This window comes from Crocodylus siamensis, chromosome 1 (assembly GCF_052110815.1).
Source record: "Crocodylus siamensis isolate JL-2025a chromosome 1, ASM5211081v1, whole genome shotgun sequence".
NCBI classification, from domain to species: Eukaryota; Metazoa; Chordata; order Crocodylia; family Crocodylidae; genus Crocodylus; species Crocodylus siamensis.
The window spans coordinates 28,543,326-28,665,221 of record NC_143395.1 but is presented as its reverse complement, the minus strand read 5'-3'; the positions used below and the strand labels follow the sequence as shown (position 1 = coordinate 28,665,221).

At 44.5% G+C, this 121,896-nt stretch overlaps 1 long non-coding RNA gene and 1 pseudogene across 1 annotated transcript; both read left to right on the top strand.

Annotated features, from left to right (window-relative positions):
* The first annotated feature begins 473 nt into the window (after positions 1–473).
* On the top strand, positions 474–938 carry LOC149872680 (histone H2A.J-like; annotated as a pseudogene).
* A 10,551-nt stretch (positions 939–11,489) lies between these two features.
* LOC149872679 (uncharacterized) lies at positions 11,490–92,105 on the top strand. Its single transcript, XR_016439788.1, has 4 exons — positions 11,490–12,522; positions 50,924–51,027; positions 89,260–89,405; positions 91,667–92,105. It is a non-coding gene; the product is annotated as an uncharacterized LOC149872679 (long non-coding RNA).
* Positions 92,106–121,896: the final 29,791 nt, after the last annotated feature.

Below are 121,896 nucleotides of genomic sequence, written 5' to 3'. Positions count from 1 at the left end.
TGGTTCCACTGCAAACAGCCCCACCACGCCACCCATTGCTGGCACGGTGCAGTTTTAGGTCATGCCCAAGACCAAGAGTCTTCTAAGCATCCCTATGCGGTCTTGCCCTTACCTGCTAGACACCAGAGGTGCTCTGCCACAAGGTGCTAAAGTGCAGGGGCTGCCTGCCACTTAGCCCTCCACTGTAGCACTCTTGTGCCCCAGCCAACCCCTCTGCTGCCTTACACTGCCACCCAGAGCCTGGGGCTGACCGCCCAAGCCTGCTGCCAGCCTGGGGCTGCTTCACTCTTGCTCAAAGTGCTGCTGCCCTGGTCATGCATATAGACATTGTGCACAGGAGCATTCAACTCCCATGCAAACTGTGCTGGACTTTATTCCATCACCTTAATAGCATGTGCAGAAGTTCCCACTGGGTCAGGCCAAAACTGAGCTTTTCTTTCTGCAGAGGGGTGGCATCACTTAAGAGCAAAATCATGTCTGGCTATGGCAAGCAGGGAGGCAAGGTCCAGGCTAAGACCAAGTCTAGGTCTTCCTGGGCAGGCTACAGTTTCTTGTAGGCCGTATGCACGGTCTGCTTCACAAAGGCAATTATGCTGAGTGAGTGGGAGCTGGGGCACCAGTCTATTTGGCTGCAGTGATGAAATACCTGATGGCTGAAATCCTGGAATTGGCTGGGAATACTTCTTGGGAGAACAAGAAAACTCTCATTGTTTCCCTGCCACCTCCAGCTGACAGTCCGCAACAATGAGAAGCTGAGCAAGCTGCTGGGGGGAGTCACCATTGCTCAGGGTGGGGTCCTGCCTAACATCCAGGTGGTGCTGCTGTCTAAGAAAATTAGTGCCACAAACCCAAGGGCAATTGAGATCTGTGCAGATTCTGACCTAGATTTGGAAAGGTTCAATAACACAAAAACCTGGTGTCAAAGTGGCAGAGAGTAGAAGCTGCAAAGGAGAGTGAATTGGGTATAACCAGAGCTTTATGGCACTTTCTCAAAGGTGACATTTCCAGAGCACTCAGATGTCAGCTTAGAAGCTGGTTATACAAACTGGAGCCAAACTGCTGTCCTACTATACATAGTTTCCAGATTAGCTCCATTGTCGTGTGGGCATTTCTAATGACTGTTACATAATATCAATATATGTACACCACGTGCACAGAATTGTTAATGAAACAAATCAAACTCATTTGAAATCTGGCACAAATACCTGCTAACAATGAAAAGAAGACTTTTCAGTTGTTCATTTTCTAATATATGTATAGGATAGAGATCCATTTTTATGTAGCGTGACCACAAGAGGAACAGTATGAAACCACTTTTGCTATTCAGCCCCCTGAGTACCCTGCCAGCCAGGGCTGCTCTGACTCATCTCAACATGTTGCAGTCACAGGTGCATATTCAAAAGGTGCATTTGGGAACAATAAACTCCAATGCAAATTAATTGCACCTGTGTATATTCCCAGAGACTCCAGAATTTTAGAAATGCTAGGGACCAGTCAAATTGATAGGTCCTTCCAAGGATTCTGGCAACCTTTGAATTGGGATTGAGGTTGGCAAAGATGATCTGTATGCTTCTTTAAATATGTCTACATTACTTCTCTGGTGCTTCTGGGACACACCTCTTGAGTTTTCCCCATCTATTCAGTTCTGCTGTTCTGTGCACACCAACCTGGAAAACAAGTGGCGAAGTCATGCTAGTGGTAACCCCCACTGCTCTTGAGATCCTTATCTCCAACATGCTTGACAACAAGGGCAGAAGGATGTTTCTACCTTGGATTCTCCACATCACTTCCAGGTGTGGATCATGTTCCAGAGTGACATAGCTACTCAGGATACCCATTGCAGTCTCTCAGAAACAGAGAGCTGTGTTCATCTGACAGGGTTTTCTTTGAGAGCAATTTGCCTCGGCTCTTGGAACTGGCTTTGTGTGACAGAATATAACAGACTGATTTCAACAAGTGTATACAAGTGAAAAACCTAATAAAGGAGAAGGCATCATCCGTCCTATCCAGGAGACTATGCATGCCTTCATTTCTCAAACCAGTCTATATTAAACTCTGTGGGCACAAGTTCTCCTGCGATCTACCCTGCTGGGTTTTATTCTTGAAACCAATTACAAACAGAACAATTTATTTTTTTCTTCACTCCCTTGGGATGATGATTTGGGTTTTTGTGGGTGGCAGAAATGCTCATGCTGCCTAAAAAGCGCAAGATCTTATTATACTTTTAAAATGACCCTGTCATTTTGTGGGATTGCCCGCAAAAGAAACACAAAAGGCTTTGCAGAATTCCAGCTTAAAATTGTCAGGGCAGAAGGCCATAATTCAGCAGTATTTTTTATATGCTTCAGTAATTGTTAGTGCTGGTGTTTTCATTTTTAAAGTGCAGCACAGCTCCTATGCTTAGCTATTGCTCAAGTAAATGATGCTTGAGTTAGAAAATCCATCCATAATTTTTCTTATACACATTTTTAAAAGCTCAAAACTTTTAAGTCTTCATTTCAGTTGATGCTGTTATAAGCCAGCAGGGTGCAGTCTGTGAACACATATTAAACTATATTGAATTGTCTGCTTTGTCAATATTTTATATAAAAAATGTGTGAACAAATCAGATTTATATCTTGCACTCTTAAAGCTGAAGTTGTGAGGCACACAGTTAATTGTAATGTACAAGCTCTAACAATGTTTTGATGGGGTTGGGGAGTGGGTTGGTAATATCTTTTGTTGGACTGATCAACTGCATATTTGAGAGAGATGTTAGACATATTAAAAAAAAACACTTTTTGCATATGTCATAGCTACAACACTCCAGCGGTACTAATGTCATGTTGGACATTGCAAACTTACACCAAGACCTCTTCTAATTTCAGAGTGACATGTTCCATTGTGGTTCTGACTATGGAGAACGTGCTGACCTTTTCAGAAAGGCAAAAATACTATACATTTCACCTTCCAGAGAGCCTGATGCATGCAGAGAGAAGCTGATGTTATTAAAAGCAGAAAAACATGCAGATAAGTAGTCCTTTTTAACTTTAAGACAGCCTTCTCAAAAAGCTCTGAGGTAGCCAGAACTGGAGATACTAAACAGGTCATTCATTGGTTACTGCCATTCAGTCCTTTAGATATTACTGGACTGAGAGATGCCATAACCAGTAGCATCACAATGAGTAGGTGAGTAGGGCACAAGTCCAGGTTGCTGCCTAAGATAAGAGGGGCAGTTGTGCCAAAATGTACCTAAGCAAATGTCTCACACTCCCATTTCCCCATCCTCCCACCCGCATCCTACAGCTGCCCTGCAGTGCCTCTGACTGGTACCAGGGAGGGCAGAGAACCAGGAGCAGTGCCAAGAATTGGTGTTTAAATAGCTGCCTGACACACATCAGTGGCAAAAAAAGGAAGTGACATCTCCCCTTTCAGCAGCAAAGCTCCAGCTGTGCCCCACACAATGCGCTGTCACCACTGAGAGTGCTGATCTTGCCAGTTATCTCTTTGGATATGACTGAGTCAGAAAAGTGGACCTCAAAGGGACAGGCAAAGGAATACGCAAAATAAATTAGTTCCTTGCATATTTTTTGAGGCCTGAGGATTGTGTATCACAACCTTACCAATGCCAAAATCAAGTTTGAACTTTTTCTTAAAGGTGAATTAGCCATTCCTACAATGTTCCTGTCCATGTCACCTGAGATCAGGCAACTTTCCATGGTCTCCTAAGTAGTGGGGTAGCTTATAGGTTTAATTAGACAGAACCCATTTGGGACGCTTGTGAGATGCAAATCAAGCTTCCCTTGGCCAAGAAATCCTTCTTCCTCATCTTCCACATCCCTTTGTCCCATCCTCTCAAGTGTACATGGGAAGTTGTGTTGTTATGGATTTGGGGTAATTTAGGCTTGTTTACCTTCCTACCACCACCCTGCTTGTATATCCATCAGATCAAGTGACTGCTGTTCTTCCATTTTCTTCAGAACTGACTAAGCTTAGGTGGTGCAGGATAGCACATGTGCCTACTTTAGCTTCACTCACTTGCAGCATAGTGAGTAATGCTTCCTCTTCCCATTGCCTGAGAGATGGTCTTTAGGACATTGGGACAGCTGCTGTTTTAGGAAGAGTAGCTTTCAGAAGATGCTGAAGATTTCCACTATTTGACCTGATCAGAAACAGCTAAGAGGAGAGTGGGCAGCTTAGGCAAGGGCAATGAAGGGACACAACAAGATCCATCATTCAAGATTCAATGTTTAGCATCATCACTTCATTCTGGAAATCTTTGTCCACCCTGCTGTGGCAGTGAAGTAAACCACTCCCTGCCACCAGTCTCCCCATGGCTTATGAGTCTTCAAGGAAGGGAGAAGTCTGTCAGAACAGAAGTCTGGAGGTTAAAATGCAGGGCCAATGCAGAGCCAAACAAGCAGAGCTGCTGGCACTTCTGATCAAAGTAACTAGATTTTTGGGCCAGCTTGCAGTGGCACTTAAGGCGAGAGATGTAGTAGTCATGGGTGATTTTAATTACCCAGACATCTGCTGGGAGGAACAGTCAGCCAGGATGGACCATTCCAGGAGGTTCCTAGCTGAGATACAGGACCTCCACTTAATCCAGGAGGTGCACAGTCCTACCAGACAGAGGAAACGTCCTGTTGGACCTGGTCCTGGCCACAGGCGATGACCTGGTAAGGGGCCTCCAGGTTCTTGACCACCTGGGCGATAGCGATCATCACTTGCTGGAATTCATCATCCAGCACAGAGTGTCAAGGGCCTGCAGAAAGATGGTAGCCCTAGACTTCAGGAGGGCCAACTTCAACACGTTGAGGAGACTAGTGGGTGAGGCACTGGGGTCCTTCTAGGCAGGGGAACTCATTGTCCAGGACGAGTGGTCGTTCTTTAAGGAAATGATACTCAGGGCCCAAGGGAAGTCCATCCCAACAAGAAGCAAGAGGGGCAAGAGTGCCCAAAAGCCCCCTGGCTTACCAAGGGTGTCTGGGAATACTTGCTTACCAAAAAGGCGGTGTACACCCAGTGGAAAAGGGGTGCTATCTCCAAAGAGGAGTATAACTCCCCTGCTCGGGCCTGTAGGGGGGCTGTCAGGAAAGCTAAGGTGGACATAGAGCTAGGACTAACATCCAAGATCAAGGATAATAAAAAGTCCTTTTTCAAATATATAGGGAGGATGAAGAAGGCACCAGGTAATGTGGGGCCCCTGCAAGATCCTCTGGGCAATCTGGTGGTTGCGCCAGAGGAGAAAGCGGAACTCTTTAACCAATTCTTCACCTCCATTTTCTTGTGCAGGGACTGGGACTTCCCCGCTGTGATGCAAGACAGACTCAAGGGGAATGCCTCCAGACCTCAGGTTGGGGAGGACCGGGTTAGAGAGCTTCTGGAGGGGCTGGACGTGTTCAAGTTAGCGGGTCCAGATGCTCTCCACCCCAAAGTGTTGAGGGAGGTAGCTGGGGTTATTGCAGGGCCCTTGGCATGTCTTTACGAGCACTCATGGTGCTTGGGCCAGGTGCCAGATGACTGGAAGATAGCTAACGTGGTCCCCATCTTCAAAAAAAGGGAAGAGAGAGGACCCGGGCAACTATAGGCCCGTCAGTCTTACCTCTATCCTTGGGAAACTCTTTGAGAAGATCCTCCAGGAGCACATCTGTGATGGGCTGGCTTCGGGGATGATGCTTAAGGGCAACCAGCATGGTTTCATTAGGGGCAGGTCATGTCAGACCAACCTGATTGCCTTTTATGATCAGGTCACAAAGGCAATGGATGCCAGGTGTCGCAGTAGACGTAGTCTTTCTAGACTTCAGCAAGACATTTGATACCGTCTCCCACCCCATCCTCATTAAAAAAACTAGGCGACTGTGGCATTGATGCCTACAGTCAGATGGATTGCAGATTGGCTCAAGGGTCGTACTCAGAGGGTGGTGGTGGACGGGTCATATTTAACCTGGGGAGGAAGTGGGCAGTGGAGTCCCCCAGGGCTCGGCCCTTGGGCCTGTGCTGTTCAATTTCTTCATCAGCGATTTGGACGACAGGGTGAAATGCAACCTATTTAAATACGCTGATGATACCAAAATTTGGGGTGAGGTGAGCACACTAGTAGGGAGGGAAAGATTGCAGCAAGATCTGGATAGGTTACAGGGTGGACTAACATAAACAGGATGCGTTTCAATACTGACAAGCGCAGGGTGCTGCACTTAGGCAGTAGTAACCAGCAGCACACTTATAGAATGGGAAACTCCCTTCTTGAGAGCACAGAAGCAGAAAGGGATCTTGGAGTCATTATTGACTCCAAGATGAACATGGGCCGACAATGCGAGGTCACGGTTGGCAGGGCTAACTGGACCTTGTCGTGCATCCACAGGTGCATTTCAAGTAGAGGATCCTCCCCCTCTATGCAACACTGGTCAGGCCACAGCTGGAGTACTGCGTCCAGTTCTGTGCGCCCCATTTCAGGAGGGATGTGGACAACATTGAAAGGGTCCAGAGGAGGGCCACCTGCATGATCCAGGGACTACAGGGCAGACCAGTTAGGGTGGCTAGGAGCTGGAACCAACTTCCTAGGGAAGTGGTGCTGGCTCTTACCCTGGGGATCTTTAAGAAGAGGCTTAATGACTACCTGGCTGGACTCATTTGAGTCCAGTCTTTTCTCCCGCGCAGGCAGGCAACTGTCTTTTGCAATATACTCCAGTAAAGACATCCCACCCTTTTCCAAGAGTGAGGTTCCTTGGCCACTGCCTCTATGAAACAGACAAGTTTGCACCACACTGAATCTGTGTTTTCTTTCCCCGATTCCTGCATTTCACACCTGAGAGAGTTAGTTCAAGGCCTTCTACCCATCATGTGGTCTGTCCATTAATCTCTCTTTCCCTTCGTTTTATGTAAGCTCTTCTGCAACACAAAGGAAGCTCAGAAAGGTGTAATGGTACAAACAAAAACTCCTGGAAAATGCACAGAATGCAAATTTTAGGAGCCTTGGTCCAAAACAGACCCAGAAAACCCCCATTTCAGGGGCTACAAAACTTCCTGTGCACCTACATTCAGACCTAAAGCTAGGCTTCTGCACAAGCACAGGACCTTCCTGGGATGAGCAGCTAGGTACCTAATTCCTGGCTAAGCTCCACTGTGATCCAGGTTTGAAGCAAAGTGGTGCTTAAACTCTTCCTAACTCCCTGGAGGGGCCTGATTCAGTAGGATTCCTCAGGGCACATCTAATGTGAGCTGACAGCATTAAATTCAGTAGCAATCATGGTCACTTTCACTCAAAAAAGGGATATGGTGGGATGGCCCACGCTCTGTATAACAGCGTACTGGCTAGCACACTTCCCTGTAAATGAAGAACCATCAATTCTAGGTCCTCACTAGCCTAGGGCACTGGGCAGGCCATACCTGATGAACTGCCCTATTCTGTTTCCTTGATTTGCCCTGCTCAGCGCTGGTGCTTTATTTTACCTATGCTGGAAATGCCTAAGGGACCTTTCTGGATTTTGCCCTTCCCACATAACAACTTAAAAACAATTTATGGGGTACTTCATCCTGGAGGCTTTATACATGCTGTGCCAGCCATTAGCCCTTGGCATCATGACAAGGGTACACAGCCTCAGATCATTTTAAACCTTGGAAAAACAAATAGCAGCAGTCACTAAGCCTATGTCTATCCTACAGTTTTCTGCCAGTATAGGTGGGGTCAGCTTTACAGAGAGGTATGATCCTGAACTGATGGAACTATTTCAGCAGAAGTGCAGATGCCATCAAGCCTGCACTCTTACTTCTGCAGCTTGTCTCACTTGTGGGGGCTGGTGTTCTCATACCAATATACCAGCCAGTGCAAAGATGGCTAAAGAACAGCTTCTTTCACTTGTGGCTTTTGCATGAGGACCTGGACCTTATATTCCACGCATTTGTCCTTTTGTCTGGACCTTTTAATCTCCTCCTAAGTATGGAAGTCACATAGGAGCTGCAAGTGATCCACAGTGCAATATCCTGGTTTATAGGTGAAATGATCTGAGCACTGGCTTTCTCTTTCCCAGAGTAGCTTTCACTGCAATTATAACCCAGACAAAGCACCTATATACTGCACTGATAGCTTCTTGATAAACGCAGAGTATGTCCCTTTGCAAATGGAACTGATGTCATTGTTGTCTCAATATAAACAACAATCATTATCACTCTCAGTCATTAGTAGGGATCCGGGTTTTCCCCATGGGAAAAAGGTATGGATTTTTCCACTTTGCCAGAGGAAACCATGGATTTCTCATTTTGCCGGAGAAACCCATGGATTTTGCTGTTTTGCAAAGAGTTCTCTGCAAGCTGGCAGAGTTCCAGTCTACAAGGGGCTGGGAGAGTGGGAGGAGGGTAATCAGGCAGGGGGTGCCATGTGCATGTGCGTGCTCACACATGCACATGGCTGCCAGGCAGCCTGGAGAGTAGCTCCCACAGGTAAGCCGGGGGAAGGAGAGGGAGACGGAGGGAGGGAGTTGGGCAGGGCTGGGGCTGCTGGCACACAGTTGGGTGATACATGGGGCTTGGGATCTGGGGCCAGAATTCAGGGCCTCAGCAGGCAGCAGGATGGGGCTGCTCCCCCCTGCAGGGGGTGGGGCCAGCTCCTTGCTGCTGTGCACACTCCCAGAGGGGCAGGAGGGACCGGTGCCACCGATTTGTTCATGGGGTGGACCGGGCATAGGCTGCCCACTACAGGTTTGGGCTTCCATCCTGCTGCCCTCCTTTGGGGCCTCTGTAGGCCAGTGGATGCGACTTGGTGCTGCAGGGCAAAGTGTGGTTGCACAGGAAAGCTGCCTGCTACTGCAAGCTCCATACGGCCCTAAAGACACGTCCCTTGCATGCACGGCAGCAGTGAGGGGCAAAACCCCAGGCTGCCACGCACACATCGCCAGGGCAGCATGGAGCTCGCAGTGGCAGGCAGCTTTCCAGTGTAACCACTTTGCCCTGCAGTACCATGTTGTACCAACCAGGCTGCAGAGGGCCCAGGGGAGGCCAGCAGGTCAGAAGCCTGAGCCCACAGTGGGCAGCCCATGCCTGCCCACACCCCACGCACAGATCTGAGGGGCACAGGCCCCGCCCCCCGTACCCCAGGAGTGTGCATAGTAAGCAGGTAGCAGGTGAAGATGGGCTCTGCTCTACTGCAGCGGCTGCCGCCTCCTGCTGGGGGTAGTGGGCTTTGAACCCGGGTCCTTGGCCCTATAGCCTTAGTAGCTATGGGGCTCCTCTGGCAGTGCTGGGGGGGGGCAGGGGGCTCTGGGGGGGGAGTAAGGGGAGCAAGCAGGGCCAGGGGGCTTTGAGGGGGATTGAGGGGCACTGGTAGGACCAGGGGTTGTTGTGGGGAGGAGGAGTGAGGGTCACCAGCAGGCCCAGCTGGGGGCTTGGGTGGGGGTGGGGCTGGTGAGAGGCCTTTTATTTAATCATGGATTTGGGGGGTTCTAATCAGAAAATTTATGACTTTTTATTAGGGAAAACTAGGCTCCCTAGTCATTAGGTGAGAGTTGCCAGTAAAGTGCCCAAGGGTGCCCCAGTATACTTTGACTTCGGGCTTTTCTTTCCAAAACATTTTACAAGCTACAGGCCCAGAATGTGATGGAACTGCAAAAGCTTCTGGGTCAGAATATGGAGCCAGTTGATGAACAGCCCATTGTAAGGCAAGGGAGAGACTGACATGGGGGCAGACCTCTTTTCTTTATGTAAAGGATCTTAGTTTCTTTAAACTTCATAAAGAGAAACTAAAAATTGAAGACCTGATGTTAGATTGTACCTCTGGCTCCTTTCACTTTGCTGATGAAGAGGCTGGGTAAAATGGCCTGCTCTCTTTACTGAGCAATCCCCCCATCCCACTGCTCTCCCAGTGATGTAGAGTACTTGTCATCCCAGCCTAGGTGCTCTGTCAAGGGCCTGCCTGGAGCACACTCTGCTCTTTTTAGTGTCACTGCTGAAACAGTTTATGGCTCAGACTGCAGCAGCATATAAGGCACAGTAGTGTACAAAGGTAGGAACTATGACTCACTTCATTTTACACATGGAAAAACAGATGCAGAGGGGAATATTTTGACCAACAAGATCTCTGTGCTTATGCACACACACTGGCTTGCTGTTAACTGATAATCTCCTGGGGAAATGTAAAAAGTGTTATTCTTTTCTTTTGTTTGAATAAAATGGAGTTTTCTTGCCATTTTAAACACAACAAAACAAAACCCCACCAAGCTCTTGAATGACACACAATCCCTTCCTGACTTCTTTTCAGGCGTGGTGTCATGGCAACAGGAAGAATTTAAAATTAATCATAATCCAGACAAGATGGCCTCTACTTATATTAGATGTTGGTTTTATCCCAGCCTTGTGATTTTATTTTTGCCAAAGCGAGATCAATGGAATTCTTTGCTGCTAAGGATTTTTTTTCCACAGAGGATAAGTCTTGTGGTCACTGATTTGAGCATGCAGCAAACTGTCAATGGAAATTATGACATAGAATAAGTAAAATGACTCAAGACAAACCAAGATTAAAAAGGAAAAGCATGAAAAAGCAGAAAATGATTAAGACAAGCTAATCTTGTTAAACTTTAGTAAACCCAGTGGATGAAACAAAATATGTGATTTTGCTAGGAACAGCACATTGAATGTTTCTATGAACAGTTTACTTATGAGATTTTATTCATGTGCATGTTAATCAGATAATATATATATCATCTTAGAAATAATTTTTGTATTGCATCTAGGTCAGATGATGGTCTTAAAAACACATTGAGGTTGCATTGCCATCAGCAGTAGTGGTGATCCCTCATAGTCAAGGATGATCACTCCCATGGGTCAAGTAAAGGGTTGTAGATGAGTCCATTGAAGGCTAAGGCTGATCCTAGAGCAGAAGTTGGCAAGTTATTTTGGCTGGAGAGCCACTTAATGAGTTTCGATGAGCAGTCAAGGGGCACATGGGTAGCCCTGCCCCTTGACAGTTGCCATCTTGGAACCAGGAAAAAAACAAATCATACACTAAAAAGTCAAACACCTATTATAACATACCTTAATTTTATTACCAAAAAAAATTGTCACGATTTGTGTTTGCATACTGTATATAGAGGGGATTGCATCATAACTCAGAAATAAAGTCTTAGTCTTGAATATCGTGTGGGAGGTGTGGGGTGTGGTTAGGGGTGGAAGTGTGTGTATGGTGGGGTGTGTGGGAGGGGTGGGGTGTATGGTGTGGTGTGGCAGGTGGGGGGGCTGTGAGGGGGTGTAGCTGTGTGTGTGGGAGGACATAGAGTATGTTGGGGGGTTATATGTAGGGGGTGTGGGGGTAGGGTGTGTGTGTGTGAGGTTTGTGGGGTGTGAGGGAAGGTGGGGAGGAGTGGGAACTCCCCACACACTCCCCCACATGGCAAGAAACCCCCACTGCCAGCAGCAGCAGGCAGGGGCACTTGGGAAACTTGTTCCCCATGGAAGCACTGGTGCCCAGCAGTGCATTGCTCCGGACAGAGCTGTGCATGGGGGTGAAGAGCTCAGTCAGCTCAGCCTGCCTTTATCGAGGGGGCTCCATGCTGCACGCCTGCAGCTACCACACTTCCCCCTGTTGCTCAGGTCCCAGGACATTGCCAGAAGTGGAGGGGAGCCCCTCTCTTGGCCCATGCTTCCCTGCAGAGTCCCAGGACCTGTGCAGCAGGAGGTAGGGAAGGCAGTCAGTTCCAACATGGGGCTTCCCCAGGTGCTGTGCAAGTGTTGGAGCTGCAGGTGCATGGCACGGAGCCCCACTCTCTCCCCCCGCACACACACACTCTCCCTCACACCCACACCCTGTCGAGCTGAACTCCATGCTCCTGCTGCCCCCTGGGCACAAGGTCTGCACTACCAGTAGCCCCAGCCCCACTGTCTCTGCATCTCTGCCCCTGCCCCTGCTGCTTCCCTACTTGCTGCCCAGAGATAAGTAGGATGCCAGGAAAAGAAAGCAGACCCCCTCAGGGAAGCTGCAGCAGCCTTGCCCAGAAGCTGCTGCTGGCTGGGTTGGGCCCTTCTGCCCAGGAGGGTGTGAACAAGGTGAACAAGGGGATATGTTGGGGGGGTTGGTATTTGAGCATATTGCTCCCACCCTTATGGGCAGAAGGGCTGGGTGGGGTACAATTTGTTGGTGGGTACACACAGACCAGATGGAAGTGCCTGGCAGGTCAGATCTGGTCCATGGGCAGTATTTTGCCTGCCCCTGTCCTAGAGCCACAGACTGTCTGGCAGACACCACAGGGAGTGGCTAAAGGGAAGGTTAAACTGTGTATTTCTCATTCATGTTTCCTTTCTTCCATTTATTTTATTTTTCTCCCTCTAGGGCAAGATGGTTTTCCTCAAAGTAAAATGCATCTTCTCTCACAAGGTGTTGCCATGTAGCCCTGTCATAGAATCATATAAAATTAGGATTGGAAGGGGCCTCAGGAAGTCATCTAGTCCAACCTCCTGCTCAAAGCAGGACCATCCCCAACTAGATCATCACAGCCACAGCTTTGTTTAGCCAGGTTTTGAAAACCTCTATGGATGGAGCTTCTAGCCCCTCTCCAGGTAACCTGTTCCAGTGTTTTATTACCCTCCTAGTAGGGAAATTCTTCCTAATATTGACCTAAATATCGCTTGCTGCAACTTGAGACCATTGCTCTTTGTTCTCTCCTTGTCTAATTTTTCCCAATTTGTAGTGTCAGTGACACACTTCTTAATGTTTGCCTTGAGGTTGTTCTTGAAGCATTTCCTTGTTCTTGGCTGAGTTGGAAGTATAGCATTTGTTTTGGTAAACGTACATCAGACATGTGCACACAGTGCCTTGCCCACCACAGCTACTTGACAAAATCCCAGTTTGATTTCAGAATGTATTCATTTTTTCTTCAGCAGTGGATTGCTCAAGATTCAAGGTGTGCATGTGTTGCAATATATAGGTTCTGTGCTAAATCTAAGGGGGGCGTGTGTTTGTTTATATTTCATTAAAAATAAATTTAAAGCTCTTGTTAGAGCATAGGGAGTACTCTGGTATATTTTGAACTGGCAAAATCCAGTATTGCTAATCCTAACCATTTGAAGCAAATGAGCTAGGCTCCCCAGAACATCATAAGAATGGAACAAGGTTCACAAGATTTTTAAAATAATGTTTTTGCAGATCTGTATTTTTGCCTTCTTGATTTTTAAGCCAATAGGGTTCATGGTTTTAGGCTTTTCTTCAACACAGTATTTATTTTAAAACAAAACCAAATTAAAACCAGAAACCCTCCCATCATGTCATGCCATAAAGATGTCACATCCCCACAAGCAGGGGCATGTGGTTGCCACGGGGAAAAATCAGTGGCACAAATTCATGCCGCTGTTCTTTCCCTAGCGCACGCCCCTGCACGTGGGATTAGCGCAGGAAAATGGCGCTCTAAGTGGGGATGTGGTAAATTAGATGCATTATTCCAGGCAGAGCTCCAGGCAGCATTCATATCAGATACCCTTTCTGTCTCATTACCTTCCATAATTCTAACTCCATCTTGGGTGTGTCTACACGTGCAAGTGCTCCTGGGTGAGTTTACTGTAGAGTAATTTTCTGTAGTAAGCAGATACTTGTCCGGGAAGTGGGAGAAGATTTGCTGAGCATGGCAGCAGTCTGCTCCTGCCCCCACCAGCTGTGCACTGGTGCCTTGCAGTAGCCAGGCGGAGCTCTAGGCACCCCCCAGGTGCTATCCCAGGGGCTGGCAAGAAGCACAAGGCCAGGAGACAGCTGTATCCTTGTGGGAGCTGGGAGATTGCTGCTGGGGTGAGCTTTACCACCATATGTAGTGGTAAATAGAATATAGACAATATCCCCCTGCCTCAGCAGCAGGGAGCTCCTGGCTCCAACTCCCTAGTTGGGGGCAGGGGACTTGGAAAGAGCTGCAGGGGAGGATTAGGTCCCAGCCCCCTACCCTGCTTCACCGGTGGGGCAGCTAGCAGTGAGCTAACTGCTAGCTGCCCCACCACAGATCCAAGCAGGAGGCTAGAACCTGCCTCACCCCTGCAGATCTTTCCAAGCCCTGTGCCTCAATTGCCCAGTTGGAGCATAGGGCTGTGTCCTGCCTCTGACTGAGACAGTTCAACCAACACTGGTGCACCCTCACCACCTACCTCGAGTTTGCTGAGGGCAACCTTCCCCAGGTCATCATTGCAGCCTATGTGCTGCTTAAGATCTGCGAGGCCCAGGGGTAGCTCTTCCATGAGGCCTGAGCAAAGGAGCTGCAGCGGGCAGAGAAGGTACAGTGGGAGGAACACCTGCAGCAGCAGCAACAACAGGCCTCCTGCCAACACCCTGGGTAACCCACACAGCCACCACCAGGGGCCAGGCCACCGGGAGCACGAGTCTCTGGCTGACCACCTCCTCCTGCTGAGCACAGCCCTTCCCCCCAAACCCCAGCACCACTCTCACTGCAGACCTGTCTCAGAAGAATAACAGTTTTTATTCCCTTCACATCAAATAGACACCCCCCACTCCCTCCCCAGTAAACAGACCCCTGCCCCCTCCCTCCCCAACAAACCAGCCAGTCTACCACCCACCAACAATAAAACATCCTCTTCCCTGTGCAAAATATTACAAAGTACTTTGTGTGCTGCCCTGGGGTAGGGTGGGGCATCAGGTGGGGGCACCTGGGAGCAGAGCCCAGGGACAGGTGCCCAGAACCCCGGCCTCTGACTGCTTCCCTGTGGGTGTGGATGCTGTGGCATGTCCAACAGGTTGGGGGTCGCCCAGGGACAACAGCAGCAGTAGTCCCCCAGCACAGGTGGCTCTGTCTCTGGCAGCTGGTGTCCAGGGCCAGCATGTGGTCCTGGTCCCACTGCAGGTAGCTCTGGCTCTGCACCAGTTGGGGGGACTGTGTGGCAGAGCACCCGGGGAAAGAGCAGGCTCCTGGCAGCTAGTGGCAGTTCAGGACTTCCTTCCAGCCCCATGGGGGTGGGGGCTACTGCTGGAAGGCAGGAGGCTGCCAGGTGGGGCTAGAGTCAGGGGCCAGGCAGAAAGTGGCCATGGCATAAAAGCGACTACCGTGGCCAAAACAGTGTCCAGCATCTGGCGGTTGTCATGCATGGCCTGCACTGCCCAGACCAGGATGGTGTTCTGCTCCCACAGCTCCTCCAGCTGTTCATGCTCCAGGGCCAGAAGCTGCGCTTGGAACTCCCGGTCCAACCTGTCCCATGCCTCCTTGCAGATGATGTGCTCTGCCCTCCAGGTCCATGAGTTCTGCAGCTGGCCCTCCAATGCTGCCAGTAGCTGGTCCAGGAAGATGGCACATTGCTGTGTTTGCCTCTGGCAGAGCTGATGCATTATCAAGGCCCCGGCTGTGAGCAGCGGTGACCTTGAGGCTGCATTATGGCTGCCAAGGGTGGTCTCTCCCCCGTATGCAGCTGCAGGACCTGCAAAACTATGAGACAGAAGCTGTTTGTGAGAGTTTACAACATTTTTTCAATAAGTTGCTCTGTACCAGGCGTCATGTACTGTCCAGCCTCAGATTGGGGGTCAGGCATGCATGGGTGCCCAGGGACCATAGTAAGTCAGCTAGACATCCCTGGGCTTAAGGGGGTGCCAGCTGAGCCACCCCCCATCCCCGCACACTCCCCAAGGTCCAGCAGGCTACTGGGTGTTGGTCACAGGCAGCCTGCCTCCCCCGCCCCATTCCCAGGGCAGGACAGGACAGGCCCCTGGCGGCACCTGCTACCACGGTTCCAGACCCGACTTTCCCCTCTCCTCCTGCAGGCCAGCCACTTTCCTGTGCTGCTGCCCAGCCCACAGCACACAGGCTTGGTGGGCATAGGGCTCCTGGATGACTGAGATGAGAAGCTGTCCATGCTCTCACCCTCCATGCAAGGGGCCTCTCCAGGAAGGCACCCCAGGGTCCCCTGCCCCATGCCAGCACTGCACCCCAAGTGTGCCCCTTCTTCATGTGTCTTGGGCACTGTACAAGGAGCTGTTTGCATGGACTGATAGATGCCTGGCCCACTACACCCTACTGCTGATCACCACGGTGCCCCAGACACACCTGCAAACCTGGCACAGGATCCTGAGTTTTGATGGTGCAGGGGGCAAGTCTGGGCTGCCCTGCAACCTCTGCTACCACCTGGAAAGCTACCTGTGGCTGCACTACAGGTCCCTGTTCCCCACAGCTGAAAAGCACATTGCTTCTGACATTGGCACGTTCCTTGTGTTGTGAAAGGTCTGTGCTCATGTAGCTGCAGGGGCATGGCTTGCTCAATAAAGTTCTGCACTGTCTTCTGCTTCTTTGCATGCTGTGGTGGGGGAACCTGGGGCCAAGGGAGTGCAGCCCAGCTGGATGGGGAGGGGCAGAGAGGGCCTTCCCTACTATTGAAGGGCTTACCTTATGGCCGGGGCTGGCATGGCCGGAGACTCTGCTCCCTGCTTAGGTCCGTGCCTTGGCTGGTGGCAGTGGCGTGCAGCTCTGGGTGGTGTCCTCAGATGGCAGGTCATAGTGTGCAGGTGCCTGGCTGGGGGTCCCCCTTGGGGAGGACTGGCACTGCTGGTGGCCGGCGGTGTCATGGCAAGCCATGCCTCATGTCTGGCCCTGGGGCTGCAGACCTATCAAGGCAGGCACTAGCCCAGGCTCCCCAAGCTGCTGGTGGAGACTGCAGATGGGGAGGTTGGCAGAATGGGCTGCTGGATGCCTAAGGAGCCCTCCCTCAGTAAAGGGTCACCAGACCAGGGCAGGGGCTCAGGCAGGCCACCTGTACTACTATAAACAGTATGGCTGCAGCCTGGCTACGGGGGCACAAGGATCGCTATCAGTTGCCACAGAAAGGGCACAGACTTGCTGGCATTCCCGGACCAACAGTCATGGTTGGTCACGGTGACCCACTGTGCCTACAAGTATAAAAGCACGGTGACCCACTGTGCTTTTATGTAGCATTGCCATGCCAACCAGTTGTGCCTGCACTCCTGCATCCAGCCTGACAGCCTCTTATAGACATGGGCATTGGAACCCCCCCCCACATGAACTGGCGCTCCGCCTCTGCCTTGCCCCACAGTGCTAGAAGGTCACCAGTCTCCTCTTCCAACCAGTTGGGACCTTGGATGGCAGGCACAGGTGTGAGTACAGGCATGGGCGAGGAGGATGCCTTCAGGGATCCTGCACCAGCTTTCTGGGCCTCCATGCAGCTGTCCCTATGCTGCCAGGCCTGGGCATCTTCCTGCAGTGCCCAGTGCTGGGGCACGGCATGGGATTGGCTGCTGAGCAGCACAGGTAATGCCCTGCAGTACCTGAAAGCTCCAGGCAGGATGTTGGGGGTGGGCTGTGGGCAGGTGGAGCAGGTGGGCCTGAGGGCTCCCAGACCTGATAGGAGGCTGCAGCAGCCTGCAGGCCTGGATGGCAAAGGCCTGGCAGGCACGTGGTACCAGGCAACAGTGCTGGGGTACAGACAGGCTGGTGAGGCTAGCCTGTAGCCTGCCTAGGGGGACTCAGGGATTGGAGTGGCCTCAGACTGCCTGCTGGTGTGCCCCAGGGCTCAAAATACCTGCAGGCTTCTAAGGGCCTAAGCAGAGGCTGCCACAGAGGAACCCTGGGGCTAGACTGACACTGGCCCCCTAGTGGCAGGGCTGACCTGAGAGCAAATTTGCTCCTGGGTTGTGTCTACATGTACGTAACTGTCCAGTCACTAATTTGCAGGTAGCAAATTTACTCGCAATTAGATATTTTTACTGCGTAGTAAGCATGTGCACACGTAGATATGCACTTTTACTAAACAGTAAACTACTGTGCAGTTAAGTATCTTGTGCAGCTGTGCCCGGTTTGTGTCTAGTCACCTGTAGATAGTTGTACAGACTTCCAACCCAGTTGCAGATCTAACCATAACAAAGTACAAATAAAAATTGTTTAGAATAATTTTAATTTTTCCTCTTGGAGATACCTTCAGCTTTATTACTATGAGAGGTTCCTGTTTCCATTTTCTCCCACATGGTTGCCCTTGAAACCTGTACAGGTGACAAATTCCCTCCCTACAAAAATTAGAGAAAGAAGCTTCTGGGCCAGGGAATGAAGGCCAGGAAATGAAGGACAAAACTGAAATTCTAAACCTCTGCATTGTGGTGCTAATTTTAGTAGCCCAAGAATTTACCATAATGAGAGAGAAGGCTTTTTTATTGTCCTTACATCACACTTCATGTTTTTGGGATGTGGGCTTATAATTGTAGTTGGCCAGGGATGCTCCTGGGTGTTGAAAATGTACCAAAATACTTTGAAACCTGTTCCTACATGTACAATAGTTTAAAATAAGTAACACAACATTCTCAGAATGTCTCTTTAGATTATTTTAACATTATGCTTTAGTTTGCAGCAATGTTTTAACTTTTCCCCTTGCTTATCCAGTTGAACCTGGAGGAAGAACATGCTAAGTCTGCTTTATGGGTGTTTATGTCCATTGCTGATAATTTTAGAATGGCCTGTTGTGAGGATCAAGTTTGCCAGTATTGTAGCAATCTGCCATCCATGGCCATGATTTGGGTACAGACAAATAATATAGATTTATTGGGTTTGCTAAGCATACTTCTAGTAACCTCCTACAGAAATCTTATAGAGAGACATCTTACCCACCTTGATAAACTACTGTTTGATCTCTGATGAGAAAACTAGAAGCAAGTGCCAAATATTATGATTCTAAATTATCAGATTCCAAGGTATCAGAATTTCACCCAGGAAGCCAAAAACAAATCAGAAGGGTTTTCTATCTGTCTGAATACCCTATACCCTGAGAAAAAGAATAGAAAAAAAATCAACCAACTGCTGTGGTGGCTGGGGCCATCCAAGTTGACATTTGCTAGTGGCCAACTTACTTTGGAGTCTGTCCTTGGGGGCTGGGCCATCTAAAGCCCTTTAAATTTCAGGAGTATTCAGATCTAAATCCTGAGGACTGGAACAGCCATTCTGCTTTTATTTCTGAGCTGAATACAAAGAAAGAAGGGAATCACTTCCTTCCTATTTCATGGGAGCTTATTCCATGGGAGTTTCACTCTTCAAGGCAGATAACACCTTACATGATCAAGAAAACCATGTGGCATTCATATCATTTGGTGGCATAATACTCTAAGTTCATGAGACTTCATTGCTGCTTACACCCAAGCTTAGGTCTGACAACACTTCAAATCTACACCCTGACGTGGAGTATAAACTTAATCTACATCCTGTAGTGATCATTAAGATTAGTAAACACAGGCATCCATGAATAAAAAAACCTAAACAACAAGCTTTATTTGTGGAACAGTAGGCAATCATCTGATACCTGCATCATACCTGCAAAAATGGACTTGTAGACACACACCCTTTGTCTCTTGCTAACTCAGAGCTATCCAAACGGCAGGTCATGTGTGGCCCCCAAGGTGTCCCAGGCTCCCAGTCCAGGTATTGTTTCATACTTTGCTCTCCTACTGCTACCCAGGTCCCTGGGCTCCACCTCTCCCTGCCAGTTTCCATTACTTGCCACCACCTCTAGGGGTAGGCTGGAGCAGTGCAGCCTGTGGGGCTGAAGGAGGTGTCCCAGTTCCAATGGGGACTCTGCATGGCATGGAGTTGCCAGTGTGGCACAGTAGGAGTTGCCCAAGGCTTGATGGGAGGGAAGGGAAAACAGTACATGTTGTATCACATCCACTCAGTGGGGCTGGGGTGGGGACTGTTGGGTGGGGCTTCACAGCACAGTAAAGGCCCGTGCAGTGCAGTGCAGTGCAGTGGGGGGGGGTTGTCTCACGTGGTGTGGCGGAAGCCCTGCATGTATACAGCCCATTGGGGTGTGCAGCCTATGCAGTGTGTAATGGGGGACCTACAGTCCCTGACCACTTAATTGTTAGTCAGTCCTACTCCAACTAGCTACTTAACTGAGGGACCATTTCCCAATTACCAACTTCCTCAGAGCCCTTAGTTAGGGCACATCTCTAAATTATAACTTGTATCACTACAGATCTGATTACCACTCCCTCAGCTCTACAGTTATTTAGCCCTGAACTTACTCAATGACTACAGAGCCATCCTCCATTTAAGAAACCATGATGTGGCACGTCTGAAAATATAGAGGGATGTGATGGTCCAGGAATTAAACAAGAGACATGGATTTCTTCGGGGTCCAATTGCACAGCTGGGACCCACTGCACAATTGGGACAGAGTTAAACAAGCTTTTGAATGTAAGGCATTCTTCCTCAGGTCCTTATTCAGGATGTATATGCTGCAGACCTGATAGAACTCAGTAAAAGATCTTTGGAGAGATACAGCTGGCCATGGTACATTGTGGTGATTTACCTACTAAGTCATAAGGTAGCTAAGACTTAACAGCTGATCCCTACTTCAGTAAGAACAAGAAACATTGAAAATAATGCATGTAGCAATTATGGTTCCAATTCTGAAGCCAGAAAAAGAAAGCTTTAGAAAAGATTAGTCAAGACAACAGACCTGCAAGAAAATTCCAGACCTTGGCACTGGCAATGAGCCAGATAAATACCAAGCACATTCTGTATCCGGCCATGAATGCTGGAATATATACAAAAAGGAGCAAAGTACATAAGGATCAACACAATGGCTTGGAACAGCTTAGAAGTTAATACACTGCAGTAAGGTAATTTAGTAGCAGGAAGGAAACACAGTTCTCCCCACAGTCATAAATAATGCTGCATGCTTGCAGCTGACTCGACCCTCTCTCTGACTTCTGCTACATTCAGCAGTTGTTTTTGGTAAAACAAACACTCCTGTAAAAATGTGTGAGAAATATAAATGTGTGTATTTGCTGCTAGTTTCTTTGCTGCAGTGTATTTTGAGGTGAAGGCACCTCCAGAACCAAAACCCAAGCTCCTATGCCACCAGGTATCATGAAGAGAGCATCAACCTATACATATTACCTTACAGATCTCCCACAGTTCTTGTCTAGTTAGTTGGGGGGTTATTGTCTTGCTTGTCACTGAACATGTAGTGCAGAATACAAGACTCCAAGTCCCCTTAACTACCAAGTATCAATAACTACCAAGTATCAAGTTTTATCTCATTCTATTGTTGCTTCTGAAATGTTTCATGCTGCTTTTTTCTGTAATAAAAAATCTATATACTGTTGGAGTAGTGTCATTAGAACTATAATCCTAACTATTGTTGTTATCCTCATTAGTTATTCATGCCACTAAATTGCCACTTAGCAGAAATTTCGGATTTCCTATCTCAATTCCAGGCGTTAAAAGAAACAAGATCAGGAGTATCCGTACGGTCATATGAAGACAGGCTACTTGTCAACAAATCATTATATTAAACAAATAAAAAATGTGTTTGATGCGCATTGGGAGGGGAAGTAGTTACAGTAGGATGGGTTTGAACCTTCTTGAGAGAGGTATAGATGGTGCAATACCAACATACAGTTCATATAAAACAGTTCATATAAAAATTGAAGAGGGAGATGTCCAGTGTGGTGCAACAGAGCCCGTTTTTATTTTTTAATGGAATGGAGAGAAAAATAAACAGCATATTACTTACATTGGTAGAGGATATAGCTAATGAGGGAAAGGTGCATTTATGTTTCATAGATTTCATAGACATTAGAGCTGGAAGGGACACTGCGAGATCATCTGGTCCAGCCCCCTTCCCAAAGGGCAGAAAATCAGCTGGGGTCAGATGACCCCAGCAAGGTAATCATCCAAATGCACCTTGAACTTGTCCAGAGCATGTGCTTGCATCACTTCTGGATGGGGAGTCTATTCCAGACTCTGGAGGCTCAGATGGTAAAGAAGTTCAGTCTAAAACAGTCTTCCAGCAGTTTGTGACTGTTGAACCTTGTTTTCCTTAGGAGAGGCCTGGTGAACAAATGTTCTCCCAGATCCTATTGTACACCTCTGATATACTTATAAGCTGCCACCAAGTCCCCCTTGAGCTAAGCTGAAGAGTCCCATGCCTCTCAGCCTCTCCTCATAAAGTCTGCTCTCTTGACCTCTGGTCATGCGTGTGGCTCTCCTCTGGACTCTCTTGAGCTTCTACATGTCCATTTTAAAGTGTGGAGCCCAGAATTGGATGCAGTATTCTATCTGCGGCCTCACCAAGGCTGAATAAAGCAGGAGAATGACAGCTTGGGTCTTGTTTGAGATAGATGCAAGCCACTGTTTTATTTATTTTGCCAGCTGAACCATTGGTGGCTTATATTTATCTTGTGGTCAGTTGTAAACCCCAAGTCTCTTTCGGACCTCGTTCTAGTGTTTGAAGCGCTGCTGAGCCTATAGGTATGAGGTGGGTTCTTTCTCCCGAGGTGGAGTACCTGACAAGCCTATCCAGGTCAAGCTGAACCCCCAGCCTATTCTCCAGTGTAACTGTGCTTCCCCATAGTTTGGTGTCATCTGCAAACTTAGCCAGTCCACTTCTGACACCTGAATATAGCTCGTTAATTAATATATTAAAGAGTACTGGTCCCAGTATTGAACCCTGAGAACCTGATGCCACTGGTCACCATACATCATGCTGACTTGGTTCCATTGACTATCACTCTCTGGGTCCAGCCACAAAGCCAATTCCCCAGCCATTGGACCATAAGGTTGTTGAGGCTGCAGTTTCCCAATTTTGCCATGAGGACATCATGGGAGACCAAGTCAAAGGCTTTTTTAAAATCCAAGTAAATGACATCAACCTCTCCCCCCCTGTCCAGGTGATGTGTCACCTGGTCATAGAAGAAGATGAGGATAGTCAGGCATGACCTACCCATAATGAAGCCGTGTTGGCTGTCTCTCAGAATGGTACCTTCTGTCAGCCTGTTGTTGATGAATTATTTGATAATTTTTTCCAAGATCATCTCAGGGATTGAGGTCAAGCTGATTGGCCTGTAGTTCCCTGGATATTCCTTCTTTCCTTTCTTGAATATAGGCACCAGTATATTGGCTGTTTTCCAGTCTTCAGGAACTTCTCCCAAGTGCCATGAGTTCTCAAATATCTGTGCCAATGGTCAAGCTATGATGGTGGCCAACTCTTTTAGCACTCTTGGGTGCATTCCATCAGGGCCTGCTTTCTTATGGATGCCCAGCCTCTCAAGGTGTTCCCTCACAAGGTCTTGACCAAATGTAGACATATGGTCACCTGTACCCTCTTAGTCCTGTATCTATCAGGCAGGATGAGCCCCTTGGGCTTGTGAAAAACTGATGCAAAGTAATCATTGAGAAGATTAGCTTTTTCCTGAGTATCAGTTGTCAGCTGCCCCATTTGATTCAGCAGGGGTCCAATGGTGCTCTTATTTTCCTTTCAACTTCCTACATATTTGAAGAAGGACTTTTTATTGTCCTTGATTCCTGTAGCCAACTTGAGCTCGGTTTAGGCCCTGGCTTTTCTGGTCCACTCCCTACAGGTACGAGCCAGTAATGCATAATCCTCTTTAGAGTTATTTCCCATCTTCCAAACCTTATAGGCTTCTCTTTTAAGATTAAGGAAGGTCCATGAGTTGCTTATTTAGCCAAGGGGGTTTCTCAGCCCTTTTGCTACCTTTCCTGCCGGCCAGAACGTACTCCCCTTGTGCTTTTATGATCATGTCCTTAAGGAGCAACCATTCATCTCAGACTCCCTTCCCTGTCAGTTCATGATCATTCAGGTCCTTGACAACCAATCTCCTGAGCTTGTGAAAGTCAGCTTTCCTAAAGTCGAGGATTGTTCATTACTGACTGATTTGCCAGCATTGTGATGGATAAGGAAAGTGATCAAGTTGTGATCACTTTCACTGAGCTTCCCTTCAATCCTTAAGTCACTCACTAGATCATTTCCTTTGGTCAAAAACAGATCTAGCAGTGCCTCGCCTCACATTGGCCCATGGGCTTCCTGAGTCAGATCAAGCTTGTCAATGAAGGTGAGGAAGGTCCATGACTGATCAGATTTGGCTGAATGCTCCTCTCATGAGATGTCAGGGTGGTTGAAATGACCCATGACAACCATGCACTGAGAGCATGCAGCCTCTGTTAGTTCCCTAGAGAATTCATGGTCAAGCTCTTCCTCCTGGCTAGAAGGTCTGTAATAGACACTTACAGTAATATCCCCTTTACCACATTCTCCCCGTATTTTAACCCAGAGGGTTTTAAGTCACCCTCCTTGGGTGCCAAAGTCAGCTAGTAGGAAAGTGTACTGCTTTTTGATGTAGAGAGCTACATCCCCATCCTTCCTTCCAGCATGATCTCTCCTGTATAAGGTATTGCCACCTATAGCTGTGGTCCAGTCATAGGTGGAGTCCCACCAGGTCTTCATTATCCCTACAAGATCATAGTAGTTATTGCTTAGCAGGACTGTTTATTTTTCATGCTCCTGGCAATAGTGTACAGGCAGCTGAGCCTGCCATTAGAAGCCCTAGGCTTCTTTGTACCGCCTATGGGCTGGGATAGGAGTAAGTTTGACTGCATTTCCTGACCTGCTGATTATGTGCTTGTCTCTTCCTGGGCTTGTTTCAATGGTTGTCTGCCCATCCTGCAGTGATCTTAGTTTAAAACTGTGTCCAGCAATCTAGTTGAAAAAAGCTTCTTTCCCATTGAGGTGAAGTGGAGGCCAACTCTTCCCAGCAGACCACTGCCTCTCTCCCTGAGGTGCAGACTCTTATTGAGGAACCTGAAGCCTTCATCATGGCACCAACATCTTACATCTTCAATACATCTCTTTCTCCCTTGCCCATGACCTGTAACCAGGAGGACTGAGAAGAAAACCACTTGAGCACCCAACCCTCTAAGCCCAGCCTCCAGAGCTCTGTAGTCACTCATGACCCAGCCAGGAGTGCTCTAAGACATGCCATTTGTATCATTTTTGGATGAGGAGCATGAAGTAGTGGTCAGAGGGCCAGATAAGTTTCAGGACCCTCTCAGATACATCCTGGATATGGGTCCCTGGGAGGCAGCAAACCTCACAGGCTTAGGGATTGGGTAGTAGATTGTACCCTCTCTCCCTCTCAAGAGGGAGTTTCCCATAATGATCACTCTGCGTCTCTTCTTAGGTGTGGTTGCTGGTTGCCTTCCTTCCTCAAGTGCTGGAGCTAGTGACTCTGCTAGCTCTGCTGATGTTGTGAGGGGTTTGTATCTGTTGCGAAGTTGCGGGGGGGGAAGAGGGAGAAGTGACCCTGGTGCAGGGTGCCTTGGGGCTGGAGATGACCTTTGTCCAAACAACTCCCAGCTGGACTTCACGGGGGCTCCTCTTGTATGCCCTCATCTTGCTATCCTTCCTTGCTCATAAATTGCATAACCAGTCCTGAGAGTGTAAACAGACCATGCCAGACCTGCATACTTGGCTATCACAATCAAAGTGATAATGTAGTAGCTTTTAGTGTTGCTCGGTTGGTTCCCCACTTTGAGTTCATGAGCTTCCTCAGTATTCTTTTCAAGGCTGTTTTATCTTTTTCTCCTCCGCATGAATCCTGAAGGAGAGTGGGCTGTCTTGTGCCAGTCCAAGGTAGACAGCAATAGGGAAGTGGCACCTGTTCCAAATAATGCTAAGTAATCTCTTGGACTCACAGTTGCAGAGGTGGAAGAGACTCATTTTCATTATAGCCAGGTTGTCATAGTATAAAGTGAAAGTTAGCTGATGGATATAGGGGGAGTATAAGGAAACAACAAGCCATTATTAGTCAGCAAAAGAGGTGTCATCTTATCACATCAGTGACCTAACCACTGTCAAGTTTTTTATAGGTATCACAGCAACTTAGGAGGGACCCCTTTAGGAGGGATTTGATGCACAATGTGATAATTTTGAGGATGTCTGTGGGGATAACATCCCCAGGCATGAGGGGATAAAATTAAGTAAAAAACTTGAGGAGCAAGGAAAAATTATAATTGGCAAATTATGGACTAAATTACCTCAAATAACACATTGAAATTATAGAGAAATCATAGAGAAGTAGGGCTGGAAGGGACTAGGTCATCTAGTCCAACCCCCTGCCTGAGTATCCGTGTCCAAACTATCCTGTACAAATCCATAATCTAATGTCTTAGTAAAACTACCATCCACCCTGACACAACACAAGACATAACACCCTAACCTGCCACAGGTAAAAGCAGCAAGTCAACATCCTTTTCCTCCTGACATGACATGAAGTCTTGACATGAAAGCACAGGGCACTGCGGATTCTCCAGGTCCCATGACTCCATGCTAGGACCTGTGTGGGCTTTCCCCATTTATGGAGACATGCCCCTGGAGATCCCAGGGCAGGTCTCCATAAACAGGAAGCCCCAACTTTCCTGACTTACAAAGATGCACCCCAGGGAATCTTGCGATTCCTCTCTGTAAGTTGGAAAGCTGGGAAGGTGCTCACGGGGTTTGAAGGACTCAATCCTGTGCAGGAATTCCTGGGGTGCACAGGACAGGCCCCTCAAGCACCCAGAGCACCTGCCCAATGTGTCTGGAGACTTTGGGTAGGTTTGGGCTGCCCACACTCTCCCACCACAAAGCATATAGACATCCATAGCATCCAGTCACTGGTGTAGCATGACAAAGGGTAGGAGCATCAGTTTGCTTGCCATTTGTGACTCCATATTTTTTATGGCAGCAGAAATGGAACATCAGGTGACATCTGTTTCCACTCTTACATGCCTGGTGCACAGAATAGGATCTGGCCTCAAGTGTATCCTTCAGGGGTATAAATTCTTTGGTCACAAGTCTTGCCTGGATTTTACTGATGATTATTTTCTAAGCTGTTCTCAATTTCTGTAAAAACTGTCTTGAGTCACACTATAACATAAGCTACTGCCTCAGTATATTCTATATCAGGGGTTGGCACAGGGCAGCATGAGACCTGGAGAATCCCCAGACCCAAACATAAGGCCCCTAAAATCATGACATTGACTGAAATAGCATTAAATAGAATATTTCTTTTAAAAATGTAATAAAGGGTGAGGTATTTGCCTTCTGGTTTCTGAGCAATTAGTCTTCTTCCTTTTTTTATGCTTTTTCTGTGCACACATGAAAAGTCTTCTTTTTAAATGAAAACTGATATTTTCATGCAAATTCTTGACTTTAGCAGCTAAGGGTCTAAGAAAAATACTATATATTGTGAGAGCTGAGACAGTGAAGTTGACACACATGTAGCAATGAAACACAAGATGTGTTTGCTCTCTTAATATAAATCAAGGGAGAGTAGTGGTTTAATGGTTCAAACAATGAATGGCTATTCTTAACTTTAATTAGAACTGGTGAGCTGCGTTTTCTGTACGGCAAATATGACTAATCTCCCTCCAAATTTACAGAGCTGTCTCAACTACTCATCTATTTATTATTGTTTACATTCATCAGGTATTCTTTTACCATTTTTCTGTTTGAAGGCTCAGATTTTAATATTTCCAGATCAAACCCATATATCTGAACACATGCATTTTTAGCAGTTTAAATCAGTACCATTTTATGTAAATATTCCCCCATTCCCTTTCCTTTTCCAAGATGCCACATCTCTGAGTTAGGGTCTGATTTCCAACATAAGCACAAAGCATTGAGGTAAAAAGCCATATGTCTTCACTTAGAATATTTGTAAGTAGTCTATACTACCCTTTGTTCTATTGTTTCTGGATGATCTTTAGTTTTAGAGCAATTAATCATTTTAAATGTAAAATGATGTGCTAAGTTCAAACATCATGATGACTGATGAGTGCTTTGATGGCTTTTTATTCTAAAATGTGTAACAAATCTTTTTTTTATAAGATGTCTTTCCACAAGAATTGCATATTATTAGTATTTATCTATTTCTGAACAGTTTGATAGGCCAGGATGGTATTTTATTACTGGACAGGGAGAAAAAAATCATTCAAACTAAACATTTATAATGTCAGCATTAACACATTTTTGGCAATTTCGAACTCTTTAAGGTATTTTTTGTTAACTTTAAGATTCATGCTTGCCCCTCAGTGGGCAAGTCTACATAAGGCACTTAACTGCTTATTAGCATAGTTTACTGCGAAGTAACCAAATGCAAGTAGCAAGTTTACTCAGAATTAGTAATGGCACAGTATCACTTGTGTAGATGCCTGACTGGGAGCAAAATCTGCTCCTGGTCAGCTGTGCACCAGGGGGCAGAAGTATCTCCTTGCCCCTGGGAGCTTCCTGCTGCTGAGGTGGGCTCCACCACAGAAGCCTGGGTGAGGACTATGCCTCCCTGCCTGGGCAGCAGGGATCTCCAAGTCCCCAGCTCTGAGATTACAACTGGGGAGTAGAGGTTGGGAGATCCTTATCTCCCAGGGAAGTAAGGGTCTCCTAGCACTGGCCTTGTGGTCACAGAGCTGCTGCTGAGAGATAAGGGTCTCCCAGCACCAGCCCCGCCTCCCTGCTGATGGGGGCAGGGGAGCCTGTTCCAGCCCCCAGCTCTGTGCTCACAGAGCTGGGCGGGGAACAAGCCTCTTTGCAAAAGTGGGAAATCTGTGGGTATCTGCCAAAAAGGAAAATCTGTTTTTTCTCCGATAAAGTTGGGAAATCCATGGTTTTCTCTGTTTTTTGCATGGGAAATTGAAAACACGGATCCCTGCTGATCAGGGCTGAGCTGATATAGCCCACCCTCACCCACGGTGCTCTCTGAAGGAAGGGAAAAGGAAGGGAAGGGAGCTCTGGGCTTGGGTTTGCCCAGCCTGCACTGGTTGGGGCAGGGCATGGGTGAATTGGGGCCTCCTGTAGCCCCATTCTGCCTAGGCTGACCAGGAGTGTAACAGGGAACCCTAGCCCTGTTACTAGAAGGCAGGGCTGCCCCTTTAAGACTAGAGCCTATAGGCACGCTGAGGGAAGGGTGTCAGGAAGGTAGGGGTTAAAAGCCCAACCACCCAGGCTGGTCAGCTGGCAGGAAGGAGGTAGGGCTCTGGGCCCATATAAACCCCAGGGCCAAGGCTGGTGATGGGGGAAGGTCTCTGGCAAGCTGCCAGGGGAAGGGAGCTGCACGGCAGAACTACCCAGGAATGCTGTGCCCGGACTATTGCTATGGCTAATGAGGCTCCAAGAGTTTACAAAGTACCCAGAGCTGGGAGGCACTCAATACTTGAGGAGCAGTTTGGGGTTTTAAAGAGCTAGAGTGTGGCTTGTAGGACTCGTATCATCTTATAGCCCAGGGACTCATATTTATGTTGTTGTTTTATCTGGTGGATTGGGCTAAGGATATTAGAGAGGAGGAAGCCTCATTGGGGCATACTAATGTACAGAGCCCCAGCACCAAAGGGACACAGCGCCAGGAGGCGAGCAGACTCCAGTGCCAGGGGTGTGTAGGTCAACATCTATATACCATCTGCAAGGTGTGGGCCACTGTGTAGGGAAGGTTTGGAGTGGCGGATAGTGACACTTAGTGTCGAGGTAGTAAATGGGCAGCCTCCTGCCTGAGTAGCATCATAATTATTGTTTCATCAAGGTGTGGCAGGAAAGAAAGGTGGGTGGGTAGACCACAGGCAGAGGGTCAGGCCTACATTAGACAGGCCGGGGATGGACACCTATCACAAGGAGCAATTTGCTCCCAGTCAGTGTCTACACATGTGCTTTGGTACATTAGTTTAATGCTTCTATTTCTCATACCTGTATCTACAAGTACTAGAAAATGGTGCATTAGACTAATATACTACACAGTCATAGTTGCACACATGGAGACAGTGCATGATTCAACAATATGGTAGGGGAGAGCAAAACCTATGACAGAATATGAGTTAAATAGTACAAAAAGGCAGGATTTGATACTACCATGTAATGGAATTATGCTCTTGTTATACTCCACTACGATGTGCTTTGCAGGACTGGAATTTAAGGAAAGAATGAAATACTTTTCTGGTCAGGTACAAGATCTCCTATCTCTGAGGAGATATCTCCTATCTATCTCAATATTAGATGCTGTATTTAAGATGGTGTTTTATGCTGGAAAGGACATTAGCAGAGAAATGCAGTATGGTATGTCAGGTTTATTAGCAAAACAGCAGAGAAAATTTTAATTTTGTCTGTCTTCTCATTGTAATGTAATGAAATCATCTGTAATAGGTCTGCCATGCTGTGGTGTTTCCAGGTGCCAGGGACCTTTACTGAACCTACACATTTTCTTCTGAACAAAAATAAATAGCTCCTGTTCCTAGTATGTAGATCAAAGTGAAGATAGCATCCATATGGATATATTGGCAAGCCAGTGTTTTCCAGGTGTGCACTGTATTTTTCTCATTCCTTTGGGCTGACTGCAAGCTAGATAATTATATTAGAGAACAATGCAATTACAGAGGACCAGTAGTCAGGGTCAGCAATGCTCATTCAAATCCCACATAGATTGATCTCACAATGCTTTGCTTGCTCTATGTACCAGCTGGACCTAAACTTTTCCTCACCAAGCAATGGAACAAACTCCCATTAATTTATTTCTCCTTTGAGGTTAAAAGAAGAGTGCCAGCTGCACTTTCATTTTTTACAGCACATTTCTTATCATCATCAAAATGTAAGACAGCAGCAGAATTAACATATGGGGGTGTGGCAGGAAAAAAGATTCATCACAAATGGGAAAGGATCATAAAAAAATCATTCCATACAAATGCTGTCATATATACGGAACCAGTTCTTGCTTTCTGATTTAAAAAAAAAAATCCTTTTGTTGTGTGCTGTACAAATAGCAATTATAATGGAACAAACAAAATTATGAAGTGAAGTGCATTATAAAGGCCTTTTGTTCATATCTTAAAATAATATTTTACAACTCATTGTATAGTTTACTGCTCTTGTAGTGAAAAAAGAGACAAATAGAAATAGGAAACAGAGAGAAGAGAAGCCATAGGAAACAGGGAAGAGATGACATGCAAAGAATGGCATGACAAACTGACAAAATACTGCCTGAAGCCAGGAAGTCATCCATCACACAGGAACTTCCACTTATCCACAATTGTCCTTAGCACTATGTCTATCAACACAGGACTCACAGATAACACTATTATGAATTTATGACTTAACTAAAAGTGTGCAGATGTCATTGGAAACGCTGACTGCCAAGGCCATGTAGACACTGCAACACTTAAAAATGCAAGACATTCTTTGTTGCGTCTCTAATCATAGGAATTTAGGAGTTGGGTAAAATCTAATGTGCCATAAACCTGACACCAATGTTTAGTCCTTGGTTCTTAGAAGGCAGGACAGAGGGGTGCCTTAATGAGTAACTGGTTCAGAAAGGCATAATGACAGATGCAATGAATGGACTTAGAAAGAGCAGGGGTACTAAATAGAAAGGAATATAGTAATTTAAATACAAAGGATAAGGAAAGGGGGAGAAAATGATAGGGGGAGGGAGCAATCCTGATTTTTTTCCACACGCAATAGGTGAGACTAACCCTCTTCCCTTTTGATAGGTCTTGATTTCTCAGTAACCAGCTTTTCTGCTAATTATGTCTGCTACCCCTAAGAAGTTCTCTCAGCAGCTTCCTCTGCTGTGTTTCGCTACACCATGCCTGACTTCCTGTGATCAGTGACCTGGGCTAAGTACAGACATTCATAGATTCATAGATTCATAGATGTTAGGGTCGGAAGGGACCTCAATAGATCATCGAGTCCAACCCCTGCATAGGCAGGAAAGAGTGCTGGGTTCAGATGACCCCAGCTAGATGCCTATCTAACCTTCTTTTGAAGACCCCCAGGGTAGGGGAGAGCACCACCTCCCTTGGGAGCCCATTCCAGACGTTGGCCACTCTGTGAAGAAGTTCATCCTAATGTCCAGTCTAAATCTGCTGTCTGCTAGCTTATGGCCATTATTTATTGTGACCCCCAGGGGCGCCTTGGTGAGTAGAGCCTCACCAATTCCCTTCTGCGCTCCCATGATGAATTTATAGGCAGCCACAAGGTCGCCTCTTGACCTTCTCTTGCAGAGACTGAAGAGGTCCAGGTGCCCTAGTCTCTCCTGTAGGGCTTGGCCTGCAAGCCCTTAACTACATGAGTGGCCCTTCTCTGGACCCTCTCCAGGTTATCCACATCCCTTCTGAAGTGCGGTGCCCAAAACCGGACTCAGTATTCCAACTGCAGTCAGACCAGTGCCGCATAGAGGGGAAGTATCACCTCCTTGGTTCTGTTTGTCATGAATCTGATGATGCACGATAAAGTGCAGTTAGCTTTTCTGATGACTTTGTCACACGGACAACTCATGTTCATCTAGGAGTCCACTTGCACTCCAAGATCACTTTCTGCTTCCGTGCTACTGAGCAGGTCATTTCCTAGGCAGTAGGTGTGCTGGACATTTTCCCTCCCTAGATGCAGCACTTTGCATTTCTCCTTGTTAAATTGCATTCTATTGTTTTCTACCCATTTGTCCAACCTGTCCAGTTCTGCCTGTAGTTGTTCCCTGCCCTCCGGTGTGTCCACTTCCCCCCATAGTTTTGTATCATCCGCAAACTTGGACAGAGTACACTTCACTCCCTCATCCAAGTCACTGATGAAGACATTGAAGAGTATCGGTCCAAGGACCAAGCCCTGCGGGACCCCACTGCCCACGCCCTTCCAGGTTGATACCGACCCATCCACCACCACTCTCTGCGTATGACCCTCTAGCCAATTTGCCACCCACCAGACTGTGTAATCATCCAAGTCACAGTCTCTTAACTTGTTCACCAGTATGGGGTGGGATACCATATTGAAGACCTTCCTGAAGTCTAAGAAAACGATATCAACCCTCACTCCTGCGTCCAGGTGTTTTGTAACCTGGTCATACAAAGAGAGTAGATTAGTCAGGCATGATCTACCTGCTATGAACCTGTGCTGGTTTCCCCTCAGCATAATTTTTCCTGCTGGGCTCTCACATATATGAGCCTTAATAATCTTTTCAAAGACTGCCAAGGATGGAGGTGAGACTGACTGGCCTATAGTTGCTTGTATCCTCCTTCCTCCCCTTCCTGAAAATAGGGACCACACTGGCCCTTTTCCAGTCCTCCAGGACCTGGCCCGTGCGCCATGAGAGCTCAAATATTCTTGCTAGTGGCTGTGCAATGACATCAGCCAGTGCCTTCAGTACCCTCGGATGGAGCTTATCCTGGCCTGCCGACTTAAACACATCCAGTCCTTCCAAGTGACTCTGCAACATCTCAGGGTCAATGCTTGGTAGCCTGGTGCCCAGCTGCTACGTCTCTACAATCCCAGACTTGTCAGCATTGTCAGACTTGTCTTGCCCCTCGTTTAGGAACACTGAGGCAAAGAACTTGTTGAGGAGTTCAGCTTTGTCCCCCCTGTCTGTCACCAATTGCTTTTGCCCATTCAGTAGTGGTCCTATTCCACCCTGGGATTTCCTTTTACTCCCTATATATCTGAAAAATAATTTTTTGTTATCTTTAACGTGGGATGCCATCCTCAGCTCCATGGTAGCTTTGGCTTTTCTAACTGCGTCCCTACAACTGCGAGCTGACGAGATATACTCCTCTTTAGTAACCTCAATAAGCTCAAGGCAGATTTGGTCAAACTTATCTGGGTTTCTGGAAGTGGTGGTGTAGGTTAGTTCGGTAGCGAACAGAACAAACGTTTGCCCTTTGTTGTGTCGGGGGAGACGAGGGAAGGTATGTAGGCTGCCTCCACTCGCCAAATCCAGCAGGTTGGGGTTGTTTCTGCATACCACCCAGTGGGCTCCCCAGGCTGCTGGAGACTACTAAGCACAGCTGAGCAGCTGAGCCACCCCTGACTGGCTGCTGGGCACTGGGGAGCATTCTTTCCCTCCCTCTCCCCTGTCACTATCAGTCACAGGCATGTCAGCTGCAGTCAGGCAGTGGAGGCACCTGTGCTCACCAGTCACCTGCAGCCTGGTCATGCTGCCTGGGGCTGTGCCTCTTCACAGGGATCATGGGGATCCCTGAGTGACCTTCTCCCCCCATGCCTCCCGCAAGTAGGCACAGCTGCAGGGAGCCCAACCAGGCTTCAGGGCATGGCTGAGCACCTCTTCTTCCTTTTCTCCCACTACTGTGCTGACTTGGCTCTGTGAGAGTCTGGGGGCAGAGCTGGCTGGGTGCTAGGCCAGAGTAGCCAAGTGTGGTGTAAGTAGTAGCACATGTCCCTACGAGAGGGGGCTGGTGGGGCCACAAGAATGCCTGGGATGCCAGCAGACAGCAACCTAACATGAATCAATAGGGGATCTGGTACACAAGTTCAGTTCCTCAGTCTAACCTAAGTCAATTAAGTTTGAGTGCACATCAATCCAGGTCTACCTTAGACCAGCTTCTACTATTTTTAAACCAGTCTATGCACAAGAAAATTCTGTACTATTACTGGTTTAGACTGGTTTGTGAGCACTTTTACTAGTAAAAGTTTAATGTCTGTACCTGGCCCTAATGAAAAATCTTGCATTTGAAAGCTTATCTAACTTTATCCCAAATACACAATTGCTCCAATAAAATATATCTTCCTAAGAAATCCTTCCCTCTTTCTGACTCTCATGAAGAACTTGTAGTTTCTCTGTTAACTGCAGGAAGGTTGAATGGAAAGTCTGCAATATGAACTGAATTCACAGTCCATTTACTGAATGCTCAGGTTAGAAAAGCTTGCGGTTACAGTGGTTAAGTCAGTCTTTAGAACAGTGAGGGCTCTCAGGGAGCTGGGATACTTTTTCTATAAATTACAACAGAGCATCTGAACTCCCTTCTCATCTGCCACCACAGATGGCCTTGTAGGGTTGTTTAGCTGCGTGTTGCTGTATTTGAATATGGAGAGTTCTTTCTAGCAGTTTGTATCCAGTCAGCAATGTTGGAGTCCCTGACAGTGCAAATGGATATCCATTTGGAGCTGCTGCTTTACTGATAGGTGCATTATACTTGTGGTGATTTCAGATGTTATGGTTCTTAGAAACATGAACATTATATAAATAGGTTATAATTAAAGTTGCAACTGTTTCATTGTAACACGTAGAAAAGTTTGCATTATAAATTGATTTTTATCCTGCTTAGCCCTGGATTTACCCTAACATCCAGACTCCTCTAGCAGCTTCAAGCAAGAAATACATTTTTTATTTAAAAATCATAATAAAGCATAATCATTTTTCCAGAAAACTATCTCTTCCTTCTATTTCTTCCAAAATGTAGAACCTTTCTCACTTCTACCTTCTCTGCAATGTTTCAGTGTGGTGGCATGTCGGCAGTAAACATGTGTATATATATATACATCCTTTTTGCCTTTAAGGTCTGTTTGCTGTCCCCACTGGGTGAGAGATGGGAGCTTGAACTTCTCTGTAGCCTACCCCTGTATTTCAGAGTGATTAAAGCTCAGGATTGACAGTATAGAGTTATGATTTCTCTTTTCTGCTTTGCTATGGCCACCAGCATATCTTGGTCAAGTTAAGCTTTCTGTGCTTCATTTTACTCAGAAACCCAGGTATTCCTTTTGTAAGTACTTTATGGCCTAGCAGCTAGTTTCTGCTCACTTCATTTGAAGTATATGAAATTTGGAATGTTAAATAATGGAAAGCAAGGTAAAGAGCATCATTTTGGAAGTTAGTTACAGATTCAATGCAAAGTTTGTGAATACTTGCAAACTAGACCTTCTTTGAAATAAAACTGGGTCTGATTTTAACCAAATCTGGGCCAGCATATGGACTCACATGGAAACAATATGAAAACTGTGGTTTTCATTGATTTTGTTGTTTGAATTTTTGAGTTAATTCAAACCCGAAGCTTAAGACATGGGAAATCTATGCAATTACTAACGTAAGAAAAAATACAGATGAATCATTAGTTAATTTGAAGGTTACCTCTGTTAGCAGGGAATAACTGAAACATTGTTTTCCCTTTAACCATTATTTTTTATGAGTGTTTTATATTTAATAAAAGAGGAGCACCAAAAGTGGAGCAGTTTATTTCTTAGAAAAGGATATCATGAGGTTTTTTGATGATTTGATGAGAAAATTATTATTTCTTTCTTATAAAATATTTACAAGGCTTAAAATTTTCTGAATGTAATGATATGATTTACATGGGACTCTGTGGTCACAGTATGACATCTGGATCCAATAGCTTGGATTCTGGCACCTTCATTGATACTGTGGGAGGTCATTGCTGCAGATTCTTAGCCATCATTGAGGTTTACATCAGCAAGTATTTTAAACTAGAATTAGTAAATAGATAGCACACAGCTTGAATCTTAATATTAGTCAAATCAGTAATGCAATTTCTTTTACTTTCATATGGAGTCATTCTTTTGCATGGACAGTAACGTTTTTGTCCATTCCCACTGAATAAACAGTATTTTTAGTCTATTATCTCCTACCATTATTTTAATGTTACCCGATAAAACTAAATGCTTTATTTGTTCAGCAGAGTGACAGTGTATTTCCTTAACAACACAACATCATTGTGTGCTTTAGGAAACAGCTGCACAAACCAGTAAAGTGATGACACATACTTGGAATTTTCTCCATCTCTCAACCACATTTTGATGAATATCCCATGAAATGAATAAAAGCTATCTGCTGTAAATGTCAGGCAGGTGCTATCCAGCTGCACACCAAACATGGAAAGCCTATTTCATGAGAATCCATCTACTGTATCCATCTCTCCATCTACGCGCTGTATCTACCCATCTAAATCTTTTCTATCCAGTCTCATCTATCTAATCTATTTCAGTCTAATTAACCTATTTCCTCAGTGAAAGGGAAGATTTTGTTTTCTGCTTCCTGTCTTTAATATGCAAACCTTTCTACCAAGGGGGTAAAAGTAGGTTATTATGTAGAGAGACTTTCAAATACCTAGGCATCAAATGAAGCAGGGAGGGGTTTGACCTCTGCCTCCTTTGAAGATCTGATCATATAGATTCCTGATGAAGAATGCCAAGTTTGTCTAACTTTATCCCTATTGTGTGGTTGGACTAGCAAAAGATATCACCCACAAAAATCCTTGCCTCTCATATATAGGCTCCAGTAATTTTTATGCATGGTTAAGAGACTACAAACTCTGATATGATTACCTGGATTAGAGTTTATAACCCCTATGTCCCTCTGTGGGTTAACTGACTTGTTTTGATCTCTTCTGCCCACCTCTGCCCCTCTCAGTAGTGCCTCCTCCTTTTTCCTTCCTTCCCCTTCCCTAGCCTTTGTATTCAGATCACTGATTTCTATTTAGAAGCTCTACTTCTTGAATTCCCTTGATAGCATCTGATGACATAAGCTTTCTTATGAAACCTTATACATCTCTGATTTAGTTGGTCTGTAAGGTGCAACTCAACCTTGCCTTCTGCCTGGCTTCACTAACATGACCAACTACCTCTCACTGCATCAAAGCTCAGTACTGCCTGCAACAGACTCGGTGTAGGACAGGTGAAAATAGACTCATGGTGGTGTGTTGTCCTCTCGGTATCTGCATTGCCTACTGCTTGGTGGCCAGTGTTTGATACAGATTGAAACAGTTTAGCTCAGCATTCGGGAGAATCACTAACAAACTAAGGGGAAGAAAAGGGAGCTTCCTATTGCTTTCGGCTGAAGTAGGATTAATTTTCACTCCTTGAGCAGTGTAAAACTAATACACAGAGATGTGTTCAGCATCAGCCTAGAGGAGATGGAAAAGACTGTGCTATATTTGTCATGTATTGTAAGCCTTTCTGGAAAGGGTGGAATATAAATCTAAATAATCATCATCTTCATCGAAGGAAAGTCAAGTATCATCTACCTACTTCCCTTGTGGACCTACAAAATGCATACCTATACCTGCAGCCTGAAGTAGCCTACAAAAAATATGATGTAAGGAATAGGCATTTTCTCATCCTGAGAACTGAGAGGAAGAAAATACAATCCATTTCAATGTACTTGGCAATTACAGAAGGAACAAGATCTTGACTTTCTGTAGTCCAGAACTCCCAACTGCCTCCCAGGCAGTCATGCACTGTGCCTGCAAAAGGTTGGGTAGTCAGTCAGCCACAAAGGATCTGACTATCTTCTTGACAACACCAACTCAGCAGAATTCTGCATAATATATAATCATGTGTGTAACTGCAAACAGAATCAGGCTCTGGATATTTACTCTTCACCCCACGTGTGACCTGATTTGAACCTATTATATAAGAATACCCAGATGTGAACTGTTTGGCAGAACTGTTCATGTAGTAAGGCTGTGAGGATTCATCTTTCTAGTAATCCCAGCTCTTTTACAATTTGTCTTTCAGTCCTTATCACAATAGTCTGATGGCTTCTTAGAATTCTGTGGGGTTAGAAAGGCTTGCATCTGCCTGTAGATTTAACAAAGGCTTTTTGGCACTTTTTGGACTAAGCAAGCTTTGCACACAGATCATAGTTTAGGATGGTGGTGTGGAGGAGGGGGAAAGTTCAGCCCTACATAGTAAAAAAATTTACAGATTTTAATATTGACATCATTTGAATCCCATTATAACTCTGTGAATCATGGCTTTTCCTAGGTAGTTCATTTGGCAAGGCCTTCCTAGCTTAGATAATACAATGAAAAGGCAACAGGCTGCTTTACTTCTGTGAATCAATTTAATCAAATATCAGAAAGAAGTGACTTCTTGCCCTTTTTGTAAATAGTGATTATTTCAATGGATGGGGCTAAAGATAGTAGACCCATCTTCTGAAGCTGTAAGAGAATATCTGAAAGTTTAGTTCTGGTCTCACTGTTGACTAGCCCCCCCACAATACTCTTTTCATATGTAGTGTCATGCCAGATAAAATCAGATAAACCATTTGAAGTAACATTTTTGGGCCTCATTACACATTAGTTAGGGTGGGGTGGGGTGTGCAGGCAGGAGAGCTGCTCTTATTAAAGCATGTGCAGTGTCTTGGGTATTCAGCATCCTGTGCTTCAAAATGGTGGTGGGGGTGCTTTAACTAAAGCTTATTTGACGAGCTTTGGTTAAAGCATCCATACCTCCATTTTGAATCACAGGGATGTTGAATACACAAGCAGTGGTGGCCTTAGGGTTGTTGGGGCCCTGGACCAGGCAGTCTTTTGGGGCCCCTTACAGGCTTAACTTTGATGACCTATAAGCAAGTAGGACATTTTCAATTTCACTTTGCCCTATCCATGAAACTTCAATAAAAGTATCTTAATACAATATTGATAATACAAAGAAAGAGGTTTTTTTAACATTGAGTTATATTCTAGGTTCATTCTAGGTTCAACATTTTGGGGCCCCCTAAAGTGTGGGGCCCTGGAAGGTCACCTGGTTTGCCCTCCCCTAAGGCTGCTACTGACACAGGATGCTGAGGCTCCTGGGGTGTGCTAATTAGCATGCTCCAGCAAACTCGATTAATCAAGTCTATTCCAACACATGCTAATTAGCATGTGTCAAAGCAGGTGCTGGGCACAGATATAGGTGTCTCTTCTGTTTAAATATTTTGTATAGGCTTGAGGAGGCTGCCAGCAGAGAATGCCATCTAAGGTTCCTATCTTTTTTTCAAGCTGCTTCCAGATTTTGTAGAAAACCTTTAGGTAAATGAGCTGAATCAAAAAATTATGGTAGTTATGATTTAAGGACAAGATAGATTTGGCCCAATGGCATTCCATTGGCTTCAGCGGCCTTTGGGACAGGTCTGTTGTTTGCAAATACTATTAGAATCGGATATTTCTGCAATTCCCAGCTGTAACTTTTTTTTATTTATAGATCGGGATAATGATACTAAAATCATCAGTAAAGTGCTGTGAGAGCTGCTAAAGGGAAACACTAAGTAGTAGGCAGTAGATGGTGTTATAATTTAGCTTTGCAACCTCACAAACTATTTTTATGGATCCTCCAAAACCTCAAATTCCACAGGGTTCACACATCTCTCTTTCTCATCTTTTAAAAGGTAAAGGTGTGGTAGTGGAGGAGGGCTTGATGCTTCTAAATTAAGCCAACATTTCATCTGTAGTATGGAAGATTTCCCTGAGACCAGGTGGAGAAATCACATACTTAATTTTTTTCCATATTGATTTTATTCTTCTTCATGACACGTACTAATACATTTTTATCTATATTTTCTAGATTTGATGGGAAGTTTTCGTAAGTCTGTTGGTTACTGTGATGCCATCAATGATTTCAGCATCGATTTGGGCATAGAACTAAATAGAAGTAGCTACATGTTAGTCAGAGGCCATGGGCAAAGTACAGTACATTATTTTTTGTACAAAAATAGTAACTGCTGTTGTTTCAGTTTATTTTTAACTTAAAAATATTGCTGCCTCCTCATTCAATCTCTCCAAAATATCCATCCATTCTCCAATGCCCACAAAAGTGAGATTGTAGTATAGATAATAAAAATCGCACAAAAACCTCACTAACCCCTGTCTTGTATTTTATCCCCATCCAGCAGGCAGTTTTGTCTTTTCTGGCTTTATTGTGACAGACAGAAGGTCTTAGAATCAGTATGCTCAAGGGTTAGAAGATCAGTCCCTTGAGCTTCCTGGATTCTTGTGCCTTTAAGCCCAGGTCTAGTCTTTTGACTGCTCCTATTCCTGCCATGGGCTTTGTCCCAGTGACCTATCTCGTCAAATGCACTACCCCTCTCCCAGCTTCATCTCAGTTCCCTCCAGTCTTCAGTCCATCCATCTAACTCCACAAAAGAAAGTTCTAACCAGGTTTTTAATTACCCTTTTCTTGCCAAATCTAGGAATCTTTACCCCATCCTTACTCTCCTTATTTTCTCTTCTGCATTTGACATTGCCAGTCATGCTTTCCTTCTTAATATCCTTGACATTTTGCAGTTTCAGTCCATCCCGGTTTCCCTTCTATCTCTCTAGCCATTGCTTTGGTGCCTCATGCTGTAGGTTTAGTCCTCCTCTGCTGCACTTTCTACAGCATTTCATTAGATTTTATTCTTGCCCTATCTTTTCTTGCTTTTCACCTGTTCTTTGAGCATTTTGCATCTGTTCATGGGCTGTTCTCTAACACTCTGAAGCTGATGATTTATGAATCACTCAGCTACTTATGATCTATGTTCATCCATCCAGCCTAGTATTTCAGCCGATTACCATGAATCCCCTCCCAATATTTTAAAGTCAACATGACTTTAGGCAAAACACAACTGCAGGTCTTCCTCCTGACACAAATTATAGTCCTTTTTCTCCTAGTCACTATTAACAAATCTATCCTCCTCCCATTCTCAGAGACCCTTATCTGAAAGAAATCTTTGACAAGTCACAGTTTGCAGACAGACATATCCAGGCTATTCTAATCTCAACCATTTCATCCTCTGCAGTGTTTCTATGTGCTTTTCGTTATGCCCTTGCATCTAAACTCTCACAATATCTCATCACCTTTTCTTGGTTTAAGAAAACTTAATTTTCTTGGACCCCTCACACCAATCCCTAGTGGATGAAAAATGACAATGTTAAATCTCTACTCCTTAACTCACATTCTGATTATGACAACATTTGCTTTGACTCTTTTGACTGCTTCCCCTTTTTCCACTGCATCATACCTTCTTGAACTTGCCTTCTTGATCCTGTGTAATTTCTCACCTCCAAAATTATTTGCCCTTGTTGTTACAGCTTTCTGTTCTCTCTACCAGTGATACAAGCCTCACCATACCATTTGTCTGTTTCTCTCTTAGTCATTGAAACTGCCCACCTGGCTCTTCAGTTTGAGGATTGACAACACATCCATCATTGAAAACAGGCCATTTTCCACGAGGGTTGGTCTGTCATTCAGATACAAAACTGAAGCTGGTGCACTGACCAAAACAAACTGCACAATCCCTAAAACCTTAGGGATTTTTAGCGTGCCTTTCTGCCTGCCTTCTTCTGATCCAGGGCCTTCTAAAGGAATTAGTTTCTTTCCTATCACCCCAACTCTTTATTGGAAAAAAATGACTCCTTTCTGAGTAAGGCTGATGATGGCAGGACTCTAATCCTAAAGGGGCAAACTGCCTCTTAGACCATTTCTGTTTATTTCTACACTGCTCAGCATACATGGAGCATCACTGCTGAATTATTTTGCAAACCTAGTAACTCCTCAATATTCAAGTCCTGCATTAAGTTACACTTTTGTCATAACAGAAAATTCAATGGATAATAATACCAAGGCAGGTGGACAATGGGATATAAGTTATGGGTTTAATAATTTTATTTATTTATTGTAAGGGTCTCTCAAGGTGTGTCCAGTTAGCACCCTGGCTAATACTTACATTGTAGGCCAGTTCTGTACTTCCTGTTGGTCTCGTTTAAGGTCATAAGTTCTTCAAACCAGGGCGCTACCTTCTTTTCTCTTTTAAAAGAGCAGCAAATTCTGAGCTCTAGATACAGATAGTAATAATAACAATAACAAAAATAATAATAGCAATAATGGTGATGATAATGCCTTTTAGGTATACAGTTCTGAGTGTGACTGTATAAGAATGTATTCATTTTATATCAACGTGTCATGTGGAAGAAGAAACACACAGCAATAATGACTGTCTGCTTTGGGGCTAGAGGGTTGCAGGGCAGAGGAGGAGGCACCAGGGTCTATTACAGACTTAGAATCAGGGAGGATTTCTGACCTATTTTTAAGGTAGTGACTTTAAAACTACTCAGAAGGTGGAGGAACAAGAAATACTTCAAGCACAATCACTTAAAAAATAAAATGTTAATATTGTCAGGCATGAATAAATTCAAGGCATAATGCATCCTGATAGCACTATGGGCTTTCTCTTGAATTTACTCGGAGTTTTGTGGCTAAATGCCATCCTACTCTATATCCAGTGGGATAGTTCTACCTTCTGCATCTTATGCATCATTATTATGTGAATTTTAGAATAATTCACGACCTTCATGAAGGGTATTAGAGAGATTTATGGAATACTATTTCAGTTGTCATGACGTAATGGTAACAGTTGAAGTAACATCTGTCCAGGTGTTTTTGATATGTAAAACGTGCAGTGTTCAAAAAAAACCACTTTTCCCTGGAATTTTACAAAAGTCATATAAAATACAGTCTACAGCTGATACAATTATGTGTATTGCAAATTACCCACAGATAAATTGCATCTTCAACTTCGAAATGCTTTGATCCTGAGGCCATGGATGAAACCCTGGGTCCATTGATTTTTGTCATTGATTTCAGTTAACCCAGATTTTCAGCCCATATGTTTTTAAGATTCTAATTAAATAGTAGTCTACATCACAGGGAAGAGTAAACTGAATTTATCTAAAGAATAAGTACAGATGAACTGGAATATTTTGTTCTGGAATAGTGAATAACAATTGTATTAATAGTTATTGTAGCCTATGCCTCTAAGGATAGCAAATCAGCACAGCATATATATGGCTGTGATTAATTCAGTGTTAATTAAAGACATTTTTGTTAAAGCAGGCTCAAATTCACTATTAGAATGATTACCATTCAAATGAATTTTTCATATAAAAAATGTCTAGAAAGAACAGTAGTTTGTTTTAAATGACTGAGCTTCCAAGTATAATCTCTTGAACTTCTGTGCTTCTGTTGCCTGTAGGTAAAGGCTTTAATACTAGTAGCAGCAGCTGTAGTAGTAGTTTATGGCTTCTGCAAAAACAATACAATAAAATTAATAATAAAAATAATATATAATTTATAATGAAATAATGCTATTTATATTATTTATCATTTTTTTAAAAACATACAATAAGATTACACAAAAGTAAAACAGAACATAGTGTTTGTGCAAGTAACACAAATGCACCTAAGGACTATATAACAGGCTCTGAAGTATCAGACTAGAAGCCAGACTGTTTTTTCTTAAACACTAACCCAGTGTTTAAAATTTCCCATTAATGGAGAGATCAATTTTTCTCTTATTTTTTCAAAAAACAAACAAGACCACAAATAAGGATTTGAATAATCTATATCATTCTTCCCACAAGAGCATATTCTGTTCAAATATGGGGTCTGACATCTCCTGTCCATAACAACTACACATCTCATGAGAATGAGTCTTAGTCTAATAATTGCCTTATGTTGTTTGTGTTTTGTATAACAGACAAGTAGGTTTAGGCCAAAGGAATGTTTTATTAATATTAAACAAGAAGAAGTTTGAGAAGTCTCTCTACCAGAATATCCTTCTGCATGCTGGCATCTTACATTCTTAAGTCAGGGGAAATATTGGATCAGATACTCTCAATAGATTTCTTAGGCCATTTGTCTGCAGAATGAAGATGTTGTTTGACTCTCCAAACCAGGGTTCATTTGGCAAAGGAGAGGCTCCTAGAATGCACGTCTTGGGGTATCTGTTAGGTATAAAAGATCCAATTTTCATCCAGTAGTTTAGAGTTCTCAATTAAGTTAAGGTGCTCACATTTATCAGTCTGGTTCAGAGCTCTTCAGTCTCCCCATCATAGAATTAGGTAGAAATAAAAGCTGCCTTAAAAAGTCAGGAGATATCGTCTTGGTTTTAGCTGGACCATAAGGTCAGCAACCTTAAGTTGTGTTCCATACAATAAAATGAACTCTACTTTGGATCTATAGACCTTTAGTGCTTCCAGAACTGTTATTCTGCCTGTCTTATTATAAAAAGATGAAACTCTGCCCAAGGCTTGTTATGCTTTAGTGTTCACATTTTCATTGTGCCTATTCCAGCACAAATTTTTCCTAAGGAAGATTGCAAGGTATTTAAAAGAAGATAGCAACTATGGATTTTTTCCTGTAAAAACCAAACTTGTTTCCTCTTTTCATTCCCCAAAATCAATATGCTAGTTTTAGCGGTATTGATTTCTAAGCTATTTGAGGTGCAATACTGCTGAAAAGCATCTAGTAATCTTTGGAGGCCTAGCTGGATTGTGACGTTATGGGCCATCCCTTGTGCAAGGATGATTGTCTTATCTGTGGGCCCGAAGATGGATAAGAAGGCTAATTCAGGATTGACAGACTGTGTTACAACTTGGGTATGTGATTCCAGGCTGGATGGCTGGCTCTGGATTCTTGACTTGGGCCACAGCATGCTGTTTCTGCCCCTCCCTCTTTTCCATTCTCTGTTGTCAGCATAAAGTTTCAAAGTGTTGAGATCCTTGCAGCACACTTCCTCCATTTGGGACATTCCTGGACACGTCTCCCATGAGTTGATGTCAATGATACATTTTTTTTCAGATTGCCCTTGAGGACATCTACCCTCCTCTTAAGCATATGACTTGAATGAGCTGAGAGAATAAAACTTGCTTTGTGATGCAGAGGCAACGCTAATTTAAATAGTACAGCAAATTGTCAGGCTACTGAGTCAAAACTTTTTAAAGTTCTATGAAGTTTCACTTAATGTAAATTACCTGTTTTTAGTTACCATTTTTGTGCATTAACACAAGAAAGCCTTGGCTTTGATTTCAACAGATTTTTTAAATATATTGCAGGCATGTTCATACGTGCACTTTTCTGCACATTATTCTAATCTAATGTGCAGTAAAGTATAATTGTCTACACATGCACAACAATTACTGCACTGTAGATTAATTCAAAGCACCATTTTCTAGTACTGACAGATACTAGAAAATGATGCTTTAAACTAATGTGCCAAAGTGCATGTGTAGATGATGACGAGGAGCAAATTACCACTAAAAGTGATAGTGGTCATAGAATCCTAGCATGTGCCCTGAGACCTTGTGCCTTGGCGACCATGGCTGTAACTCAGGGCCAGCTTGGTTTGCAGCTGCTCCCTGGCTACCCATTGCAGCTCTGCTCTGCAGCCCTACCACATGTGTCTTCAGTGCATCCCTCAGCACCAGGTACAGGAAGCTCTGGCAGAGGCATAGCAGTGAGCTGGGAGCTCTGACTATCCTGCTCCTGGCCACCACCTCTTGAAACAGCACCCACTCCCCCTGGAACCAGGAAGGGCAGCAAAGCCCCATCCCACTCCCCCACCCCCAAATAAACTGTGACTCCCCTGCCACACATGGACAGACAGAAGGACAGATGGACCAGCAGCACAAGCTCTCCCTTACCCTCCCCGAGCCCAGGCCTGCCCCCCCACCCCACCCCATCTCATGTTCCCTGCCAGCCCAGACTGGCATCTGAGGGATCCTGGAACACTCCCCTGGCTGCTGAAAGGGGGCAGATCAGGGCAGGAGGATCCCTGGACTAGGCTGCTACTGGCAGGCTCAATTTGATCCTGGCTCAGGTACAGTTTAATGCCCCTGAATTTACTGTGTAGTAAATTCAAGCACATTAATTGGACATGTAGACATACACTGTGCCAGCTAAATGTTGGTTGCTTATCTGGAGATTGTCCACCTTCTCTTAAAATGAGGCTAATATAAAAGAGAACAAACTCAGTAAAAAATCTTTCCTTTCGTTGTTCAAACACAAAATATTTGGACTGGAAATACAGTTGAATAACTGAATCTGAATCACATTGGATCTGATTCTATAGTTTACTTGAGTTCATTTTCTTATTTAGAGTTCTGGATGAATCAAAAACTGTTCCAGGAACTTCTAACCAATTGGGATGGGGAGAAAATAGGGGGTATTTTTTGCTGGAGACATAGGTTTACTGGTCGCATCTACACATGCATTTGATCTGGGTGCAATTTACTTGGGAGTAAACTTCTACTGATTAAGTGCTCCCAGGCAGGTGTTTACACATGCAGAGATTAGACAGCAAGGTTTGCTGCACTTGGCACTGAACTTCCTGCAGCTCTGCAGTGGGCCCTTGCCACCACCAGGGGGAGCTCAAGGTTCCGGCTGCGACTGCCAGTAGCCCTTTTCAAAAGGCAGCCTCAGCCCCTGCTCCCTGGCCAGCCACTTCCCTGCCCAGCAGCTTGCACAAAGCAGAGCCAGCATGCGGCTGCTCTCTCGTTGCCCACTCTACCTCCCCATGATATGGCTGCTCTTATCCCTGGCAACAATGACCAGTGCCCTGGGCTCCTGCTGGCTGCTGCACTAGCCCTGTTGGCCTGCCGTGCCGAACACCACCTGGCTCACAGCTGTCTCACCCTGCCTGGGTCCTCTCCATGCAGTGACTCCCTGCTTGGCCACAGTGTGCCATCCCAGGACCACTGCTGCTGCACTGATGCTGCTGGCAGGGATGCCAGTGAGGGGCACCCTCCTGGGTTTCCAGGCCCACTGCCTCTGGGCTCGTTGGGCCAGCCAGGATTGGTGGCTGCATGTTGTCCAGCACACCTGGGATGACAAGCAGTGGCTGGAGGCTTTTCACATGACCCAGGTCACCTTCCAGGACCTCGTGGAGCAGCTCCAGCCCCACCTGGAGCAGCAGGGCACCAGTATGCAGTCACCCCTTCTCACAAGCACCCAGTTGACCCTCATCCTGCTCAAGCTGGCCACACCTGCCAGCCTCCTCTATGTGGGCCATCTCTTTGCAGTGGGTAAAGTCACCACTGGGGAGGTAATCTTGGAGGTATGCAGTCCCTTCCAGGACATGCTGGCAGACACTGTGCTTTGTGTGCATGACTCTCTGGAAGGGGTGGGGGGATTTTGTGCCCTGGGATTCCCCCAGTACATTGAGGCCCTGGACAGGACCCACATACCTATTACATACCTATCACCTGTCCACTCCACAGAGACTGGCTCTGACAGGCTTTAGCTCCATGGTGCTCCAGGCTGTCATGGACCATGGGGTCTTCACGCATGTGAGTTTACTGTGAAGTAAAAACCCTTAATCACAATTAAATTTGCTACCTGCAAATGCAGATAGAAAAATTAAGCACAATTAGTTACTGTACAATTACACATGTGTAGATGTGACTTGGGAGCAAGTTTTCTCCTGGATCAGCCCTACTATTAGGGGGCAAGCCTAAGGATAGCTCCAGGGCTCTGGGTTGGGCGCTTCTTCTACCCCAGGGCTGGGCTGCCTCTATGGCAGCTTTTGCCGTAGGCTCTAAAAGCCTACAGGCATCCCTGGGGAACACTAGCAGGAAACCTGAGGGTACTGTAGTCCCTGTGTTCCCCTGGGCAGGCAAGCCAGCTAGCTGTGCCAGCCTGCCTGCACCCCAGTGATGCTGTCTGGCACTTCACTGCCATGCAGCTGCCAGGAAAGCATTGTCCAGGCCCACAAGGCGCTGCAGGGTTCTGCAGGATGAGGCAGCCTCTAACCAGGCCTGTCAGCCCTCAGGTCCAGCTGCAGGCAGAATCTGGCCAGCAGGGCCAGCTCCACTTGCCTGTAACTCACCCCAGCAGCCTGACCGGAAACTGCAGGTGTATGGGGCATTGCCTCTGCTGTGCGGCTGCTCAGTCTTGTGCCATGCCTCTGTGCTGGGCACTGCAGGCAGCTGTCCAGGCCCAGCAGCACACAGACAGCACACAGGGGCCCAGAAAGCCAGCCCAGAACCCATGATGATGTCCTCCTTGTCCAGACCTATGCCCACACCTGTGCCCACCACCACCTGTGCCCAAACTGGTTCAAGGAGGAGACTGGTGACCTTGTGGTACTGTTGGGTGAGGCAGAGGTGCAGCGTCAGCTCAAACTGGGCAGTTGCACCAATGCCCCCACATCTATGAGGCAGTCAGGCCAGATGTGGGAGCACAGGTACAACCAGCTGGCTCAGCAATGCCACATAAAAGTCAACGCCTTCAGGCACAGTGGGTCACTGTGACCAACCGCAATCATCAGTCTGGAAGTGACTGACCACAATCATGACTCTGGCAGTGCCTACAAATTCATGCTCTTTATACGGCAACTGACGAACATCCAGTGCCCGGGGACCCAGGCCACAGAGATGCTGCTTACAGCAGCATGGGAAGCCTGCCTGAGCCCCTGCCCTGCCCTGGAACCTCTGGTGACACATCACCAGAGGAGGACCCCTTGGGCATCCAGTAGCCCAACCCACTGATTTCCACCAGCCCCTGCCCCCAGCCCATGGCCCTGCTTCTCCACTCTGCTCCTCGCCCGGCCTGGCTGCACTCCCCTGGCCCTGGGTTCCCTCCCTAACCCCCCCCCTCCACACACACACACACCACACAGGGTGGTAGGAGACAGTGTAGAACTTTATTGAGCATCCCTTGCTCCTGCATCCAGGGGGCCATGGACCTCTCACATGCTGAGGAAAATGTAGATGCTGATGGTGATGGCCTCCTCACTATAATGGGCACCATGACCAGCAGCAGCAGCAGCAGCAGCAGAGTGCAGTGTGTCAGACACCCTGTTGGTCTGTACAAACAGCTCCTTGCACACAGCCCACAACATGTACAGCAGGAGCTTGGAAGAGGCACAATGGTGGTGCACTGGGAGGCTAGCCCCAGGATGCCTCCCCTTGTGCAGGGGGGAAGGGGCATGGGAAGCTCCTCATCCCAGTTGTCCACCCCCACCCCACAGCCCCCACCCCAGGACACCACACAAAGGACGCCATGCTAAGTTTTCATGGAGAAAAGGATGTTTTATTGTTGGTGAGTGGGGTGGGCGGTGGAGGGGCTCTGTTTGTTGGGAAAGAAGTGGGATTCTGTGTGATATGAGGGGAATAAAAATCTTGTTTTCCTAAGATGTGTCTGCAGTGAACATGGTACTAGGGGTGGGAAGGGGTGGGGGATCCATGGGTGGCAGTCAAGGTGGGCTACAGCAGGTAGTGTAGGAGGAAGTGGTTGGCCAGGGCCTCTTGCACCTGGTGCACTGGCCCATGATGGCAGGTGTGTGGCTTGCCCAAGGCCTCAGCAGGTGGTATTTCCATTGCCAGGCAGCCTCTACCTGCCACAGCTCCTCTGCCTAGGCCTCATGGGAGATGGTACTCCCACTGCCTGCCCCACAGGCCTCATAAATGTCATGCAGCACACAGGATGTGACAATGACCCAGGGGAGGTTGTCCTGGGAGAACTTGAGGTGGATGGTGAAGGTGTGCCAGTGTCCCCTGAGGTGGCCGAAAGCACACTCCACCAGAGCACAGGTCCGGCTCAGGCACCAGTTAAAGTGGGCTGGCAGGGGTCCAGCCGGCTGGTGTAGGGCTGAATGAGCCAGGGCAGACATGCATGTGTAGACACACATTTACTGCACAGTAAACTAGGCTACTATGCAGTTAGGCTGTCATGTAGACCTGCCCACTGAGAATGAAAGATAAGTAAGGAATATTTACCAGGAAGCGATGGCTTCAGTAGGAGCAGGAGGGCTGGCTTTGGTGCGGTCCTATATTTTACCAAATACTTTCTTTTTTAGCCATGTTAAACTTGATAACCTTTGAAAACTCTATTTGACTTCAGCATTAGTTCAGTTTTTTTTGCATGATTTCACCATGGACAATGAACACAAAGTAATCAGCTTTGTTTTCTGTTGTCACTGAGTTTCTAATAAATTTCACTGTCAAATGTTCCTATTTTCCATTTTACTATTAATATAATGTTGCAAGTTAAGAGTTAAGCACTTTATGGCAATGGTAATTTACTGTTTGAAAAGTCAGTTATAAAATGGCAGGATCATTTTTATTGGACTTAGATTTTTCAAAAGATTTTTTTCTTTTTTAAGTAGAAAACACATTTTGAATTTGGTCTGCTAACACTGTGACTATACTTCAGTTTCCTTTACTTTTAAGGATGTACTTGTGCATAATTTCCAGTAGATGGTGGTGTAACACTTTAACTGAATATGTTAGATTTAGTAAAGTGTCTCCATTCTGCTTTTCTGTTTGTTTCTTGGTTTGTTTTAGTTTTTGGTTCTTCAGAATTTCTGAGTTCTCTTAATTACAGTTGATTATTTGTTTGAAAGTAACATAAAATTAGGCAGCGTGATAACATACATATGAATGATAAACTATAGATAGGTTCATGTCACTTGAGATTTAAATCTGAGTTGTTGGTTCTTCCCATTCTACAGTTTATAGGTCAGGATTATCATCTGATTGTTTAACAGTTTGAGGCTATTTGCATTATAGAGTTTGATTCTGTTCTGTGTTCTTAGCACCCACATAGAGATGTTAAATGGAATTCTCAAATGTGGTGGCAAGTTATTCTTTAATCCAAATATCTTTCAAGAGTTCAGGTAAAATAATCTATTATTTTTATTTTCTATTTTGATATAAAATTACATCATTTGGGTCCCTGGTATCATTGTCATTCATCTGTACATTCATCTTTGTTTAAACAAACCCAAATAGAATCAAGAGAAAACTGGCAGAAAGAGAAGTATAAATGTTCTTCAAATATAATAGTGAAAGGCTCATTAGCATCATAACTTTTTTTTCTCTGAACTAGTCTTGTTTCTTTTTCCATCCTTCAGTGACCTTAACAGATTGCAGCATATCAAAGGCGTAAATCAAGTGTAAAGAAGGCAGAGCTGACCTCCTATATTAGCAGTCATGGAGGAAGGACCTCATGTGATAGGTAAGTTTTTAATCATTCTAGGAGGGTGCAGCTACGTGAGATGCTTTACTGCACATTAGACTAATCTAATGCACAGTAAAGCATCACCGTCTACACATGCGCAGCAATTACTGATCAGTACAATAGTTTAATGCACCATTTTCTAGTATCATTAGATATGGGTACTAGGAATCAGCACATTAAACTAATGCGCCAAAGTTTCATATGTTGATGCTGCTTAGGAGCAAATTGTTCCTGGTCAGCCTAGGCAGCGGGGGGCCACAGGGAACAGGGAGAGCTGGCCGGGCTCAGCAGGATGCTGCCTGTCAGCCACATGGAGATCAGGACTTGGCTGCTGGGCAGCTGCCTCCCAGCCCTGTATAGATTGGGACCCATACCAATCACCACAGGGCTGGCAGGCAGCTGCCCAGCAGCTGGGACAGCTCTCCCTCACCTCACAGAGATTGACACCAGCTCTCATACCACCTGCCAGCCGGCGCAGAAAATTCAGGCACATTAATTATACATGTAGACATTCCCAGAGTCATCTACCTTCTTGCCTCTCCCTCTCCCAGGGGATATCACAATAGTCTTGATTTATGGGTTTGTAAATCCACTTAGACCAGCCTTAGGTCCAGATAATTTGTGTCTGACAGTTAATCTTATAGTTATGGTATTTCAAACATGGAAACTCTGCTATTATTGGAAGACTCAGTATCTTTATGCAGCATCCTGCCCTAATTTTTGTCATGGAAGTGTCACAGGAAGCTGGGAGGCCTGGACAGAAACCAATACCTGCATTGTTGTTTGCTCTGTGTTGATAATTCAGGTCTGTGTTTTGGGTTTTTTCTGCACCCCACAGAATTTTTCTGAAACACTGTGATGTAAAATTAACCAGTTAGGAACCAGGGTCTGGAATTCAGCACTCCCAGATTGTATTACTGGCAATGAGTATAGCAGACAGAAAGGTAATGTATAAAATAATAAAAAAATCAGATATCTTTAGTAAAATTCATGGATATTTAATTTTTACTGTAAAATAAAAACATTTTTAACTGCAAAATTTCATAGTTTCATAGTTTCTAGGCTCAGAAGGGACCTGAGTAGATCATCTAGTCCGACCCCCTGCCAAGGCAGGAAAGAGTACTGGGGTCAAACGACCCCAGCAAGGTGTACATCTAGTTTGAAACAGTTTAAAGTTTTTTTTTGTGAAATTTTGCATTTAAAATGTTTAGAGCAATTACATTAACATTGTCCCACTGTTTGACCTTAACCTTTTGACTTCTCTGTCTCTTGGGTACTCTTCCTATAAATTGAGTCAAAATCTATTCCCTATTCATACTGGGTATTGAGGGAAACTTGCTTTTTTCATAGATGCATTTAGCAGAACAAGGATAGAAAAAGGATTCTTCTGCCTTTTCCTACTGCCTATGGGCACGTCCACACAAGCAGGAATGTGTGCTTGCTGCAGCTCAAATAGCAGCAGCACCAATCTGTGCCGGAGATTTTTGCTTCAGCACAAGTGCCTGAACATGCATTTTCGTGTGGGGCAAATTGTGCCACTTGGGGCAAACTGACCCTGCCCAGCTCCTCCCAGATCTTCAGCCAGTGGGGTCTAGTGGCTGGGGCCAGAACCTGTGCTGGCCCCAGCAATATAAAAGTGCACTGGTGAGCAGCTCAGGGCTTGAGGCCTGGTCAGTTGGTATGTGGGGACACTACCTCTTGCACCAGCCTGACTGCTAAAGCAGGCCTAGCCTAGATGGGCCCTAGCACCCTCTACTCACTGCAACAGTCTGGCAGTGGGGGCTGCCATCTGGCTGTTACCTACTGCCATCTGAAACAGCATCTGCTTCTTGGACCTGTGGCCCCATGCCTGCCAGACCCAGATGGGGACCAAACAGCCACCTGAGCTGTGGTGTGAGCACTGCAGCAGAGTCACCTGCACCTCTGGGCCAGCTGCCAGTGGGCTGTGGCTGTACAGTTGGCCTGGGTACAGTTGGCCTGAAATGGAGCACTGCTTTCATTGCAAAAGTAATGCCCTTGCTCTGCCACTGGTGCTTCCTCTCTGCCACCTGGGCAGCTATCATCCAGATGTGCTCATTGCAGTGGCCCACTTTGAACTCTTGAAGCATGTCCATCTAACCCCAAATGGCCAGGAGGTCAGCCACCTTGTTTGCCTTTCAGCTGGGTCCCCTGTTCTGGTCCTGGGTAGGCTCCTCTGCCTGGGTCCTGCCACTTGCCTCACCAGCAGGGATCTTTGTGTTCCCTATTTAAAAACTGCAAAGTCTCTGATAACCCCCCCAAATTCTTTCATTAAAATATTCAAAATCCTTGTTCTTCTGCAATTAAAGTGAAATGCCACTATATAGAGAGAGACAATATCAGTCGGGCAATTTTTATTGATATATTTACAATTTAAAAGCAATTTGGAAGCAATTTATCATCATAATAAAATAAATTCTACATAGCTATACACTTTGGCATTTGCTTTTGGTTTTTTTATCATAGAAAAATCAGAGCTGCCCCTGCCTCATTCGCTTACCAGGATGTGAGGTGCTGAGCAGCACTGGGATGCCACTGCACTGCCCTTGCTTATGCCCTTGCCCATCACTCACAGCCCTGCCAGTGCCCTTCACTTCTGGCCCACAGCTCCTTCCTGCTTCCCACTAGCTTCCTCTTGGCAGCAGCTTCCTCCCAGCACCAGAACATGAGTCCTACTGCAGCTGTCCCATCTGCTGCTTTGTGACTCTGAGCAGTGCCAGCCCTTGCTGTTCTGCTCCCTGTACCTGTGCCCAGGCCCCAGCAATCCCCATGTCATTTCTAAGAAGCCCTCTACTAGGGCTCAGGGAATGGGCTGGGCAAGCACCTTCCCTTCCAGCCCAGCTTTCCCCTGCACAGGCTGCTCTAGGGGGTCAGGGATCTCTAAGCCCAGCTCTGGTGGACTTTCCTACATAGAGAGCTCCCCGAGTCTCCGATCTCATGGCTCGCTCCTGGAAGAGACCCCCCAGTAGTGCATGGTGCCACCCGAGACCTGGGAGCTCCACGTGGCACACAATGCTAGCTCAGCCCACTGGTGCACACCTTCAGGCAGGACCAGGCCTACCCTTGCTACCACCCAGGGCTCCTGGCACCGTACATAGGAGCCATGCATCATTGTGCCAGGCTGGCTCCCTGGAGACAGGAGCCAGCCTGACCTGATGTCACATGGCTTCTGCCTGTGGTGCTGGGAGCCCCAGGTGACAGCAAGAGCTAGCTTGGTCCCGTTTGAAGGCACACACCAGCAGTCCAGGCTAGCATTGTGCACCACATGGAGCTCCTGGATCTCAGGCAGTGCTGCATGCTGCTGGGCGTCTCTCCCAGGAGTGGGCCATGAGTGCCTCAGTGGCCTGCTGCTGGCTGGTGGTGGGGGCTGTGCGTTGTAAGGAGGAGCGGGTGGAGGACCCACACCTCTCAAACAATCCTCCCACCTCCACATAGTCCCCTCCGACCCCAAGTCCCTGCTTACCTGGGACAGAACCTGGGTCCATGCCACTGCTGTCAGCCTTGCCCCAGCACACTTCCTCCAGCACACTGAGGCAGCATGCAGGAGCAGCAGGGGCACACGGCAGGCATAGAGAAGCTCTGGCTGGGTGCTAGAGCATCTCTTTGGAGGATCCAGGCTTCAGGGTGTGCTCCAGGATTGCACCTGGTGCCACTTTTTTCAGCATTCTTTTTTTATATATCAGGATTTCCCAGTATCAAACTTAGAGTCTGCACTGCAAATATGCCGTGTGGGGAACATTTTTTCATTCCTCCTGTGTCATCTCAAACTGCTCTGAGATGCTGCAACAGGCATGTACTTGCTGGTCTGGACGTGGCCTATGTGTCTATACTGGAGCAGAGCAAATACTACATTTTAGGGACTTGTGGTTTTAGGGACCACCTTTTGTCCAAATTAGCATCGGTAGCATGTGTTAGAGCAAAATGGAGTTCTTCTACAGAGCGGAATAAACTGCTCTTCAAGCCATGTTTTTCATGTTTCCCACAGGCCATCCAGAGGCATACTGGCATCCTGTGAAACGTGACTAGACCCTCATTTTGCCGTGAGTGGCTGTTATGAATAAGGGCAGGATTTGGGCTTTTTAGCACTTTGAGATCTTTGGAGAAAAGGTGCTATGTGAGAGCACAGTGTTGTCTAATGGCTTCCATGCCTTTTGTAAAAGTTGTAAAACAATGTAGAGATGGGATGTATGTGTATGTCTTTGCATGTGGTGCAGTTATTTATGTAAGCTGTGTTACAGGGCTTTTGCTACAGCTGGCTTTTGTTATAAAAAGAGGTCAGTGCAAAAAGGAGAAGCTTTATAAGTGGAATGTTTTATTCCAGTATATACCTGCAGGGACGTGAATATGGATTTGTCTCACAGTTCTGATTTACCTGTGAATGAAGACATTAAAAGTATTCAGAGTTTACATGAAACTTAGGGTTTGACATCAGAAGTAAGGAGCATCTGCAGCCTGCTTTTGTTCTAGGTGGTACGTTGACTGCTCAGTACCTCTGAGAACAAAGCCCAGAATGTTTAGGCAAATGAAGCACAAATATGAGAGAAAAATCTTAGGTCAGTGGATGATGCAATGAGCCAAAGTGGCTGCACTTCCCTTATGCCAAAAGCATTGCTTGTGGCCACTTCTTGCAGTGTACACGTGTACACGATCCAGCAGTGATATTTCATAGCTCACACCAAGACAGCTTTTTTCAAGCTCTTGCTGGTAGTCAAAGATGCCACCCCAGTGGAAGGTGATGATGGAAGTACCACATGCCATCAGCCAAGGCAAATGCCCTGTGAAATGCAAGTGGTTGTGTGGGCACAGGAAATGAAATCATACATCTTTCCATGCCAGATTAAAGAGCCTGGCTTGCAGTCTTTTAGACATATGTGTGTACAGGTTTTCTTCGCCAACCATGGTTTTGCCAAGCATGGTTTTGAGTATCCACAGTTTGCCCCCCCCCGGCCTGCTGGAGGAGGCCTCCAGCTGCCAAGGCTATGGACCCAGGTCTTCAGCCCCCTACCCCCGCTCCTCCCTGCTGCCTTCTGGTGGGCAGCTCCCTGCCACCGTGCACACTCCTGGGGGCAGAGGGGACCCGCATCCCCCAGATCTGTACGTGGGGCAGGAGCAGTTTGAGGGCACAGGCTCCCACCCTGCTTCACTCCTCTGGGGCCTCTGAGGACCTGGTGGGGACAACCCGATGTGGCTGGGGACAGTGGGGCTGCATGGGGATTTCACCACTGCTCCTCCTCCCTCCCCCCCATCCTTGGCAATGCGCCTCCTGCATCTGCTGCTGCTCTGAGGGGCGCAGCTCCATGCCGCTGCCCTTGCTGCAGCCCTGCACACAGGAGGTGCAGCACCAAGGCAGCATGGGGACGAGCAGCAGCAGGTGAGGAGATTCCCAGGCAGCTCCTCTGCTCCCTGCTGCACGGTGGAGGGAAGCAGGGCAGCAGGGAACAGTGGCAAGCAGCTTCTTTATTTACCCTATTAAAGGTAAATAAAAATGAGTTTTATACACTGTATGTTTCTTTATTATTCATATTCAAGTCCCTAACCCCATGTTTCCCATAAGCCTTTCAGGAACCTAACCCCCATGGTTGGTGAGGGAAATGTATACTGCTTTCCCCTCCGCAATAGTAACACCATGCATCATCCTATACCACTGAGCTTTTAGGATTAGAGATGCAAGACCATTAGTTCCCCCACAGTCACATTTTCCATTTGTGGTATCTATTGCATGTATTTATGTTTTATATGGGCCTGTCACCTGCATGTTTCACAAATTTAAAGAATGTGCCTCCCTGATACTGCTGAGAGGCAGCAAAGCAACTTTTTACCAAGGGGAGGCATGAAGAGATGAAGTGTCTTTCACAAGGTCATTCTGAAAGACTGTGTCAGAGCAGGGGCTTCCAGAAGTCAGCCAGCCCCCCGCTTGCTTCTGCTGGATACACCCTCAAATTCCTTCAGGTCAAACCTTCCCCAGAATTATAAAATGGTTAACATATTATAAAATGGCTAACATACTAGCAAGCCAAATTTTTAAAGATCTTGTGGGTTCTGGATCCATGATTATACTAGGCTGCACCTCCAGTTTGCCCTCTCATATTTAACATTAGTTCATTAACATGAATGTTTTAAAACCAGGACATCAGACCATATCTCAGAGGCACAGGTGCACAAATCCCATTATGATGCATGCCTATTTGTGTAGACTACTTGCATGGTATCAGGTGCCAGAGACCTGTGTAACTGGAATCTCAAGCTATGATCCATGCTCCATCTTCTGCTGCAAACTCTTCACTCTGCTGCAGAATGATATGAGACTGTAACACGGAGTGGGCAAAATACGGCCCGCCAGCTGCATCCGGCCTGCCAAGCACTTCCTTCCGGCCCACGGAGCCCCTTCAGAACCCAGGTAATGGCAGCTGCCTCTCTAAAAGCCTCCAGCAGCAGCCGGCAGCACCAGCTGCTGGCTGCAGCACCTCAGGCTGTTTACCCCGGTTGTGGTTGAGAAGCAACCAGCCCGGACCTCAGCCTGCCCCAGCTGGCCTCTCCCTGCCCTGGCTCAGGCCACGTTTGCAGCTTGAGAGGGGCTGGGGGGCTAGAAGAGTGTCTGGGCCAGCTTCTGCCTTCTGCATGGGACTAAAAAGGGCCGTGCCCTGCAGATAAGACCAGGAAAGCGACTGCTGGGCAGACTTTCCCTGTGCCATGCCATGCCGTGCCGTGCCCTTGGGCTGACTTTAGCTGCATGCTGCTTTTCCTGGCCGGTGTTGACCTGGCTGGGCCCGTCCCATCTGGAGCATCATGTGGCTGAAGCCAGCTTCCCCATGTGCTGCTGGTCATGGGGCTGCCTGGCTGGGTCAGCACTGGCCAGCAGAAGTAGCGGTGGAGGCTCCTGCCTTTTAGGACAAGCTGGTGCAGGTAGGGGGAAAGTGCAGCAGCATGTGAGGAAGCCGCTACTTGATAGGGAACAGGATGGGCCAGCCGGGCTGCGCCGGGGAGGGAAAGCTGTGGCTGAGCCCCCTGCGGCTTGGGACAGGAGAGGTCCCACAGCACTGGAGGGGGCTGTGCTGGTGAGGGGACCTGGGCCTAGGCTGGCTTCTGTTGTGCCACTGGGTGGGGTGGGGGGAGCAGGCTGGGATGGGTCAGGACCAGGTCATGCTGGCACCAGTGATGGGTAGGCAGGTTGGCCAGCTTTTGATGCCTGGGGCGTGGTGGGGTGGGCTGGGTCCTTGCTTGTGGGAGGGAGGGGTCTGGTGACCAGTACTGGTCAGGGGAAGGGAAGCTGGGCTACATTTTGCTGTCCTGCAGGTAAGGAGGGGCTTAGCCAGGCCCTGCCCCGCAGGTGAGGGGAAAGGCAGGCTGGACTGGTTTCTCCTGTGTTGTGGGGTGCCAGCCCCTGCCTTGCAGCCAGGAACTCTTGCTGGAAGGGGTTAGGTCTGTCCATGAGGTCCTGACCTTGTAGCTGGATCCAAGTGCTGCCAGGCTGGCCCTGGATTGCTCCTTGCCCCACATGTAAGTCCAGGCTTGCAGCTGGCAAGTGCCTGCTGCAGCCAAAACAGGACAGACAGGGCTGACTCCTTGCTGTGCCTTGTAGTCAGGAACTGCTTGCCATTGGAGCCAAGGACAGCCGGGGGTTGCCTGGGCCCTGGCAGGTACATATGCCTAGTGCTCCTAGTGCAGTTACTGGCACACCTACACCTAGTGCAGTTACTGGCACATTTTTAGTATATGATACTTTATCTATACTTTGTTAAAATGATTTGTTCTGATTTTGTGTGTGCTCTGTTCTGGGGGAAGCCTGATGCCCCTGAAACCCCACTGCTAGGGCAGGATGTTAGGGGGGTCACAACCCCTTGCTACCTGGGAAGTTATGCCTGTGCCTCATGGCCCATAGGGCAGAACGCTTGGGGCCCCAGGAGGAGGCCATGCACTGTGAGGGTGGGCCCTGGTGTTGGGCAGTGTTTCCCAGTTAAGGGGTATACCATCTGATGTCAGGGATCATGTGATAAGGGCAGAGGATTCTGGGACAGATATGGCTAGTGGGGCAGTTTGGTGTCGGGTGGGTGGCTCTTACAACACAGACCGTATGACAGGGTATAACTTTTGGTTCTAAGGCCACCTCTCCAAAAGGAGAAGGGCAAGGGAAGGGACTTCTGGTGGCAAAGGTCAGGGGTTAGATGGTGAACAGGGGGCAGGGCAATTGTGAAGGGGCAGGGCTACACATGCAGCCCTTGACAGCTGACCAAACCTCATCAAGAGGCCCTCTGCCTGAAATAATTGCCCACCCCTGCTGTAACAATACCTGGAGGAATTCCCTTAGTTTCGAAGCAGTGTAAGGCTAATGGTGTAGGGATGTATGGGAGCTGAAGTAGCACCTGGATGTGTTCTAACTCTCAGGACGGACACATATATACACAGACACGGGGCAGCGTTTGGTGGTGTTGAAGTAGCTATAGCAGTTGAAGCAAACCTGAGATGCACTCTGAAAATAATTAGTTTGTATGGTACTCATGGCAAAACACTGAGCTGGTTAGAAGTGTGGGTTATGAAACTGTAACAGGAAACCCCTACCCCTTGTTACTAGGAAGGGGGAGCATAGCTGGGGCAGATGGAAGAGATCCTGATGGCAAAGGGCAGCAGGTGTGAGCCACCCATGTGAACTGAGCCACTGGCTGCAGCAGGGCAGGCTGTTGATGGAGAAATCAGCAGCACCTGGGCCCTGGGAGCTGAAAGCTGGGTCAGATGAGTGGAAGGGGGCTGGGGTTGGGCTTGGGAGCATATAAACTCAGCCTCTGGACTTAGAGGGTAGCAGTCTGACCTGGGCTGCCACAGGTTAAGGAGTTTGGGTCAAAAATGCAGATAGGCATGAAGCTAGCCTAGGAAAGGTATGTGGGGGCCTTCCCTAGGTAGGAGAGAGAGAAGATAAAGAGGCCCCAGGAGGATTTATATTTGAGTTGGATTGGTTTGAGTTGAAGTTCTCTGTTCAGGTTTGACTGGAGGTTTGGGCAGTGGCTGTGAGGGAGGTTTGGAAGACCATGGGAGGGGGTGCAACGCCTGCTCTCCAGGATGAGATGTCTGCTGGGCAGAGGTGTGAAGTGTGGTGGTCCATGGTAGTGGACCTTGGCTGCAGGTTTCCCCAGAGAAAAGGGGGTCAAGGCTAGAACTGCTGCAACGCCATCAAGTGTTTTGAGGCCTCTGGGTATGGGGCTGCCTTAAAGAGAAAGCACCCCTAGGGAAGCATAGTGACTCCAGGACCGAGTCTGGGTAGAGAAGCCCAGGGACAGAGCCCAAAAGGGGGAACACTGTTCCTAACTTCCAGGGCCTGCCTTCCCAGTGCATTAGCAATCTCATCTAAGGTATAGAAAGGGAGAGACTAGAGGTGAGGGAGGGCTAGAGAGTGGCAGGTGTGGCTGAGGGGGCATCAGGTAACCAGGGTGGACCTGTGAGCTTGCTATAGCAACACAGTAGGATCTGGGTTTCTGTAATTATCCATAATACAATGATCTCCATTCCCACTCACTAGGGCTTCTTTCTTGGGCCTTAAAATGATTATAAGTGTGCCTTCTTTTTAAGGCCATTTTGACTTGGCTGTGTAAAAGTGCCTGAGAATTGGGCCCATTCTATCCCTCTGATTACATAACAATAAGCATAAACATGTGTTTGTTGCATTTGAGATTACCCAATCCTAAAAAGTCTTGAATTTCTTCTTCAGCAGGACATAGAACTGATGATACCAGGCTCTTTCTACTGATGAGTTTAGCATAATTTTGTTGGTGGGGATGGAGGAAGGAAACACATTCCTTGCTTAGTTAAGAAGGAAAAGTTTAAGGAGTCAAATGGTCATGTGAAGTGAAAAGTAAGTTTCAGGCTATGTGCTGCAAATCTCCTATGTGGGGTACAACATGCTTATCTTGCAAAACAGCTCCTACGCTAAGTAGGATCAAGTCTGTGACTTGGCTAAACCAGTCATTTAAAAGAATGTTGCTGCTAACTGAAGTACACTAGATGACTTATACATGTCATGCAGTTGTGGGTGGCTACTTTAACATAAGAATAGGTAACAAGAAGTTTTAACTAATCTTTTCCTAACTGTTTTGGGTATGGCTTATTTTTAGTAGAGTCTGGCTAAAGGATCAGTTCTCCAGGTAGTTGTTCTCAATCCTGGCTGAAGTCAGGATTTCTCATTTGTCTTGAGAAACAAAAGTGCTTAGGTTCTTCTTGCCACCATGCCACCAAGAACCAGAAAATGAATCGCACTAGATTTTTAAATTCTTTTTGACTCTCAATCTATAAAAAATACTAAAGCCTCTGGGTTTGCTTATATTGGTAATTCTCAACCAGGGCACTGAAGCACCCTTGGGTGCTGTGAAATCATTTTAGGGGTGCCACACAATACCAGCGCCATAAGTGATGCAAACATCTACATATAACTTGCAAGATAAACTGAGATATTGCTAACAGGAATCCATACTGTTGAGAATATTTTGACCTGTTGTGGTCTTTCTGGGCATCTATATGTGTGATGGAGTTCTGCTCTGATGTGTGCTACTTAGCACACATTGAAGAAGGCTCAATCAAATCTGCTGTGAGTCATATGAAGTATATTAATTAGCGCACTCCAGCAGCCTCTGCATCGTGCACATTCAGCATTCTGTGCTTCAAAATGGCAGTGGGGGCACTTTAAAGGGTGTCAAACAAACTTTAGTTAAAGTGCCCCCGTAGCCATTTTGAAGCACAGGATGCTGAATATACATGATGTTGTGGGCACTCTAGAGAGACTCTGAGAGCTGTTTTAATTAAAACATCTTTACCTTCTCTCCCCCTGAACCCTAGAACACATGTATAGATGCCCTCTGACTTTTGTCACAGAAGAACTGCTCTATTTTGTTCTAGTCAAATGAATGAAGCTTTTTAAACAGGATGCCACTACATTCCAAAAGGTGATGGGTGGGTGCCTGGAATTTGAAAAGGTTGTAGACCATTGGTCTACTCTATGGGGCTACTGCCATCAGGCCTGTGCCAGCTTAGCTATATAGGCCAAGTGCAGAGGTTCAAAAAGCCCAAGGTGGAAGCACTCTAGGTTTTGCACTTTACTGTAAGTGCCCTACATTAGTTTGGGAGGGAACAAAACAGACAGTCCCCTTCCATGGTGGGGGAAAGCAGGGTGCCAGTACTGGCTGAGGCCAGCAGGCTGGGGATACTCAAGCAAGCTTCCCAGAAGCCAGACCAACCCTGGTTGGCCAGTGTGGCCCTCTTCCCAGCCCTATTGCTCCCCACAACCAGCCAGCTCTCAGCAGCAGCCAGGCAGGCCCCCCACCTATGCTTGTTAGCTTGTGCATGGAGGGAGTGGGCTGGGGCTGGATCTAGGCAGAGGGGGTATATGCTCCCCCACCAGTGCACAATGCCCAGTTAAAAAAAAACCCTGAGCCCTAGGGATTGTGACTGCCATGATCCCTAGGTCTCCAGGGTGCATGAAATACCCAGACCCTGGGGATCTCAGTTGCCACAATCCGTAAGTCTCAAGGGTGTGTGTAGCTCCCACACTCCCAGACTCTGGGGATCATGGATCAGGGATTTTTTACTGGATATGGTGCTCTGATGGGAGAGCAGATGCCCCACCATGAGTCCCTAGCCTTGGTCTTCCCCATATGAGCCAGCCAGCACAGGTGGGGGGCCTCTTGTCACACCTGTTGACAGGTGCAGGCAAGAGTCTTTCAGAAGCGTCAAGCAGTGGCTGGAGCAGGCAGTGGGGAGAGCAGATGCCTCCACTACACAGGCCCAGTCCTACTGGGCAGACCACAGCTGGGGGGGGTGGGCTGGGTTGGGTGCTCTGTAACTCCCCTGCCCACCCACCCTTCACAGCTGAGAGGCAGGGGGCAGAGTTGTGGCAAGTGGCCCTGCAGCCTGGCTGAGCAGGCCTAGCCCCCACTGTGTAGACCCCAGCTGTGGCGGGGACTTGGGCTGGAGTGGGGAGCTCCATTTTTCCCTTCACCTGCCCCCCGTTCTGCCTGTGGCTGGGCTGGGGAGCAGAGGATTTGTTGCCTCAGTTCTGTGACAGCCCAGAAAGCATCCTGGGATGCCAAGGGGCTGCAACCTATCTTGATTTGGGATGAGATCTGGTACTGAAGTTTGATAGACTCGTTTAACCTAAATCAGTTAATTGTAATACTACATCCATCCAGGTCTGTCTTAGACTGGGTTCCACCATTTATGTATCAGTCTTTGTGCACTGAACTTCTGTTGTGTTACAGGTTTAGACTAGTTTCCTATCAGTTGTGTGTAATTTCTGTCTTTAGCCAGTGTCAGAGCTCCCAGTGTACATGTTTGATAACAGAAATATTTTTCTTTTGACCTACCTATGCTACTTCCCTGAATGACGGAGACAAATGAACAGAACTCCTTGTTTGTTGGCATAGCTGTGTCCAGATGGTGAGTATGGTGGGCATGAAATTTTCACGCCCCCTAGAAATTATGCCCTATTTTTTCTGGAAGAAGTAATATCGACCAGCCCTTAAAATAGCTCTCTGTAGCTTTAATTTCTTCATTTTATAATGGGAATATTTATATTACTGTAGGAATTTGGTGCTAAAACCATAATATTTTTTAAGTATTTTGAAGATGGTAATGGCTACATAAAAATCTATTTGGGATGGTATTATCTATAATGTAGTCCTCACAGTAGGCTTAGCCATAGAAATAGCACAACAGTCTAGTGCAGATTATAGGAAAACACTGTCCCCAGTCACAGTTAGCAGGTAAATGGTTTATCTAAACAATTTTTATCAAAATTAGGGCTTTTCTATTATTCCTTCATGATACTAAGTGTTGTGGTTACAAGAAATTTAACCTTGTCAATTAGCCTATTCTTGTTTTCACCTGTATAGTTTTCATATGCATTCATCAGTGCCCATACTAGAAAAACACACCTAGAGCTGATGAGAAGTATGGGCAGTCAGTGCAAATAAACCCATGCTGAAAATGGATTAAGTTAAAATCAAGAAGGATGCTATTTCAAACACCACGTTGGATCTGAAGTAGGTTTTCAGCTGTTTACATTAATTGTCAGAAAAGTAAATTAGTTACCTCATTTCTCCATCTCTCAGAATCTACCCATCTTCAGAACAGAGCTACAGAGTTTATAATTGCTGAAGATTTGGCAGTTTCTTTCTTACATGGATTGTGATATAACAGAAGTATAGCTCCAGTGTAGTTTTTTTGCTGATCTGAGCAGCCCAAATGTCCATTTTTCTTTGTTCCTGGGTTTCATAATCATAGGATTTCTCTCCTGGCTAAAGAACTTAATAACTACAGTGCATAATGTTTCTATTGTTGTTTCCATTATACTAAACATTAGCCAAAACTTTCTCCACCCACTGTAGTTTTCAGCTGGGCATGGCTGCAGCATGTGATGAGAACAAGGTTTTCGTTGTGCAGAATGAAGCTTACAATGTATGGCTTTGATTAGGCTTGGCTCTTGAGCAGCCAATGATGAAAATATTCATTTCTCAGTGACAGCTATAGCAAAATATCTCCTGATTTTTATGGTTATGTAGGAAAAAGCTGGGACTGCTTTGTGTGCCCTCCTCTTTATCTATACCATATGTTTGATGTCTGTAATTCTCCATGTTTCAATGCATCTTTAAGAAATACAAGGTCAGGGTGGGATCTCCACATGGGAGACAGCTCTGAAATGTAACTTGCAGTCCTAGTCTTATGGTGTGAAATTACAAAATAAAAGAAGAAAGGAATGAACAAAATAGGAGATTAAAACTTCCTTACTTTTAAAAACATGCTAAAAATTACCAGTCCCTAAGAATGCCACCGGTAATCTGTCTCCATGTTTTCAATGCTGTCCTTTGACATGTATGCTCTACAAGCCTCCTATTTTTCTACTAAATTTACTCCATCTTAAAGAATAATTTCCAACATGACAACATAACAAATGCTGTAGTGAAATAAATATCAGGTGAAGCTGGCACAATTTAACTTTGGTAAATCTATGTGATATTTTATCTAAGTTTCCATTTACATCCATCTTTAATTATTTTATCCTTAAAAAAATGTTCTAAAGCTTTACATACTATTGAGTTCATTCTAATAAGCTTGTGGCTTCCTGGATCCCTTTCCCCACTTCCTAAAATATAGGCATTACATCTGTTTTTTTCATTACAGAGAAGGCAGCATATCCATTTTGATAGATTTCCTAAAAAGACCTATGATTTCATGTTTCAGTTCTTTCAGTATTCAGGTTCAGTGTCTACTTGGGAAGAAGTATTGAGTGGGTTTCCCTAGGGATCTGTCCGGGGTTCAGTATTGTTTAATTCACGGGCAGGCGATTATTTTGTGTGGAGGGCCGCTTACTGAATTTTGGCAAACTGTCAAGGGCTGCATGGGTAGCCCCACCCCCTGACAGGTGCCCTGCCCCCTAGTCATCATCTTGTGACCACAAGTCCCATCCCCTAACCCCTGAAATTTACCAGCAGAAGTCCCTCCCCTTGCCCCTGGAAGTACTTCTTTCAGCAAGGGTTTTTGCCATCTTGGAACCAGAAAAATACCAAATTATATTCTAAAGAGCAAACATCTACAACGTTCATTAATTTATTTAAAAAAATATTTTTGTCCTGATTTACATGTGTTTGTACAGTGCACATAGAGGTGATTGCACAATAGCTTAAAATGAAATCTTACTCTTGCATATTGTGAGGGAGTGGGTATAAAATTGTCAGGGGCTGTGGGTGTGTGGGTATGTGGGGTGAGGGAGCATGTGGGTGGGTATATGGGTATGGGGTGGCAGGGTGGCTGGAGTGTGTGAAAGGGTGCATGTGCATGGTGGGGTGCATGTATGGGACACATGCACATGCACACCCCATGGCCTGTGCCCCTGGTCTGATGATGCAGTCAGGAGCCATGGGGTGATGGAGCCAGGGTAGGGGCAGGAAGCAGGGAAATAGTTGAGGGTGGGTGGGGTTGGCTCCTGCCTCCTGCTTCTGGCTCCCCCTGGGTCCTACTGCCCCTGGCTCCTGTTGTCTTTGACAGGGAGACAGGAGCAAATAAATATTAATTTTCTAAATTTTAAGGGGCCCTGTGGGCCAGATAGAATGGCCTGGCAGCTTGGATTCAGCCCACAGGCCATATTTTGCCCGCCCCGGTTTAATTTAATGACTCGGATAATGGGATTGAGCACACACTTTGCAAATTTGCAGGTGACACCTACTTGGGTGGAACTGCAAACCTTTTACTCTGGAGGGTAGAACTGGGATCCAGAATCTCTTTGAAAACTGGAGGAATGGTCTAAAATCAATACGATGAAATTCAGCAAAGACAAGTGGATACTGCTGCATTCGGAACAGAATAACTGTATGCACAAATACAGATGAAGGAAAGATTGGATAGCCTGCAGTACTTCAGAGAGGAAGTGTGGGATTACAATGGACTATAAGCCAACAATGTGCTCTTATTGCTAAACAAGGAGCTTACTGACCTGTAGCAATACTTCTATTAATTGCTTGCAAATCAAGGGAAGTGATTCTTCTGCTGTATTTAGCAGTGATAAGGCCTGATTGCAGTACTGTGTCCAGTTTTAGGCCCTGCACTTCAAGAAGGATGTGGACAGATTACAAGGAGTCCTGTGAAGAATGGCAAAACTGGTTAGAATTCTGGGAAGCATGATTTATAAGGAGAGGTAGAAAGAATTGGGATGGTTTAGTCTGAAAAAGAGAAAACTGAGGAGGAATTTAATAGCAGTCTTCAAATGCCTGAAGGGTGATAGAATATTTGTTGTGACCACAGGACTAGAAGCAATGGCTTCAGACAGCAAGAGGAAATTTACACTGGAAGTTAAAAAGAACTTTCTAACTAGGAGGGTGGTTAAGCATTGGGACAGGATGGCTATATAAATTGTGGAATCTCCATCTCTGGAAGTTTTTAAGAACAGGTTAGATGGACACTTGGTTGGAATTATTTACTCAGGGATAACTCTTCCTTGAATAGGGGGCTTGATTAAATTATCTCACAAGGAAGATCAAATGATCGTCCAGCCCTACTTTCCTATGATTCCTATGTTTAAATCTGGCTCTAGTGACTGAAGATCTTCTGGGTAAGCACTCCTTACAAGTATATTTTGAGTAAACCCTTACTTTTGGAAAACAACTAATTTTGTTAGTCCATTCATCCAACTCATACTTTTGTAGCTTGGTTGCAAGAATGTTGTTGAAGACTGTATCAAAAGCCTTGCTAAAGTCAAGGGATATCATGTCCACTGCTCTCCCTGGATCCACAGAGCTGGTCATCTCATCATAGAAATCAATCAGGTTGACCAGGCATTACTTATCCTTGGTGAATCCATGCTGACTGTTCTTAATCACCTTCTTTTCCTCCAAGTGCTTAGAAATAGATTCTTTGAAGACCTGATCCAGGATTTTTCCATGGACTGAGCGGAGGGTGACCTGCTCTGTCCCACCTGTACAGCCTGTAGCCCGCAATGTCCACTGCCCAGTTGTGGGTAGAATCTTACCAGGTTTCCATGAGCCCCACTAGGTCTGGGTTTTTGTCCTGCTTATTCCCCATGCTTTGAGCATTTGTGTAGAGGCATTTGAGGCCTCCTGTGGATGCATGTCCAGCCCCCTTGTTCCTAAGCCTGCTCTGGCCCCTGTCACTTACCTGAGTACTACTTGTGCATGTCACCTGGCTTGACAGTGAAGTGTCCTCATGTTCCTTTGTGTCCCTGTCCCCCAGCAAACCTAGTTTAAAGCTTGCCATATGAAATCAGCCAGCCTGGAAGAAAAAACATCCTTACCTTTCAGGGAATGATGAAGCCCATCCCACCCAAGCATGTCCTCTGTGTGAAAATGTGGCTCATGGTCCAAGAACCCAAGGCCTGCCTGGTAACGCCAGCTCTGAAGCCACTGGTTGATCTCACCAATACATGTCTCATGGTGCTGTCCACTTCTGCTCACTGGAAGAATAGAAGAAAAAATCTCTAGTGATAACCATTGGATAGATTACATAGACAACCAAAGCAGATAATGGAGTATGCTTTTAACTTTGCCTGAATTTCACCCTTGTTTCCTGAAGGAGGGGAATTAAAGATGAAGTTTTTTTTCCCCCGTAGGTTTTTTCGTTAGAAAAGAAATAATCTGCTCTGCTTCTGCAGTGATATTTTATTTGTCTTCACCTTTTTGTGAAACTCTCAAACAAATTAATATTTTTGGCTGTGTAAAACATGTCACATGTCTCTAGAGCAAGAGTGGGCAATTATTTTGGCTGAAGGGCCATTTAATGAGATTTGGTGAGCTGTCAAGGACTGCAAGGGTAGTCCTGCCCCTTAACAGGTGCCCCACCCCCTGATCGCCATCTTGGGACCAGAAGTCCTGTCCCAACCCCTTACCTTTGCTACTGGAAATCCCTCTCTTTGCCCATAGAAGTGCTCCTTTTGGGAGTGGGGTTTGCAATCTTGCAACTGGGAAAAAAAAAACAAATCATATAGGCTAGGGACAGACATTACACAAACTGGTTTAAGTGATCAGAAACTGGTTTAAACCTGTAACAGAATGTAAGTTCAAAATTGCTGAAACTGGTTTAAGATAAACTTGGTTGAATGTAATATCAGATATAATATCAGACCTAACTGATTTAGGTCAAACTGGTTTATGCAATATCTGTTTCAGACTCCTCCCTGGTTTAACTTAAACCAGAGTCCCTCAGCATCCCAGATACTTTGCAGCTGTGGGTGGGGCTCTCTACTCCCTAGCAGAGCTGGCCCCACCCCTCTACTCTGGCTGGAGCTCCAGCAGAGATTGCAGGCACAGCAGCATCTGCCTGGCTTCCCCCGTGTCCCCTCCCTCCCCACCCCACTCCCCGCTCAAGCAGGGATTACCCACTCCCCTGTCCCACAGCATGGACTGTAGCCAGCATGTTGTATGCTAACTAATGCTGAGAGGTATCTGGGTAAGGCAGACAGGACAGTGTCCCCTTAGGGCTTTTTGGAACTAATCAAAAGGTCAGCTGGTAATGTCCCTCCCCTTCTATGAAATGGTTGTTGGAAGAGCTTGAACTATTGAGAGAGGGGTGTAGTCTGACAAAGGGTTTTTTAACCCAAAAGCTTGCTTAAAATTATTTTCCAACTATTTAAGTTGGTCTAATAAAAAATATCAGACTCACCCCAAGAACCATGTCTCTAACTAATGAGAGAGGCTTTTGTTTTCTTGATGGGCTGATAAATCCTGTGTTATCACTCAGCTCCCTGCTGGGCTGGTCAGGAGCAGCAAGGAGGTGGAGAACCCCTCCTTAATCAGAGCATCCTGCCAGGGCCTGACCATGCTCTCCCTCAGCTCAGTACTGGGGAAGGGAAGGGAAGGCTGCTCTAGCACTCCCCAACTTCTAGCCTGAGCCACTGTGGGCATGTGCCTGCATTTCTTCATTCCAGAGAGGATGTCTGTATGGTTACAAACTGGTTCAGCCTAGCCAGGTTAGATTAACCTGCAAAGATTGAATCAATTCAGGTTCAGGCTTTTTGAATGTTTGTCCCTAACCATACTAAAAATCAAACATCTATTAATTTTTTTTTAAATAAAATTAAAGTATTTTTTTTCCCTGACTTACATGTGTTTGTGTAGTGTTTACAGAGGCAATTGCATAATATCTCAAAATAAAGTCTTACTCTTGTATATTGTGTGTGGAGGAATGTGTGGGTTGGGGTTGGGGTACATGTGTGAGCAGTGTGGGGGAGGGTGTGGGTGTGGGTATGTGTGTGGTAAGGTGTAAGCATGTGTGTGGGTGACCCCTCCATGTGCTCCTCCCCCCATAGTGCTGCCCCAGCCAGTGGCAACAGCAGCAGGTGGAGCCCCCCAGTGGCACATGGCTCCAGCCAAGACCTGGGAGTTGCACAGGGACAGGCTGGCGTGGCTCCATTGTGTGCACCTCCCTGCAGCTCATATGCAGCTCCTGGGATTCAGCCAAAGCCATGTACCACTAGGGAGAGCCCCTTTCAATGGAGCTGGTGGCCTGGTCCTGCTCCCTGTCACTTCATGAGCTCCCACGACTCAGCCAGGGTGGAAGGGAGTGGGGCCGAGCTGGCACAGTTCCATCACGCAGGGCTCCCTGCTTCTCCCAGCCAAGTCCTGGGAGCTGCATGTGGCAGCAGGGAGTGGGGCCAAACTGCTTGCTCCACCAGATGACACTCCCAGTCCAGTCTTGGAAGCTGCATGTGAGTCTAGAGGCCAACAGATCATATGAACAGTTGCATTCTGGGAGTTGTACTTCTCAATTGTGCTGATTTTTATCTGCTTGAATATTATCCATGCAAGCATCTTTGCAAATGGTTGCTGTTTTATTTTTCTAAATGGACTCTGGGTGACTCCACAAACAACACTCAAGCAGGTGGATTATGTGGTAAATAGCTTTGTCTGTTACATAAGGTACAAGACTGAGAAAGGTCACGTAATGTAGTATGATGATGCATAAACCTTTTTCATTAAAAACAACCCCCCTGCCAACATCTATGTTTTCTTAATGCTGTTAAGGTTAGCTATTGGTTGGTTAATGATTGTATTGTAATTTGCCATTCATAGTCAGGTGCTCCTCTACAGTGTAAAACTATTTTCTGGAGACAATGGGAAAGCAGCATTGTATGGGGAGGGGACACATTCCACATACCATTTTAGAGCAACTGAAAGAAAATTTCCAAGGTGCTGTAATATAACAGGCCTTACCCCTGAAAATTTTTCTGTTCAGCTTCCTCCACTTTTAACTCAAGCCCATGATGGGTTCACTTACACAATATTGCATGTTGACCATCCACATTTTAGCACTATGGAGTATCCCATAAGACAGCATGGAAAACTCAAGTGAAATGTTGCATTTGTTTCTGGACACCATTTTCCCCCACTTTCTAAAATGACATTTGTTTTTTCTTTGCACAGAAAGCAGCGTAAGAGCTCTGAAAGTGCATTTTCTGTCAGGGGGACAGCTGTGTGTGTCACTGTACTCAAAGATAAGATGTCTTGTCATTCAGAGGAAACTCTGAAAGATTGATTATGTCCTTAGGTTTCATGTATGTCTTGGGTGTGGTTTAACTGGCTGTTAGAAATATATTTTTGCCCATGAGTTTCTGCTATTGGGAGTAAATAGGTGTTCCCAACTAAGAGGGAGAGTAATTAGATTTGTGTGTGTTTTATAGCCCTGTGTGAGCAAGCAAACCATCAGTGGTACTTTTCCCTTTGACTGACACCAATAGCGTATTTTGCCTGAGTGCTTTTTCACCACCCTTGGAAAGGACACAAGAAGGGACAGATTATACCCTTCATTAATTGGTATAGAAATGAAGAGTGATTCCACTGTGGGTTTGGCTTCAGCTGTCTGATAAAGCCACTAAAAAGCTTCAAAAATGGGTTCTTCTTACTATTAGTTTCACTTAAAGATGACTCCTTGAGCACTTTGTGTGTGATCTAAACCATCCTGCTCACTGTTGTAATGTCAGAGGACAGAGACAATGGCCTTTTTGAAGGCTACTCTCCTTTCTGAGCAGTTAGCCATGACAGCAGTAGTTAATACAGGGATACTGTTTCAATCCTTTCTGCCTCTCTCAAAGCCAGCATTAATATACACTGCTTTACTGATATTTCATATGCAGTAGTGGGACCATAATTAATTCTCTTGGGATTGTAAAGAGTACCTGGAAGAAAAGCGGGGGATGGAATCAAGAGGGGAGCTAAGAACAGGAGATGCTAGTTCTTATCTAGGTAGAATGGCAGCTAATTTCAGTAAAGTTTTACAGCTGAATTCTGCATCCCAGACCTCATTTCCATTAGTGCAGCCAGTGCACATATATTCTCCCTTCTTACAGATGCCTGATTCCCACTGGCATTAATAGGATCCTAGGCATTACAGGTGGAAAAAGTCTGTTAGATCATCCAGTCCATCTTCCTGCCAAAGTAGGACAAACTATTGCATCACTCAGGGTCATTAAGGGAAATAGATGCAGAGGGTTGAAACCTGTCATTTCAAAGGTAGCACACATCACAACATGATCGGGAGAATCAGCTATTGTTCTTGTAGCATATTTGATCTTAAGGAACTGATTTTCCAAGGGAACTCTGTAGTAGTTGATGTAAATAATCTGGACTAATATCACATCAACAATGTTATATAAAGAAGGTGTTTTTTTAATTTTGAGCATAAAGCAAGATTCAGTAAAGGTCTGAGATGCCTAAAATTTGGGCAATGAGATCATTAGAATTTAAGTATTTGAACCCAGAGTAGAATCCAAATCTCAGAGTTGAGCATCTAGGCTTTGTAAGCAGTCCATGGGTATCTCAGATTGGTAATCCAATATCCCAGACACTGAGGAAAGAGTTGTTTAGAACTAGCCAATTGGAAATATTAAGGCTAGGATGGTGTCTAAATCATGCTCCTCTCTGGAGCAGAGGTGCCAGTTTCAGGGCTGCAGGGAGGCACTTCCACGCCTGCGGGGTCCACAGCCAGGAATCTTCTGAGGTTAGACATCTACAACTGTTCTTTCAAAGGTTTGCACAGAGATGCTTTTTTTTTCTTTTAAAATAAAGGTGGTGACTGTTTTTATGATAGTTTACTGGTAAACTTACCCAGATGTTCCTTCCTCATCCTGACTGGATTCAAGTCTATATCCCCCACATCCCCTAAGACTGCCCTAACCACCAAGCTAGAGGCTTCATATAGACATTACTTCTAGAAGTTTGGGGGTTTAGATCGAATTAAAAACAGCCCAGCAATCTAACTCAGTAATTAGATGCTAGAAGCCTCATCTAAGGTAGGTGGGGAAGGTTGGGGGAATTGGAGAGGGGCAGTGGGATCAGAAAGGCTCTCCAATTCTGCTAACACCCCCAGCCCCCTCTTCCCAGTACTGCTAAACTGACCCTGAACTACTCCTGGGGCTGGTTTTACTCTCATTTACTGGTCCCAGGAACCTGATTGAAGTAAGTTGGGGTGGGGAAGTTATGGGGACTGGCAGTGTCACAGAAGGTGTTTGGATGGATCGGGGGGGGGGGGGGGCGGTGCTGGATCATGGGGTCTGGTGGCTCCAATGGGGCAGGGAATGAATCCCCCTGAATGTCTGTGTGTACTCTGAGTAGGTGTAGGACAAGGTGGGTACCTTCTATACCTCCCACAGAAGCTGTACCATTGTGCAGCAAGAAATCATGATTCACAGGACCAGAAAAAGAACATATGGCAGACAGGATGACTCTGTAACTTGGTGGTTTGGATATTTACTTCTACGAGGAAAATCCTGGGCTCTGGTCCCTGTTTGAAGGACTGTTTACACATTTTTCCATTACATTGTTGCTGCTTGTTATCCAGTGACTATGTTGGGAGCACAGATAGGCACTCAGAACTATCCCTTCCCATGAAGTCCCTTAACTAGCAGCCTACAGAATCGCATCCCTCCTTGTTTACTCACCAAAACCCTCTGACAATGAAAGTGTTGTTTAATTTTAATAGCTAGGAACAAAACATTAAATAAGAGGATTTTAAAATAACATACAATTTATATGCATGCCTATCTTTCTGAAAATAGCACTATTCTGTAATGGTGGGCCAAACAGACCTAACAGACCTAGCTTCACTGGACATCTTGGCAGTTCCCCCGAAGGCTCATCATTCCTTGACTGGAAAGAGGTAGAGACTTTTTATCTGGCCAGATGTCCTTTGTTCTTCTCCATTTCCAGACTTTTGGCTTGGCTTGTAAAAAAAATGATTTTGTATGCTGTATGGAGTTGGGGTGTACAATCTTCATGGACAACTGCTTGTGTGTTAGCTCTTGACAACCCTCAAGTATTTATAGTATCATGGCTTATTGCAAGCCATTCTTCATTCTTCTTGATTGCTTTCCTTACAGCTGTCTATTAAACTAAACCAACACATACAGGAAACATCCCAGTAACTAGGTCACATACCATATTCCTACATTAATACAAAGCAGTCCCTCATCCATTATATACCCAGTTACAAAAAGGGTGCTGAGAAATAGCTGCCAGACTCAATTTCTATACGATGCTATCTCCACACCTAGAAATATTTATTTTTCAGTACTTCACTGTGTTGTCTTCCTGTTTAACAAGATATGCAAAAAAAGGAGTGTTAGCAGTGCATCTGATGTCTGAGCTACAGCCATTTATAATTATGGAATATTCTTGGACATTTGTTTAAAGTATGCTGGAGAGCTGTTGTTTTTTCTGGTAGGCGGCTCATTACTTCATAAATCTGTGACTGAATGGGAATTGAGGCTGGGGAGCAACTGTGCTGCTTCATGCATCATGACCAAGTGTGTGTGGGAGTCAGGAACAGCACCTCTCTGGACCAGCTGCTCCATCCATCTGCAGCTGGGTCTAGGTACAGTGATCTACGGTCAAGATCTGCATTGGGAGTATTTTTATAGCTGCTTTATAGCAGCTGGTGTGAATAGCAGTAGAAAAATGAACTATCAACTTCCCAACCATCAGGAACAAGCTAAGCAGGAAAAAATAAACATAAAAATTAGCACATTTTTGTTCATTTCCTAGGAACACCATTTGTAGTTCAGTGTTTCTCAGCATAGCCTCAGAAAGGCTACCTATTTGTTAGTTTGTAACTCCACTGAAAATCTGCTTCATGCCAAAACCTGGCATAAAAAATGTGGTTAGATATTTAAGTGAAATTTATATTAGCATCCAGGATGCTTTTATCCTCTCTGAAAACTGAAAAATATCTATTTTTAAATGATTTTACTAGCTATTAGTCTGTTCTATACCTATTTTGGAAAAAATATAGAAGACTACATTTGTTTAAATGGGTACAACAATAACTCTGATTATGTTATTCAGAGTTTACTTCTCTAGTTTAGGTGAAATTCAGTCCAAGCTAGCACTGATAAGAGGTGCTGCAGGATCAGAAACTGGCACTTAACATTTTCTAATTTCTGAAAGAAAGCGAGAGAGAGTGTTGCAGGGGGTGATTCCCTCCTTTTTCCCTTTCTCTTTTTCATGTATCCTAGTACTTCCTTCTCCTTCCTTTATCACCTTTAAGGCAACACTGAATACCACTCATGATTAGGACTTGTTACTCAGCTTCTAGAGTATAAAGTATAAACGCCACTTCCAGCTTTGCCTATTTTATGCTTATGCCTGTCTTTTTTGGTTATGCAGCATTTCATTAGAGTAAAGGGGCAGAGAGGAGAAAGATTCTGGATCTTCTCAGCTCCTCCATGGATGAGATGTTGGAGGAAAGCAGTTAAGACCTCCTTGGTTAAAATTCCATTGCCAAAGGAATAAATGTGCTTTCCTTGCCTTTGCTGAAATTCATTTCTCTAGGTACTGCTCAGAAAAAAGATTTTGAAATAGCAACAAGCTTCAAATAGACCAGTTTGCACCAAGTTGCAGACATTTTTAAAATGTGTTATTGGGGAAGATCTTCTGCAGTGCAAGAGTTTATTGACTCCAGTCCTTTTTGAGATGGCATGTATGGAACATAAAGTTACTATATACTATCAGTGTACTTTTTCAGGAACGAAGTGCAATCATTCGTAGCAAATACACAGACCAGGTGTACATTACCAAGTTTTGATAGCATACTTATATTGGTTAGTGGTATGAGAAAATCATATCCTAGAGGAGATAGAATACCTAATGTAGCTCTGCCAGCCAAAGCCGTAGTGTGAATGCAGCTATGTGAATGAAAGAGTGCTTTTGTTGACTTAGATTATGTCATTGGAGAGGTAAGGTGACGGAGTTAGGCTAACAGAAAAACTCTATTGGCATACAGTGAATCTAAACAAGGGGACTGCTGATGTAACTGTACTGTCATGGCTATAGACAGGCCTTTAATAGACATTTGAGTATCAAGTGGAGTTGCTTCCTGTCTTGATTATGTGGAAGAAAATATCTGTGTACATGGGGAACTGGCAGGGTTGTCACAGTCCTTCTTATGTTCTCTCTGAGTACATAGCTCCTTCCACCATGGAGCTCACTTCAGATAATTTTTGTGGAACACCTAAAATACAAGCCTTCTCAGCACTCTGATCCCCTAAATCTGTTTTCTTTTCCTATGGGTTGGGGGACAATGAAGTTGCTAGAGAGCAGAAGTGAAATCCTGATCCCACAGAAGACAATAGCAGAACTCCCATTACTTCAGACAGCCAGCCTGCAAAAATATGATGGGCATTGTGTGGCTGCCTAAATAGCTGAAATCAAACAGCAACGAGGAACTGAAAAGAAATGCCATACTATAAATGACCTTTATGAAGTTCTTGGGCATTGATTGCTATTAGGATCTGGCCTACCAAGCACTTTGGGGTTTTTGCAAATTAGAGTTGCCCATCAAATTCAGTTTCAACATTAATAACCTTTAAAATCATTTTACAAGCCAATAAAGCCCAGTTAGGCAAAATTCTATTTCCCTTGGGCATTTAAAAGCCAGTTTTCTCCCTGTGTACTCAGGCATTTCTGGCATTTACTCCTGCACTGAGGAAACATACATGTCCAGGACTGAGCATGGTATGCATGGGCACTTATTTAGATACATATGGATGCAGGAAAAAGTAGGGTAAGGGGACAGAACTGGCATTTAGATGCACCAAGGGCTATAGACTTCTGTTCTTAGTGACTCTTATTTATTTAAATTTAATCTAAAAAAGGTTTTTTTCTGGCTTTATTAGTTCAAGTTAAGCGGACACTACTTAATGAAACAATACAATGTCAAGAGTGAAATGATGAGCAAAATAGAATAGTGCGAACTACTTGGAAAAAATCATTCATGGGATATTACAAAAATATTAAGATCAGACAACTAAAACAACAGTTTAGAAACAGGGAAAGTGGTGAATTTGGAAATAATCTTAGGTTTGATTTCTGGTTGACCCTGATAATTCATGCATGATCCTGGGTGTAAACGGGTATAATTCTACTGAAGTAAATGAAGCTGAATCTATTTACCTAAGCTGAAGATTGGGCTTTTATATTTAGATAGTTTTAATCACAGGGTCATGGTATTATTTCTGCTAGAAATATCAAGAAGGGGAGGGGACATCATTATAACCTACCAGGAGTCCCCACAGGCACTGATAAGAAAATGGTGGGATAGAGATTTTAACATGAAAGCAAGAGAAGAGCATTCCTGGGATATAAAATAGTCTGATCTGATAAAATCAGCTTTTCCTTCATAGCTGTGCACAGCTTAGAGCTAAAGAACTAGAAAATGCTACTGTATATTCTATGGGAAAACAGGTCTCTTTAGTGTTTTCCAGTCAGTAGTGACAGTCTGTCTTCCCCTAGCTTGGTGCAGAGGGTCAGTTTAAATCCTCTGAAGTGCCAAGAGCTCCATCTGCTCTTCCATCTGAAATGGGAATATTTTTGCTCTTTTTTTTTTAATCTTGATTTGGTCTTTCAGTGTTTGTGTTAGAACACACAGCCCAGATGCCAATAACAAGGATAATATATTAAGTGATAAGGGAAAAACACAGAAATTAAAATGAACGAGGTAGGAAAATGGTAAATGGAAAATGGGAGCTGATTTCAATATCTAACACAGGTGTGGCTATGAATTAAAGTGCTTTCCTGAGAGATTCCAACAGATATAGCCCATAATCCTGCACATCTGGGAAAGTGTTGGTCAAGACAGTCCTGGAAGCTGTGCCAAAAACACCTTGAAGATATTCCACACAAAGATCCAGCTTGCTATATTCTACAGCTGCTGTTTATTAGTAATGCTCATATTTTATGTATGCTAGCACATAGGAATTCTCTTACATACAAACACACACATATATATATAAATTCAGAGCTTTGTTATTTCTACCTATATGCAGTTTGCTATACCATTCAATGAACTGTATACATATATCTTCTTTAGCTAGGATATGAATAGATACATAACATATCATATATTAATTTATAATAATACACAATATGCCACATATAATGTTTAAAAGCAGTCACATATATTCTAAGTGTGTGTTTGTGGGTGTGTGCATATCTCAATATCTATATATAGAGATAGATATATAGATATGTGGTTGTGTATTTAAAAGAATGCTTTAGCTCCCTTTAAAGAAAAACACTGTTTAGTCCCAAAATAAAGATGTCTCCCTTTCTACTTAGACTCCATCTTCATTAGGAATATTGACCTAGTCTTACTAAAATAGACTTGAAAAATCCCTGAAAAGTCACTTCTCTATTTTTCCCTAAGGAAAAAGAGTGAGGCCAAGGAACATTAGCAGAACATTTCCAACTCACAATAATCACATTTTCAAAAGCAACTCAGGGCCGTGTTGCATGTTGCACTTAGAATGTGTTAACAGCACTTAAGACATAAGCCTCTGCACTTTCAAGCAGGATAACACATGCTAAGTATGACCTTATCGTAGCAAAATTATGACTTTTTGCAAGAGGAGTATGTGCACAGCATATTATGTGTCATGTATTCAGCTGTCATTGGACTGCTCCATGGAGATGATACAAGTTCAAGATTCCAGTGCAGTGTGGGGGCTGGGACCAACAATCAACTGATTGTCATTCCCAGCCTTGGCTCTGTACCAGATCCAGTTTAAGACTTCCAATAGTAGACACCTGGCTTGCCCCATGGATCAAGAGGCTTGCCCCATGGATCCAGTGGAACGAGAGGCACTCTGTCCTAGGCTTGGCTCCCTGTGCCTTTCTCTGCCCAATGCCAGCTGCAGAGACCTGATGTACCCTGGCATGCCAATGGTAACTGCTCCCTGGCTGGGCAGTGCTGGACATATGGTAAGGAGGGTAAGGACTCCAGGCACGGGGTTTGCATTTCTCATGGGTGGACTTGTGAGCTCCTGTGCTCAGTACCGTGGTCAGTGCTGGGTTGGGGGGCACAACCAATTCCAGCCCTGTCCAGAGCTGCCTCAGATTATAGTAAGTAGTCCTGCATGACTGCTCAAAACATGTTCTAAATTTAATGCAACACACTAATGCCTTCTACTATCTCAGATAAAACATGTACCAAGTCTCCCATGCAACAGGCCTGTACTGACATAGGAGTCTAAGGATATGTCTATGCATATGGATTGTCTATGTCTATGCAAGGCAGTACAATGCTAAGGCAATTCCTGCAAGCTTTGCCTAAGCAAGCTCCCTAATCAGAAGTAGAGTAACACCATTTAGGGTGATGCCCAAGTGAGCCAGTAAGTCAGTATCTTAAGCAGCACTGACAGTTAATGAGACTTCTGTCGCTAAATCATTTGCACACTTTTGAAAATATTACTTCTTATCTTTTCTAAGTTTTGACTTCTTTCCTGCCTTCCTGCCTTTCTAAAGGAAAAAGATTCAATTTCCATGTTTCAATGGTCTGTGGTGATTTTTTCCATGCAAAGTATTTTCTTTGAGTTTATTAGCAACTCAACAGCAGGTGTCACTGCAGCGATAAAAAAAAATCCATATTTAGGAGTCTTGGTGAACAAAGCAGATTTTGAAAAATAAAATAAAGCAAAAAGGGAACTTCAGCCTGTAAGATAACAATAGAAGCAGAATAAGTATAGAATATTTTGTAACAGTGTATATTTGGTAAGCAACCGACTTTAAAAGCCAAACTATCATTATTTTGTTTTTGTGGAGACAATGTATCTTGATCTGTATTATTAATATACTGTCCTATAGCTTAATTGATCAATGTCTATATTTCAGGCAATGGTCTTAAATGTGCATAAAGGTATTCATATTCTACACCACTTTGCAATTATTTAAGTCTAGCTAGTTTAGTTCAGAAAGATAAAAATGTCAACATCTCAATGAGAAAGAACTTACCACAAGGCAAAACAAATGTCATTGAACTTGTCACTGAAATATAAAATAATCTCACTGTGGGGTATCAAAAACATTATAAATGACTGGACCATGCAGGAGTGCAGACAGTAGTCTAGTAGACATTATTACAGCTTCTCAATTAGATACATTTCAGGGAAATCTTTAATTTTTTTTTCAGAATTTGTTTTCCACTCTTAATCAGTTTTATTGGTTTGTAAAATATTTAAAATTTCAAAGAACAGGAAACTAACCCAGCAGTTGTCTTCTCAGAAACTTATTTCCATTTTTGTCCCCACCTTATTTAGAAATCACAATTAAATATAATTCACAGAAAGGACCTATGCTTGTTTTCTCATCTCTGGCATTTCCACTGATTCAAGTGAAATGAAGATACTATAACATTCTTTAATCTAAAGTTAATATTTAAATTGATTAAAAGATGTAGCATCACTCCTAATTTGTAAAAGTATTTCTCAGGCTTTCAAAGGAACTGAGAACACTTGAAACAAAAATACTACATGGTAAAGTAAAATAGAGAAAAGTGTGTGTGTATGTATATGTGTAGCAGAAGGCTTAGAGCTCCTGCTACTTAAAGAGAAAGGTGCAGGCATGGCAGGAAGGGAATTAGGGACTGTGCTGGAGAAGTAGCCTGCAGGTGTGGCCATGGCTGATTGTGTAATCATCTGACCCAGGAGGTGGGCTTGACTTATATTGGACTAAGCTAGCTAAACTTAGTTTACATCCTGGAGGCTGCTGAGGAAACGTCTCCTGAGCAGGCTGGCTGTAGCTAAGGAATGCCAGCAAGAAGCATGCAGCGCAGCAGTTTGGAGGTTTGGGAAGGAACGAAAGGGGTGGAGGATATTCTTGGGGACCCAGCGAGTGAGGGGTCCAGACCCTGGAGAGAAACTGAGTGTAAGACTAGAGCCCAGGGAAGGGCTGAGTGTGCTGAGAGCCTGAAAGAGGGACTGAGCGAGTGAGACCTGGCAAGGGGTCTGGAGCCTAGATAGAGGCCAAGTGTGCTGGACCTGACAAGGGGTCTGGAGCCTAGAGAGAGGATCACTGCTGAGCGGGTCTCATTGATCTGAAGCAAGGCCTGGGCCAAAGGTCGAAGAGGACCACGGCTGAGATTGACAGTCTTGCTGGCCTGAATCAGGGCCAGAGCCAAAGATCAGAGGGGACAGGAGGTCTCACTGGCCCAAAGTGGGGCCAGGGCCAAAGGGCATAGAGGACCACTTCTGAGACTTGTAGGTCTCATTAGCGTGAAGGAGGACCAAGGCTGGGGGGGGTCTAGAGAAAACTGGACTGATCCAGAGCCATGGGGCCTGGGGTATGCAGCCTAAGAGGGGCAAGGACTGGAGCTAGAAGCCCATGGCCCAGGGGGAGCATGTAACATCAGAAGCCAAGACTATGATGTGGGAGTAGCCAGGAAAGGCAAAGTGCCTGGGTAGGACAACCAGGTCCTAGGGCAGGTGCAGGCAAAATATGGCCCGTGGGCCAAATCCGACCCACCAGGTAATTTCATCTTGCTTGTGAGTGGGATCCCACCAATTAATTGTATCTAGCCCAGCCTGCAGCTGGCCCTGCCGCACCCTGCATGGGTCATGCTGTAGGGGCAGATTGGAGCCATGCAACTAGCCATTAGTCATTACATGAATAGAGCAAACGAAAAAGGAAAAAGAAGTGCCTTTGGGGGAGATGTTGTCCTGTTACAATATGTACACACACATGCAGAAATTATATATAATAATAATGATATGGGGGATAAAACATAAGAAAGCTGTTTGTTACCTGAAGTTTTCCATAGCCATTTCTGCTGCTGCTTTTATTTATTTCCTAATATTGTTTTAACTCAGCGTTCACTTGCACCAAGACTCTGAACTACCTTACATTAAAACTCAGCTCCTGCAGAGCTAGCCTATACTGGTGTGAATTATCCATTCATTTCAGTAGGACTACTTGCATAATGAAGAGCTGTAGGACTTAGGGAATGTTAGGTTTGAAGGTTATTTTTCAACTTTTACTGCAGCTTTTTCTTCTTTCTGCCTTGAAGAAGGCTCTTATGCTATTTAAGGCAGAAGAATCTGTGTTTAATAAAAAGGTCCACCTTAATAAACTTGGCTTTGGCATGACGCGGTCATGGCACTGAAGCTGTTTGGCAATGTGCTAACATGATTTGATTAGCTGTTCTTTGGTCTTTCACTAGAGTAGCACTCTGGGGTACATGCTTCATAATAAATACAGTATTCTCAGATGTTAGCATTTGTTGAATGGCACATCTATTAAAGCAATCTGAAAAGTTTTCAGTTGTTAAATCAATTGTGCTGCAACTCATCCGATAATGCAAAGCTCAGAAAATGTAGTGTGACAATTCATACTGGGGTCTTGCATGAGTTTCTTCCCCCATGCTCCTGCCTCTATACCCTTCTCCCTTTGCATCTCACAAAAATGCTATGAAATTGAAAAAGTCCTTGATTCTCCAGTTCTTTCCATGGGGCCCAACTAAAAGTCCACTGAAATAATTAGAAATGGTTCCACTTATTTTAGTGAGTTTTGATCAGGTCCATAGGTTGCAATATGGTAAATACAAGCACAAAATAAGTGGAGGGCTAATAAACAAGCTTTAGGATGACTAGTTTTCCATTTCTGGTAATCCATACAGTTTTCACTAAGACTCAGTCCTGCTCTAAGTGTGTACTTGATCATTTGGGCCACAGTGTTAAAGATGGTCAAAGGTGAGGCTGGTTGTGTACCTCCATTGTGTGTGGGCTACCCCTTGGTGGGGAAGGGCTAGGGGAACACATGCTGAGATAAAAGCATGGGAAGGAGGTTCTAGTGGGACCAGAAGAGTACAGAAGCCCAGAGAAGGGCTGGGAACAAGCAGGACCAGAAGTGCCCAAAGGCCTGGTGAGGGGTCAGCAAAGAGCGGGACCAAAAGGAGCTAGAGGCCCAGTGATGGACCAGGAAAGACCTGGACCAAAAGGCTCTCCAGAAACCAGTATGCTTTAACACCACCAGCCCAAAGGAATATCTGTTGTTGGGTGGATCTTAACTCTAAATCTCTTCGGTTTCTTTTAATCTGAGTAATAATTGAAACTAGACTTACACACCAATGGGTATATACTGAAGCAATTTTATTTACTTTTTGAAAGCTGACTTTAGGGTCCCGGTATTCTCATCCAAAAAATGGTATACTTGAAGCCTGTGAAAGGATGATGCTTCTTTCTCATTAACTTGAAAAGGAACTTTCTGGTACATTATGGAGTCTTTTTCACTTCTTCCATGTGCACATCATCCTATTAATGTTACAAGAAGCTAGTTGTCCATGTAGGAAAGAATTGCACCCCCCTTGATCTTCACAAGCAATCTGGATGATTCATTCTAACAACGTCCACTCATTTAAAAATTAAATGGTTTATCTTCCATGGCACATATTTTGTGCCCTTTTGTGTTGCATATATCAGTAAGTGAAGAGTGGTGTATATTCTCTAAGAAAACACTACTCCTTACGGGGTACCCATTGTCCCAAAATGTCCAAAATAATATATACATTATTAGTACATGAATATACTATACTACTATAATCAACACTTTATTAATATTAATACACATTATTTACATGCACATTTTATTTTTAAAAAGACAGTTCCTAGGGGATTTTATCTGAAATTGCTATTTTCAGAGAAGCTCAATCAATCAAAGATGATGATGACCCAATTGGCATGCAATAAGTTGCTTTCTGGCCAAGAAAATATAAAACTAAATTCCCTATAGACAGGAATTTACTTAATGTAATTTGACAGAATGGGATACAACTGTATTAAATTGTGAAATTTGTTATGTACCTGTGTTGAAATAACATCTGAAATAACATCTGTGTGGATGCACAAGTTTGAACTTTTCCTAGGGGAAGTTTGTGTTACTGCATTCCAGCAGCTGCTTTGCTAGGGAAAGGCATCTGACAACTTAATGAAAGACCATCATGGAGAACCAACAAGGTTATGTCTACATGATGCAGATACCAGAGTGAACTGCAACAATACTACCTTGCATTCTGGAGTCTAAAGACTGCAGAGTGGCATCATGCAGAAATACCTAAGCTGGCTTTACATGTACTAAATTAGGCATCTGAAGTAGCATAGCTGTATTAGCACTGGGCTATTTCAAGAATAAAAAGTTCTGCTTCTCACTACTCCAGTGCACCTATACAGCTTCTAATTCTGGAGATCGTGTTGTATTGTGAGTTCAAGGCATAGCTTAGAATACAGAACTTCATACCCACAGGCATTGGGTATCGGCTATAGTCAAGGCTGGGGACTTTAGGGTGTGCCAATGCTCCTGCTAGGACCAAAGCCAGAGGTTCCCAGTTAAAGGGTCTTGCTTCTCTGCTCAGAGTCAGATGATCGCCATATTTGGGGTCAGGAAGGAATTTTACCCCATGGTCTGATTGGTATTGGCTGTGGGGGCTTTTGTCTTCCTTTGTAGTGGAGGCATGGTCCTCTACCCAGGACCTCTTCATCATTTATTGACAACACTTCATAGAAGCAGGATGTTGGTTCCTGTGATTCCCCTGCTTTACCTGTGACAGATTAGGGTGCTACGTCTGTGCTGTGTCAAGATCAATGGTAGTCTTATGTAGAGTTTAGATTATGGTTTGAATAAGGATGATCCTGCCTCAGGCAGGGGGTTGGAGTAGGTGACCTCTGGAGGTCCCTTCCAGCCCTACTTCTCTCTGATTTTATGAGGTGATCATTGCCATAAGAAGGAAAGACTTGCAGGAGATGAAGAAAACAAAAAGTCTCTTTCAGGTCAGAAAGGCACAGAATAGATAAGCCTTAGGTTTATCTCACCAGTAATCTGTTCCAGCCAGCCACATAGTGAAATAGTTCTTTCTAATCATAGTCTCATAGTACTTAGGGTCAGAAGGGACCTAAACAGATCATCAGGTCTGACCCCCTGCCCCGGGCAGGAATGTGTGCCAGGATCACATCACCCCAGCCAAATATCTGTCTTGCCTCCTCTTGAAGGGTCCCAAGGTAGGAGAGAGTACCACCTCACTTGCAAGCCCATTCCAGAGCCTGGCAGCCCTAACTGTAAAGTAATGTCTCCTGATGTCCAGCCTGAACCTTCTCTCTAACAATTTGAGGCCATTATTCCTAGTAACCTCGGGTGGTGACCGGAGGGACAGAGCCTCCCCCAATTCCCGCTGGTCCCCCCGGTGAGTTTGTAAACAGCAACCAGATCCCCTCTCAGACTTCTCTTGTGGAGGCTGAATAGGTTCAGGTGCTTTACCCTCTCTTCATAGGGCTTGTCCTGCTGCCCCTTGACCATGTGAGTGGCCCTCCTCTGGACCCTCTCAATGCTAGCCACTTCCCTCTTGAAGTGCGGCACCCAGAACTGGACACAGTAATCCAACTGTGGCCTGACCAAAGCCACATAGAGGGGAAGGATAACCTCACTGGACCTGCTTGTGATGCATCTGTAAATGCACGACAAGGCGTGGTTAGCCTTACTGACTGCTTCCTCGCATTTGTGGCTCATGTTCATCCTGGAGTCAACAATGACTACAAGAACCCTTTCTGCCACTGTGTTGACAAGAAGAGTTTTCCCCAGCCTGTAGGTGTGTTTCTGGTTCCTTCTTTCTAGATGTAGCACCTTGAACTTGTCTGCATTGAATTCCATCCTATTCTCATCTGCCCACCTCTAGATATAGCTGGATTCTGTGTCTCCCCTCCACTATGCCCAGCTCTCCCCACAACTTAGTGTCGTCAGCGAATTTGGACAGCGTGCATTCCACACCCACATCCGGATCACTGATAAAGATGTTGAACAGTACAGGCTCCAGGACCAAGCCCTGGGGGGCTCCACTGCCCACATCCCTCCAGGTCAAAAATGACCCATCCACCACCACTCTCTGGGTGTGACCATTCAGCCAATTTCCCACCCACCTGACTGTGTAGACATCAATGCTGCAGTCACCAAGTTTTTTTAAAAGAATGTGGTTGGAAACCATGTCAAAGGCCTTCTTAAGTTCCAGGAAGACGACATCCACCCCAACACCCTCATCCAGGGACTTTGTGACCTGATCATAAAAAGAAACCAGGTTAGTCAGGCAGGACCTGCCCTCAATGAACCCATATTGGTTGCCCCTGAGCATTACCTCCCCTACTGGGCCCTTGCAGATGTGCTTCTTGATAATTTTCTCAAAGGTCTTCCCAAGGATCGAGATAAGACTGACTGGCCTATAATTGCCAGGGTCTGGGGACCACACTGGCCCTTTTCCAATCCTCTGGTACCTGGCCAGTGCCTCATAAGTGCTCATAGAGCTTTGCCAGTGGCCCCGCTATGACCCCTGCCAATTCTCTCACCACCCTTGGGTGAAGAGCATTTGGACCTACAGATTTAAACATGTTCATCCCCTCCAAAAGTTCCCTAACTAGGTTGTCCCTGACCCTAGGCATGGTGGTGCCTCCCCTGGGTCCATCTGCAAATTTAGTGGGGGAGATGTCCCAGTCCCTGTTCAGGAATATGGAGGCAAAGAATTCATTGAAGAGGTCGGTTTTTTCATTTGCTGCAATCATCAGATTGCCAAGCCTATCCTGTAGGGGCCCCACATTACCCAGTACCTTCTTCTTACTTCCTATGTATTTGAAAAAGGACTTTCTATTATCCTTAATTCTGGTCACTAGCCTTAGCTTCATCTCAGCCTTGGCCTTTCTAACAGCCATTACTGTAGTCCCGAGCAATGAAGGTATAATTCTCCTTGGTGATAGCCCCTTGCTTCCACTGTTTGTACACCTCCTTTTTTGTCCTCAGGCACCCCTGGATGCCTTTGCTGAGCCATGGGGGCTTCTTAGCACTCCTGCCCCGCTTGGTGTGCATAGGCACTGACTCCCTTTGAGCTCAAAGGATAGTCTCCTTGAGGAAGAACCACCCATCTTGGACTCCCATCTCATTGAAGCTTCAAGATCCCAGTGCCTCTCCTCCTAACCTTCTTAGTTTACAGAAGTCGAGCCTCCTAAAGTCAAAGACCTGTGCTTGCTTTCACCACCCTGCGCTGGATAGTAAATTCCAGCAGGCAATGATCACTGTCATCCAGGTGGTTGACCTGCAGATCCCTCACCAGGTCATTGCCTGTAGCAAGGACCAAGTCTAGCAAGGCATTTCACGTGGTGGGACTATGCACCTCCTGGGTTAGGTGGAGGTCCTGTATCCTGGCTAGGAATCTATGTGAGCAGTCGGACCTGGCTGACTGCTCCTCCCAGCAGATGTCTGGGTAGTTTACATCACCCATGACAACCACATCCCTTGACTTACAGCCTCTGTGAGCTGACCTGAAAATTCCAGGTCCAGCTCATTCCCCTGGTGAGGTAGTCTGTAGTAGATATCCACTATCAAGTCCCTTTCCCATCGCCCCCCTTGCATTCTTACCCAGAGCACTTCATTTTGCCCCTCCTCTGACCCCATCCTGGTCATTGAGGACATGTATTGCTCTTTGACATACAGTGCTATACCCCACCCCCCTCTTTTCCCTGCTCTGTGTCACTTGTACAGTCTGTGTCCCTTCATGTCCACTGCCCAATTGTGGATAGAATCCCACCAGGTTTCCATGAGCCCCACTAGGTCTGGGTTTTTGCTAGCTAGCAGGAGGGCAAGTTCCTCCTGCTTATTCCCCATGCTTTGAGCATTTGCGTAGAGTCATTTGAGGCCTCCTGTAGGTGCCCATGCCTCCCCTTGTTCCTAAGCCTGCCCTGGTCCCTGTCACTTAGCTGGGTACTACCTGTGCCCGCCACCTGGCTTGAAGGTGAAGTGTCATCGTGTTCTTCTGTGTCCCCATCCCATGGCAAACCTAGTTTAAAGCTCACTGTAGGAGATCAGCCACCGGAGCATGTCCTCTGTGCAGAAATGCAGGTCATGGTCCAAGAACTCAAGGCCCACCTGGTAACACCACCTCTGAAGCTGCCAGTTGGCCTCGCTGATGAATGTCTTGTGGCACCGTCCACGTCTGCTCACTGGAAGTATATAAGAAAAAAACACCTGTGCCCCAACCTAAAGGTTAACCTACAAGCTAAATTTCCCTTGCTGTTATTTAAGACCATTGCTCCTAGCCCTGTCCCCTGTGGCCGCAGAGTTTAGACCATCCTATATATAACCAGCATTTAGGTGGTATTTGGAGACTTCTCACAAATTCCCCCCTCAGTATTCTCTTCTCCAAGCTAAAAAGTCCCAATTCCTTCAAATGTTTCAGGCTCGCATCTCCTAAGCGATGTTTTCATTACTGGAGGGCATTTAGCGACCACCCCTAACAAAATGGATCTTATCATTCATTACATAATGCTAAAATGTTGGAAAAAAAGTGTTTCAAGTACAAAAATTTTTAAAAGTTTCATTCTGATACTTTCTTGCTAATACACAAACTGTAACTTAACTACCCAGTCACTCATCTATTGTATCAAAACTCTTTTGTTCTTAAAATGTGTCTTCTGTGTATTCAGTTGCTTTTAAACACAGTATAACCTCATGAATCTGTCATGCGTGGGACCGAGCAACCTGCTGGAAATGCGAAAATTCTGAATTTTTGAAACCGGAGCGGTGGCCGGTCCCGGAGCAGCGATCTCACATGGAGCAGCAGCGCAAAGTAGTGAATGGTGACAGCAACTGCCACGTGTAAGCTCCCCACTCTGCTGCTCTGGGACTGGCAGCCACTACTCCCCGATGAAGTGTAATTTTAAAAAGTGCCAGATTTTTGGTAATTCCAGATTTTTGATATCTGGATCTATGAGGTTATACTGTACTGGCTTTAACATTTTGTCCTTAATGATCATCATGACAAAGTGAAAGCAGACAGAAGAAATGATTGTGCTAGCTTTGTGTCAGTAGGAATTCAATTCTGCTCTTGCCTTGAAGGGAGCCAGGATTTTACTGTTAATTTTTATATCACACATCTTTAGAAGAGACTTTGGCAGGACTGAGATCAACAATTTGGATCGATTTCCAAACATGGATGTCCTAACAAAATGTTTGAATCCTGCGTTCAGACACACAAATTGGTACACAGGTACAAAATGTGACACTGGTGCAGATGTAGGTGTCAATCTGAGTATGCAAATTCTGGATTTGGATCCCCTTGGTGGATACTTAATTTTGAATGCAGGACTTTGAATGTGCTTGGGCCTCACATGCTTTCCTGCTGAAGTGAACATTGCACAGTTGGAACTGCTCAATGGAAGAATCAAAGAAAATTGCTTGCTATGCCACTTTTGTGCTTGGTTTTTCCCTCAATAACACTAGTCACAACAGCATTACCTGTTCTTCCATCTAATGAGAGCATTTCTGTAGCAGATTCATTAGTTCCTGCTGCAGAAGAACCATTGTATTCAGCTCCTAAGGAAGGATTCTGCTCCAAAAAGAGAGCAGATGTTGTTTCATTCTCTCTCTCTCTCTTTTTTTAAAGCTCACCAAACCTCAAAAACCAAAACAGACAAGAACAGCCTCTAGAAAACATAGCAGGCAGTACCAAGAAGGCTTCAAGTGAAATGCCTAATCAGAGTATTTTTAAAGCAAGAGAACAATAATGATCTTCAAATGGCATGCAGCATAGTAAGTATACAAGTGCCTTTACCTAGTACTGAAAAAATATCTTTCTTGTGTCATTGTTGTGTTTGTTTCCTATATGTAGATAGATACACTGGTAAAGCCTACATTGATGCATGTTTAACTTGTAATTAATTGAAGTGCTGCAGACTAACTTTCTTTGATCAGTATTTATTCTTCTTTCCTGTGCTTTGAAAGAAGATTTGCAATCTCTGGCTGCATCCAGATGTGTGTGGACATTTGGTTCCCTGGTGTGCCATTGCTAGTTGTCCCCAGGGAACATCGGTGCCTTGTACCCTCTGGCACATGGCAAGTTACCCCAGTGGGATAGGGAAGGCTGGGGCCAGCACTGGCCCCAGCACCCTTACCTCAGGTTCTGGAGGCCTCTCAGGACTGTAGCAGTGGTGATCCTGCCACGTGGGGCCTGGCCAGCAGTAGAGTGTGGCTCCAGCTGGCCAGGCTCTGGCTTTGGGCAGCACACACTGCTACCATATGCACCACTGCGCTTTTGTTTCCTGTAGTTTTTTTGACCCCTGGATCTCTAGGGGTCAAAAAATCCTCCATACTGCTCCCTTGCAGCAGATATGTCTGCAGCACCACATACCGCACAGCTACATTTGTCTGGACACAGTCTCTGTGACAGACAGACGGGATGGTTGGTTCATGTCCATTTTTCTTTTGCAGGAAATCCCCAATTGACAGGAAAAGGATCTTTGAAAAGGGAGGGGGATAATAATATTTGGTCTGCAGTGTTCAATTCTCTCACCCCTATAGTCAATGATTCTTCTTTAGCCAAAGTTTCATATTTTATAGGAACTATAAAATGAGTGGAATGGTGAGGTGAATCAAATAATCTGGGTAATGTGTGTTGTTTAGCTCCAAGAAATACCCCATAAATACCATGAGATAATGTATCACCCATAAAAAAAACCATTTAAAGTGTATATTTTGGGTGCAGTAGTGACCTCACAATTACAGAATTGACTTCAGTGCAAGCAAAAAGTTATTCTTCAGTTAAGATAGTTGTCTATCATCTGAACTTTCCATCACCTGAGTCCCAAGCACAGAGCAGATACAGAGATCTTCTGTCCCCATACTGCACTATGCCTGACCATGCTTACAAATGAACTAGTGAAGGACAATTGGAATATGCATGAATAAGGGGCTAATATATCCCTTATTCCCATACATGGAAGGATAGAATTTGGCATGCATTTCCATGCATTTACCTCTCTCTTATTTACATGCAGTTTGTTGGTCTAGGTCATCAAGAGCATTGGGGACCCAGGCCATAGTTTTCCCTTTTCCCACAACCTATGGAATACACTGCTACAGCAGCAACATCTGGCCCCACTACATACTTCATAGGGGATGGACCTATGAGCTTTCAAACTGCCTTAGGGGTAGCATGTGAAGACATTTGCTGAGGGAGTTGTTATTATACTGTCTGTTACTCTGAGTTCTTTTGCATTCACCTTCTGATATTTTAGAATATCCACAATAGGTTTAGTGCAAATTTCTCTCTAAAGCATCTAAGTAGACCTCTCTGAAGTTGGGGAGGGGGAGTTCTCATTCAGCCTTATGTCTTGTCTACAAAGCCAGTTGCTGTCCACCAAGATGGGAGCACTTTATGGCGTGTAAGTCACTTTAGCAACCTTTTTGAATCCAAAATACTAATTAAACTTCTGTAGACTTTGTGCCTGCAGCAAGAGAATGGATCATTAGCTAAAAGCATATACTTCAGAGCCACAAAATATGCATTTATTGTTATGCTGGATGCATCACAGGGATTGATGTTGCCATCATTCAGATTAAATAATTTAGTACTGACTAAGGGCCTGATCCTTGTCTCCAGTGCTCAGTGGAGCTGATTTGAAATTTTCCAGTAAAACAACGTTTTTGCAGAACATACCAGTTAGTTGGGCTCTGAATGTTTTGTTTTAAATAGACCAGGTTTGAAAATATCTTCATATCCACAGCAAGCTGGCACTGATTGGAACAAAAACAGAGCGTCTGATTCTACCACTGAATGGTACTAATGGCTGCAATGAGACAGATTATCATAGGGTAATTTTATGGAATCCCCTTCCCTTATCATCTTGGAGACACAATACTATACTTCCCCCTCAATGCTTGCTTTTAACCTGGGGGGAATCTGTCTGAAGTTGCTGCTTCAGTCCCGTTGAGCTGATCAGATAGGCAGACTGGGGCTGATTTTAACCACGGCCTCCTGCCTCAGTATATCTCTCTCTTCTCTTGTTGATCAGGTAGGAGTCTGCTTTATGGTGCTCCAGCTCTTCTCCTGCTTGGTCTGTGCCTACAGAGTGGAAATAGTTCATCTGGCTCCAAGTGAGAAGTTGAATGCTGGCATCTTGCCCAGTCAGACTTCCAGCTCTTTGTTTCCCCACAGGGTGGTTTGGGTATGGATGGGAATGGAGAAAAAGCTATCTGTGTGGAAGGAGCCTTGAAAACAAAAGAAGTTCAACAGGGAAAAGGGAACTTGTACATCTGGGACTCCTAGAAGGGCAGTTGAGCATTACTGTCCCCATCAACTTTGCTGACAAAGATTTTTTTTTACTGATCACCATCACGGCGGTTGTAGCTAATAGCCATTGAGAAATAGTTGACTGGCACTATTAAGGTTTCATTTGTTTCATGGAGCCCCCCCCTTTTTTTTACAGTAGAAGTGGGACTTTTTAAGCTACAGCTGGGATCAAGCAGAACAGCCCTACATTAGGAGAACATTAAGGGAGCGTGCCAAATGCTACAATATACGAAGAGTGGGGAAGACTGGGAGTTGCTTACTGTTTTTTGGGTTTTTTTGCCTTTTTTGTGTCTGCCAACTCAATCCAGCACTTATAGTTCAGTTTTCCTTCTGTGCTCCCTACCCTTCCTTTCTGTTCTCTGGATTTTTATTCTGCAACGTTAATTTTTGGAAGTACAGATGTCAGAATTGTATCTTGTAAGGGTTCCTTTGGTGAGAAGTCTCTCAAAGCAGCTGTAGTCCATACACCAGTACTCCATCAGGATCACTGTGCTGTATTTGTTTACTGCATTCTAGAAATGTGATTGCCTATTTTGTTCATTTTCTCTCTACTGCTGAAAGATTTTAAAGCAAAGTTTCTTAGAGGCTGAGGAAAGACATTGTTTTTGCATGAAGGAAGCCTGTGCAAATAGAGAGAGTGTTTAAAAAGGATTGCTAATTATTGTTTGCACATTTAAAAGCCACATAATGCATACGCTTTTTTTTGTTTCATTAATGGACTGAAAATGTACCAGTTGTTCGTCTGTTTAGATATGGAATGTTTTAAGTAGGATGTTGCTTCCAGTTCTGGTGTCACTGTTTTAGCAAGGATGTTGAAAACTTGGAATAGGTGCAGAAAAAAGCCACAAAAATTATTTGAAGGTTGGAAAAATGCCCCAAAGTTAAAGTTTTAACAAATTGAATCAATTTAGCTTATGAAAATTGAGAAGGGACAGGATTACCATGTATCATTACCTTCACTGGGAGAAAATACTGGTACTAAAGAGCGCTTTGATCAAATGGAGAAAGGCATAACACAAATCAGTGCTGGAGGCTGAAGCCAGACAATTAAATTAGAAATTAGGTACAAACTTTTAACAGTCCGGGTGATTAACCACAGGAACCAAGTTATCAAGGGAAGTGGTGGATTCTCCGTCTGTTCATGTCTTTAAATCAAGACTGGATGGCTTTCTGGGAAATACACTTTAGCCAAACTCAAGTGATCAGGCTCATTGCAGGACAACAGAGAGAAATCAAATAGCTTCTGATGTACTAGTGGATCTAGTGATTCCTCTGAATGTTAGTAATTACAAACAGATATCCCAGACCTATAGGACATTAGTTATCCTCTCATCAATATATTGGAAAATTGGGCCCATAATCATCATCCGAACAAAGTAGTAAACAATTTGCCCACTACTCAGAACAAGTTCTTTCACTGAAACTTAGTGGATAGTTAGTGGAGGCAAAAATCTTCATGATGGAATAGGCAAGAAGTATGATTTTAGAAACCATTGGCCCTGCAATCATTCACATTTGGCATGAAACTACTGACACCATAGATTATCCATTTTTGTTGTCTTTTATGTACTGTGTTAACCTCTGAAGAAAAGCCAGTAAAGAGGGAACCTGGTGGCTACTTATCAAAGGTTAATAATTACACATTCCTTCTAAGGCATCGGCATTGAATTTTGTTGGGGTGGCAGTGTTCTTTCCCAAGTACTCCAGGATTCTCAGAGTTTGTTAGGTTTCAAGGGTTGTTCAAGTGCACTCTTCTGGGTGCGAGAGAAAGTCTAAGTGGTGCAAAAGCTGACAATGTGACCGCTGAATAGCTGTAAATTAAATATGCTTATAGTAAACCGCTAAGAAAACTTTCCCCTTTAAATTAGGAATTTCAATTGTAATTATTTAAAATGTTTATAAATATATATATAACAGCATATAAATTAAATAAATGATATTTCAGGAGTTGAAATACATCAAGTGGCAATACCTAACCAGGAGTGACTAACTTTACTTGCACTGAAACAATTTACATGGCAAAGAAAAGAGAATGATACAGGCAGCCTATCAGAATTTACCTGAAAATACACAAGGTCTTTAATTGTATAGATTTGGCCTTTTACTCTTAATGCTGTTTAATCAAAAACATCTGAAACCTACATGAAGATTGGGTACCTATATTAGGCTTGTCTATATTGCAAAATTTACCAAAATAACTATAATAGTATAATTATCACCAACGTAATATTACATTAGTGTAAAGATAATAGAAGTAAGCAGAAACTTTTTGGCAAAAACAGTTGACCTGCAAGGCCACTAGAAAAAATCAAGGGAAATAAAGTCATTACAAGCAATTAAGCAATCTCTTTGCATGAGTTTACACTGCAAGGAGTGATGGGAAAATATTTTCCCCAGAGCCACTTTTTGCAGAAAATAAAGACATGATTCCGATAATTATATATCAAAAGCAGTGGTGTTGGAACAAGCTGATAAATGACCCAGGAAGTGACCAAAAGTTCTGTAAGAAATTAAGAATGAAGTGGCAACTGAACTGCTAACAAATATGTAATCTCTCATTATATCAGATGTTAACCTGAAGACAGAATACAGAGAAAATTAAGTTAACTGGGAAAAGTATGAAAATTATTATGAGGTTCAAAATATGCATGATATGGACAATCACCTTCTAGCCTTCAGAGTCATCTGCTGAAGAGTGTATATCTTGTGGAAAATTCCACTTTTCCAGATTCATGAAACATGTTATACTTTACGTAGTGTTTTGCATGTTTTGAAAGGTTGGATTAGTAGTGCCAAGAATCATTTAACAAACATTGTCCATTGGGAATAACCAAATGAAAATACATCTTGATTTAAAGATACTTCCTCTTATACCATTATAAAGGTGAGTTGTTGTTTTTTTCTTTTAGTTACTATACACTTATTTTTGAATTGTAAGAATTGATTCTTTGAACTGGGCATCTTTCCACAATTTCATTTTCACAATGAAATGGTTTGGTATAGTTCTCATCTCATTTAAAATACAGACAAATGTACTAAGATACAATAATAAAATGCTTCCATTCCCCACCTGCCAGAGTAGATGCAAAAACCTCCCAGCTCAAAAGATCTATTCCCCAGATACCTTAAGTAGAAAGATATGTAGAAAGCTAACCAATGTGGCTCTCACAAACTAAGAGGAGAAGTGAATTTCAGGAGAAATAGCTCTTTATGAAAACTTACCTGCCATACCTTTGTATTTGATGAGGCTTCTCATACTTTAGTCCCTGCTGTGATCTCAATGGTAGCTGCAATGTAAAAAGAGGCAGGTAGTCTCTCAGTAAGTATCCAAGGGCTTCCTTTGGATTGCAACCTATGAAGCTCAAAGTTGCCTAAATTCTGCTTTAGGTTCAAAAGTTCTGTATTGCATCCAGTGATTACCATTTGAAATTGGAAAGGCTCTGCTGAGCCTGTTTTAGCTGCAATATTTATGAGTTTCATAATACGGCCAAATTTGGGTGAATTTTCACAAGGATGGCCTAAAGCACGAAGGCAATTGCTTGGCACAAAGGCCACTGCCCTGCAAAATTTCAAGTTGCTGCTTCAGTAGTAGGCAATTAGATCAATTCAAAGATAAGGTGACAAGAAACTTTTGAGGTAGTAAGACAACATATTTTCCTCATACTCTGTCTCTGAAAACAGTAAGCCATTTTGGCTGAAAGTTTCCAGAATGATTCAGCCTGAGAGATGCCTGAAATAGAAAATGTTAGCTCAAATGGGTAAAATTTGGTAAAGCCATTAGCGATTGAAAACAGTGCTTTATAATTGGAAAGGAGAACCTTTATTTTAAGGTCCTTTGCTTTATCCTTCTTGACACTCAAATATGTTGAAACCTCTGGGGAAAGGTAAGGATGTGTGAAGACTCTGGACGCTATTATAATATAGATATATTAAATAACAGTAAGTATCACTGATGTCATCATCCCTGCAACACCAGTTAAATGTTGTCTTATTTGCTCAAGTCTCATCAATTTTAAGTTATTCAAATTATTATATAGGTATGAATTGGCCACCCTATCCACATTCCTGTCCGTTTCTTTCATTTCCATGCCATCTGGGCACATAGATTACTTTTTGTTTTGAAATAGAACATGGTTTGAATCCTTAATTTGAATGTTTTTTAAAGATCTCAACTTGGACCCTTCACATTTTCTAAATGTTTATTTAGTGATAGCTGCTTCTTTTTAAATTGGGGGGTGTTTTTTTGAGCCTGATGTTGTGTGACATGACATGTTTTATTTGACCATTGACACACCAATAATTTAGTTCGCCACTGTACATACAAAACTACATTGTGCTTACAATAAGAGTTTTCAAAGATTTATTGACTTCTAAGATCTTTTTAATTTCTCCCTAAGTGGACAAAGAAATGTTTCACTTCAGTAACTGAGCTTTACAAATGCCCAGATATTTATGCTTCACTGATCGTAGTATATGTAGAACAATATTTAGTGATGGAGTATTGAGATTGTTCTACAACATTGTAAAGAATGCTCTGCATTTTATCCTATTATAGCTCCTATTCAGAGCTGTAAATTTTGCCCCTGGCTTCAGCCCCAAAAGAGGAGTCCTAAAGACAAATATCATTTTCTAAAATGTCATAAGGACTAATCTTTGCACTGCACCTAAAACACATAATATCTGAAATTGGTAATCCCAAGGATCATTTTAAGGTCTATTGTTATAAAGCAGGGTCACATATGCCAAGCAAACTTAAATACCCGGTAACAGAGCAAGGAAATAAAACAGAAATAATTTCTTTCCCTCTCAGTATTTCTATCACTTCCCTTTCTGACTTTCTCCAGGCTTCCTTTATGCTTGAAGCATATGTAAACCTCTCATATGCTGGTTATCAACCCTCTGATTACCCTTTAAAACAATTCTGCCTTGGAAATCCTTCACTAGGAATGGTCAGCTTCTTGATAATTATTTAGCTCTACACACCCTGTATGAAATCTTGGTCCCACTAGAGTTGTGGGAAGTTTGCCATTGGCTTTAATCAAGTCAGGATTTCACCCAGCCGTATTTATGTAACTTATTTTGAGGAAATTAAATATTTCAGGTTAGCTAACAAGAAATTTGCCAAATAACCAACATATGCAATGTTATTTGTCCTTTTGTGTGCAAACTTAACTCCCTGATTACTCAGTGGGAGATTTGCCTGGTTTATTTGACTGTTGATGCTGCACTACTGGAAGGAAGTAGAGATTGTGCTTCATCAAACCACTTCTCTAGTGGAGATTGTTCTTCATCAAACCATTTTCAAACTCCATAAGGTATTGACAGTTCAGATCCTGTTTTTTTCAAACAATACACTTTTAGATCTCCTTCTCCTAATTTATGCAATTAGATCTCCTAATTCATTATTAATTGATAATGAAGTGTTTGTTCATGCTTTGTCCCTCTCATACTCCATGATCGGCACAAATCCTCATTATGGGAGTGTTGGCCTTATCTGTAGATGTACTGAACCTTTTGATAAACAGCTCTGCTAGAGTACAAGTTGCATTATTAGTAACAAAATCACTACCAAGTCCCATGTCCATTTTGTCAAATAAAGGGTAACAAAATAATTTCAAATATTGGCGAAGTAACAGATTTATATGAGCATTAATAATAATAAGAATCTTATATGTGCACTTTTAATCAAATTGATTTGACAATTATGGCAAAGATTGAATTATAGAAAATCGAATTTTGCAAATTAATAGTTTGGCAAGCAGTGAATGAAAATCCCATTCTAAAACTGAATGTGCCTGCGACAGTTTACATGATATGACCCAAAGCTGCACGGGATTCAGCAGGGTGGACTTCAGTGCCTCTGTGAAGTCCCACTGGTGTGAACAGGACTTTGGGGAGGGAGAAGTCAAGTCTGCTTTTAAAAGTTTTGCTGTTTAAAGACAGCTTCTCTGAGGTCCATGATGGAATTTCCAGGAAGATTAAAGTGCTCTGCTACTGGCTTGTGCATTTTGGACTTGATGTCACATCCAGTGTCCCTTCATCCTTTCACATAGGCGTTGCCCTGCTTGTCTTATGTAGGCAGCAGAAAGGCACTGTAAACAGGTAATGGTATATATGACATTGGTAAAGGAGCAAGCAAATGAACCTCAGCTGTTATAACCTGTTATCTGATCCAGTGATTTCATAGACATTAGGGCTAGAAAGGACCTAGGAAGATCATTGAGTCCAGCCCCCAAGAATTTCTCCCTGTCACTTCACTCACCCCTGCTTGGCCCAGCTGGGACTTGAATTAGAAACTCCCACTTGGTAGGCAGAAACTCTACCATACAGCCTGTGATGATGGGGTTTGTATTGTTAGGGGGGCATCTGGGTCTGTTGTAAGGCTGGTGCCTTGGTAACAGTAGGAGTTAGCTTACCTGAGAGCTGCCATTTGAGGTTGGGAGGCTTGATAGAGGTCTATAAGCCAGGACAGGTTTGTTCCTTATAGCTAGCTTGTGATGATCATTATAAGGGATCCTGACTTTCTCTGATAACCCTCCCCCCACAAATTCTGATGAAAAATCACAGATTCTCTGACAAAACCCCCCAAAATTGGCATCCTTGCTGGTGCCCCATATACCCCACCAAAGCTTCCCCCAGCCCTGCTGGTGCCTCTTACTGCCCCCCAACCCCCTCAATACTGCTGGTGCCCCTCACTGCCCCCACAACAGCCCCTCCCATGTTTCTCATGCCTCTTGCCCCCCACCCACAGCCCCTGACCTCCAGGCCTGCTGGAGGGGGCCCCCAGCTGCCTGGGGCGAGGGACCCAAGTCTGCAGCTCCCTTCCCCCAAGGGGCAGGCAGCTGCAGCAGAAGCAGCATGGAGCCAGTTCCCCCAATGCTGCTGCCTGCTTGGGCAGGGCCAGCTCCTGGCTCCTCCCCTCCCCCAGCTCTGCTGGAGTTCCCAGCCATGACTTACAGCCCCTGGCCCTGCCATAGGAGCTCCCATCCCCCTGAAATCCCCACTTACCTCACAGGCTCCAGGAGAAGAGTGAGGTTGAACTGAGCTGAGCAGAACCATGGCTGAGTGAGAGCTTCGGGCCCCACCTTCCCCCTCCTCCTCCCCCTCCAGGAAGGGCTGGTGTTTCCCATCCTGTTTGCAAACAGCTCTTGCAGGCTAGAGCTCAACCAGCCTGCAGAGCTGTTTGCAAAAGCAGGGAATCCATGGGTTTCTTTGCTAAAAGGAGAAATCCACGTTTTCACTGACAAAAAGGGGAAATCTGTAGTTTTCTCCATTTGTCCATGGGAAACAGAAAACCCAGATCCCTGGTCATCATTTTCTGGAAGGAAATGGAGGTCATTAATGATGTGTCTAAGATGTTCAATCTGGGGGCTGTAGGTGATGCTGGGAAGGATGCTGTTTTTCTTGCCCTGGGGTTGGTATTATAGCAGGTCAGAGCAAGGTCTGAGTCTGGCTTTGTTCATTTGAGTAATAGCTATGATTCTGAGATTGTATTGTAAGTGTAGGAATTCTAGCGATTAATTGAGTCTGCCTGAGTGTGGCAATCGCTGTGCTTCAGCAACCTCCTGCATCTCACGTATCAGTGTCCCTGTGATTAAAAATGTGCTTGTTGAACAAGGTTTAGTTCAAGTGCCCCCACCACCGTTGTGAGCATGGGGACACTTATACAGGAGGCATGGCAGCACTTTAATTAAAGCTCTTAGAGCTACTCTAATTAAAGCGCCACCCCCCAATGCCAGAAGCATGTGCAAAAGTGTCCAGAGTTACTACTTTAATGTGCATTACCTAAAGTGTATTCATGAACGTGTAGACCCACTGTGATTGGAAGGGAACTCAGGGAATGATCACAGTCACTGACCAGCTACAGATGTCAGTCTTTCCCTCCTGCTCCCCCTCCCTCTTCTTTGTTTCTGTTTCCCTGAAAGACTGCCTTCAGAATCTCTGAATCTTTTTCTGAATCTTTTCTGAGCCTCCAAATTGATTCAGAGAGGGGTTTTTTTGTCTCCCAATTTGATTCTGATTCTGTGATTCAGCCTCTGAATTGGGCTGAATCTTCTCTGAATTGAATTAGTGACCAAAGCTTCACACACCCCTAATAAATGCTGTCATAGGTTAATACTTGTAAACATAACTACTATCCTGTGGCAGTGTTATTTATTACACAGCAATGCACATATAGATACTGATGGGGCTGGCTGGGACAAGAGGGTGCTTCAGTGTGGGGGCTGCCTGCTGGCTAGTCCCACAGTGAAGCACCCTTGTGCCCTAGTCAGCCCCTCTGCAGCACGTTGAGATGGGTTGGAGTAGCCCTGCACTGGCAGGCTGACCCCCCAGGCTCCCTGCCAGCCAGGGCTGCTCTGGCTTAACTCAATGTACTGCAATCCCAGGCTGATATGTAAATGCGGTGACTGGGAGCAATAAACTCCAGTGCAAACTGCACCAGAATTTATTTAGTCAAATTAATTGTACATGTAGATGCACCCACTAACCTTGTATTTGGTACCAATGACAGAGTTTACATTGGGATATAAGAGGCTGCAATAAGAGAAACCAAATGGTATGCTCTCTTTCTGCCTGTGCAGTTCTGATAAAACGAATCTTGTTGCAAGAGTTGTAAGTCAGGGTGAGAATTTGCATGGTTTCAATGACATTTCAAACTCTTTGATAATAAATACAATTGACCTTTGGAACATAACTCTGCAATGTAAAGTGAGACGATAGACATGGATGCTGTAGCAGGCCAATAGGTGTCACAGGTGGACTTCTGTACCTTGGGGCTTGCCTGATCCTTGGGCATACTAAGGACCTCTCCTCACCCACCTTGCATACCAGACCTTGATCTTATAATGGGCAAAGGGGAGAACCCCTTAGTTTGCAGGAGATACCTTATGGCTACCTTTCCCTCCAGTTTTTTGTTACAGGGTCTATGCTCTCTAAACAAGTCTACATTCAGGAATCTGTCTGCCCCTGTACTCTCCTCTGCCCCCTCATTCTGTCCATTTGAGTTTACTCAGGGCTGCTGCCTGCTCCCACATAGTAGACCAATATACCTTGATGCTGAGCTGAGCTCTTGCCTAGTCTTATTAACTCTTAGCCTCCCCTCTTGGCCTATTTATAGTAAACCCAGTCCTACCTTCCATCAGTAATTCAACTTGGGTATGTAGTGACTTGTATCCAACAGATTCAAGGCTTTATACAGTCTGCCCATGGTTCTAGGGCCTTAACCAATTATAAACTAAACATAAGCAGCCTTCAAACAGCAACACAGCAGTCCCACACACCATGCCATCCTCAGGGTGCCTTTTCTTCCAGGCCTTCCCCTATTTCTGCTATTTAATCCTAGCTATAGTCATTCAGGCTTTACTTACAGTTTCACCTGTAGTCCCTCTTCCAGAACTCCTCTCTCTCATAGTCTTACCCCAACTACCTCCCTCTATTCCAGATGGGGGTTTATATGATTTCTGGATCCGCCTCTTCTGTCCCTTCAGAAAGCTATTTTAAAAGGATTGTCTCTTTGTTCTATCCTTTCACATCACATTGGGGTAGAAACCCCTATTACAGAGGCATACCAGATTTAAATTCCCTCAACTGCTAGGATGTTTGAAATATGAATGTGAATCCAGCTATAGATCTAGTTATAAAAAACATGGAAGTACTTACATTGGTCTGTGAGGAATAGTGCTTAAAACAGTAAAACTTCTTTTGTTTAGTCTTAAGCACTTTAGAATACTTAGTTTCAAAAGCTGCAGAGTCCTTTCTCTTTTAACTGAGCTATGTAGGGTAGATTTTTGGCAATCACTAGATCTCAGTAAGTCACTAAGGGCACAGACAGACATTCAAGGCATGTCTCTAAGTCATGGCAGTTTATATAAAGCACCATGAGTTAGATTGCCTTCCCCCCACCCCTGGCTGTGACCCAAAAGATGTTTGCCAGTTGGGTTGGTGGGAGCTGGCGGGGAGTTGGGCCTGTCTGCACCACCCATCCTAGCCAGCATGATCAAACCTGCCTTTACTGCCCCATCCCCCCAGCCCTGCCCCCTCCTCCCAGCTCTGGGGATGTTGGTAAGAAGGGAGGGGAAAACTGCCAGATGGGCTTTGCTTGGCCTGAGCTGGAGGTGGGAGGTAGATCAGAGCCCCCTCATTTCACAGGCCCAGCCTGGTTCCCCCCAGTACCCCAGTCAGGGGAGGCTCCAATTCACTCTTCACCCCTAGTTCAGGCTGGGAAGAGCCCAGCTAGCAGCTTCCCCCTTCCTCAATGCTGAAAGCCCCAGCAGTATGGCTGGGCTGCATGAGCCCATCCCTGAATACATGAAAAATTAACCCTAGGGAACGTAAGTTCCCTAAGGCGCTCTGAAGCAGAGCATCTTCATCTGATACCTCATTTGAGAAGGGTTAATTTTTTGTATGATTGGCCACTTTAAAAGCATACTGCAGCTGTGCACGTGTGTCACAGCACAGCTGTAGAGAGCTTTCAGAAGCCTGATCTTGGGGAAAATGTAATTTCTCTTTGTGCACTAAAGCATCTCTTGTAAGATGTTGAATACCTGCTGAAAGGCCCTTGATGCTTTTAAATCTTTTTGCTTCAAAGGATATTGAGGAGGCTTATTTCCTTTCAGGACTGGACTTAAATGAAAAACTTCCTTTGGTCCACTCCATCTGAACTGAGATCCCAATCCTAAGCTTCCTGATGTCAAATACACTTCTCGGCTAACTGCAACTGACTATCAACTGTGAATGTACAGACATTATAATGAAAATAATTTGTCTTGAAACTATAGACTGTTTGTAACAGAGTCCTCTCTCCAGGGGTGGCCATTCTGTCTGTGGAGTATGCTCTTAGCCCTTGTACTTGTCTCTTCTCAGGCAAAATTCCCCCACCCTCACCCACCACACTTTGTTCATATTAACCTTTAGAAAATGGGAGGCTGCCCCAGAGCTTCCCAAGCCTGATCTCATTCTCATGACCACCAGCTTGCCTTAAGGGATAACTGCATGGTTCCATCTGCCCCTACATCACACCCCATGCCTCGCAGGTGTTATCATTCACTGATGTTCATTCAACACACTCAGCTCCCTTTCTGGGATCTTGGATCTCCCTGTCCCACACTCAGCCACGTCTCTGGGCTCCTGGACCCTCTGGTCCCAAACTCAGATCCAGGTGTGGATGGTGAACTCAGACTGGTGGGGCAGGTGAAGCATCCCACGGGAGCGGGGTGGAGGGGTTTGCAGCTAGCCCGGCACTTTGGCCGGTAGTGGGGAGTCAGATGGATTGCAAATTGGCTGAGGGGTCATACTCAGAGAGTGGTGCTGGATGGGTGATTTTTGACCTGGAGGGAAGTGGACAGTGGGGTCCCCCAGGGCTTGGTCCTTGGGCTTGCACTGTTCAATTTCTTTATTAGCAACTTGGATGATGGGGTGAAGAGCAGCCTATTTAAATTCACAGACGACACCAAGATTTGGGGTGAGGTGGAGCACGCTAGAAGGGAAGGACAGATTACAGCAGGACCTGGACAGGTTACAGGGGTAGGCAAATTAAAATAGGATGGGTTTCAATACTGACAAGTGCAGGGTGCTGCACTTGGGCAGTAGGAACCAGCAGCATACCTATAGGCTGGGGAACTCCCTCCTCGAAAGCACGGTGGCAGAAAGAGATCTTGGAGTCATTATTGACTCCAAGATAGACATGGGCCGCCAATGTGAGAACACAGTCAATAGGGTTAACTGTACCTTGTCCCACATCCACAGATGCATCACAAGCAGGTCAAAGAAGGTGATCCTCCCCCTCTGTGTGACACTGGTCAGGCCACAGCTGGAGTACTGTATCCGGTTCTGGGCACCGCACTTCACGAGGGATATGGACAGCATTGAGAGGGTCCAAAAGAGGGCCACTCACATGATCAGGGGACAGCAGGGCAGACGCTACAAGGAGAAGCTACAGGACCTTAACCAGTTCAACCTTCACAAGTGAAGGCTGAGGGGGGACCTGGTGGCTGTCTATAAACTTACTAGGGGGGACCAGAGGGGTTTGGGAGAGACCTTGTTCCCCTGAGCACCTCCCGGAGTAACAAGGAATAACGGCCATAAGTTGCTAGAAAGCAGGTTTAGACTAGACATTAGAAGGCGCTACTTCACAGTCAGGGCAGCTAGGATCTGGAACCAGCTTCTAAGGGAAGTGGTGCTGGCTCCTACCCTGGGGGTCTTTAAGAGGAGGCTCGACATTTACCTGGCTGGGGTCAGCCCAGTTTTCTCTCCTGCCTACGGCAGGGGTTTGGACTAGAAGATCTACAAGGTCCCTTCCAACCCTACATTTATGAATTGATGAAATATAGCATTGTCTGATGTTTTTGAAATATCATATACAATTAACCATTGTTGCTTTGGGGTTGGTGTTATATTAGATATATATATAGAGAAACTTCTCACCTGCAATTGTCTAATTCTATATTCAAAGGTTTGTCTAACATTTATCCCAGCTATACTGTTACTCCCATAAAAGCTATTGCGAAAACAACACCTAACTTCTCATATGTTCCTTTTCTTATATATCGCACAGCTTTTCATATGCCACCACAGCAATAACAGTCTTCCACCCCTATTTAAGCTAAAGAGACATTTATGTAAATATACCTTTTGCATTATGTGTGAAGAAGTATTATTGTGCTGTGCTGATGCTGTTTGTGCATTGCAGAGCAATTTAAAGTACTTATACATAAAGCCTAAGCACAGTCAGTCAGAAAACCTGAGGCTGAATTGATACAAACTTTGCAGGTTTCTCTCAGCTGCATAGATTGAACCAATATGCAAGTGAACAGACATAAATTTTTTATTATGGAAATGCAGCCACATGCCTGCAGTGGCCCAGGCCAGAAGCTTGGGGGCACTAAAGCATGCCTCTTTGCTTGGCTGGAGCAGACAGCTTGGGCCAAGGCTAGCCTACCCACCCTGCAAGGCAGGTGGTTTGTGGGGGAGATCCTGGGATCCTTGAGGACTAAGAGTTAACTTGAATCTGGAGGGGAGTTAAGTCTGATACTACATCTAGGTTTATCTTAAACCAGATTCAGCTATTTTGAAAGTAGTTTATATGCACTGAACTGCTGTCGTGTTACAAATTTCAACCAGTTTCTGATCATTTATACTAGTTTATGTGTAATTTCTGTACCTAGCCAAAATGTTTTTCTATGCAAATTAGATGAATCTGCTGTTTGCAAAACTTCAGTCCAGTGCTGCCTATACCAATTACACATTTTGAAATGTTTTAGAGAAGGCAACACTATCACGTTAAATCTTAAATTGTGATTTTTTTTTCTATTACACTAAGTCTGGTAAATTTATTCTTTAAAAAAAATCCCAAACAGGTCTATTATGCAATAATTCAGTGGCTGCAGAAGCAAAGATCTGTACATCCTGTTGAAAGACTTGAGGGTTGACAATGAATTTGGCATACGTCTGTCAGTCTTTATTCATGTATTTCAATCTGTTGATTTCACGTGGAGTGGCTTCAAAGTTTCATTAGAAGAACTTTTAAAGTGGCTAATAAATTCAACACACTTTATTTTTGCCTATTGCTTTGGTCATCACACAAGACAACTGTACAGGTAACATTTAAAATAAAATTCACTGTTAGAGTTCTGATAACATGCAGGCATTTCATGTGTTGCTAATTTGCAGCTCAGTGGAGTTTTTTTGATACAGAGAGATCCCAGTGTCCAAAAATAACCCACAGCTGAAAAAATCATGTAGCACATGTTGTGGCAGTGTGTGCTGCCTGAAACCATAGCCTGGACTCCAGGTAAGGCTGCTGGGGCCCAGGTGCTGGTCCCAGCCTCCGCTACCTCACCTGGGGCTACTTGCCACGTACCAGAGCAGGCATGCAGTGGCATTCTTCAGGGACAAGTAGCAGTGGCACAACTATATTTTGCTGCTATTTGTCCCAAGGGAAACACATGTGCGTGCTCCTTTAGACATGCCCTGGGAGGCCTTTTTAGTAACTCTTAGGATTGGAAAGGAGTTCCATGTTCTCATGTTTAGTCTCCTGTCACATTATGAAAATGCTGTCACACATTTATCAGCTTCTATTTTTAATATAGTTGGTGGGTTTTTTATTCTGAGTGGAAGGCTCTTCCAGAACCTTACAGCTTTGATGATTAGGATCATTCTAATTTTCAGCCTACAGTTACTTAGGATCAATTTATATATTTTTGTTCTTTTCCTAACATTGTCCTTTAGGTTAAAGAGATCATTCAAGTCTAAAATAACTGCCTCTTGTTAGTTTAGTGCCTATTTAATGAAGAAAATTGTCAGCTTTCACATTAGGAGTGCCTGAGCCCCACCATTATTAGTATCAATTAATATTGTTCTCCTGTCTATGAGAATTTAATGTCTCTGATAATCAAGCAATTCCCAGTAGTATTCTGCACTCTGATGACATTGTAGAACTCTCTATCCATGTCCAAATCTAGAGATCCATAACAGTCTTTTAGCAGTACTCCAACAGAATTACTATAACCATCCTTCCTCAAAACCATTTTAATGCAGATTCTGTTTTATTGGTGGTGGTCCCTCTCGGTTCTGTACAGTCCAATCACATCATTAATATACCAAGCTCTTCCATTACCATTACTTGTATTTCTTTCATTCCTGAGCAGTACATGTCTTTCAATACTTGTTTTTTAGTCATGACTGATATTCTATCTCTGTGCTGTCCGGTTTCATGTGTCTAGCACCAGTAGTTTGAGTTCCTCCTTTCTGTTGCCAGGATTCTGTCATTTGTATCAAAGATCTCACCCATGCCATACTCTAGCAGAATTAGTCAAATCCATTACAAGTAACTCCTACCTGATTGCTGTTCTCTTTAGTGTTAATTCCTTCTTTTTCCTTCCTGTCCACCTACCTATTAATATTTCTTTCTCCTTTATCTTTATTGTCAAGAGCATCAGTTTAATCTGGCAGCTGCACAGTCCAGGGAGCTTCTAGTTCAGTAGAAATTTTGGAAACTTTTGGTTTTGGTCCAAATAAAAGATTTTCTCCTGCTGTCATTTGAGGAAAAGGAAAACTTTTGACTACTGACAGAAAAAGTTGAGAGCTACACAAGTGTGTTCAAACAACAAAGAAACCTGCTTTGATGAAATCAAACTAACTGCAAAGATTCAGTTGACATCACTGAACTTCATGTGTGTATTCAGTCAAGATCCTATAAATACTGTCATATTTAATTGTAACTACCTGATGAGTCATATTAACTTCAAGTTAAGCACATGCACAAGTATTTGCAGCATTAGCACCTTACTTTGCAGTAAGTGATGACAACCAAGTAGTCAACTTCATGTCCACTTCCATAACTCTGTATAGAAAGGATTAAACAGATACGGAATACCTGTTTTGCAGTCATGCTTTGCCATTTTTAATGGACACATATAAATCAGTGTCTCCAAGAAAGTTGGTATTTCAAGATGTTGTACCTTGATTTTGGGGACCGTTAGGGCTGAACTGTATTTTGCTGGTACATATTAGGCAGTACAGCAGAGGTGACATAAAAGTTGCCCCTCTTTTAAAAATGGGCTAGTTACAAATGTAAACTCAAATAAATAAAACCAGCCCAGGCGCTGGAGCAACAAACTTTTGGCAGGTCTTCAGGCACACAATATTCCTGCATATTTTACATCCCAGCCCAGTGTAACAGTAGGCTGCTCTGATGAATGTTTGGGTAGAATTAGAGAACTTGCAACAATTGACTGCTGTGAGTCCTCCCAGGACATCAGCGTGCCAGAAATGTTTTTATTAAATACTGGGCTGTTAGGCATGGTATAAATTCAATACTGAATAGCCTTTGATATTTCACCTTCAAATCTGGTGAAATGGTTCTTAACTAAGCTTAAATGTACCATTAGTTAAAATGTGATTTTTGAAAGTTCAGCTGAACATAGAAGCCTGTTGGACTAGCTTGTTTAAGGCCTATCATTTTCTGCAGTTATCAGCACACAAGGGAGTGATATGGCTACATATCCAGCCATGCTTGACTCCCCATCCTGAAAGCCCAGCTAGGTGCCCATTTACAGCTTGGTTGGCTTTTAGTATAAACCCAAAGCAAGGCTTGAACTCATGCCTCTACACTCTTAGCAAAACACCTTAACTGCTTGCCACCTTATTCCTCCAATACTGTTGGATTTAGGCAAAGCTGACCAATCAGACTATTAATATTCCAGTGATTAATATACTATTAATTCCATATTAATTTCAATAATCTCCTCTTATTTATTTGCAAGATTGATCCAAATGCCAATAGCTCACTGACTGTAGTAAGCTTTGGATCAAGCTCTGCCTGTGTAGAACTTTAAAAGCTTGGTTTCAATAAGCTTTCACAGTCTTATCTTCCATTCCAGTATTGTCTCTATTTATAGGCAGTAGAGAGAGGAAGTAGGATACTTAAGGGTCAGCACTCAGGAACAGGAAGTTGTTGGGTCGATTTGCTGGAGGACTGGAGGATTGCTGCTAATCCAGTTGGGGGCAGTGGACTGATCCAGCTTGGTGGGGCCACGGGGCAGCAGCCTGGTCTGGGCCAGTGGGGGGGGGGCAGTGGGGGAACAGAAGCTTGATTGGAGCCGGGGCACAGAAAGTGTTGGGCCTGATCCGAGCTAGCAGGGAGGGGTCTGAGTGGGGTGTTTACACTAAGGTGTAGCCTAGAGTGGCTACACCTTAGTGTAAGACAAGCTAGGTAACATGGATCAGAGATAAACCTCCCCTGGAGTTGTGTAACTTTAACCTGCCTAAAGAGTGCCTAAAACTAGTTGCATATGTTAACATGTGGACAATCCAGGGATTAAGACCTCTAAAATTTAGGAGCCATCTAAAATTAACATGTAACAAGACCCTTAAAAAAAAAGGCAAAGCCACTAACAAAAAAATGTGACTCTCTTAGAGCTTAATCCTATTCCCCACTATAATCTGTGTTATACCTATTTGGGTTTTTATACCACCAATTTTTAGATACATAGATTATGCATCTGTAGTCCTATAACTCACAATGAAACTAAATTTGCATATATGTAAGTACTGTAGGTGTGTCTCCATTTGCTATTAACGTGCCTTAAGCTTACTGTGCAGAAAAATAAGGTGCAGTAAGCTTGCCCCAGGAATGCATCTACAGGTGAACACTTTTGGGCGCAGATTTTCTCCTAATGGGTGTAGGCCAAACCAGTTCTGCTCCCCTGCTTCTCTGCCAGCTTGCAGCAGCCAGGGGCAGCTGCAGGCTTTGGCCACAGCTGCCTGGTTCCAGGGGCTCTAGGGGCAGCCTCAGCCTGGCAGGGGGCTCTAGAGGAACAGGCTCAGGTTGGCATGGGACGCTGCCCTGGGAGCCTGTGATCTGCACACAAATAATGTTAGGAAGTCTGTGAGGCAGTATGCTTCCCATGATCTATAGATTCGAGACTCTTGATCTACATTTTTGCTAGGGCTTTGAATTAGTGTTTGAATATCGTTTGGGCATTGCTGTAGGTTAACCGAGGTAAAATTTAACATCATTGGGCATGTCCTGATACACACTGTGGCACCCCAGGCCCATCTGTAGTGCCGTGAACCACACCAGCAGCACATGTAGGCATTCACCATGCTGCTGATTTGCAGCATGGTGATTTTTTTGACACTGAGAAGTCCTGGTGTCAAAAAAACCTATGCCTGAAAACTGTGGGTTAGCACATGGGGTGGCAGCATGTGCTGCCCGAAACCAGAGCCTGGCCAGGCAGAGCCATGCTGCCAGCCAGGCTCAGCATGCCATATCGCTGCTTCTGGAGCCCCAGGAGGCCCGCAGGACTCCAGATAAGGCTGCTGGGGCCAGCCCAGGTGCTGGCCCCAGCCTCCTATACCTCACCTGGGGCAATTTGCCTCACACCTGAATGGGCATACACAGGTGTTCCCTGGGAACAAGTAGCAGTGACACACACTTGTATTTGTCCTGAGGGAACCCATTCACATGATCATCTGGAGGCGCCCATTATGTTTTTTCATATGTACTACAGAACCTAAATAGAAACAATTTTAGAAATTATTTTAGATTTTTAACATAGTGTTGACTTGACTTTTCTCTCAACTGGCTCGACATTGGTCGAACTCTAAAGACTTCACTAGAGTTCCACCTGGCTGAATAACAGCTCCTGCAAAGAAACCTCCACTAGAGTCTTACTCCTGTTTGGGCACCTTTTGGAGGCTTGCCCCTGTGTAAGTAAAAACAGAATGAACCAATATTGGGACTATATTTATTTTTGTACATTTTTCTTTCTCCCCAACACTCTTTTACATTTAACCACCAGACTCTACGTCCCCACACAGATTTACATTTACTCCTATACCTTCATTACCATGTATGGGAGACAGATGGCAATATATAGTCCTTAGTGAGCGGATGCAATGGAGGCTTAGGCTTTATAAGTACAGAAGAGCTTTGATGAAGAAAAAAATCCTGGAAGGAAAATGGATCTATGAGTATGATGCAGCCATGAACATCTTTACTGTTATAGCAGAAACCAACAGCATCCATTTTGTTTAGGAGCTCTGAAATGGCCTTATTCCAGAAGATGGTCTCCTGGGTGATTTGGACTAGACTTTGACTTCATGGCCAAGTTTTCATGCAGTGTAAGTTGCTTTTTCTTGTAATAGTATATGTGCTGCTCTGGCAGATGTTTTATTTTCACAATGCTTTTTTCCAAAATCAACACTACAGAGTGATACTGCTTGGCTTTGATGGTATAATCCTGACTAAAAAAGCCTTCTGGCACATATGATAGAGACGTGTGATATGTGTGCTGCTGTGTTTATAACAGATATGCCACTGATCAACCTCCTGTTCGGGTTGAACCCCCGCATACTTTTTGGACATTCTCTCCCTAGCCTCCCATATGGTTTTGGGAGACTCTGAGTTTCATGGTCTGACTCCTACCTTCTGTGGAGCAAAAGCAGCAGATTGAAGAACCCATACACCCCCCGCATACAAGCAGGAACAGACACAAACCTTCTGCCTTTCAGTAGAAAGAAAGAGCAGCTGGCAAGAACATGACAGGCATTTCTTCCTTCAATAATTTTCTTCCCATTTCCTTTCCACCCACCTTTTTCTCTTTGGTTGTTTGTCCCTGGATCATTTCGTACTCCAGGTGGTGTTTCCTTCTAAGTGAAGAATTTAAAGATTGAAGTGCCAGCACCTTTGCTACCTCAAGTAATAGCCTGTGCAATGTGCAAACATCTGTGTTACTGGCTGTGTAGTTAGCAGGCTTGAGTGAAATTATCTGTTCTATAATGGATACCTTGGATGGAAGTGAATACTTCCCACCAAAATGGAATATTTGCTTTCCATTGCTCAGGTATAGATGGTAACTTTAGAATGGCTATGGAGGTTCCTACAGCACTGCAGAGAGTGCTTTCTTATATTGGATTGGGAAGGAACGGAGACCAAGATACGTTAATAAGATAACCAGCACCAATGTCTATTCTTTAATCTGGGATAGAGATTGATGAATAATTCACTATAATTTATTGCAAATTTAGCTTAATTTTTAGTTAACAAATCTTTCAGAAGCTGATTCTTATTTCTATAAATATTTATTATTCATAGGTATATGCCAAATAGGTTGCATAAGACATTCTCTAATTTATCACTTGGAATCTGCTGTTTTTTAATATTGGTGTGTGACCCATCACTTCAGCCATGATGTCTATTAGGGGTGTGTGAAATTGGCTGTATTTGATTTGAATTCAGATTTGGCCTGAATCAGGGACAGTGATTCGATTTGTTGATTCAGATCACTGTCCTCAATTTGATTTGTCTGAATCCCAATCTCAAGATTTGATGCTGATTCAGAGAATCAGTGATTCAGCCATAGACACAGCTTTAAATGTTTTTTCAACATACCTCGGGGTACCAGGTGTGGCTTGTGAACGCTGCCATGCTGGGGTGGATGGAGTGTTCCACAGGACCACGCCTTCCCCTCCCCCCCCGAGTGCTTGGCAGCAAACCTGGAAGTGGACTGGAAGTACTTCCAGTCCACTTTTGGGTTTGCCACTGAGTGTGCAGGGGGCCCCCCTGATGCTCCCCGGGCTCAGCAGTTGGCTGCAGGAGGACCCTGGGTACCTTCCCAGACCCAGGAGGCACCAGTTGCCGAGCCAGGGGAGTGCCATGTGCTCCCTGGCAGACCCAGAAGTGAACTGGAAGTGCTTCTGGTCCATGTCTGGGTCTGCTGCTGAGCACTCTGGGGAGACCCCTGCACTCCAGTAGGATGCTTCATCTGCCCCAGCATCTCATCATTCACTAACCGTCTGGTACTTTATGGTATGAAGAAAAAACATTTAAAGCTGTGTCTATGTCCGGATTGCTGAATCTTTCCAAATTTTTCCGAATTGTTTCAGAGGGTTCCAATTCGATTCAGAGAGATTAAAGGGTCTCCTGATTCAATCCAGATTTGGAGATTTGGCCACCGAATCGGGCCGAATCTCCGCTGAATCGAATCAAGGACCAAAGCTTTGCACAGCCTACTCCTTGACTGAGTAAATCAAACTGTCTGAGTTGGAAAATGACAATCTAAGAATGACAGCAACAACTAGTGCACAGAGTGCTTCTAGCATGACGTTTTATATGAGCAGCCAGTATGGGACTTTTGAAAACTGCAGAATTTGCAACATTTCAACAAATACTTTGGAACAGCATGTAATATGTGTTCATGAGTAACAGTGCTTAATGAGTAAAAGTTAACTGCTTTTCTTTGCAAATATGCTTCTGAATCACTCTTTTGTGTAATTTGAAATTGTTCTGAGTTGCTCTCTGAGAGGTGTAAGCATTTTGTTACCTTAGTTGAAGTGCATATTCAAGCATACGAGAGCCCTAAATGGAGAACTGTAAATCAGATTCTCAACCTGGCTCTTTCACCAACTTGTTAGCTGACCTCCAGGAAGCTACTTAACCTTTCTGTCTATCATCCCATCTGGAAGAAGGAGCTAAAAATAAATGGTTCACAATTAGTGTTTCAAAACTATAGTAGTAAATTTGTGTAAGAGCTTTGAAAATAAGCTCTCATTATTTGAAAAAAATGCTCTTGTCTTTGGAACTTAATGCAAGTACAAACTGTTGAAACGTCAAAGGTATACATGCAAAATTAAAAGCTACTTCTGAAAGATTGCGTCTAAAATTGCGGCACATAAATATTAGCTTTTTGTGAATACAGTAGTTCTGATTAAATAGATAAGTTGTAATATGAATATTTAAGCATTTATGAAGTGCTTTACATGTTTGAAACATCATATACTGTAACTTAATCTTCACAATGAGGTGAGTAAAATTTATCAACCCCAATTTTTAGGCAGGTCAATCGAGACAGAAAAGTACAGCAACTTGGTCAATGCCACACAGTAAACTGGTGGCAGAACCAAGTGTAGAGTTCAGGACTTGTGGATTCCCAGCCCTGCACTAACTGCGCAGAACTGTGCCATGTCTGAGATAGTAATTGCAAAACTGATAATGAAAACAAATGATCATGTAAATAATGCATGTCTTTAAATGCATCTATACTGTATTTTGTAGGTAGGCAAAATTTGTTGTTAGGACCTCCTGGCACTACTCATTCCTTCTTTCTTATGTGGTAGCAGGGACAGTGCCTGTCTTGTACTTCAGTTTGCTTAGTATGGTGACCAGACAGCTTGGAGGAGAAAATGCCCTTTGTTCTCACCATAGGCTGATGTCTGCAACGTGGGCACCACTACTGACCATATTTTTATGTGGAAGTGTCTGTGCCTTCTATGCTTTGTGCAGAACTTAATGCTGTGCATAGAGCAAGTATACCAGATCAGGTACCTCAGGGGACTTAAGCATGGGATGCCTAGCTTGTGAATTCCAGATGGCCTTAGCATGCTGAAATAATCAGGTCAGCCCAGATGGCAACAGGTTCTGGAAAAGAATCTGGTCTGATGAAACCAGGCTCTGTGCACCTTCTTCTCATTGCTCCCCATGTCCCACCTATGTCCCAACTCTCCAGCTTGTCTTTTCGTCTGTCTTTCTGCCTCATAACCTCTTTCACCTCCACTGTCATTCCTACTTCTCAGCCACTGTATATTAATATTTGGGGTACTACTTTTAGAGGAGTGGAGGTTGAAAACTGAGAGCCCTTCTAGGATAGACAGTCTGCCCTCTCTCTGTTCTTGTACCTGGTACCTAAGTAGTCTTGGTTGCCACGAGAAGAAATTGCAGGAAATACCTTGCCCAGCTTTTATATAATACTCCTGACCTGGAGTATTACTTAGGGCTGCCAACTCTGTTTGACTCTATTCCAGGAGGTTTCCATAATGCCAGTGTGCCCATGACACACAACATAAATGTGTCTGCATGCTTGCATATATCAGTTATGGATTACAGAGGGTGACCTATTCACCTTTTGCCTAGCATCCTATTGGCTGGGGCACTAAAACAGGCATCTGAGAACTATACCAGCCTGGGTGTTTGGGGACATTTTGATACTATCTGTCCTGGATGCACCCTGAGGTGCCTTTGAGAAACACACTTGGGGTGTTCTTACACCTTCAAGGTGCCCTTCTGTCCCCAAAACCCTTTCTTCCATCTGCTGCTTGACCACTGAGAAGAGACTGAGATGCTTCAAAGGTCATCTCCCTGACCTATGAATGCCCCCTCCCTGTATTTCCTGGAAAGAAGCTTGCCTGTACAGTCAGATGCTCTTAAATCACAGTTGTGACTGACAATATGTGGGTTGTAAAAGATAACAAAAAGATGTATTGTAAAAACAAAAACAAACATAAGAAATCAGTAACCATATGTTGAGCTACAAGATATAAGAACAAACAAACAAAAGGAAATATCAGAACAATAACCTGTTCTCATCTTCCATCTTAAAACCAAGAATGCGTTTTCTATTCAGCCCAGTAGCTGGGGACTCCAGTGTTTCCCTGTGGCTGGGAAAAAAGTCTTTGGTCTCAAGGCAAAGATTAGGAACGTTTTCTTACCTCACAATTTATATACATGATCCACTGAATGCCTGGGGAGCCCATGCTATACATATAACTTCCTGACTCCCTGAAGTTGTATTTAAGAGAAAGACTTTCCCATCTCCCTCCACTCAGGGTCAGACCGATCGCCATGTCTGGGGTCAGGATGGAATTTTACCCCATGGTCAGATTGGTATGGGGGACGGGGTGGGAGGGGTTGGTTGCCTTCCTCCATAGTGGGGGGTATGGCCCTCTACAGGGGATCTCTTGAATGTATATTGATAACATTTTATAGAAACAGGAAATTGGCTGCTGTGTTTCCCCCACTTTACCTGTGGCAAGTTAGGATGTTAGGTTTATGTTGTGCCAGGGTTGATGGTAGTCTTACGTACAGTTTAGATTATGGTTTGTATGCGATAGTTTGGATAATGATGGTCCTGTCTCAGACAGGGATTGGAATAGATGATCTCTGGAGATCTCAGCCTTACTTCTCTAGGATACTATGATTTAATTAAGACTAAAAGAATCTTTGCATCTTTTCAGACATGAAGATCTAATATCCTACTAATATTGTCTCTCACTTAATTTCTCCACTGAGAAATGTCCTTCCACTGAATAGCATGAATAACCAGGTGATACTCTTACATGTTCCTTCTTTTAAAATGTAAATCTATCTACGAAGTCTGGAAGGGCCTGACTATTTAGCATTCCCATGTTGGATGCAGATTGTCAGTGATTACTTGTCATCAGAAGGTAGGGTAGATTTGCACCTTCTAGACCAGGGATGGTCAAAGTCTGGGATGGGCAAAGTGGACTCCATTTCCCAGCCACCCCATGCATGGCTGGGGCTGGGCTTCATGGAGCCCCCAGCCCCAGCTGTGTGGGAAAGCTCAAGCCTGGGGTTGCCATGGAGACCAGCCACTGGGAACTTGCAATGGGGGCAGCCTGCTCCAGAGCCGGGGCAAAGCTGTGATCTCAAAAAACAATTCATATAACCATCAGGATTTTAAGACTGGATGCAGCCTGACAATAGCTATACATAAGGACAATGCATGCCTTATCAGTAAACGAACTCAAGACAATATTCACGACATCCCACAAACCCTTCAAGCATCATAGGTTTGTGACACACATATGTCCCATTTTTCAGGAAAGTGCCTTAACTACCAGGCTTTGGGCTAGGCAGAGCTGAGGGCATTCTCCATCCATGCCACTGAAAAATAGTCCATTGCATGGAAAGAAAGTAGGAGTTATTGGTGTAACCCTGGGCACGACACTACCCATGCTTTCACCTGAATAATGGGACCCTGGGATGCCTGGTAGTCAGTGGCCCCACCCAGCTCCCTGGGTAGCTGCTGCAGGGTCCCCAAGCGGAGAGCCTCCTCTTACAATCAAACAACCTTGCAGACCATTATAAAACTCTTTACAGGATTTAATTATTTACAAGGTAACATATAACCAATGCAATAGAATAAATGACCTGGTGCTGGTGGCTTGGATACACATTACAGTAGGGGAAGGTGCCCACATTACCCACGATAAATAAGGATGCATATATATTGATACTCCAACTAATAAACCAGCAAGAGCTTATTTACACAGTCTATAACTTGTACAGTATGTACTGAGGACCCTGTGTACACTGCCCCGGCTGGGTGTCTCAGGGAGCAGGACTGTGTCTGTGTCTCTGCACAGGATCTGTGGGCTGTCTCAGGTGTTGCTGTCCCTCGCATGAGCTCCAGGGGTCTCAGTGCAGCAGGCAGTGGCTCTTTCCCCGCGGTCCCTGTAAGAAAGCTTATTCCTACCCAGACCCCTTCCCTGGCTCAGCAGGGAGCAGTGTCTGGGCTGCTGGTTGTAACAGTTTCCCCTGTCGCAGCCCCTCCTTGGGCCCTGCCTGCCCTGGGGTTCCTGGTGGCCAGAGCAGTCCCTGCGCCTCTATCCCAGGGCTTCCTCCAGCACCTGAGCCCGCTCCTCCCCTGCTGTGCTCACAGGCACTTGTGGGAGGGAGGGTCTTTCCAGGCTGGGAGTCTCCTCACAAGGCAGCTCCTCTCTTGTTCTGCCCGGCAGGGCTCAGAGGGGAAAGGAGGGAGAACAGACACAGTTCAGCACTCTCCATGCAGCCTCTGCTGTTACTTCTGCAGGGCTCTCCCAGGGGCTCTCAGGGAGGTTGCGTGGGGAGATCCTTTCCCTGGTCTCCAGCCTGTCTCTCACCCCATCTCTCTCTTCTTTGTTCTACCCCCTGGGAAAACTGCTCCCCTCTTTTAACCAAGCCTCTCAGCCAATCCCAGACCAGGGTTCTTCCTGGGCTTTTGTTAATGTCTCTTATTCAAACCCTGCTGGGATTGCATCATCCCTCCCACTTCCAAGAGGGCTACCTCCAAAACAGCTTCGCTCATCCTACTGGGACAAACCCTTGTCTCTTTGCACTCTGTCCCTCTGCAGGGCAGCCCTTCCTGTTTCTTTAGGTGAGTCCATTTTTAATGCTGCTACGTTGAGTATAGAAAGGAGCATGCAAAATGGACCCTGACTGTAGCCCAGTGAGGAGGGCGCACCCCTTTTCAATGCACACCCCTTCTCAATAGCATAAATAACACTGGGAGCAAAATTCAGAAATGAGGGTCTTTTCCGTTATACCATTAAGTATAATATGGCCCTTAAACTCCAACTAGGATCTGGTCTTTAGTATTTTGTTTTTAGTTCTTTCCTTTGAAATTGCTTTAAATATTTTTATTACAAGTTTGCAATAACCGAATAAAATTAGGTGCTTTCAGAAGTCACAAGTTTACTCCAGTGTACAATTCCACAACATCAAATTCAAAAATTATTTTTCTTAGTATTTCAAATCTTCCAAAGCATTCTGCAGACAAATATATTTGCCATATCTAATAAGGCTCTTTTCTGTATTATCATTACATTCCTTCAAAGCATTTACAATAAGAACACTCCAAATTATGTTCCCTTAGCTAGTTCATCTGTTCAGTCAATAAGCAACATTTTATTGCTTTTATGAATTAAGCCCACTTTACATCCAATCATTTTGCAAACATCTGTAGCCGAATCAGTCTAGGGAGCTTTTGAAAAATCAATCAGTAGGGAACAGCTTTAACTTTTTTTTATTTTAATAAAGTATTTACATGTTTGCTATATAAGAAATGGAAAAGACAGCAAGCACAGGTGTCATACTCTAGCAGCACAGTGAAACACCTCTTTCAGTTTATAAAAATTATATTTGGGTATTTGAAAAGAGCAGCCTGCACAATCCCATTGGATTGATAAGTTGGTGGTAATTGGTTTCCTAAGCCTGAGCTAATAAGCCAGCATTTTCATAGTGGCCAATCCAGTATCAGGGTACGTTCCCATGAATAGCTTTGCAAAATACACATAGGGAGTACAGCTGCATGACACACTAAAGCACAGTAGACTAATTATACTGCACACTAGTGCATCATGGCAAAAGCTGTACTAATGTGCTAATGTACAGTAGAACTAGTCTACTGTGCATTAGCGTCACAAAAAAAGTGTGCTGGCACTACTGCACAGTAGCGCCAGTCACTGTACATTCAGTTAGCATCTGTTATTACTGAATGTGCAGTAACCACAGCACATTAATGAACATGTAGACACACCCACTGTGTAGGCAGGTGGAGTTAAAGCATGATTTTGTGGTTAAGCAAGTGGGCTTAGTATTAGACCGGATAGAGCACTTTCTAACAGGCCATTTTTAGACAGTTCAATTAATCCAAACCAAAGCTTTTCAACATAATGCCTGCTTTAACAAGAATGTCATTTTGGACAAAATGAGAAAGAGTTTAATCTCAGAAGAACCAGTAGTCCGGAGAGTAAGGCACTCACTTAAGGTTGAGCAAGATCAAGTTTCAAGCTCTTGGTCATGATTCAAACCAGGGACTTGAACCATAAGGTACGTATAGACATTACATTTAGACCAACCTAACTACCATTAGGTTGATCTAAGTGCTGATCTGTACACACATTTGGTGAGCTTAGATTGTGAAGGGCAATACCAAGTTTTGTTTTGTTTTTTCTAATAGTCATATACTTCAGGCTAAAAATCTCTTTGAGAGCTTGGTTGATATAAATAAGTTGAGGCATTCGAAATACCAGGGCTAGACTCTTGGCTGGTACAAAAGGGACATAGCAACAGTGGCTTCTGTGGGGCTATGCCAGTTTACATCAGATGAGATGATGTAAAAAGAGTAAAATGTCCTATAGTTGGAGTCTTCCTGTTCTTCCTTCTTTGCTAAGGATAGCAACCCTGCTACATTGCTTAAGTAGGGGCTAGATTCCAGAGATGGAGGTCCTCTGGTTATACAGAGAACAAAACAAAATATGACCAGCAATACAAGCTTCTCTGCCTTTCTTACCTTTTCATGTGGATCAACCTTTGTTTAAGGGTTACTAGGGTCTTTACTTGAGGTAACCAACTCATTTCATATGTACACTCATGTTTGTAGATTCCTGAAACGGCCATCAAATGGTAGGTTTTGGAATTTGCTGATCCAGGCTAGATTTCAAATACCTAATGGGCAGGATCAGCCTTTGTCTAATTCCCTTTCTCCTTGTCAGGGACTGCTTTTGCCCTTCAAGTCATGTTTTAAAAGGCCCCAGATTCTCTGCATATTTTCACTGCAAAATCAGTAAAGTAGGCAGGGCTGAAATTCAGAATTTCATACAGAAATATATATCATATATGAGAGCAATTTTTTACATTTTTTAAAAGACCTAAGGAAGAAATCTTGGGGTCTGCACAAGTAATGCTTCTAATAAACTATTTGAATACTGATAGATAACAAATAACCATTTATATTATTAACTTCGTCTGGGAGAGTAATAAAATACATTCCTTTCTAACAAATACTTTATATGAGATACTAATTGCCAGGTCTGAAAACATTTCCAACCTACATAATTTCATTGTTTACAATATTAACTACTAAAGCAAAGAGAATTGTTTGTGACACCCCCTGGACAAAGACCAGAATGTAGATTTGCATTAATGCTCCAGTAAACAAACGCTCATCAAGGAAAGATTAAAACGCAGAGGTGGCTCCCCTCCCCCAGTTTTGCTTCTCCTGTCATTACAACCATCTCAGCTGCATTTTCAAATGTTTGATTATCATGTAAGCATTCTCTTTAAAATGGTACATAAAGGAATCGTAACCCATATGTTCCCTCCTATGACAGAATGAAAGCGTTTCTTGTGTTTAGTTGCAGAAACTAAATAGACACCGTTCATTCAAATCTTCAACTTCCCAGAAATGAAACACAAAAAGTAGGTGAGAGCTACAGTGTGCCATGCCATCCAATGCAAATGTATGCAAATTTCTTCATATTAGAATCATTGTCTAGTTGTCATCCTCACATGGGGCACATCAAAGCCATATGACCTGATTTTGCACCTGCTGTTTAATTAAATTTACAAGGCAGACACTCTCTCTACTCCTGGTGATATACAAATCCATTTTTACTACCGCAGCTTCTAATTTACAAGGTAGTTGACTGCTGTGTTTCACCATCGATAGCTGCCCAACTGCTCTTTGTTAAAGTGAAGATTAAAAACTGAAAACTGGCCACCATTTGGGTGTATGAATTAAAAGAAATTTTAAATGTGATTTCCCTCTTCACCTTTTAAAAAAATGGGGCAAAAGGGAGATTATAGTAGGAACATTTCAAACCAATTATAACAGCCTTCATTTTTTTTCTCTAGCTGCGAAGGGGCCAAAGCATAGTACTTTTGTCAAGTTATCAATAGCCTTTGCAGTTTTCAAGAGCCATATGTTGAAAGATGGCAGTAAACCAGTGCCAGTAGGCATATTAAAACTCTCTTTCTCTGGATGATCATGCAAAGTTTTCCACAGCATTTCCACACCAATCCTACCTAGAGACAACCTATGCTACTATTTTTTCCCCTCTAAAATACCCGGGAGCGTAGGTTTTCAGTCTTCAAGGCTTGCAGTCAATCCGAGGCTCTCAGTGTCAATGCGATGATATTCAGACCTACATGGGGGGGATCAGCTCCTGAGCTGATGTTCTACTGCAAATCATCCTGTTTTTTACCCACACTAAATTAAATCATCACATCTACAGCAGGTAAACTATTTCTTCTAAACCTTGTTCCTCAAATCTTTTGAGATGATATTCAAGAAGAAAAAACATATGAGGAATAAAATTAAGTACTGTGTTTTTCTTACGCCAAATTTGAAGGGAGTATGAAGGCATACTGTGCATAGTGATACCATGTTCACAAGCAGTGGCATGTTAACAATAAATGATCCTTAATCAAAATAGGAAAATTATGTTTCTATCATTGCTTGTTTAATTTAATGTAGTATTACACTTTTAATCCCTTAGCATGAACACAGTGGGACTGCATGATAGCAATGAGACTCCTAGAAAGAAGTGGTTATATTTTAGAAGCTGAAAGAGCAAAGAAGCATTTTATGGGGTTGCCTAGAGGTGGCAGCACATGTTCATGTAACAAACAAGTTATAAGCAATGTGAGAACTACTCCATGGAAATAAATGAAGGCCTTTTACTTACAATTTCCTATGGATTACCTGGACAAGGTTCTGTAACTCTGCTCTGCTTTTGAGCTGAGAAGAAAATAAGGTTGCAAATACTCATAACACTGAATATCAAAGCCCTAACTCTGCCACTTTATTCATACTAAAGAGCAACTTAAATCACAAAGATTCTTATTGATTGCAGTAGTTCTACTTGCAAACTAAGGTATAGGAAGTGTTAATAAGGATGGCAGGCTTAGGCTTCTAATTAACACGGAGTATGTCTTTAGAGAGGTTTAGAATCGACCTTGAAGTCACCTTCAACGAACCTAAGGGCACAGGAACCTCCCTTCTTTTTCTATACGTTACCTTTTGACCTTCACAAAAGCTTTCCAGGTTGGGTTGATTATACTGAACCTTTCTAAGAATTAGCCTTGTCTTCCTGGTTTGTCTGTACTTAAAA